The sequence below is a fragment of the Dryas octopetala genome, chromosome 6 (genome assembly GCF_963921425.1).
Source record: "Dryas octopetala chromosome 6, drDryOcto1.1, whole genome shotgun sequence".
NCBI classification, from domain to species: Eukaryota; Viridiplantae; Streptophyta; class Magnoliopsida; order Rosales; family Rosaceae; genus Dryas; species Dryas octopetala.
Window position 1 is genome coordinate 12,741,507 of NC_141371.1, and position 130,299 is coordinate 12,871,805.

Sequence of the window (130,299 nt, forward strand, 5' to 3'; positions counted from 1 at the left end):
GGCCACCGAGATCTGGCCTGATCTCCCTCTCTTGGGCCGTTGAGATCTGGCTGGAGTTGGCTGGGATCTCCCTCTCTTGCGAAGAGTGCAGACAGAGAAGGAGAAACTATTGGAGAAGACAAAGAAGGAGAAATTGTTAGAGAAGACAGAGCGAAATTTCGAACATTTCGGCACATTTCGGTAAATTTCGCCGGAATTTCGGCGAAATATTGACGAAAAAGTGACAAACTCGTGTTAAGTGGTATTACTAAGGCCTTCCACTATGGTAAGGCCTACTACTATGCAGCCGGAATGTGTGACCCAAAACCCATTTTGGGTCACAAATGGGTCACACCTTAACACTATGGCCCGGAAAATGTGACCCAAAAGAGGGTGTAACCCAAAGTGTAACCCAAAAGAGGGTTTCAGTGTGAGCCATTTTGTGTGTGACCCAAAATCAGCAACTCAGCCCACGTGAAGAGAGAGAAGCAAAAGCTGGGCAAAAAGCTAGGTGGGCCCCGCGCCTGTTGCTGCTGACGCACGCCTGCTGCTGCTGACGCAAGTGTCGGCTGAAGGCTGGAGATGACAGCACTAGCGCCTGGCTTCCTCGGCTGTTGACGCGTGGCGGGCTGGTTTGGTCACCAACGGTCCAGATGAGATGACCGTTGGTGATCAACGGCTGCTGCGGTTTGTAATTTTTTTTTTTAGATGGGCCGGAAAATGGATCAAAGGCTGAGATGAATGGACCGTTGATAATCAACGGTCCAGATCGGCCATATCCTTTTTTTTTTTAACAAATATTTAATAAATCATTTAAAATAGATATAATATCCGAAAAATTGCCAAAAAATTTCAAAAAAATTTTAAAAAATTCCCCAAACCCTCCAACAGCTATATTTTCAAATGGGTCTATATATATCACACAACACTCATATGGTTTCATCACAATTTACAACCTTTGTTTACCAAATTTACACAAAATTTTTTTTTCTTTGTCATGGCTCCAAGAGGAAGTGCTTGGGTGGTAGCTGAAGATGAAGCCCTAGTGATGGCATACCTAGAGAGGTCTCCCGACGGTTGTCTTAGTGCCCAAAATAGAGCCGCCATGCTTTGGGAACAAATTTATCAAATTTTCAAGCGTAACATGGGGGGTGAAACAATTCGTAAGGTTGGCGGTGTTAAAGCACGATTCAAAGATATTGCGCGTGATTGCAACAAATTTTATGCTTGCTTATTGGAGGCCGAGCGAATGCGTGCAAGCGGTGCAAATGATGCCAATGTGGTAAGTTTTTATGCATTTATATATTTGCATGATTATTTTTTGTTTTATCCAATTATCAAGCATATTTATATATTTGTATAATTATTATATGTTTTGTTTATAAATGAAGCATATTTATATAATGGTATTACTATTTTATTGTTTTGTATATGTATCAAACATATTTATATATTTGTATGATTATTTTTTGTTGTGTTTATAAATGTAGCATATTTATATAATGATATTATTATATTGTATTTTGTTTATCTATCAAGCATATTTATATATTTGTATGATTATGGTTTTTGTTTTGTTTATAAATGTAGCAAATTTACTATTTATTTAAGTTATGTTTGCATTTCCACAAGAAAATTTATATATTTTAATTTTAATTTTATTATTGTAGTTTACGCAAGCACTTGAAGGCTTTCGAAACAAGACTGGATTCAAGTTTCCATGGGTGCACATTTGGGAAAAAATAAAGGAAAGTGCAAAGTATGCTGCGGTTCATGCTCCTGTTCGGGTTAGTGATTCAGAGACCCCCGCCACCGACGATGCCGACACTCCCGCCGATGATGATCCCGAGGAGACCGATCCAGTCATACCACTTGGCGAGGACGAAAACCCACCACCATTCCAACCAATAGGTTCCTCGCGGCCAAGGCCACCAGGGAGAAACCATGCAAAACGGGCCAAGGCAGCCGAGCCCGTCCAAACTCATATGGTTGAGGCAGTAGATCATTATAATGAAAATTCAAGGATTTTCATACAAACGAGACTTGACAGAGAGCGTGCAAGGAGTGAAAGAGACGCCGCAAAGGAAGCAAGAGAAAGGATGAGGATCGAGAGGCAGCTAGAATGGGAAGAACAAAATATTATGGGCCAAGACCTCTCCAAAATGAATGATGGGCAACGGATGTATTGGGAGCAAAAGATGGCTGAAGTCATTGCAAGGAGGCAAATGCGTGCTAACCACCATTCGGAGTGCACTCCATCTGGATACTACCCGGATCTTTCCAACCTCAATCACTCAAACCAGGGGTACCCGCCTAATAATTAGAATTAGACCTTGCTCTTTAATTGTGTTTTTTAGTTTGAATGTTAATCTTGTTTTAAATTATGTTTGCTCTTTAATTGTATCCTTTAATTTGAACGTCAATCTTGTTTTAAGTCATGGTTTGCTATTTATTCAATTCATGTTTGCATTTCCACCCAACATTGGATTCTCCCTTATTAACCACAGACTGATGCATGCTTTACAGTAGATAAGACTGATGCATGAAACGACTACACCATCATAAAGCAAATGAATGTGGACCATTCATTCCTTATCTCAAATGCAAGTGGTTTCAGTATAAATACCACTATATTTACCATGTTACACTCAATCTTATTTCAGGATCATTTCTCATTCCATAAACACCCAAATGAATACTTTGTATGTGTATTCATCCTCCTCCTCGTCTTCGGACTCTGATGCTGAATGGGATAGGGAAGAGGATGGAAGGGAGATGGTGGGTAAGTTGATTGTGTCAATGGGTCATACCGTCGTCGCCGGTACACCAAGGCATGGCGGTACTTCTTCAAATCGCCGGTACACACACCGGAATCGAGAAGCCGCCCACGAACGTCTCATGGACAACTACTTCATCCCCTCGCCAATCGAGGACACCGTGACTTTCCGCAGGCGATACCGCATGCACCAACCGCTATTCAATAGAATTCTCGAAGCGGTTTGCCTCCAGGATGAGTATTTCCGGCCAACAGTTGATGCCGTCGGTAGAGTGGGTTGCACACCTCACCAAAAGCTGACTGCAGCACTGCGGGTGATGGCATATGGCATTCCATATGATTTGGTCTCAGAGTCAATGACCATTAGCCAAACCACCATACGACAGTCATTCTTGAAGTTCGTGAGAGCCATCACTGACGTCTTCGGACCAGAGTATCTCCGGAGGCCTACCCCGACCGATTTGAGGAAACTTTTGCGAAAGGGGAGCCGTAGAGGATTTCCAGGTATGATTGGTAGCTTGGATTGCATGCATTGGGTATGGCAAAATTGCCCAATGGCCGAGCAAGCTGTGTACCGTGGGCATTATCGTGTCCCAACAGTTATCCATGAAGCCGTTGCTGGGTACGACACGTGGATATGGCATGCAAATTTTGGTATACCTGGGTCGAATAATGATATCAATGTGCTGGACTGTTCTCATCTCTTTGATGATATGATTTCCGGCCGAAACCACAGGGTGAAATTCACTGTGAATGGGATAGACTACACCATTCCATACTTTCTTGCAGATGGGATCTACCCTCAATGGTCAACTCTTATCACTACATTGCACAGTCCCGTTCTTCCCCACCATAAGTTGTTTGCCGCTCGACAGGAGGGATACAGGAAGGATGTGGAGAGGGCGTTCGGAATTTTAAAAGCCCGGTGGCAGATTATAAAACGACCTGCTCGTTATTGGCGTCCAATTGAGCTTGGGTATATCATGAAGGCGTGCATAATATTGCACAATATGATCGTGGAGGATGAGCGCCCTGAGGATGACGGTAGGGATGACCCAATAGACCCAGAAGCGAGCACTAGAAGGGCAGAAGCTGAATACGAAGGTGTAGAACCATGTCCGACCGGTGCCGCTCCATCATCATTACTTGAGATGAATGTTCGTCGGAATTTGCTTAGGGACCGAAATGTCAACGAATCCCTAAAAACTAATTTGATTGAGCACATCTGGATCCGAGAGGGGAACCCACCACTTGCCCCAACATATTGACGAACATTTATTTAAGTATACAAACATGTTTAATTAATACAAGTATACAACAACATTATTGAAGCATAAATCAAATCACTAAAACATTTACTATGAAACTCACAAATATGATATTTATACAATAAAGAAGAAGAAATAAATAGATAGATTGTTACGTACCTTAATTAATCATCAATTGATGCGATTTGTTCGTCATCAAGGAGAATAGATGGGACATGAGAGATGTTGGACCAATCGTCACCTTCTTCCCTTTTGCATCTTTTGCTCAATTCAGGACACCCGCCAATGTCCAATTCTCTGAGTGCAGTGAGGTGATGCATCCCTTCCGGCAAACTTGACAATTCGGGGCAATTCCCAATCTTTAGTTTCTGGAGCAACCTGAAGTTTTGAAGCCACTCCGGAAGTACCGTGAGATCGTAACAATTCGCGATACCCATGGACTCAAGAGTGTTTTCAGTCAGTATTGAAGTTGTGAAGAACTACTTTCATATTTTGACGGATTTACATTTTAGTCATGTTTGGTGTATGATTGTGTATATATCTATTTTATTTAATTTTGGTTACTAATAAATTTAGGGGTTCTCCTTGGGTGGGCTTAACCTGAACCAGTCCAAACCCAACCAAAATTTTGAGGTCGCCCTAATTCACTGCCTGACACCTAAACCCGAACATACAACCCGAGACTCGGCCCAAATTTGCAACTCATACCAGCAACCTGATACAAATATGCATTAATAACATATTCATATATCAAATAGTATTTAAGCTATCTATTAGTCTGTCAGATTGTTGTTATTGAATTGGTGTTTATTTGATTCTTAATATTCTGGATTTGGTCTTTCTCAATTTTTTTTTTTGACAGATTGGGTTCACTGGTTAAACCTATGGGCTAAACTAAACCTGACCAATCCGCGCAACCTGAGCTCATAAAATTACTCATAGGTTGAGATTATTTTGAGCTCATCCCAACCAGTGAGTTAAATCCGGGTTTGTAAACCAAACTAAGTATCTCGCTTGAGATCAGGCTAACCTTACAACCTGCCCGAGCAGTTGTATGTCTTTAACTGCTATGGTTATTGTATTTTTCATTTTATTTAAATTTTGATTTTTTTTGGAGGGGGGGGGGGGGTGGAGGCGATGATGTTGGGTTATATTTACCAATATTCTGTTTTTTTCTTGAGTCATATGGAAATGATTTGTGATTTGTTTACGCTCACTTAACAAATATTGTCTCGAGCTTATAGTTGACAATGATTCTTGAAAAGTTTCTCATATCCCAACTACGCTGTTGAAATTTTGAAGGAATTGCAAGTTTGTTAAGCTATGTTAATCAACCTTAAACTCCATCAGGGTTGGAAGAAATTGTTGAGTGCCAAATTGAGAAATTCATCCTCATAATCTTCATTCTTAGGAGGGTTGCTGATTGTCTTTTGCATCTGGAGTATCTGGTCTTTTTTGTTATGAGAGTATATGGAACTCTTTTCATATCGATGCTGTATATGAAGTTGTATTTTCAATGTGTTGTTGCTCTTATGATGCATGCTATTAATACACTGTATGTCATCTAAGTATCTTTCCTTTTTTGGGTCTCAGTTGCCATCTTCTGCTTGGGGAAGTTGAAAATGCAATGCAGTACATGAATAAGTGCTTGGAATCAGGAACTGGTGTGTGTTTGGATCGGAGAATTGTAATAGATTCTGCTGATGGCATACAAAAGGCTCAGGTAATGCATTTGTTTCTTCACATATTTGTGATAGGGATATAAGATTTTTATTTTAATGCTGTTTATAATAGTTTTATAATTAGTTATTGTATTTTGAGTTTGGTGATTGTGCTCAAATAGCCAAGGAAAAACAGAGAAGATGTGGTGGAGAAAGATTTCTTTTCCTCAAAATGTCTTAACTTTCATTCTAACCATGTAATATAAGCTAGTAGATACTTTTTTGAGTGTTTGTTGGCCTGGAGAGTATTTTGTGAGTGTTTTTTTAGATGATCTAATTAATATTGTTTTAGGGATTTTTTTTTTTTTTTGGGGGGGGGAGGGGTGAGTACACGTTTTATCTTCAATTTTCATGGTGGGTGCAAAAAGCAAATGGGTGTATTGAGAAATAAAGTTGGTGCAAATAGCACCCATTTTTAATCCACCTATTCATCATTTTCAAATTTCACAGTACTTTTAGAACAAAATTTACCAAACAGAATACAGGTACTCCTGTTATCTAGGGCAAGTTTTACATAACATTAGCAAACATTTTATAGTATTGCAATTGCTTTTCTAAAGAAACTTTTGGAAAGCTGCAGCATTGTCTATAGGAGCCAAAGGATAACAGTTGGTGTGCTTGACATGACTTATGTGGTCTTTATTTTATACATAATCAATGTTTCAGGTATCCACATGCATAGGGTTAGGGAATCGTATAGGATCCATTTATTGATAATACATAAAGTTTATTAAAATATTGTGACAGCTATTTATGCAGTTTTCTTATTTTCAGAAAGTGGCAGCGTATTCAAATCGTTCTGCCAAGCTTCTGGAACAGGGAACTACTGATGCAGCTCTCAATGCTTTAGAAATGATTGCTGAGGCCTTATCAGTTAGTTTATCCTCAGAAAAATTACTCGAATTGAAAGCGGAGGCTCTGTGTTTGGTCTGTGCTATATTCTCTACTCATGTATTTTCATTAGTTTCTTTTACTGAATCAATTGGTGTGGTGGTGGTTGGTGCTTCTTCAAATTTAAGTGTTTTTTTTTTTTTTTTTTTTTTTTTTTTTTCTTATACCCCAAGTTTTGGTCTGAATATTGTTTGTATTTTTTGTGCTTCTTGCAGTTGAGAAGGTATGAAGAAGTAATTCAGCTGTGTGAGCATAGTTTGCATTTTGCTGAAAGGAATTTTGCTTCAGGGAACAGTGTAGCAAATATGGATGGTTCTGGATGTGACAATTACCCATTTGTTAGGTTGTGGAGGTGGTTCTTCATATCCAAGTCTTACTTTCATTTGGGAAGGCTTGAGGCAGCTCTTGCTTTACTTGAGAAGCTAGAGCAAGTGCGATCTGTTAAAGACATGTAATACACAATTTTTCATTGCATACATAACTTCTGTATTATAAAGTTCAGTCATGACATTCCTTTCTCTAATGACATGGAAGTTACTGAGTCTAATTTTAACTATGTAGGTATGCAAGTAAGAATTTGGAATCATCGGTTTCATTAGCTGTCACTATACGTGAATTGTTAAGCCACAAGGTAAGGCCTCTGTTGCTTTAATATATTATGGTTGTTGCTTTAATATATTATGGTTATTATCTCACTTGGATGGAGGATTAGTAGAAAACTTTATAAACACGTCTCTTATATTGTCATGCTTACTATATCATGTATCACATGTGTTGCATCAGTTATTATTATTATTATGGTTATTTTTAAAATGAATTGTTTTTTCTTTCTAATCTGGGGGAGGGGAGACTCAAATTTGGGACTTCAAACAATGTGGAGTATTAAGCTAAGTGATTATCTTGCAAATGCAAAGAGAAGATTGGTAGCACATACTTCCACATCAAACCTTCATTAAGATAATTGTTTTCGTTGTACAATAATTCAATGATGGTTTTCAAATGATAGTTTGTATTGGTCCAAGGTGATTAACAATGACAAGAGTTCCTTGTCCTAGGGGATGAAGATTAAAATCTTGGGGTCACTTCGTGCGGTAGAAACAAAAGGTTTCTGGTTATTCAATACTCTAATTACTTGAAATATGCCTTTAATATCTGGAGAAAATTAAAAAGGGGGAGGGGGGAAGGATTACATTTTTGAGAATTTAATGGAAAGGTCAGTAATGTTTGGGCCAAGCAAATTGAATTCTTATGTGTTGGAACTTGGAAGATATGTTTTTTCCTCGCTCTTCTTGTTGTTGATTTATTTGGCCACTGTTCATAATAATAATGTTCTTGTTCTTCTGTCTAAGAGCTTTTATCTCTGTATCCAAATGTTTCAAATTCTTGTTAGCTATCAGTATGATTATTCTGCCAATAATTCGAGCATTTGAGATCATCTGTTAAGTTCCAATTCTCTTAAAAACAGAATGCAGGCAATGAAGCATTTAAATCTGGAAGATATACAGAAGCCGTGGAGCATTATACTGTTGCTTTATCTAGCAATATTGGATCTCGTCCATTTGCTGCAATCTGTTTGTGCAACCATGGTGCAGCACACCAAGCTTTGGGTCAGATTACTGATGCCATTGCAGACTGCAGTCTTGCCATAGCTCTTGATGGAAATTATGTGAAGGTATGCCATTTAGGTGCATTTCCAGCAGGATACTACATAAGCATGTGAAGGTACCCTAAGAAGGAACTTTTTTTTTTTCTTTAATAATGTGAAGAGACCCTGTTTTGAGGATTTTGTTAGCACTTAATGACAGTCTTCATAACAAAGACCCATTTTTCTTTCCTGATTACTGAGTTGTAGATATCAAGATATCAATCCATTAAAATTTTCCGCGATCATTTAAATATGATAATTTCATTGGAAATCTTTCAAAATCTTGACCTTTTCCATTACACTCATCTTTTATTTTAAAGAATTATAACTTGTTTCTTCCTTTGTAATCAGCAATTAATTGACCTTAAGATGATATTTGATATTCCAACTTAATAATGCTAAAGTTACTTTTACAATGTGTGTAACTCAAGTCCTGCAGTTCTTACAGAGTGATCTAAATAAGTTTGAGCTACAATGCTATAATACTTTTACAATGTGTGTAACTCAAGTGTATTGATTTTTTTTTTTTGGAGAACAAGTGTATTACTTTGTTGTCTCTTTGGCAAGAAATCAGGTTAATTTGTTAAATGTTACCTTTCTTTGTTCATGGTCTTGCCCCCTTTTTTAGCAATGAATTATTCTGAACTCAAATTGGTTCTGTAAGTATTCTTGTTTCTGACTGTGTTTCTGATTGCTTCTGTCTTTAACAGACAGTTTCTAGAAGAGCCACCTTACATGAGATGATACGGGACTATGGACAGGTGGCCAGTGATCTCCAAAGACTTGTTTCTATCCTTGAAAACCAATCTGATGACAAGGCCAAAGAGTCTAGTTTACAAGGTAGATCGAATGGCAGTGTAAAAGAATTACGCAGCTCATCGACGTATGCCTTTGATGGAAGAAGAAGCTAAGAAAGGAATCCCCTTAAATTTTTACCTCATTTTGTAAGTTCTTATTTTATGAACGTCTTTATAACTTGCCTAGATGTTAGTGTTCAATGAATTATGCATGGTGTCATGGAAATTTAGGGTTTTAATAAACCAATGGAGTTAATGTTTCATATATATGTATAAATATGTGTATACATATATATATATATATATATCTGCGTATGTGTACAAATAGATGGTTCCAATCATCAAAATACAATATGGAGTTAACCCCACAAGAGATCCCTTAAATAAGCTTATTTAAGGGATCCCTCAATGGAAGAGGCCTGTGTGTGTGTGTGTGTGTGTGTGTGTGTGTGTGTGTGTTTATAATTGTTCTCTAGAGCTGATTATTGCACCTTTCCTTTTTTTTTTTTTTTGCGGATTTTCCGGCACCGAGTGATTGGCAGGAACGTTGAGCCCTCGGCGTCTTTTTTTTAACACTGCGAATCGCCACTTATATATATAGAGAGAGAGTAATGCTATTTGGACCAAATTAAGTGACCAAATGAGAGGGACCAAGTGAGATGTCACTTGGGGAGATGTGGAGATAAGGGACCACATGGAGATGAGGACCCCCTCCCCAAGTGACACCTCACTTGGTCCCTCTCATTTGGTCACTTAATTTGGTCCAAATAGCATTACTCATATATATATATATATATATATATATATATGCTTATTTATATATAGGAATTCTCTAATTAGGATGCCCTCATTTTAAGAAATGTGAAGACCACAGTGCGGGACCCATTTCGAAATATGGTCTCATGATCCAAACCATTTGTTATTCAAGTCCCTCTTTTTCAAGGATTGTCTTTGTAGAACATTAGACAATCGGAAATCTTTTAATCATCTAATTGTTGTTAAATAACTAGGAAACATAGTGTTTCCAATAAACAGATATATGGTCATTATGATAATCAAATGATTAAATGATTTTTTATTTTTCTGATTTTTTTGCGCGAGTGATCTTCAAGAGGATCTTAAAAATGAATGGTTTCGATCGTGAACTACATTGCAGGGTGGGGCCAAACAATGTGGTCCTTTTCTTAAAATGAGGGCATCCTTATAAGAGATATATATATATATATAGGTAATGTTCTCTTGCCAGATATTTAGCATGTTATGTATTGTTTTAATCTGCAACACAAATTCTAACAAGAATCCATTTGATCAATGGTCCGGATTGACATTTTAGCAACATAACATAACCAACTTATCTTCTTAGAACAGAAGTTAGGTATCATAGTTTGTGTTGGTTACATACCATTCCCAGGCTCACTCTTAGATGATATTGCTAAAGATCTTATAATGTTTCCAGAATTATTGCTTTTGCTATCTCCATGTGGGAGGAAACTTTTGCCGTACATATACATTGAATGGTGGCTAATAACTTAAAATGATGTCCATTAGATGCAATAAGGAGTATTGAAGTTGTGAAGAACTACTTTCATATTTTGACAGATTTACATTTTAGTCATGTTTGGTGTATGATTGTGTATGTATCCCCATGCCTAGATTTTTGGGAAGTTTATGTTGCCTGATAGCTTGACAGTTGAATTGGTGTAGCAGCTTAGTTGAGTTCAGAATATTGAGCCTATTTTGCTGTGACTTGTGCCAATAACTGATTATTGTAAATCTCAATGCCAGGGGAATTAAACCTTCTGACACAAGCTCTGACATTAAGAAGGCATACCGGAAGGCAGCTCTCAAGCATCATCCGGACAAGGTTTTAACTTTTATACCTCCCATTGAGAAGTTTATGTATTCTTCTGTACCTCTGACAGCCCCATTTTTTTTTTTTTTTTTTCTCTATTTTCTTTTTGTCGTATTTAGGCTGGCCAGTTCTTGGCAAGAAGTGAGGGTGGAGATGAAGGTCGACTCTGGAAGGAAATCTCTTTGGAGGTTCATAAGGATGCTGACAGGCTCTTTAAAATGATTGGAGAGGCATATGCAGTGCTTTCAGACCCTACTAAGGTTTTTCCCCTAGATGATTGCTACTTGACAGTTATTTACTGAAAAAAAAAAAAATTATTTATACTACATTATTCTATGTGATTGAAGCTTTAGTTGTTTTCGCATTCATTGCACTATAGACATAATAATTATATTATGTAAGAAACACATTGATTTTGCGAGCTCCCACAGTATTGCCCTTTTAAGAGATATTCTGGCCTTACATAATTTAAAAACTGCCCCAAACTTTTTCTTTTTCTTTAATGTTCATTTTGGCAACTTCATAGCCTATATTGATGCAGCAACTGCAGTTCTAAAATTTTGATTTTACAATTGAAAAGCTTTTATATTTTGCATCCATTTTTTCTTTTTTCCTTTTGTTAATGTTTTGTTGTAAAGATGTTAACTCTTAAGTTGTAGCTAAATTTAGTACTTGAGACAAATAAGCTAAAGACCATTCATTTTTGGCGACAGGCCATGCATTTTGTAAAGTTTGAAACCTTGTAGATGATAGGATGGTTAGTAACTTATCCTGTTGAAAGCACTAACTATGTTAAAAGTTCCTGGGAGATATTTCAATCAGGACCTAAACCATACATTTTTACTAAATCTAGATTACAATTTTCTTCTGCCAACAGCGCTTACAATATGATCTTGAGGAGGACATGAGAAAAGAAGCAAATGAAAGCAAGGAGAGCAGCATCTATAGAAAACCTTCAGATTTTCAGAGTCCTGGACGCAGCAGCTATAGAAGACCTGATTTTCATAGCTCTCCATTTGAGAGAAGCTCTTATGGTTGGAACAGCAGGGAGAGTTGGAAGACATATGGAAATTCATATTCTCGATGGTAAAAAGCAACTTGTAGACTTGAGTTTTATTCACAAGTTCAGGGCAGGTTTTTTAATGGCCCTAGGCTTCATAGAGGATCAATGGAATGTGCTGGCTGCTACTGCTCAGGTACTTATTTTCATAAGAATGGATCCAGTCAAAAGTAGCCAAGTTCTTTGATCTGAAAATGAGCTTCATATGGACATTGAGATGTTGAGCTTGGTATCCATATAATTTACAGGACAACAAATAAAGAGAAATTTTTGGCCTTCATACAGCAGCAATGTTTAGGTGTATAATTTACTATCTTCAAAATACAACACCTTCCCTGCACCTCTATATTCAGCAAGTGCTAGCGATGATGGAAGAAGAGCTGGAATTCTTTGGTGGAAACAAAAAATTGTAAAATGTATTCTTGTTTGTATTTATGTTATAAATGGTTGCACCAATGTTATAAATGCATATTGAAAGGTGCCTAATAAAAAATTTCCGTTTTTAGCTTTTGTATTCTGCTTGTTATGTCTATTTTTGGTCAAACTGCTTGTCATGTCTAGAAAAGAAAAAAAAAAAACAACTAAATTTGATTGGTTGCTTTTTGGATTTTCACTTTGGCTAAACTGTACTAGAATTTCTAGTTTATGTAAAGAGCAAACAAAAGTAACCCAATATTACAAATTTACAATAGAGGCCTAAGGTAGGGATGGGAATGAGAATGCCCATTCCATTGTTTGGTTATCATACATTGTAAGAGGATGAGCATTCCTATTATTCCAAAATAATTGGAAGTAAGAATGTCAGATTCTCGTTCCTAGAAATTCAAGCGCCAAACATCGGACATCCAGATGAGTTTTGGGTTTGTGAGAATGTGGAGTGTGGTGGTTTGGGTTTGTGAGAATGTGGAGTGTGGTGTTGTCTCATATTGAATCTGAATTTCAGCTGGAATCCTAATTTGTATCGTGCATTATATTACTCAGTTATTACTTTCTCCTTTATTATTAATTATTAAGTGTTTATCAGTACATAGTTTCTGAATTTAAGATTCTTATATTGATTTTATGATGAGTATTGTTGGGATAATAAAACAAAAGAGAGAAAATGAGAGCTTATAAATTAACAAGCTATAGGAAACTCTAAACTTAAACGAGCATAAGGCAAATAAGATTTACAATAGAAGTGTGTGCAGCTAGCGAAATTCGCATAGCAAGTTTGTGCCACAATATGAAATGCAGTGTGATTAACTTCGATACAAAAGGGGCACAATCATGCATCTTAAGAAGTTACACAAACATGTTTAATAAAACAACATTATTGAAGCATAAATCAAATCACTAAAACATCCACATATATATATGTCTCCTTGAAGTTATTAACATTCTCCTATTTCAAATTCTAATATTACGACTACAACCCAAACCAATACAAGACAACATTATTTCACTCCAGTGCTGCTTCAATGACTGCATGTTTTTGCTGCCACCCTTTGAGATCTGCAATTGTTACGATTAAAGAAAAAAACTAACATTTAGATGTGCCATGAACATGTGATCGAAAACTTTAGGGAAATTTGGTAGTTATAAAAATCATATGTATTTGTTCATTTTGGTAGTTAAAAGACTTATTACTAAGGAAAGTAATATCCTTAAGTCTAAAACATATTATCATCTTATTTCAAAAAGGAAAACATATTATCATCGAACTTAAGTTGAATCAGTCTACAAACACAATACGTGTTAGCTAATGAAATGAAAAGAACTCAAAACTTTATTTTGTTTTACAATACTTTTTATAAAACATAAAAAAACAAAATGCAAATAAGAATTAAACTTTCATCAAACCGATAACCGCTTAGACCTTTGGAATTAATGGCATAAAACATAGATGACATTTACTATGAAACCCACAAATATGATATTGATAAGATAAGGAAGAAGAAATAAATAGATATATAGTAGATTGTTACCTACCTTAAATCAAATCATCAATTGATGCGATTTGTTCACCATCAAAGAGAGTAGATGGGACATGAGAGATGTTGGACCAATCCTCACCTTCTTCCCTTTTGCATCTTTTGATCAATTCAGGACAACCGCGAATGTCCAATTCTCTCAGTGCAGTGAGGTGATGCATCCCTTCTGGCAAACTTGACAATTTGGAGCAGTTCCCAATTGATAGTTTCTGCAGCAACCTGAAGTTTTGAAACCACTCCGGAAGTACCGTGAGATCGTCACAATCCTCGATCCTCATGATCTCAAGTTTTGCAGAATCTTGAAGCCAACGGGGCAAAACCTCCAGACTTTGATCCTCGATCATGAAAACTCGGAGATTTGGAATGCCTTGTCCTGATTCCATCAAATCAAGCTTCTCACATGTTGAGATACATAAAGTGTCTAGTGCCGTCAAGCGTTCCATATTAGGCGGCATGGACTCCAGACTTTCACAGTCCCAAATAAACAGTGTACGAAGGTTAGTGAGGCATTGGATCCCTTCACCCAAAGATTTAAGATTGTAACACTCTTGAACCCATAACAATTGAAGAGATTTGAGGTGTCTAATTCCTTCTGGCAAATACATCTGCTGTGTAGTTAACCACAAGCGTATGAGGTTTACCAGGTTCCCAATGTCTCTGGGTAACTCCTTCAAATTGTCACAGTTTGAAAGGTTTAACGTCTGCAAATTGAGCAACTTACAAATGGAATCAGGAAGCTTTTCTATCCTACGATTATCAGACAGATCGAGGTATCTCAAGTGAATCAAATTGCCAATGGAACTTGGCAGGACCTCAAGAGTCGAATGACTCAGATCTAGCACCCGAAGATACTTGAATCTCGAGATGCATGTTTTTAAAAATGATTCATTGGTGACCCCATTGAATGTTGGAAATAGAATGGTCCGGAGTTTATCTGACTGGAGTAGAAATTCAGGAACCAGTTGCTCTTCTTGGGAGAAATCCTTTTGAGATAGTGACACATGCCGAACCCTTTCAAAAGCCTTATTGGGACGGAAATTAACAGATGACATCTCTACCTGCGCCTCTGAGATGGCTAAATCATGAACTAGATCATGCATTTTAAATGTTATAAATACAGATCGAAGATCCTCCTCTAATTGAAAGAAAGACCTAGAACATAATTGCCTTATGTAGTCTAGGCCTATCTCATAATACCCTTGGTTTCCATTAGAGGTTTCAAGGAAGCCATGCGCCATCCATAGTCCAATCAGCTCTTCACTTTCAAATACGTAATCTTTTGAAAAAAGTGAACAAAAGACAAAACAAGGCTTCAAGGAAGGTGGCAATGCATTATAGCTTAATTTGAGTGCAGGTAGAATGTCATCATTTTGCTGTTCCAATGTCCAGATAGCATTATCCCTCACTTTCAACCAATCATTTCTGTCTCTTTTCAAAGACAGTAGGCTCCCTACAGTAGTTACGGCTAGAGGAACTCCTCCACACTTTTTGACAATACTCTCCGCAATTTCCATTAAATGTGAATACTGCTTCTCTTCTCCTTTTCTAAATGCCCTTTTTATAAACAAAGACATACAATCCTCAGGAGAAAGACCTTCTAATCGATGCATGTGTGTGGAGCCCATAAGTGAAGCAACCAATTCACAACGTGTTGTTACAATGAGTTTACTCCCATTAGCCCCAACCTTTAACAAGCTTTCTAAACCAATCCATTTGTTTTTATTTATTCCCATTGGCAACTCCTTAGTCTCATCCCAAACATCATCCAACACTAGAAGAAATTTTTTATCTCTCAAAACATCTTTCAACTTCTTCTCCAAACCATCCAAACTTTCATTCTCACAATTTTGATCGGTTGCAGATTTAAGAATTTGACGAATCAATGTTTTGTTGTCAAAGTCATTTGAGACGCACACCCACATTCTCAAACCAAATTGTTTTTTTACTGTATCATCATTATACACCAATTTAGCAAGTGTAGTTTTCCCCAACCCTCCTAATCCAAAAATGGAAATAACAGGAAAATTCACATCAGCATGACTAGTGATCTTCAAGAGATGTGTGATAATCTTCTTTTTGTCATCGTCTCTCCCAAAAATATCTGAGACGAGCACAGAAGAGCCGGTCTCCCTCTGCAGGTGCACGCCATGCGATTCTCCAACTCGTTCCGAGAGAGAAAAGTTATTCTTTTCAACAGTAATTTCATTTAACCTTTTTCTTATGTCTTCGATTCTATGACCCATTTTATAACGAAACACGAGTGGATTAGAACGTGAAAGGAAGTTGCATACCTTTCCTCGTGCCTTTCTTCTGATACTCCCACGGTTGAGCACATGCATCTGCAACTTTTGAAATTCAAATTCATCGAGCACTTCGTCTGCATCGTAGCAAACCTCTTTGAGCTTTCCTAACCAAATGGACAATCGCCGATCCTCTGTCTGCTTCTCCTCTGCATCCAGGAGCACTATTTTGATGGTTTGTAAGGTCTCTTGGAGCTTGTTTAGCTCATCTCTGACACCCCATGCCAAGCAAATTTGTTTGTAAGTATGAGAAGCGAGCCTAGTCAACACTTTCTCTGCAATGTTGAAGGCAAATGACTCCATAATGATTCAGGGGGGGAGGAAAGGGAGTAATGTTATGTATGGTTGATTTGAGAAATGGGAAACGAGTAGATAGCTATGAAAGAATATGGCACTTTATGGATTGGAAACTTGGCTTGCCTGGGTCTTCAATTGACCAATCTTGTACATACATATGGAAAGCAAGCTGAAGGAGATAATTAAGGGACATGTGGGCTGGGCACCATGTGAAAGCAATCGTATTCTATATTTCAACTACTGAATTTTTACAAACCGACAAATTGGGTGGAAAGGAAATAATAATTGACCGACAAATTGGGTGGAAAGGAAATAATAATTGAGGAAATAATAATTGAGAAGAGGGTGATGAAATTATACCCTTCAATTTTGATGAAATTACACGGACACCTCCTGTCGTTAATTACTTTTGACATAAGTTATTTTCTGATTATCTTTGACCTTAAAAATGTCCTTATCCGTCGACATCTAAATTAATAAGTGATTTTTATTTTGGAAATATAAAAATGACATTTCCAAAGTCAAAGATGATCAAAAAGTAATATTTGTCAAAAGTAACTAACGGTAGAGGGTATACATGTAATTTTTGAAACTTAAGGGGTGTGCGTGTAATTCATCAAATCTGAGGGGGTGTAAATGAAATTATCTCTATTATAAACGATAGTTTCATCTATTAGGGTTAGATGAAATGTATCTCTATCACTGGTGTATATATAATATATCCCTAATCTAACATTATGTGTTTCACCTGATATGGAAAGCAATTGACCAATCTTGCATATGCATATGGAAAGCAAGCTGAAGGGGATAATTAAGGGACATGTGGGCCGGGCACCATGTGAAAGCAATGGTATTCTATATTCACTACAAGGAAATACCTCATTAGATATCAGTGGAACACCGATGTCTATTAGGTTTGCGACCGATAAGGACAGACGTGATATCTAATGTACCATATTTTCAATATCAGTTTTGGGCCGATGTCTATATCAAATTAGACATCCTATTTGTTAAATATCCGATATTGTTAATAAATAATATATATCGATTTTTCAAGTTTCCGTTATCTAAATGAACGGATTCCGATATGTAATATATTTTCAATATCATTATTTTTTCAAGAACTGACATTAAAAGGTATATTAAATATCTGTTTGGTTTTATTTTTCGATATTATAAACTCATCAAAAGCTATATTTGGTAGGTTGTTACATCACTTTTTTTATCAAAGCGATATATAATATTTTTAACACATCGAATTTGTAACTAAAACCGATATATATATACACATTAGATATCTGTTTGTTCGTTGTTTTACATATTATAAGTCTCTTAAACATCAGGTTTGAGTTACAATGTGATATAAAAATAACATTAGATATCGGTATTATTTGTTATTTCGATGTATATACCTGTATAAATATCAGATTTAATAGACATTAGATATCAGTGTTTAACTGATATTGTAAATGTTTTTTAATTAATAAAATAAAATAAAATGGGTTGTTAGATATCAATTTTTCCTGCCAAATATTTGATATAAAAGTTCCACCATGCAACATCCAATTTGTGCAATTTAAATGCTTCCATAAATTTCATCGAACATTCTCATACATTTCCAACATCCATTTTCAACCCATATTCAAGTTGACAAAAATGAATTACAAATCCCTCTACAAGTAGAGATAACCATAATCCATATATAACCCCCTAAGCAACTTCAAAAATCTGCACAAAATATAAGGCATGGCTAGTTCTAAATTATGCACACTAGCTAGCTAGTTCTAAATTTTGCCTTTTCCTTTACAAAAGATTGGAATGGCAGCATTAATACCATATCCACAGAATGTATGTCAAAACAACATACCAACATGTCTAAAAATAATTATCGGTGACACAATCTCCCCATTCAACTCAGACTTCATCAATCTGGGCTTGGGTGTAACCAGTCCGCTTGTTCTCTGTCTTAGACCACTGAAAACATTAAAGACAAGTGCATGATCAGCCACCAAAAGATATGCACCAATTTGGGCAAGCATTCCGTAACATACACCAATTTGGGCACCTGCATTGAAAAAGAAGGAAGACAAATGAAAACATTGTATTTAATTCATCCATTTTTAGCTAGTAATCTCACTAATCTACAATTCTGTTGGGGAAGAAAACTTGTGTGGGGTTGTAACCCTCTTATTGCAGAGTTAAGTGAATATATAATAACCTACTTAAAAGATGTCGTGTGTCCAAAAAGTAAATCAATTATGATCAAATTTGAATACATTTAATTTTTTATCGTAGAAACTGATAAAAAGGCTTCTGATATATTTGATAACTTTAACATAAGAATAGTCGGAGTTAATTTCACTTACACCCCCTGAGGTTTATCGTCTTTTCACATATATCCCATGGGGTTTCAAAAATTACACATACACCCCCTGAGGTTTCAAAACTATTGCATATAACCCCCTACAAGAGAAAAAAATAAATAAACAAAAAAGAAAATATTTGTATTGAGGTTGGACCTTACACCTTGAGTAATTTTATTAGGCCATTTCACACGTTAGTATTTTTTTTGCATAATTTCTCATCATTTTTCATCTCATATAGGGGGTTATATGCAACAGTTTTGAAATCTCAGGGGGTATATGTGTAATTATTGAAACCCCAAGGGGTATATGTGAAAAAACGATAAACCTCAGAGAATGTAAGTGTAATTAACTCAGAATAGTCGTACAATATATTTGGGTAACTTTGACATCAATAACTTGTTATTTCTTATGTTTATATTTGTGATAGACAATCTGATGTCTATTATGTGGTTATTAGATCGATATAACGAACAACACATCCATTTTTCTTTTCTAATATAAATCGACATAAGCTTTTATCTTATGTCTATCAAATTAACGTTTTTCTTGTAGTATAGTGTACAAAGAGATAATATAGCTAGAAATACTCTAATAATTAGGTCTTTAATTAATGAGGACTATTTTTCAATCATTGGATGATCATATATGAATGACTAAGATGTATTAATTAATGTGTATCTCAATCATCCATATCTGATTTAATTAAGTGCTGAAAATTAAACGGATCATAATATGAGAGAGAGAGAGAGAGAGAGAGAGAGAGAGAGAGAGAGAGAGAGAGAGAGAGAGAGAGAGAGAGACCTGTTGTATCTAAGGTAGCCATTAGCTGCCCAAGTACAAGAAGCATTATGGAAATCATAGAAGGGCTTCTGCCAACTGAGGACTTGGATTTGGCCATGACAAGAAAATACATAAAAGCTAGAATATATGCGAAGCGAGTGTGCCTTAATACTGCCCCTCAAACTCTTTAATTTCTAGACGCGGCCTCCAACCTTGGAAATTACGTAGTAGAAAACAAATAAGATAAGTCAAACACAAACTTACATCACACAACGTCAATGGTTTATTAGTTTGTGAGACTATGATGACCTCATACAGTTGAAAAGTCTAGGAATATTAATTTCCGTTGTGCACTTTCTTACATATAAATAACTTGACATTACAAAAAAAAAAAAAAAAAAAAAAACCATTAACTTGAAATATAAAAATAGAGTGGTGTACTGGATTCCCACCCACCTGTCTAATTTCCTCACCTCTCTTTTTAAAAAAATTTAATTATAATTTTCCTTTTTTTATAAATTTACTAAAAAAGACATACTAACAAAAAAAAATATCTAAGAATGTCATGACTGCCTAGTAGAACACAAATAGAACACAAGTGTTAAGAATATAAAAACATGGATCCACCACTTTCAACACTTTCTTTTACAAAATTGTAAGAATCTCTCATGGATGAACTTCTAACCACTGCACCAATTGCCTACCAACTTTAACAAGAATATTTGTCTTTTCATTGATTTAGGATGATTTAGAAAGTCAATTGAAATCAAGTACTACATATTTCATCCAATTTGATTGGATAATTATTTTGAAGATCGAGAAAATCTTTTCTATTCCTTTAAAGAGGTGAATCATAATTTATAAAGGATAGGGAAAATGGAAGGAGAAGCCGAGAATGTGAAGGAGGATGAAGGGATAAGGGCAATTTGGGAATAATATATGGGGGGTGTGATAAATATATAGATTTGTTTTTTAACAAAAATTTGTGGGGTGTGTAAAAATAAGGTGGGTGTGCAAATAGGAATGGGGGGTGGCAATAGTGCCACTAGGGAAGCCCTATTGAGTATTGGCACTTCCTAAAAGTTATTGTGCATTCTTATTTTTAATGTTTTAATTTAATTTTATTAATTTAACCGTCAAAACTTCCCTCAATTGTTTTTTTTTATTTTTTTTTTGCCAAGCTAACCTCAATTGTTTAAAACTTCTGAAGCATATAAAGAACAGGTATTTTAGACCAAGTCATTGCAGTCAATTAAGCATACGTATAACAATAATATCCAATACTTCTAAATAACAGTCATTGCAGATTGCAACCGTATCCAATACTTCTAAATAACATTCATTCCAGCCATTGCAGTCAATTGCTTCTAAATAACAATATCCAGTTTCTTCCTCAACAAACCTGAATTCTAAGAGAGGAAAAACCCAGTCAATATTGAGAAGAAAAGCAAACTAAGAGAAAACAAACTGAAAAGCAGTGTACCTCTTTTTCCTAGAGACATATCCAATACCTAAGCTAAGAGAAACACTTCAAAAATCTGTCTATTTGCCTCTTTTTTCCCATATTCATTCTTCAGGGAAGAATCAATGGTTATGAGACCTCACTTGAGAATTCATCACCTTAAAGTTTTGATTTATCAATCAATCTGTTTCATTCCATTAGAGCAATTTATTGAATAAAATTAAAATCTCATAAACAGCTTAAAGGAGAATTTTTGTTGGCCAAAAGTAAGGGCAATTTTGGCAGTTAAAATAATAAAATGAGATTAAAAAAAGGTAGACATAGAATCTGGTCTATTTTATGAGTCTTTCTTAGGCCCCGTTTGGGATTGCGGTGGAGGACCCAAAAGCTGCTGTGGATGACAATTCTCAATCACTTACAGCAATTTTGGTGTTTGGTAAAAAAAATAAAAAACTGTTTTTCCCCACAATTCTCAACTCCCCACAAAAAAAACAGAAAGCAGGTTTCTAGGTGCTTTTGAAAGCTGCAGTGACTCACAGCAACAATGAATATTTTATTTTACCCATAACACCCTCATTGATTTCTATGAGTTTTATTAGTTTATTTTAAATTAAAAAATATGTCCATTATTAGTTATATTTTATATTGTGATAATTAATTATGATATTTTATTTATAGGATTAAAATTATAATATACCTAAAAAACTAATAGGCATACTTATTTAATAATGTTGTTCTTAGAAAAATTAATGCTAATAAAAATTTGTAGTCAAAAATTTCAAAAACAAGTAAAAAAACATATTATTTTTACCAAACAAATAAGTGAAATGCACTTTCAGCATCATGTCCATTTTAGTAATTATACACAGTCACAGCATTTTTATATTAACATTTACCAAACACTTTGATACTGTTTTTTGCACTCACAACACTTTTGAAAACATAGTTTACCAAACACTCAACTGCTTTACTTCACAGTTTTTTTACTTCATAGCTGTTTTTTCTCACAGCAATACCAAACTGGCCCTTAGACTAAGACCGGTAGTGATTTAGGGTTTTTATTTAAGTTTTTTTATTTTTCTTCTTTGATGGCTTTATGTTAGGTTGTAACTCCAAGATTTTGGGCTCCGCCCAAAATCTCAGAGTTAAAACCTAACATGCAGTATTTACAAAGCCCACTCTACACTCTAGGAGGGGAAATACCCTTCAAATCATGGAATGACTTTATTATGAATTAAAAAGATTTCATTACAAATTAAAATGACTTTATTATGAATTAAAAGGATTTTTTTATAAATTATTATGAATTAAAAAGATTTTCTTATAAATTTTAAAACATTTCTGGTCTTTAAAAATTATTTTTCTAAAAAACTTAAGTCTAATTATCTCATAAAAAGGTAAAAAAAGAGTTCAGAAATGATTTTTTGGGATTGATAATAGCCAAGGAATAAAATTTCAGATTTCGAGGAAATTTCGATGGAAATTTCGATGGAAATTTCCACGGAAATTTCGAAAATTTTTAAATTTCGACAAAAATTAGACGGAAACGATGGAAATTGCTATCAAAATACGGAAATTTTGAATGAAATTTTACCATATATTTATTTAACATATTATCTACTATATTGATAAAAAACATTGAAGAAACCAAATTATATGGTAGATTTCATGTGATATGTGATGAATATAATGCGCGCTGGAAGTAAATACTGTTAAATAAATTAATATAATGAATAAATAAAATTATTATATTTTTTATACTCTATAATCTATACACTAAACTCAATACTTTACATGTCATAATATTACATTAAATCCCATACACTCTATATTTTTTAAGATATGATATAAAATATTAAAATTTATACCCTTTAGAGTTTTTAATTATTTTTTATATAGAAATGTATTATGATTTAGGATTTAAAGATAACTAAACGAAATCCCAAAACAATCAAACGAAACTCCAAATTTTTTATTTTTTTTTCCAATTGCCCAAAGATCTCAAATCCTAATTCACCCTAAACTTTTTTTTTTCTTTCTTTTTTTTTTTTCTTTTTTTTTTTCTTTTTTTTTTCTTTTTCTTTCCTTTTCTTTTTTTCTTCTTTCCTTCCTAATCCTACTTCCACTTCTCCACGTGATGGATGGCGTGAGCATTGAGCTTATGCAGAACCTTTCTTCTTCCTTTTTGACTTTTTCTTCCTTTTTCTTTTTGTTCTTTTTCTTTCCTTTTCTTTCCCTCCTGGCTTCCATCTTCTTCCCTTCATTTCTTCTCTCCCAGCCGCCACGACTCACTCAGCAAGTCAGCATATGGTATAATATCAAACCTCCTTCTTTTCTCTCTCCTCCTGTCCTCCCTCTCTAGCGCCACTCTCTCTCTCCCAAGTCCCTCCCCGATCTCCCTCTCTCCCTCCTCTGATCTGATTTTCTTCCTCCCCACTCTCTTCTCTCTTCTTTCTCCTTCCTCCCCAATCACGCCGTGGCTGAGTTTGTAACTGGCAAGGAGAAGACAGACATAAAAATGGTGGGTTTGTTGCTCGGAACGAAATTTCGCCAAATTCGAAAATTTCGGCGAAATATTGGCGAAAAATTCATGAACTAGTGTTAAAATTTTCATACCCTAAAAAAACGAAATTTAACTCCTTGATAATAGCGCCTCCCAAAATATATTATATATTTATATATACAATATAAAACTACCTTTTAAATAATATAAATAATAATACTCCTTTTTCTAAAATAATAATTACATCTGAATCCGTGAACCTAACTACTACGGCCTTGAATGTCCCAGAGACATAAATACATCAATAGTTGTGATAAAAAAATAAAGAAAATAAAAAAATAGGCGGCACTGAAAGTAACAACGCCTCCTTTTCATAAGATGGGCTTATTTAATATGGCAACAATAAGGTAGGTTAGCAATCAGACTTATTAATTATTAGATTCTGTTGTAGACACTCTAAAAAAATCATTCTACACTCTAATTTTAAAAGACATTAAAGAAAATTTGATATTTGAATTCTTTCATAAACGTTTTAATCTTCTAATTTTGCTAATCTTTTAACCATAGGGATGTCTATGTCCATGTCCTTTAAAAAGTTATGGGAGAAGAAGTCTGAATTTTTAATCTCAATTATGTTTAACTGGGGGAGGCTAATGTCCTCTGAAATTGAAATAATTCAAAATTTCAAATACAACTATTCAGTTTTAAAATCTCAATTAAATCAGTCTTATTATAATGATATAATTCTTGTGGACATCCAAATGCAAGTATGCAACCATCTAGGTTGATCAGTTTTTATGAAATTTACAATCTAAGTATTTGGGGTCTCCGATCCCATATAAAAATTGCTTCTTTTTCCCTCTATAAAAATTGCAATTAGTTCTTCCCAGATATATAAGTTGTAACTAGTATTAAAGCAGCATCTTTTTTAATCTCATGTATCAGAGTGAGTTTTCATTTTCCTTACTTTGGTTTGGTTTTCTATTTGTTGTCTTTGGTGTTTTGGACTTTTGGTTATGCTTTTTGTTAAATATATTTGACGGATTAATAAGGTTCCTAGACCATGATTCACATTCACTCAGTGTTGGACTCCGATTTGCAGAGAAGAGAGAGAGAAGGGAAGGGGTCGAAGGTTGGGGAGGGAGGGTTGGGCCTATCGTTTTCTTGTTTTTCTATTTTTTAAAAGTTTTTTACGTTTATGTAGTTGAATTACACATATTTTTTATTTTTAATTTGGTGATTATAGCTCTAAATAAGTGTGAATTATAGAATGTTATAAAAGACACGTGACACTCTATAGTTAAAAAGTTAACAAGATTAGAAAATTAGAGTACTTAGGAGAGAATCTAAATCCGAAAATTTGTATATGTTGGAGTGCATGATGACCTTTTTGGAGTACCAATAATAACACTCTTAATTATTTTCTCTTAATAAGTATATGTATATGAAATATATTATTGGCTGTAGTTTGGAAATTGGAAGAAATAAAAAGCTATTTTTTCATAAAAGAAAAAAAAAAATAGCGACCTTTCTAGGTGCATATATGTTTTTTATTTTATTAACAATTATTGTTTATGGGTATCAAATTTAGGATTTCCTCCTACAAAGAAAGATTATATGCCATCTAAAGACTATTGACTAGTTGCATTTATGTTACCTGTTAGTGAGGCAATATCTTTCACGGACAAGATTACAAAGTGAAGATATAGAGTGGGAGGTAGACCTTGTGGTAGACTGGTAGTCAATTTCAAAGTGGTTCTGGACCGGCAAAGTGTCAAGGAGACACGGCATTCATTTGGAAGCGCATGCATACTTGATTTGAAATTGGAAGCTTCCATAGACCGGTCCAGAACCACTTTGAAATTGACTACCAGTCTACCACAAGGTCTACCTCCCACTCTATCTCTTCACTTTGTATCTTGTCCGTGAAAGATATTGCCTCACTAGCTAACAAGTAACATATATGCAACTAGTCAATAGTCTAGCTAGTAGATGGCATATAATGGGGATGCGAGTAGCAGACAAGAAGAAGGAGAAGAAAGAAGAAAGAAAAAAAAAAAAAAAAAAAAAAGCAGACGAAAATAAAAAGGGTTGAAGAAGAAAGAAGAAAGAAATTTTTTTTTTTTGGGGATTTGTTGGGGAATCACGATCTGCAGTAGGTGGGTTGGTTTTTGTGGGTTTTTTAAAGTTTTTCTTTTTTTGTGTTTTATAAAATATTTTATTATTTATTTGTCTACGTAGCTATTTTTAATAAATTAAAATTATGCCAACAACGCGCTACATGAGCGATACATCAACATTTAACAGCTTTCTTAACGGAAGTATGTATTTGTCAAAAAATAGAAGTTGAAGTATGCGAAAGTTGAAATTTAAACCTGAAATACTGACTTGCAATACGAGATATAATTGAGATACTAAATTACAGTTTATTCTATTTTTATTTTACTTAGACGTAATACAATATATTGGTGGTTATAAAATTTGAACGCTGTGAACATTTTGGGAGACTGAGTGACCGCCTCATCTCGCTATTAATTTGATGTGGTTCCTACCCGGCCCAAGAAAATGAATGAATGGTGGTTGAATGTTTTCATGGCATGGCTGGACAGTACTAGCTAGTTGGATCAAGTATGAAGTATCACCTGCATTTGACAACCCATTGATGCTAATGTTTGTGCATCAAATTTAGATTCACTTTTCCAAAATTTATGTGAGCCGAACTTTCAAAGGTCTACACTGGTATAATGGGTTAAATTAAAAAATAGAACTTAACTTAAGAGAGGATGGGCAGGCTAGACATAGAAACCGGTGATGGAGATTTGGGTGATGAACTATAGGATCTTTTAGACTATAAATACATAGTAAAAATGAAAGAAAAAAATATTCCACCATCTCAACCAACTACTGGTTTCGCCCCTACTGCCATATTGAGGAGTAAAGTGTCTGAAGATTAATTATTATTCATTCATGTTTATAGATGCTGGGATTATGCTTTGGAGTTTCAGGTAAGAATGGAGGGAGGAAAGGTTAGGCTAGTGGAAGTTTTTTTTAGCTCTCCTTTGATTTGGGGGAGGGAGGAGTGGGACTTGGTAGATGATTGTTATTTAGGATTGGAAAATGGGACATGGAAATAAATCTCAAAAGGTAAGCACATACGCTGGATATCATCATTTTAAACGGAAATTTTGACAGTAATTAAGAACCTTTTAACCATACCAAATGAACTTTAAGATAAGTATTAGGTACAAACCAAATTTCATGGGACCTTGCTAAATATTTCTAATAAAATATATATATATATATATATATATAAGTTACTTCCATTTAAAGATTCTTTAAATAATTTTATTTAATAAATTTCTCATGGGGCCTATTTTATTATGTGTTTCAACTATTTGAACCATCTATTTTGAAGGTCTCTATTCAAAAATCAACTCCGCAAAAAAAAAAAATGAAAAATTTAAAACCATTAAGATATCTACTTTTAGACAAAGGAAACCATTTTGATCAAATAAATAGACAAACAAAATATTTTCGATAAACATTTGAAATAATAACTATTTAATCAATAGAAAAATAATTTCTGATTTACCTAATTTTTTGCAAGTATACATTCAGTAAAGACCAAACGATAGACAATTCTCATTATCAAAATAAAATGTGAAGTAAACTCCAAAAGTGATCCTTAGAGATCCATTCATGGAAGCTCTATATATATATATATGTATATATATATATATACTTGTTATTATTATTATTTATGAATCAACAACTATGGTGTATGAGATTTGAACTCAAGATCTCTTTTCAAAAAAAAAAAAAGACTATGCCTTTTATTAGACTAATTAAATAGTTATTGACAATTATATATATATTAAATAGAAAATTACATTAAAATCAATCAAATATTTCTAAATACTAAAATAGTCCATGTCAACTTTTTTTTATTACCAAAATGGTCAGTGGGCTCAAACTTAGTTGTTTATGTCAGCCATTTTAAAAATTGCGTGAATTACTTAATTTGTCCCTACCATCTCCCATATTTACACCAGGCAAAATTCAATAACTTTTTTTGTTTTGTTTTATTCAACAAAGAAATGTTTGCATTGGCTGAGTTTGTATCAAAAGTACAACACTACTCTCTCTCTCTCTCTCTCTCTCTCTCTCTCTCTTCAAGTATTGTAATTTAAGTGGACCTGGATCCTCTACCAGGTAAAATATACCAGACTTGTACCCAATTTTTAATCTCAACCCTTGATTCAAGTTTGATGGCTGAGATCTTGCCATATCAACAAATCCTATTTTTTCATAAAATAATAGGCCAAAATAATATTGAAAAGATTTAAAAAAAAAAAAAAAAAAAACCACCATCAGCCCACCGCACCCACCGCACCACCCACTCCTCCGGCTCTCCCGACCACCCTCCTAGTCCCTACCTCCTACCCTTTTTTTTTTCTCTCTCTCTCTCTTCTTTTCTCTCCCTCTGCACTCTCTTTCCTTCTCTCTCTCTCTTCCTTCCAGATCGGAGTCCCGAAGTCCGACGCAGAGGTGATGGTGCAGCGGTGGCTAGGGCTTCTTTCTTGTTGAAGTTCATCATCACACCATGCCCACAAAAATTCAGAACTTTGAGCAGCAAATTCTGGATATGATTCAAGAGGGAGAGTATGGGAAGAAGTGGGTTTCAGACTTGGGGGCTTTGCTTACACTACCGTCATTATGCCGAGAGAGTTGAGAGGAGAGAAGGGAAGAGGGAAAAAATGGGAGGAGGTGGGGACTATGGAGGGTGGTCGAGAGCGCAGACGAGGAGGGTGGTGCGGTGGGAGAGGAGGGTGGTCCGATGGTGATGTGGAATGGGAGAGGAGGTAGGGAGGGTGGTCGGGAGGAAAGGAGGGGAGGGAGGTGGCGGTGGGATGGGTCTGGGCAGTGTATTGGTGTTTTTCTTTAATTTTTTAATTTTTAAGTTTTTAATATTAATTTGGGGAAAATTAGTTTGGTGATGTGGCAACATCTCAACTATAGAAGAAAACTGAAGGGCTTGGATTAAAAATCTGGTACCAGCTTGGTATATTTTGCCTGGCAGAGGATCCAGGTCCAATTTAAGTATTGTAATTGATTATGTAATTAGAATACTAGTGTGCGTGTGTTGGTGTTAGTGTTGGTGATTAATTGTGTGAGATTGGATGAGTGAGAGAGAGAGAGAGGGGGGAGGAAGTAGGGGTTTGACTCTCTTTTTATTTTTAAAGTATTGTAATTGATTATGTAATTAGAATATTGAGTGTGTGTTGGTGTTGGTGTTGGTAATTAATTGTTTGAGACTCTGATTAGTGAGAGAGAGAGAGAGAAAGAAAGAGAGAGAAAAAGGGGAGGATGGAGTGAGAGTTTGACTAAAAAATGATGACTGTCACACAATAATTAATTTAAAAATAAAAATTGTGTGACAGTTACCAATTCAATAATTGTAACTCTCACATATTTACTAATTCAAGAACGTTAACTATTACATAGTTATAATTCAAAAATGATAATTGTAAAACAGTTACCAATTAATCCAAAAAGGGTGACTATCATATAATTTATCAATTAAAAAAAGTGACCGTCACACGGTCTCCAATTTTAGTATGTTAATTATAATGGATTAACATTAATGGTATTTAGTTAGTTACTTTAACTTAAAATTGCAACGTGTCAGCAGCTTATGGTTGTTATTAACCTATATATAATTTTTAAAAATTGAATACTAACGATGTTATCAACGTGTCAGCTTGTGATTGTTATTTACTCTTTTGTAATTTTAAAAAAATTGCTTTATGTTTTTTTTTTTTATTATTACTATGTCTTTTTTTGTTATTTTATTTTAGTCAATGAATTATTTGACCATTTTGATATTTGAAATTATCTTTTTAATTGGCCCTATATTAAACTATTAAGACGTTAACCAAAAAAATAAAATAAATCTGCGGATCAAACTTTGAGTCTTGGAGTCGGAGTCTCAATTTTCCACATACTGGCCACTGACAAGGACGACTACAAGTCTGCAACACAACATATGTCAGCACAGGCCATATATATTGTTATTATTTACGTCATGAAAATTAGAAGTCATGCATACTATTAATATAGTGGGCAGCTTCTGTAGACTACTAGCTAGTCCTCCTCAACTAGCATCAATAATTTTTTGACTATCTGTTCGTCCTCGCTCCCATCCAATTAAGATCCAACCATGAAATGAAATACAAACTTTTTTGGCATTTAGGGAAAATGATCAACTCGGTTATTAAAGTTAATTTGAATATTATTTTCAATAGCAAATTTCCAAACAATAAAATATGTTATATTACATAATAGTTATTATGTGTTTTTTTTTTAAAATAAAGTTGTAATGAATTTTGAAATTTTATCTAGTTTATTGATGTTATGTATTTTGGTATTTAAAAAACGGAGACTTAGAATCCCGCTCATTTTATGAGTCTTTCTTCGACAAAAACTGGTAGTGATTTAGGGTTTTTAATCAAGCCCTTTTATTTTTTAACTGAGATTTTACAACCTCTACAAAGCCCACTCTACACCCTAGGAGGGGAAATACCCTTCAAATTGGGGAAGAATTTTATTATAAATTGAAAGAATTTTTTTTATAAATTAAAAGGACTTTATTATGAATTAAAAAAAAATTTCTTATAAATTAAAGAACTTTATTACGAATTAAAATATTTTCTTATAAATTTTAAAACACATTCTGTCTTCATCTAAAAACTGTTTTTCTAAAGGACTCAAGCCTAATTATCTCTTTAAAAAATTATCAATTTTCCCATTTTATTGTTAATTCCTTATAGGTATGATATTACAATGTTGCCCTTAATTTTGTTTAAGGTTTATAAATGGAGTTTAGGGCTTAAAATTGGAGTTTTGGAGCTTATGAGTAAAGGTTTAAGTCTCGAATTTTGAAAAAAGTCCAATACTCGGGTGCTAAAGCCTAAGTGGTTTGCTGCGTAAGTATTAAACACAAACCTCACAAACCTGTTACAAATCTAAATCTGCATAATAATGTATGTTTATTGATTTATTGTTATTTTTCTTTTTCCATTTTGGTCGATGATGACTAAATTGACATTACAAAAAAGTGGATTGAGTAATATATAAATATGAAAATATATACTGGTTTATTTATAACTAGCCTTTATTTTAATTTTTTTAATTAAGTCTATTAAATTAATAAAATATTTTAATATTATATAATAGTCACTATGAGTTTTTTCTTTCCGTCAATGAATTTCGAAATTTTATTTTACTTTAATCAACAGGACCAATCACTAAATATGAGCACTTTAGCTTGGAAGAGGCTGATTTGATAACTAGCTAGCATTCCCTTGGGCATCTCTTCCCGCCTGGACAGGTTGATCTGGTACTATACAAAGGATGGGCGGTATCAAGTTAAGCGTGGGTATTGTCTTTCAAAAAAGATGGGGGTTGACATTCGAGAATGTAGTAATTATTCTAGTAATCTACAACTGAATCTTTGGAACTTAGAAGGCTAGCTATCTGGTCGCTTAAGGTCCCTGGGAAAATCAATTAAGCACGTACTTTCTCTGGCGTTGTGTTCATGAAATAATACTTTGCAATTATAATTTATGCAGACGTACACTTATTTCGTCCACAAGATGTCCAAGATGTGGGGAGGCAATGGAAACAACACTGCATACAATTTGGAGTTGCCCACCGGCCGGCCCAATGTGTATGGGATTGATTAATTATTTTTCAGTTCTGGGTGAAGAACTGAAAATGTTGTCTTAGAGATGGGTGGTGAACCAAATCAATACCCCCTCTCCTTCATTGGGAGCCAATGGAGCTCTAGTGGAAGACCTTAAAGATCTCTTGGCCAGTTTCGATAATGGTAGTTGTCAGTTCCGACCAACAAATGCCCATAAATTAAACCGCTCATTCTTTAGCAAATTTTGCTTTATTTAACCATGGTTGCAATGTTTGCGGGCCCTTTTTGGCTTGGACTTTCTTTGTGTGAGAATTCTCATTATTAAATAAAATTTTCATTGGTTAAAAGAAAAAAAAATCAAGAGACCCGATTCATTTACTAATGTCATGCATTTTGATGGGTTGAAAATTACCAATTTTTTCATGTCGTTTTTTCATTAGTTATGGGTGTAAAAAATAATAAATAAGCCCCCATTATAATATTTGGGAGACATATTTTTACAGAGCCGAGCGCTCGACACCCCCACAAGCATTCAGTGCATGTGTCGTTTATTTATTTACAGTATTTTTTTTTTTTGCGTACTGGATATATATCATTGTTGAACAATAGTTATTATTGTTAATGTTCGACATTAGCAATTAGTAAAAACAAACAATTATAGAGCAAGACTTCTCCCAAAGCTAAATTACAAGAATAGTCTTAAGTGTTTAACAATGATGGAGATAAAGTATAAGTGGCAGGCTGGCAGCACCCTCCATTTGGGTTCAAAAAGGAGAAACTCTCAAAAAAGCCTTGAAGGTCTTAAAAGAATTCAAAATATTTTTTTTCTTTTGGCCAGGGAACTCAAAAGATCTTCTTTTTTTTTTTTTTTTGCCACCTAACTCGAAAGATCTTAAATCTATCAAAACCTCGAAAATCCAGCTAACCAAGTTGAGTAAACTCTAGTTTTTCACTTGATAAAATAAAACTCAGATAAAAGTAACATAAATCAAAATGTGGAACCTGATAATTTTGCTAACTACAGCCTTCTATTCGAAAAGATATTTGTACCTGAGAGTCAACATAAAAAAAAAAGAAAAAAAAAAGGAAGAACTCTACTCTCACTTCAATCCTCTACATAGACCAAGAAGGCAAGAACCTCAAAACCCAAGCGAAATTCAACCAAACGAACTGTACTCTCTCTTCAACAAAACGAAGTAAAAGTCTTGCAAAATATAAAATATAAAAAATAAAAAATGAAGGGAAGTAGAGGAAAAGTAAGACATAATTTATAAGTGGTGAGGGTTTTTGTCAATCACGTGTGAGCTTCCAATCCACGTACACAATTTAATTTTAAAAGTACAATGAGTTTTAAAAATAAGATAAAAAATTGTAACCTCATGATATTTCTCTCTCCTTTTTGTATTGAAAATATTTTTATCTTTGCAGCATTTTAAAATCAGAGAATAATTTACTTATCCTGTAATGAACAAAACTTATCTATTCCTGAGATGCCACCTTTGTGGTATCACTAGGGAGAGGGGAGAGAGAAAAAGAGAGAGAAAAAGAGAGAAAGAAAAAAGAGATGAGACAGATAGAGAAAAAAGAGATGATGGGACACCTATTAGTATTTATGGGGCAGGTAAATTTCACTCTCCTGTAATATTACAGGATAGGTGGTAGAGAAGAGAAAAGAAGGAGAGAAAGAAAGAAAGGGAATAAGATAAAGAGAGAGAGAGAGAGCCGATCAAACAGGGGAGTGATACATGTTCTCTTAAAATCAAATGGAAAGACTGAGCTACTAGCATAAGCTGTCATAAATGCATATACATAGAGTCTCCGAAGTAGGGATGGCAAAAATCCCCGCGGGGGCGAATCCCCGCAAGGACCCGATCCGATTAAAACCCTAATGGGGGAGATAAAATGGGGCCGGGTTCGGATTCGAAGATTTAGGCGGGGACCCGAGTCGGGGGCGGGGCGGGTATGGTTTTGGCTCCCCCGACCCCGAACCCGCCCCGTTTACACCAAATATATATAATTAAAATTTTAATATTAAAAGTGTCATGCAGGGGGATCGAACTTGGCACCTCAAATTTTCTCATGCAACTCCTTACCACTAGACCAACAAGTTCTTATGAGTTTACTCTTCTAATTTATATATTTATACACAATTTAGATAATAAAACCCTAGACCCTATATCCATAAAGCCTAAACCCCATAAAGCCTAAAGCCTAAACTTATTATTCCAATCTAGCTAGACAATAAAACCCTAAACCCTATACCCTATACCCTAAACCCTATATCCTAGACCCTATACCCTAAAAGCCTAAACCCCATAAACCCTAAACCTAAACTTATTATTCCAATCTATATATTTATACACAATTTAGATAATAAAATTAATAACCTAAACCCTAAATTTACCCTAAAGGCCTAAACCCCATAAACCCTAAACTTATTCTTCCAATTTATATATTTATACACAATTTACATAATAAACTTAATTACCTAAACCCTAAACCCTAAGCTTTATATAAATGAAAAAACATATATTTGTTAAATTATTTTTTAAGTAAATTAACAAATATATATGTTTAGGGTATTAATATGTATGTTTGTTAAATGTATTAACATATATAAATGTATGTTTGTTAAATTATATATTTATATATATGTTTTAAAACCCCAAACTTCCAAACCCTAAACAAAAAAAAAAAAACAGTCTATTCTCTAATGATATAATCTCGATCTCTCTGCACTCTCAATCTCTAACTCTCTATCTCTCTCAGTCACTTGGTCTCTCTTGCAATCTTGCGCAGTTGCGCTGCCCTCTCGCCAGTCGCCACCATCGCACTACTCTTGGAGATTTCACCAGTCGCCCCTCTGTCTAGCTCGCACTTTCTGTCTCGCCCTCTCGCCACCCTCTCACCACCATCTTGCCCCTCTGTCTCGCAACCCCGAGTCTCGCCCTCTCGCCGTCGCCTTCCTCTCTCTGCGATCTCCTTTCTGGTCGCCGTCGCCGTTTGCCACTCGCCATCCTCACTCTGCGATCTCTCTTTTCTCCCTCACCGTCACCGTTCTCCCTCGCTGTCTCTGTCTCTCTCTTTCTATTTGTTTCATCTGCTTGGAGTTTTAGTTTCTTATTACTTTGTGTGTTTTGGTTGCAATACTATGAAATCCTTTGCAAAGGAGCTTCAAAGACACTGTATGAATTCAAGCTCTTATATTTCTTCCAATTTTCAAGCAAACCCAGTTCAGATTTCTCAAAGTTTTGAACTAGTTTTGTCTTGGGTCTTCCTGATTTGCAAATGGGTATTTGATAGATTGGTCATTTATTGAGTGTTTTTGTGTGTTCAATTGGCGCAGTTACAGAGCATTCAATGAGAATGAAGGGATTGAAGTTTATTGGTTCATCATCCAAATTGGGGTTTGTAAGGTTTGTTGAAAAAAAAAAAAACAAAAAAAAAAAACAAAGGTTTGGGATTCGGGGCGGGTTCGGGGAAGCCACTCCCCGGCGGGGTCGGGGACGGGGAATCCCCGTTTACATAGTCGAGGATTTGGGGCGGATTCGGGGATTCAAAAAATTTCGGGGGCGGGGGATGGGGGTGGCACCCCCGACCCCGCCTCGCCCCGTTGCCATCCCTACTCCGAAGTCATTGTCAATGTCAATTACTGACAGAGTGACAATGGTTATTTGATGTGTACAAATGATTGATGGAATATATACTTTACTTGGAGAATGCATCCACTCTAATATTTAGTTAAAAAAAATATAATAGGTGTATTATCTAAGTGTATTATTTAAGTATATTATTTTTTTAATAAAAGTGAGTTTCACCAAGTGAGTACTATTTAAATGTATCATTTTTTTAATAGAAGTGGATCCTATCAAGTGAAACTCACTCAAATTAGATTCACCTTTATTAGAAAGATAATATATTTAAATAGAAAATTATGATTAAATATTAAATATTAATAATTTTTTGGTATAGAATGAAAACTATATAATATTTCAATTGAACTACCAAATTTAAATTTAGTTTTTTAGATTAGGTCACAAACATGTTGGCCCATTTGATTTGAGCCTTTTTCATTTGATATTTTTGTCATTTGGCCCACATATAATGGGTATTAGTTAAAATTTATAAGATTTTGACAAAATTGCCCTTGAGGCTTTTATATTATCTTGAAAATTTGTTAATGTAGTCTTAACTTCACTTTCAATTGTGACTGTACGACACTCACAACTTCAAATTTAGTTGTGACTGAACGACAATTACATCTAAGTTGTGAAACAGTCACAGTTAAGTTGTGACTTAATTGAATTTTTTTATAGAGAAATTATACTACAATATAGTATAAATAGAGGTCAAAACAATACTTTTACTCAAAATAATACATAATATAGTGGTGTGAATTGTCTCTTTCAATTTACCAAGACAGTCACAGTTAAGTTGTGACTGGATTGATTTTATTTTATTTTAATACAATATAGTATAAATTAATGTAATATTTGTGATATAATATATTATTTTTTATTTTTTTCTTATAGTGACATGTGATGTAGTATTTGTAAATTCTAATACATTTTACTTTATTATTTTGTTTGACTTTTCAATTAGTACCTAATCTAAAATACTATTTAATTTTGGTACCTAAACTAAAAAATTATTAAAATTTAGTAATTCAAATCAATGGACCTATATTTAAATGATACTCCTAACATTACCCTTTAACTAAATATTCATTTAACTGTTTTAACAAAAAAATAATTCAATTTACCCAAAGATAAAAAACAAGGAATTGCCTAATATTTGTCTCTTAGAAATAGAACTTATTGGAACTTTTTCTTGTAGTGTTTTTATTTTTTGGCCAACTAACTATTTTCATGTTTATAATAATAAAAAAATTATCTTTAATAATATATAGCAGATTTCTATATACTTTTGGTTGTCATCATTCTCTGTTAATTTTTTTTATTTTTATGCTGATACTTATATCTAAAAAAATCTCGTTTTAAGTTTGTTGGCGAAGGTTCTAGAAAGATAAATCAACTAAATAGAAGGTTAAGATTTATATTGGACCTATATTAAATGAAAGTCTAAAAGCATATATTTTTAAACAGAGGATCTAAAGTCATCATTGCATATCAACTGCCACTCGATGTGGTCAGCTAAATATTGTAAAATATTGGGGTTTAAACTTTAAACAGCATTATTCATTACAAATTCTTGACAACAGCAATGTGTCAAAATCCGTTGTAATTATTCATGATTTGCTGTTATTGAAACATAAAGAAAGGGATGTATTTCCTTCCTAGGTTTTTCTTCATAGATGTACGTTGATCATGATGGGCAGAAGGTAATGAGGTAGTTAGGTCCACCAGAGCATGTAAATGTGCCCCTCAAGTCATCATAAGCGTAGCTGTAAGCTTTAGGGCATAGTTGATGAAACTTTTCAGAGTAATCAGTGGGTGGACATGTCTCTGGCTTGTTATTAGCCCCAGTGCAACAGTACTTTGGTTCATTGAATTTCACACATGCACTCTTGCATGCAATTACCCTCCCATCACCCCCTTTTATTTGCAGCTCACTCGGGCAAGCTGCGTTCACATTGGCCGGACAAGTGGCGGCCCGACAGTCACCGTTACCGCCTTGTGGGGTCACGGACATGGGCAAGTTGAAACCGTCAACAAGACTAACGTCGTAGAAATCTTGGCCTCCGCCTCCGACAATGTTTATTTCCACTAAAGTTGCTGGCGGAATTGCACCGTTGCCCTTGCATGCGACCTCACCAGAGGCACACTCTGCGGTGGCACAACTGAACTTTCCGGAGTTATTGGTGGAGCATCCGGTTCGGGCCCAGAATCGGCCGTTCCATGGAACCGGGGTGTCCACCGATTTGCTGGCTTTGGGTGCCAATTCGAACCCTGTGATTCGTAATTGAGGTTTTTGAGCAGAGGTTAGGGTTCCTGGCCAAACCCTGTAGGGGCACTTGTTTGTAAAAGTTATTGTAGCTCCATTTGTACCTGCACTCACAAACATGAAGTTAATTCAGAAAAATAAATGATTTGTAATTAATTTACTAATTCTTTATTAAAAAATTAATTCACTAGTTCATTGTAAATCTGTACAGTTAACAATCATCCATAGTGAGATGTATATATATATATATATATATATATATAGAGACATTAATACATGAGATCCACTTGCACATCTATGAATTATTCATTACCACTGTCTACATCCTTTTGCTTTAATTCAACGTGTGGACAGCTGACAATCATACACAGATACATAATAATATTAATGTATATTAGAATTTTAATTTAATCACAAATATATTCAAGAATACATACTAGATATCGGTTTTTTGGGAACGTATCAATACACATTTGAAAGTGAATACTCACAACTGTATATAAAAGAAAACGAAGAATGCTAAAGGCCAAAACCTTTGATGTTGTGACAATTCACTATTAAAATGTATATTACATTCAATCAAATTGGTTCTTTTTGTGTTACCCAAAGAAAAGGCCAAAGCTACATTTTTTTTTGTCCTTGTAGCTTGGTCTATTTTTCATTTTATTCTCAATTAGTTTAAAAAATTTCAATCAAAGTTGTATAATTTACTTTAATTTGCAATTAAGACTAAATTTGTAAATTTATCTTTTTTGTTTACAATTTTTTGACTTGGTAACGATCCATATGGAAACTCTAAACTAACATGGATTTCTTCTTTTCACGTAGGATTTGAAGTTTCCATGTCGATCATTAAATCATCAAAAATAATAATAATGAATTTGATCTTAATTATAAGTCAAAATAAATCACAAAATTTTGATCGAAACTTTTTGGAAATTTATGCACTAAAGTAAAATATAATTGGACCAAAAAGTGTAATTTGGTCCACAGAAAATAAGAAGTTTGTTTACCAGCGAAGAAGAGGATGTTGAAGGTGAGGCTGAGGAGTAGTTGGGTGTTCATCATCATTGACTACCTTTAGTTGCTTTTGCTGCCAAATTATTCTTAAAATATGATGAGGTTGGGCTTTAGTTATATAGGCTTAATGCGGGCCTCGCCTTTTGTTTTTGTTAGAAGACTAAGGGTCCAAGTGGCTGCGGTGACAGCAAACGATGCCAATAAATTCCCACTTGTATTGCAGTGGCGGGCCCATAAAATGCCAAACCTTAACATCACGACTTCAGCAAATTGGAAAATTTGGTCAAGCGCATAGCATTGAACAGTATTGGAATTCTAAGCTCATCAATTTTGTTCACCAAATATGCTCAGTGAATAATCCGTCAATACATTTTCTATTTCTTGCTGAAAATAAATAAATAAAGTTTAAAGTAGACACAAAATTGAGCAAAATGAAGCATTGCAACATCAGTCAGCAAACAAAATTTGAGAAATATTTGGTAAGTATAAAACTAGCTAGTATTCAAATTAACAATCGGTGAAAAACTGCCGTATATGATTGCATATGGCGTGAAGGACGGGCTAAAGAATTTTCATTTCAACACTCCTGACATAAAATATGTTTACAATTTTCTTCAAATCTGAAGATTATGTCTCTCGTGAAAGAGGATAGAAAGTAAATATTTTGTTTTTTTGTTTGCGGTATATAACTTGATTAGAAAATGTAGAGGAACAAAACTTAAGCGAAAGTAATGGAATACAAAGTACATTAATTTTGTGAATCATTGATATGATAAAACCTTAAAACAAAGTAATTAATGAGTTAGCATGCTTCAGTTTGATTGCTTACAACCTTAAAACAAAGTAATTAATACGTACAACATCATCTTACCTTGAAAGTGATGTACTTTGGTGAAGCTTTGGTCACTGAAACAAATTTACTGTTAAGACTTGAATTTTATGTTGAAAGCATTAATATTAATGACTTAATGTTGCCCAACTACTACCTCATTACAATCTTTCCAAGATAAATTCAGTGGGACAAAGATCTGGTGGAGAAGAAATAGTAGTGTTCTTCTAAGGCATTCACTACGTACACCCACCTAAGAGGCCGGGTCCACCCTCTTTATAGATAAGAGACGTACTCTTAGCGTAGGAAACTAGTAGGAAATAATGGACAAAACGTGACATGTCTATTGTGACAATAACCTCATTTACTCGACGTTTAACCTTTTGGGAAGGGTCTCATGCATGTGAGACATGAGACAATTGTACTAGTGGGGTATATGACTTAATGTCTTAAAGGGACTGATGCAGATTTTTCACTGTCAGAGAGCTAAACGTACGACATTAATTCTAGTGGCTTCCTAGTTAGTAACTTCCTGGACCACAACAATTAATACACCACAACCTTGAGGCCCTTTTCTGATGATTATGTTATGTGAAATCCCTTTTCAGCTTCTCTATTATATTGGCTTCTAACTTCATGTGGTTCTTATATCCCAAGAAATTAATTCAGTGAATATATAGTGGTGGAATGGTCTCGGCGGTCGGATCTCCTACTTCTCAGAGTAAAGAGTACCCTCCCATATTCAAGAGTAAAGAGTCTATAAGGATTATCATTTCAGTTATTATAAATGATTGGATCATGTGTTGGGGTTTTTGTTAGATACTTTCGATTAAATATAATTATTTCACATTACACAAGTATGTGTAACAGTTCATAATTGGATATATTAAGTGAGAGCTTTCACTAAATTACATCAAGATCTTTTAAGAAAACATCCCTCACTTAGATGAGTTCATATATTGGGTTTATTCCTGTCTTGTGTTAGATTTTAACGCTTAAGTTGGATAAGCAATTATCCATAATTGTATGGAACAAACACATGCATCATTTGAAAGCATGGAATTAAATTTTGAAAATTTCTTTAAAATTTTAATTTTTTTTTTTAGATTTTAAAATATTAATGAATTAAAATTGTCGAAATTTTATTAAAAATTTCAATTATTTTAATCTAAATTTTCAATAAAATTAAAATTTTTTCAAAATTTTCATATTTTTTAACTTCAAAATTTTTTCAAAACACGAAATTTAATTTCTTGTTTTAAAGTTTCATGACCAAAGTGAGATACGCATCTTTTTTTAAAATAATATGCATATTCTAATTTTAGATTTTGAGGACGAGGAAGAAAGGCACGTCAATACTATGGACCCAACTTTGTGTCTTCGAGTCTCAATTTTCCACGCCACTAGCTAGGGTGACTACAACACAACACACGCCATCTATATTGTTATTATTCGCATCATGAAATTTGGAAGCACGGATGACGGATACCATAGTCGGCAGCTTTTCTGGACTGGCTCGTGAACTACCACAATAATTTTCGACTATCCGGCTCTTGACCAAGAAAAGAAATATATATTTTGAAAAGTGTGAAATGAAGTAAAAACTTTTCTACACCTTTTTATTTGAGTATTGCTACACTTATTATATTTGTTTTTTTGTTAAATTTTGTAAAAAAAATTGTTTATTAAATGATGTAATAATGTTTTATTTATTTAGATTTGACTGGCTATAATCTTCATTTATTTTTAGTAAATGAATTATTGATATATGTACAAATACATTATTTTATGAGAAAATTTAATAAACAAATTTAATGACTTTAGGCTCTAGCTTTATTTTATTTAAGTAAATTAAAAATAAATAACATTATTGTGAATCAAATTTAACGTACCACATGAATTAAAAGCTGATGTCAAGAGTCATATTCGTACCAGTTAATGTGATAATCTCGATCTTTTCAACCTTTCATTTCTTGGAAGCTTGTGGGAGAAAGTTTGTGGAAAATAAGGAAAAGACTTTTTTACTCAAGTACCACCTGAACTATAGAGGGTGTGCTCAAATACCATCCAAACTTTTTTTCTTGCCAATTTACCACCTGAACTTTCATATATTGGCCAATCTACTACCTACCGTCACTTTAGTTAAATTTTCTGTTTATTTCAAAGGTATTTTCGTCATTTATATAAAAAAAGCATTTTAAATATTAAAAAAAAATCTAAGTAAACCCCCTAAAAAAAAGGGTATTTCCATTTTCTATTTTTTAGTTTTTAAGTTTTTTTATAATTATATTTTAAAAAAAGTTTTTAAAATAATAATATTTTTTTATTGTTTTCAAGGACAAAATGGGAAGTTTGGAAAACTTTTTGATAATTTAACAGAAAAATGGATGTTAGGTGGTAGCACATTTTGTTAATTTCAGGTGGTAAATTGGCAAGAAAAAAAATTTGGGTGGTATTTGAGTACACCCCCTGTAGTTCAGGTGGTATTTGGGTAAAAAAGCCTAAGGAAAAATTAAAGTTGGAAACTTTTGTTATCCTCGCTCTCTTCTTTCTTCCATCCAACTCGCCCATGATTTTTCAACAAAACTCAAATAAAACTCACATATCTAAGTTTCAAGGATCCAATCATAATCCAAGTTTGGGATAGTGTTCAATCTGGGTTTTGTCCCTAAACAATGTGGTTGTTAGGACCAAACAGACCTTGGCGCATGAACTTTACAAAAAAAAAAAAACCAATTTACAGATTCTACAAAAAAAAATTATTTATGAATCAACTCAAAAATACTAGAGTAAATGTTTTTCGATCTCAATCTATATATATTGCTTTACACTAAATGTGCAACTCTGAAGTAAAAGTCACAAGCTAGCTTTACGTATAACTGCATGCGAAAAAGCAGGTATATATATATATATATCATTGACATTAAAAATAGGATTAGACCAGCATTACATATCGAGTTATCAACTTCCATCCATATCATGTAGTTAGAAAAACTTATTTGCAACCCTTGTGTCTCATATTTATTCGTAATGTGCTAGTCACATGATGTACATATGTAAGACACAAGTTGGTATACACAGATGCACAATTTTTCTTCATCTAGTCAGCTAAATTAATATTGTTTAGATATTTTAGTTTAAATAGAAGGATAGTGATAAAGACACTTCAATTTTAGCCTCTCCATTCTGAATTGGATAACAAAATGGGATGGTTAAAAATTTTACAACACAAGTGTGTCACAATGCAATCAGTAAAATTATTCTTAATTTGTTGTTAATTAAACATAAAGAAAGGTATGCTTATGGGCAGAAGGTAACCGCATAGTTAGGACTACCACTGCATGTAAATGTGCCAACTAAGTCATCACGGGCATAGCTATAAGCTTGAGGGCATTGGTCATGAAACATGGAAGAGTAGTTACTGGGTGGACATGTCTCTGGCTTACTATAAGCCCCAGTGCAACAGTACTTTGCATCATTAAACGCTACACATGCGCTCTTGCAGGCAATTACGCTCCCACTATCCCCTTTCACTTGCAGCTTTTCCGGACAAGCTGCGTTCACGTTGGCCGGACACATGGAGGCCCGACAATTGCCGTTACCCCCTTGTGGGGTCACAGACACAGGAAGGTTGAAGCCATCAACGAGACTAACATCGTAGAAATCTTGACTCCCACCTCCGGGAATTTTGATTTCTACTAAAGTTGCTGGCGGAATTGCGCCTTTGCCATCGCATGTTACCTTGCCAGAGTCGCAATCTGCGGTGGCACAAGTGAATTTTCCGGAAACGTCTGTCGAGCAATCGGTTCTGGCCCAGAAGCAGCCCTTCCATGGAGTTGGAGTGTCCACCCAATTGCTGGCTTTGGGTGCCAATTCGAACCCGGTGGTTGGTAATTGAGGTTTTTGATCCGAGGTTAGAGTTCCTGGCCAAACCATGTAAGGGCAATTGTTCGTGAAGTAAATTGTAGCTGCATCTCCAGCTGCATGCAAAGTTAACCAAACTAATTGATACAAAGCTCAAACACATCTACATGAAGTGAATTGTAGAAAAATCAAATGATTGTAATTATTTAAGTAGTTCTATTTGTAACTAACCAATTGTTCATTGTAAATATATGGTTTTGATCCTAATTTTGTGTGGGAGTACGTACTGAAATAATTTATTTGGATCTATGAATTCATAATTGTTTATATCTCTTTACTTTGAACATTTGGAATCGTATGCTGGCAATCTTTCACACGTATGTAAATATTAATTGTCATTAAAATATGTTATCCCAAACATTTAAACGTGCATATATATATTAGATAATAGTCTTTCAGAATCATCGATACATATTTCGAAATTGAATACCCACAACTACAAAAGAAAAGATGGAAAATGCTAAAAAATCTTTTTTTTTTTTTTTTTTTATCACACTAGCAGACCACATTATGTGACCGTTAATGTGTACTACATTAAATCTTGTGACTAAATTTTTATTAACATATCAACTGCAACATTACGTGGTAAATTAGTGTAATAAAAAATTTAATTGCTCTAGCTAGCCTTAGTCAAAGAAAAAAGAAGTTTGTTCACCAGCGAAGAAGAGGAAGTTGAAGGTGAGGCTGAGGAGTAGTTGGGTGTTCTTCATCATCATTGAATGTATTTGTTGCTTTGCTGCCAATTTATCCTTCGAAATCGATCAGCTAGCTTCAGCCTTGACCTTTAGTTATGTATAGGCTTATAGTAGGGGCCAACCAATTTGTTTCTGTTGGATGACTACGGGTCCAATAATTTGTTGCTGTGACTAGGATGCCACTGAATGAGCAGCTTTCTTACTGTGGCTAGCGAATAAAATGCCAAACCTTGTACAGTACCAAATTTACACAAATTCATGCTAAATTTACCAAATTTATTTCATATGAAACTCTGTATCTTATTTGAGCAATGGTAGGAATTCCAAATTTGTATCCTAAATAATGTGTCATTATTTTTTTATACATGACCCACCATAAAAATTATTAATTTTTAAAATATCAACCATAATATATTCAAGTATCATTCCCCTCTATTTTGACTTTAATGTCGACTTCAACTTTAATCTCATGAAGAAAAACAGCAAGTGTTTCGGCACCACAAATTAGCCTGTGACTGTAATTTAGAGTAATGATAGATGTGACACATTTTTGATAAACTTGTTTTTTAATTATCAACAATTGTCAGAAGAAAATGGCCATATTTTGGTTGGAGGAAATTGTTTGAGATGAACGTGAATCAATTTGGGAAGTATTAATGGGGTACCAAATATATGTGGACAGAATAATTAAACCAATTTGATGCTAATTTATCAGCAGTGGTGTCACGATATTATTAATTATGTTTTCTTGTTGAATAAATTAAGATCGAATCGAGTTGATGGAGTAAAATGAAATAGGAATAAGCAGACCAACACACCTGTTTGTTCATTAGAGTCCACAGATCGACAAAACCGGGCATTCATTAAGAAACTTATTTCTCATAGGTGCGTGACGTACGTTACGTGCGTCTAGTCCAGCATAGAGGAGGTAGGTTCCTGGCATCAGCTGATATCTTGACAAATCTTGACCGATGATATATGGATATGAAGGATCTGGCAATTGGGTGTTGTCTTGAGTATTCATTGTATTCTCTTCTTGCTCGTACACAACCTGCACACCGCATTCATCTACACAAAACTTTCCTTTCATAAACACTGAAATGGTCACTTCATCGCCACTTTCCAATTGATTCTCCAACTTCCAATGGCTTAACCATATCATGGCTTCATTGTCACCTGGAATACCGTGGTATGTTGGGCTATAGATCCACTCCAGACCCTTGCTCTTATTATTCACTTTAGTAATAATTGAACCAGCTGAAAACAAATCACGTAACCGCGAATAAACAGAGAAGATGTTCAAGCCCCGGACCCTGCTATTAGGAAGTAAAGGCATGGTAAAACACAGCGAGGACCCTCTACTTTTATGCTTGAACAAGCCTGGAACTTCATTCCCCGGAAGAAATGTGCTGAATATACCATATTCACTCAGTCCCTATATGTATATATATGCCATCAAAACAGAACCATGCATAAAATTAGTCAACTCTTTGCAAGGTTGATATATTTGAATCATTGAATGAAGACCTAAAATATGAACGGTTTGGATTATGACATTACATTGTGTAGTGAAAATGGTGGTTAGCACCGTATTATCTTATTAACTGGTTAATTATAGAACATTTATATTTTATATATATATATATCTAGATACATATGAGAGAGAGAGAGAGAGAGGCACCTGGACTGGGATGGAAGGCCCATTCATTGGTAGCAGACAAGAAGAAAACAACGCCACATTATTGGCTTCCATGGATTCCAAGCTGCACAAGCCCAAAAGTGTGATCATTTCTACATCAACTCTTCCAATGGGTTCTAACTTAAACCAGTACCCGATCTCAGCTAGGTTGTCGTTGCAAATGATTGAGCATTTTTCTGGTACGTGTAAAAATGATTGAAATGTCACTTTTTCCAATGAAGGACAAAGGAACACAGCCAATTCTGTTACTTTTGGTAGTCCTATAAGGGACTTAAGGCTCTTACAATTGGAAAAACGAAGTTTATCGAGCCTCGTAAGACCTCTGATGCAATCTGGTAGACCACAAATTGGATTTCTACTTAAATCTAAACTTTTCAGTAAGGTCATGGTATTCCCAAAATCCTTAGGAAAGGCAACATCAGAAAGTCCGCATCCCTGAAGACTTAAATAAGTTAAATAGCGTGGGAAAAAAGCCCAAACATTTTCTGCACTCTTCCTTGGCCATGACCTGTCCTCCCCAGTGGTGATGAGTAATTGATTTGTTGGAATTTCATCGACTTTAAGAACTTTCAGAGATTCCATCTTCTTTATCTCCACTGGAAACTCATTAAGATTTGAGCAACCAGATAAAATAAGTGTTTCGAGAGATTTTAGCACAGAAATGTTATTGGGAAGCTTCCTTATATTTTTGCAATCCTTTATATTCAGATAAACGAGTCTCTTCAGCTTTCCAATGGATTCATGGACATCAACCAAGCTTGCACAATCTTCAAGAATGAATCTCTCTAGCTTGGGTAAAACTGGGAACTGGCCAGTTTTCGTAAGGCCAGGAGAATGACTGAGGTCAAGGATCTTCAAAGATGGAAGATACTGTGAAAAACGAAAAATTGAAAGAATGTTGGAAGATAATATATGATTAAAGATTTGATCGTCAAAAACCCTAAGAAAAGAAAAAATGTAGAGCATATATACCTCTGTTCCCTTCCATACTTGTCTCAAGTTGCTATTAGGCATTTCAAGAACAACCAGACTCTCCAAAGGAAATCTACTGGGTATGGAATGCAACGAAAATTTAGACCAACACAACCATCTTAAACCTTTAGGAAACTCTTCATGATAGCTTCCACTGAGATGTACATTACTGAGTTGGAGTAGTCTTAGTTTTGGCATCCTCGCAAATCCATTTGTTTCCAATGAATTTCTTGAAGGAGTATCTTCTGCATCCATTTCCATATCCAGGACAAGACCTTCGATTGTTTCTGTACCCTACAATACAGAGGGGGAAACAAAAACAAAAACATTTTGATAAGTAATGTACCTACATCGTTGCATAAAAAACAAAAAAGTGGAACATGTTTATACATAAGAGGAGAATGTTTCTCACATTTTTTTCTGTCAATACTTTTAGAGAATCCTTCCAATGCCATAATCTACTACGTTTTCCAGGCTCCTTTGAATTTTCTAAGCGAACAATTTCTCTTCCCATGTCACGAATCATTTGATGCATATTCACATTATTGTATTGGTCGATCGTTACCAAACATCTATCAACAAGATTTTGAATGCCAACAATGGTGAAGACTTCACATGCATCTAGTATTTTGACAATGACATCTTTCTGCTTTCCAATAAAGAAACATGCAATATGGAGGAATACATTTTTGTCGTCATCATCTTGTAAAGAGTCATAACTTATTCTGAGTTTTTTCAAGATATCACTGTTAGGAATGACTTTCAATTTCTCCAATGTCCTTTCCCATAAATCTAAATTTTGTCCTGACATAGAAGCACCCAAAGTTCTAAGAGCTAATGGAAGTCCTTTGCAATGGTTTACTACTATTTCTGAATAATTCAAGTAACCTTCAATAGGATGGTCTTGTCCAAAAGCATACCAACTAAAGAGCTTCAATGATTCATAGTAACTCAGAGTTTCAACGTTATAAACTTGTATATTAACTTCATGAGCCTTTAACAACCCTGGACACCTTGTTGTTACGATGATTTTACTTTCCGAGTGGACCCAATCTCGTATATCAAGTATTCTATCTAATTGGTCCATATGATCTACATCATCGAGAACAAGAAGAACTCTTTTGGAGCTTATGACATTTTTAATCTTATTTACCCCCTCACTGGAACTGTGTATTTGGACTTTTCTCTCATTCACAAGAGCAGAAACAAGTTTTATTTGTAACTCAACTAAGCCATTGGGTTGTTGTAAAGTATCTCTGATATTTTCAAGAAAACAGCTTCCTTCAAAACTTTTAAAGTGTGAATTATAAACAGATTTTGCAATGGTTGTCTTCCCTATTCCACCAGTTCCACAAATTACTAAAATGCCTGCATCTCTTGATCCATATTGACACCATAAATTAATTTTTTTGACTTGAGAATGAATTCCAATCAGATAAGGGCCAACACTTAAGGAAGTGTGAGTGATTTTGTCTTCAATCACTTTAACAATTTTCTTGATAAACTTTGACTCGTGCCTAAAAAATTGCCAAAATGAAAAATCAATCAAACATGTCAAGACTTTGGAATTAGACTTTAAAATCCTTTTAATTAGTAAAAAAGAAAAAAAGAAGGAAGAATGTAAATGTAATTCACTAAATTAGAATGAAAACATTTCATAAAAAGCTAGGATTCAACATTAACAGATCCTAATTAACGATCATATATTTGGAAATCTAATCAAGCGCCATTGAATGGACCAAGGAGAAAAAAAATTACCCATCAGCTTGATTTTGTAAGACCATCCCTGTGAGATCTGCAATTTCTGTAAGTGCCGCCCTCCATCTGTTCACCTTCTCCATTGATTGAGTTTTTTGGTGTTTATGAAATGCTTCTGCAACTCTTCCCGTCTGCTTCCTCACATGAGAAGGATCGATGTCGTAGAAGACTGGTACAACTACATGCTTGTGGGTCCGCCTGCGTTGAAGGATCACCACAAGCTCGTCGAGGCACCATCTCGAAGACGCGTAGTCTTTTGAAATCACAACAACAGAAGTTTGCGACTGTTGGATTGCTTTCTGCAGTTGTGGCTGAATGTTTTCTCCTCTTTTCATTTCATCGTCGTCGCGAAAAGTGCGAATGCCTCTGCTCACAAGGGCCGTATATAGGTGGTCCGTAAAAGTCTTGCGAGTGTCTTCGCCTCTGAAACTCAAGAACACATCGTAACTACAATGAGGTAGACCGGAAGTAGAATCATTGGAAGAGGTGGCTTTTTGAGCTCTAACAGCAGCCATTGGTATCGATTTTGAACAAATTAACAAACAAAATGCTCTCCATTAAGGCAATTCACTTATGATATATCTCTCTGGTGAGGTAAGCGAGCTGTGCGCAATAGCTGGCTTTTTGCTGGTCAACTTGGTAAGGTGTGTGGTACTCCAAAGTCAAAATGATGTGGCAAGGACTAAAATATAAAGCCCAACTTGCAAATAAGACGACTTTTTATTGTTAATCAGTCATAGAAGTAGAACGCAAATTAATAAATTAGTTTGTAGAAGGTGACCTTAATCATGGGATCCATACGGTATTTAAATATCGCACTGAATTATAGGCATCAAATTTCCCTCCAGCAAGCCATATTTGACCTTGAATATATATTTCCTTTTCTCTTCCAATACCCACTCTTCACAAAGATGGTTCCAGCTACTTTTGCAAGAAGCTCAAAAAGAGCATTTTTAAGGTTTGTTTTGAAATAGTGCATATCCTAGCATTCATTTGAAAACACATGACAAAACAGAGTTTAGAAACAGAGATTGGAGATCATCTTATCACCATGTACATGTGCATTTGTGTATGTGCTTCTATTTTATACCCTTGCCTGTACTAGAGATTGTTTTATACCATATATGAGCAGCAGCCACATCATGTAAGTGTTTCCAAAGTGCCACTCTTTTTCATTTGGGGGCAACTGGTCACATAAACAACAGTAGAACCAATCTTGATAACCCATATATACCAGACACTAACACAATATATATATATAATATATAGCCTGGTGCATAGAGATCATAGTCTCAATATCCTTCACTTTTAGCATTATTAATTCCAAAGAAGCCAGATGCATATGCCTCCAGAAAAGACAAAAGCTTTAACAACAAACTTATTCTTGAAAATAACTTACTGATAACTTTAGCTAAAATCCCAAATTTATGTACATTTTCCACGTCTATAATAGTATATGCAGGGAAAGATTTCCCACCATCCCCTATCACATTCAAAACCAAGCCAACAATCAAATGGATATATAAATTAAACCATTAAATACCATTCATACCCTCCAAATACCATTGGAGGTGAAAGAATCTGCAACTGGAATTTGTCTCAACAGCATCAACAAAACCTTCATCCATATGTCCCCCGGCCAAATTTCAGCTGGAATCCAAATTTGTATCATGCATTGTATTACTGATCAATTTTTACGTACTTTCTGCTTTATTATTAATTATCAAGTGTTTATTAGTACAGAGTTTCTGAATTTAAGATTCTTGTATTGATTTTATGATGAGTGTTGTTGGGATATTAAAACAAAAGAGAGAAAATGAGAGCTTATAAATTAACAAGCTATAAGAAACTCTAAACTTACAAGAGCATAAGGAAAATAATTTCCTTATATTTAGAGTAGAAGTGCCTGCAGCTAGCGAAATTCGCATACCAAGTTTGTGCCACAATCTGAAATGCAATGTGATTAACTTCGATCCAAAAGGGGCACACTCATCCATCTTAAGAAGTTACACAAACATGTTTAATTAATACAACAACATTATTGAAGCATAAATCAAATCACTAAAACATCCATATATCACGACTACAACTCAAACCAATACAACACAACAAAATTTCACTCTAGTGCAGCTTCAATGACCGCATGTTTTTGCTGTCACCCTTTGAGATCTGCAATTGTTATGATTAAAGAAAAAAACCTAACATTTAGATGTACCATGAACATGTGATAAAAAACTTTAGGGAAATTTGGTAGTTATAAAAATCACATTTATTTGTTCATTTTGCTAGTTAAAAGACTGATTACTCAGGAAAGTAATATCCTTAAGTCTAAAACATATTATCATCTTATTTCAAAAAGGAAAACATATTATCATCTAACTTAAGTTGAATCAAGTCTAACAAACACAATATATATGTGTTAGCTAATGAAATGAAAAGACTCTCAAAACTTTAATTTGTTTTACAACACCTTTTATAAAACATTAAAAAAAAAAAATTTAAACTTCCATCAAACCGACAACCGCTTAGACTTTTGGAATTTTGGAATTAATGGCATAAAATACAAACAACATTTACTATGAAACCCACAAATATGATATTTATACAATAAGAAAGAAGAAATAAATAGATAGTAGATTGTTAAGTACCTTAATTAATCATCAATTGATGCGATTTGTTCATCATTAAGGAGAATAGATGGGACATGAGAGATGTTGGACCAATCCTCACCTTCTTCCCTTTTGCATCTTTTGCTCAATTCAGGACACCCGCCAATGTCCAATTCTCTGAGTGCAGTGAGGTGATGCATCCCTTCCGGCAAACTTGACAATTCGGGGCAATTCCCAATCTTTAGTTTCTGGAGCAACCTGAAGTTTTGAAGCCACTTCGGAAGTACCGTGAGATCGTCACAATTCGCGATACCCATGGACTCAAGAGTGTTTTCAGTCAGTATTGAAGTTGTGAAGAACTACTTTCAAGAGTGTTTTTAGTCATGTTTGGTGCATGATTGTGTATGTATCTATTTTATTTAATTTTGGTTCCTAATAAATTTAGGGGTTCTCCTTGGGCGGGCTTAACTTGAACCTGTCCAAACCCAACCCAAATTTTGAGGTCGCCCTAATTCACTGCTTGACACTCAATGAAGCACCGATATGGATATAAATACGACGATACGATATGATACGGTGATATAAAAAAATTTTAAAAATTAAGATACGATACGTTATGGATACGGCAAATAAAAATATATATTAATATATAATAATAAAAATATGAATAATTTAAAACATACTTTAAATAACATAAAAATTTAAATTCATTTCACTTAAACTCTAAAGACTTAAAAAGATCATCCAAATGTATTGGGTAACGTATATATTAACTAATATTAAACATTATATTATTAACATATATTATACACATTGTACTGGGTAAGTGGGTAACATATATATTATTAACATATATCATTATATTATTAACTAATATTACATATTACACCGAATTGAAGAGAGTCAACTACTCAAGAAAGTAAGAAACAAATATACAAGCTGACAAAGTGATAACTGACAAGCTATTAATAATATAATTTATATTTTATTATATTACAATCAAATAATGAAATAATCAATATTATTATACATCAACCAAACGACCAGTATACACTATACGACTTTCCTTAATCTCAATTCTAGTTCTCAATTAATATATTACCAGTATACCACGCACAAAGTTCAGTAGTTCACAAAGAGTCAAAGACACAAACAAACACCAGTACGCACTTACCAGTAGATGAAGTGGCTGAAGAACTGGGTGCGACGCAGGTCGATCGTCGCTTGTCGGCGGTGCGGTGCAGGTCGATTGTTTGGAGTGGGTTTCTGCACATCCGATTTGGGTTGCCAATTTGGGTTTCTTGACTCTCTCCAATTTGGGTTTTCAAGAATAAGTGAAGAACTGAAGAAGTAGCTGAAGAAGTTTGTTGATGCAAATTTCCGTAAGAGAGATGCAACAACTTAGAGATGGTGACCTGGCTGATCCGAAGTCTTGTTGGATGATGATGTGGGATCTTCCTGTAAGAGAAAAAGAGATCAAAGGAGATGGACCGGTATGGTACCAGCCAAACACGCTCCGATGATGAAGTTAGTGATGTGTGTTTGATGGTAAGTGAGGAGGAACAAAGGATGAACTTGAGAGAATAGGATGAACAAGGCAAATGTTCTGGGCTTATTCTCAGCAAGTTGGGTATGCTCTTGGGTGAGTGAGAGCTTTGTGTAAGTGTTTGTCTGGTGAGAGGTTGATAGCTAGATCCTCCATTTTGCACATATAAGTTGGTATATATAGGCAGAGGAGATTGTGATGAGTAAGATACCTGCATGTGGTTGGCTGGTTGAGAAAGATCCACGCGTTCGGTCGTGAACAGTCGCATGCACAGCTACCCACCTCATTTGCATTCAATGCAAGTATGGAAGATTCAGGTGAACTGCCTCAGTAGTCATGAATGTGGGCTGAGAAGTCCCATTTGTCAGAAGACCTTTGTCAGGTGCATTTAAGTGTGACGGTTCATCCCAACATGATCTTCCTTGGAATGGCGGCGGGGGGCCGAGCCGACCCGAACACATGTTCTTATGTGTATACATGAAGCCCATGTGTGATCGGATCGGACATGGGATTCCTGACCGAACCGATCCAGTAGATAGGGGTCCTTCCGAGTCATAACTGATTGACGCTAGAACTCGAAAGGAGGTTCCTTCCGCGCCGAGCCGAGCCGAGCCGAGACGACCGTGGAAAGATGAACACTCAATCCTTTGGAAGATCATCGGTTCGGGTCGGACCGGGCACGGAGGACTCGGCGTGGCGATCCGATCTGAACTGACAGAGGAAGTGCCGAGCTGTGATGATGTGGAGGTCAAAGTTTGACCACTGAGAAGTCAAACACTGAAGATGGGTCTGACCGGCCACGTGTCCAGCCATGGTTGACTGTTGGATCGGTGTGGGTTTATCCACAAACAAAGATGAAGTGGCACTGTGGCAGACACGCAGAGTCCTCGATCGATTTCATGATTTCAAGGTAGAGACTCTTCGTATCCTTCATCCAAATTAAATTCTCTTCGTTTTCTTTAATTGACTGTTAAACGTATCCAAAAAATCGGATACCCGTGTCGAGAGCAAAGGATACACGTATCCAACGAGTCAAATACGTATCCGTTGACTTGGATACGTATCCAAAGCGTATCGGCCCGTATCTGATGCGTATCCGTATTCGATACGGGATACGGGACCAAAATGGCGTATCCATGCTTCAGAGCTGACACCTAAACCTGAACATACAACCCGAGACTCAGCCCAAATTTGCAACTCATACCAGCAACCTGATACAAATATGTATTAATAACATATTCATATATCAAATAGTATTTAAGCTATCTATTAGTCTGTCAGATTGTTGTTGTTGAATTGGTGTTTATTTGATTCTTAATATTCTGGATTTGGTCTTTCTCAATTTTTTTTTTTGACAGATTGGGTTCACTGGTTAAACCTATGGGCTAAACTAAACCTGACCAATCCGGGCAACCTGAGCTCATAAAATTACTCATAGGTTGAGATTATTTTGAGCTCATCCCAACCAGTGTGGGTTAAATCCGGGTTTGTAAACCAAACTAAGTATCTCGCTTGAGATCAGGCTAACCTTACAACCTGCCCGAGCAGTTATATGTCTTTAACTGCTATGGTTATTGTATTTTTCATTTTATTTAAATTTTTATAGGGGAGGCGATGATGTTGGGTTATATTTACCAGTATTCTGTTTTTTTCTTGAGTCATATGGAAATGATTTGTGATTTGTTTACGCTCACTTAACAAATATTGTCTCGAGCTTATAGTTGACAATGATTCTTGAAAAGTTTCTCATATCCCAACTACGCTGTTGAAATTTTGAAGGAATTGCAAGTTTGTTAAGCTATGTTAATCAACCTTAAACTCCATCAGGGTTGGAAGAAATTGTTGAGTGCCAAATTGAGAAATTCATCCTCATAATCTTCATTCTTAGGAGGGTTGCTGATTGTCTTTTGCATCTGGAGTATCTGGTCTTTTTTGTTATGAGAGTTTATGGAACTCTTTTGATATCAATGCTGTATATGAAGTTGTATTTTCAATGTGTTGTTGCTCTTATGATGCATGCTATTAATACACTGTATGTCATCTAAGTATCTTTCCTTTTTTGGGTCTCAGTTGCCATCTTCTGCTTGGGGAAGTTGAAAATGCAATGCAGTACTTGAATAAGTGCTTGGAATCAGGAACAAGTGTGTGTTTGGATCGGAGAATTGTAAAAGATTCTGCTGATGGCATACAAAAGGCTCAGGTAATGCATTTGTTTCTTCACATATTTGTGATAGGGATGTAAGATTTTTATTTTAATGCTGTTTATAATAGTTTTATAATTAGTTATTGTATTTTGAGTTTGGTGATTGTGCTCAAATAGCCAAGGAAAAACAGAGAAGATGTGGTGGAGAAAGATTTCTTTTCCTCAAAATGTCTTAACTTTCATTCTAACCATGTAATATAAGCTAGTAGATACTTTTTTGAGTATTTGTTGGCCTGGAGAGTATTTTGTGAGTGTTTTTTAAGATGATCTAATTAATATTGTTTTAGGGATTTTTTTTTTTTTTGGGGGGGGGGTGAGTACACGTTTTATCTTCAATTTTCATGGTGGGTGCAAAAAGCAAATGGGTGTATTGAGAAATAAAGTTGGTGCAAATAGCACCCATTTTTAATCCACCTATTCATCATTTTCAAATTTCACAGTACGTTTAGAACAGAATTTACCAAACAGAGTACAGGTACTCCTGTTATCTAGGGCAAGTTTTACATAATATTAGCAAACATTTTATAGTATTGCAATTGCTTTTCTAAAGAAACTTTTGGAAAGCTGCAGCATTGTCTATAGGAGCCAAAGGATAACAGTTGGTGTGCTTGACATGACTTATGTGGTCTTGATTTTATACATAATCAATGTTTCAGGTATCCACATGCATAGGGTTAAGGAATCGTATAGGATCCATTTATTGATAATACATAAAGTTTATTAAAATATTGTGACAGCTATTTATGCAGTTTTCTTATTTTCAGAAGGCTTAATTATCGACTTACCACCCAAAACTGTAACTCATTCCCACTTTACCACCTGAAAGTTTTTTTGTCCCAGATTACCACCTGTAACTTACACCCGTGTCCCATTTTACCTTGTTCCGTCAATAATTCCGTTAATGCTGACGTGGCGCGCTGGATGTGCGCCACGTGTCACATCTTTTTTTGTATTTTTGTATTTTTTTTTATTTTTCTATTTTTATAAACTTTGAAAATTAATTAAAAATAGCTCCGAGCTTAGAAAAATACAAGGAAAATTCCTACTGACTTGTCTTGACTAGTACTAATTTAATATAGGGTCAAAATGCCAATTTTCCCTCTAAAAATTTCCAAAAAATTTGGAGAGTCCAAATTTATTTCTAGAAAATTAAAATACTCTAGACTCTTTGGAAATTCATAGAATAATCTCCCGAACTCTAAAAAATATGAGGTCTGCACCATTAGTCTTCTAAAAACTAACAATACATTTCTCGTAAACACTTGTTACCCAAAAGACCTCTCGGTCTTAGAGGAAAATAAAATTCCCTATAAAATAAATTCTATAAAAATTCTAGAATTTCTGTAAAGTCTCAAAATAATTCTCTAAAACAGGCTTTTGGTAATTTTTCAAAATATTGTTGAGAATTTGTCCAAGAGTTTACGAAAATTCTAGAATTTATTTAATAGAGGAAAATTTATTTTAATTTTTTAGAAATAAATTTGGACTTTCTAATTTTTTTTGGAAATTTTTAGAGGGCAAATTGGTAATTTAACCTTATAGTAAATTAGTGCTAGTTAAGACGAGTCCGTATAAATTTTTCGTGTATTTTTCTGAGTTCGGAGCTATTTTTAATTAATTTTCAAAGTTTATAAAAATAAAAAAATGCGAAAAATAAAAAAAGATGTGACACATGGCGCACATCTAGCGCGCCACGTCAGTATTAACGGCCAGATCGTCAACATTAACGGACTTGTTGACGGAACAAGGTAAAGTGGGACACGAATGTAAGTTACAGGTGGTAATCTGGGACAAAAAAACTTTCAGGTGGTAAAGTGGGAATGAGTTACAGTTTTGGGTGGTAAATCGATAATTAAACCTTTTTGAAAAGAAAGTGGCAGCGTATTCAAATCGTTCTGCCAAGCTTCTGGAACAGGGAACTACTGATGCAGCTCTCAATGCTTTAGAAATGATTGCTGAGGCCTTATCAGTTAGTTTATACTTTATACTCAGAAAAATTACTCGAATTGAAAGCGGAGGCTCTGTGTTTGGTCTGTGCTATATTCTCTACTCATGTATTTTCATTAAGTGTTTTTTTCTTATACCCCAAGTTTTGGTCTGAATATTGTTTGTATTTTTTGTGCTTCTTGCAGTTGAGAAGGTATGAAGAAGTAATTCAGCTGTGTGAGCATAGTTTGCATTTTGCTGAAAGGAATTTTGCTTCAGGGAACAGTGTAGCAAATATGGATGGTTCTGGATGTGACAATTACCCATTTGTTAGGTTGTGGAGGTGGTTCTTCATATCCAAGTCTTACTTTCATTTGGGAAGGCTTGAGGCAGCTCTTGCTTTACTTGAGAAGCTAGAGCAAGTGCGATCTATTAAAGACATGTAATACACAATTTTTCATTGCATACGTAACTTTTGTATTATAAAGTTCAGTCATGACATTCCTTTCTCTAATGAGATGGAAGTTACTGAGTCTAATTTTAACTATGTAGGTATGCAAGTAAGAATTTGGAATCATCGGTTTCATTAGCTGTCACTATACGTGAATTGTTAAGCCACAAGGTAAGCCCTCTGTTGCTTTAATATATTATGGTTGTTGCTTTAATATATTATGGTTATTATCTCACTTGGATGGAGGATTAGTAGAAAACTTTATAAATACGTCTCTTATATTGTCATGCTTACTATATCATGTATCACATATTCACATGTGTTGCATCAGTTATTATTATTATTATTATAGTTATTTTTAAAATGAATTGTTTTTTCTTTCTAATCTGGGGGAGGGGAGACTCAAATTTGGGACTTCAAACAATGTGGAGTATTAAGTTAAGTGATTATCTTGCAAATGCAAAGAGAAGATTGGTAGCACATACTTCCACATCAAACCTTCATTAAGATAATTGTTTTCGTTGTACAATAATGCAATGATGGTTTTCAAATGATAGTTTGTATTGGTCCAAGGTGATTAACAATGACAAGAGTTCCTTGTCCTAGGGGATGAAGATTATAATCTTGGGGTCACTTCGTGTGGTAGAAACAAAAGGTTTCTGGTTATTCAATACTCTAATTACTTGAAATATGCCTTTAATATCTGGAGAAAATTAAAAAGGGGGAGGGGGGAAGGAATTACATTTTTGAGAATTTAATGGAAAGGTCAGTAATGTTTGGGCCAAGCAAATTGAATTCTTATGTGTTGGAACTTGGAAGATATGTTTTTTCCTTGCTCTTCTTGTTGTTGATTTATTTGGCCACTGTTCATAATAATAATGTTCTTGTTCTTCTGTCTAAGAGCTTTTATCTCTGTATCCAAATGTTTCAAATTCTTGTTAGCTATCAGTATGATTATTCTGCCAATAATTCGAGCATTTGAGATCATCTGTTAAGTTCCAATTCTCTTAAAAACAGAATGCAGGCAATGAAGCATTTAAATCTGGAAGATATGCAGAAGCCGTGGAGCATTATACTGTTGCTTTATCTAGCAATATTGGATCTCGTCCATTTGCTGCAATCTGATTGTGCAACCATGGTGCAGCACACCAAGCTTTGGGTCAGATTACTGATGCCATTGCAGACTGCAGTCTTGCCATAGCTCTTGATGGAAATTATGTGAAGGTATGCCATTTAGGTGCATTTCCAGCAGGATACTACATAAGCATGTGAAGGTACCCTAAGAAGGAACTTTTTTTTTTTCTTTAATAATGTGAAGAGACCCTGTTTTGAGGATTTTGTTAGCACTTAATGACAGTCTTCATAACAAAGACCCATTTTTCTTTCCTGATTACTGAGTTGTAGATATCAAGATATCAATCCATTAAAATTTTCCGCGATCATTTAAATATGATAATTTCATTGGAAATCTTTCAAAATCTTGACCTTTTCCATTACACTCATCTTTTATTTTAAAGAATTATAACTTGTTTCTTCCTTTGTAATCAGCAATTAATTGACCTTAAGATGATATTTGATATTCCAACTTAATAATGCTAAAGTTACTTTTACAATGTGTGTAACTCAAGTCCTGCAGTTCTTACAGAGTGATCTAAATAAGTTTGAGCTACAATGCTATAATACTTTTACAATGTGTGTAACTCAAGTGTATTGATTTTTTTTTTTTTGGAGAACAAGTGTATTACTTTGTTGTCTCTTTGGCAAGAAATCAGGTTAATTTGTTAAATGTTACCTTTCTTTGTTCATGGTCTTGTCCCCTTTTTTAGCAATGAATTATTCTGAACTCAAATTGGTTCTGTAAGTATTCTTGTTTCTGACTGTGTTTCTGATTGTTTCTGTCTTTAACAGACAGTTTCTAGAAGAGCCACCTTACATGAGATGATACGGGACTATGGACAGGTGGCCAGTGATCTCCAAAGACTTGTTTCTATCCTTGAAAACCAATCTGATGACAAGGCCAAAGAGTCTAGTTTACAAGGTAGATCGAATGGCAGTGTAAAAGAATTACGCAGCTCATCGACGTATGCCTTTGATGGAAGAAGAAGCTAAGAAAGGAATCCCCTTAAATTTTTACCTCATTTTGTAAGTTCTTATTTTATGAACGTCTTTATAACTTGCCTAGATGTTAGTGTTCAATGAATTATGCATGGTGTCATGGAAATTTAGGGTTTTAATAAACCAATGGAGTTAGTGTTTCATATATATGTATAAATATGTGTATACATATATATATATCTGCGTATGTGTACAAATAGATGGTTCCAATCATCAAAATACAATATGGAGTTAACCCCACAAGAGATCCCTTAAATAAGCTTATTTAAGGGATCCCTCAATGGAAGAGGCCTATGTGTGTGTGTGTGTGTGTGTGTGTGTGTGTTTATAATTGTTCTCTACAGCTGATTATTGCACCTTTCCTTTTTTTTTTTTTTTTTGCGGATTTTCCGGCACCGAGTGATTGGCAGGAACGTTGAGCCCTCGGCGTCTTTTTTTTAACACTGCGAATCGCCACTTATATATATAGAGAGAGAGTAATGCTATTTGGACCAAATTAAGTGACCAAATGAGAGGGACCAAGTGAGATGTCACTTGGGGAGATGTGGAGATAAGGGACCACATGGAGATGAGGACCCCCTCCCCAAGTGACACCTCACTTGGTCCCTCTCATTTGGTCACTTAATTTGGTCCAAATAGCATTACTCATATATATATATATATATATATATGCTTATTTATAAATAGGAATTCTCTAATGAGGATGCCCTCATTTTAAGAAATGTGAAGACCACAGTGCGGGACCCATTTCGAAATATGGTCTCATGATCCAAACCATTTGTTATTCAAGTCCCTCTTCAAGGATTGTCTTTGTAGAACATTAGACAATCGGAAATCTTTTAATCATCTAATTGTTGTTAAATAACTAGGAAACATAGTGTTTCCAATAAACAGATATATGGTCATTATGATAATCAAATGATTAAATGATTTTTTATTTTTCTGATTTTTTTGCGCGAGTGATCTTGAAGAGGATCTTAAAAATGAATGGTTTCGATCGTGAACTACATTGCAGGGTGGGGCCAAACAATGTGGTTCTTTTCTTAAAATGAGGGCATCCTTATAAGAGATATATATATATATATATATATATAGGTAATGTTCTCTTGCCAGATATTTAGCATGTTATGTATTGTTTTAATCTGCAACACAAATTCTAACAAGAATCCATTTGATCAATGGTCCGGATTGACATTTTAGCAACATAACATAACCAACTTATCTTCTTAGAACAGAAGTTAGGTATCATAGTTTGTGTTGGTTACATACCATTCCCAGGCTTACTCTTAGATGATATTGCTAAAGATCTTATAATGTTTCCAGAATTATTGCTTTTGCTATCTCCATGTGGGAGGAAACTTTTGCCGTACATATACATTGAATGGTGGCTAATAACTTAAAATGATGTCCATTAGATGCAATAAGGAGTATTGAAGTTGTGAAGAACTACTTTCATATTTTGACAGATTTACATTTTAGTCATGTTTGGTGTATGATTGTGTATGTATCCCCATGCCTAGATTTTTGGGAAGTTTATGTTGCCTGATAGCTTGACAGTTGAATTGGTGTAGCAGCTTAGTTGAGTTCAGAATATTGAGCCTATTTTGCTGTGACTTGTGCCAATAACTGATTATTGTAAATCTCAATGCCAGGGGAATTAAACCTTCTGACACAAGCTCTGACATTAAGAAGGCATACCGGAAGGCAGCTCTCAAGCATCATCCGGACAAGGTTTTAACTTTTATACCTCCCATTGAGAAGTTTATGTATTCTTCTGTACCTCTGACAGCCCCCTTTTTTTTTTTTTTTCTCTATTTTCTTTTAGTCGTATTTAGGCTGGCCAGTTCTTGGCAAGAAGTGAGGGTGGAGATGAAGGTCGACTCTGGAAGGAAATCTCTTTGGAGGTTCATAAGGATGCTGACAGGCTCTTTAAAATGATTGGAGAGGCATATGCAGTGCTTTCAGACCCTACTAAGGTTTTTCCTCTAGATGATTGCTACTTGACAGTTATTTACTGAAAAAAAAAAAAATTATTTATACTACATTATTCTATGTGATTGAAGCTTTAGTTGTTTTCGCATTCATTGCACTATAGACATAATAATTATATTATGTAAGAAACACATTGATTTTGCGAGCTCCCACAGTATTGCCCTTTTAAGAGATATTCTGGCCTTACATAATTTAAAAACTGCCCCAAACTTTTTCTTTTTCTTTAATGTTCATTTTGGCAACTTCATAGCCTATATTGATGCAGCAACTGCAGTTCTAAAATTTTGATTTTACAATTGAAAAGCTTTTATATTTTGCATCCATTTTTTCTTTTTTCCTTTTGTTAATGTTTTGTTGTAAAGATGTTAACTCTTAAGTTGTAGCTAAATTTAGTACTTGAGACAAATAAGCTAAAGACCATTCATTTTTGGCGACAGGCCATGCATTTTGTAAAGTTTGAAACCTTGTAGATGATAGGATGGTTAGTAACTTATCCTGTTGAAAGCACTAACTATGTTAAAAGTTCCTGGGAGATATTTCAATCAGGACCTAAACCATACATTTTTACTAAATCTAGATTACAATTTTCTTCTGCCAACAGCGCTTACAATATGATCTTGAGGAGGACATGAGAAAAGAAGCAAATGAAAGCAAGGAGAGGAGCATCTATAGAAAACCTTCAGATTTTCAGAGTCCTGGACGCAGCAGCTATAGAAGACCTGATTTTCATAGCTCTCCATTTGAGAGAAGCTCTTATGGTTGGAACAGCAGGGAGAGTTGGAAGACATATGGAAATTCATATTCTCGATGGTAAAAAGCAACTTGTAGACTTGAGTTTTATTCACAAGTTCAGGGCAGGTTTTTTAATGGCCCTAGGCTTCATAGAGGATCAATGGAATGTGCTGGCTGCTACTGCTCAGGTACTTTCATAAGAATGGATCCAGTCAAAAGTAGCCAAGTTCTTTGATCTGAAAATGAGCTTCATATGGACATTGAGATGTTGAGATTGGTATCCATATAATTTACAGGAAAACAAATAAAGAGAAATTTTTGGCCTTCATACAGCAGCAATGTTTAGGTGTATAATTTACTATCTTCAAAATTCAACACCTTCCCTGCACCTCTATATTCAGCAAGTGCTAGCGATGATGGAAGAAGAGCTGGAATTCTTTGGTGGAAACAAATAATAGTGAGGATAAAAAATTGTAAAATGTATTCTTCTTTGTATTTATGTTATAAATGGTTGCACCAATGTTATAAATGCATTTTGAAAGGTGCCTAATAAAAAACTTCCGTTTCTAGCTTTTGTATTCTGCTTGTTATGTTTATTTTTGGTCAAACTGCTTGTCATGTCTAGAAAAAAAAAAAAACAACTAAATTTGATTGGTTGCTTTTTGGATGTTCACTTTGGCTAAACTGTACTAGAATTTCTAGTTTATGTAAAGAGCAAACAAAAGTAAGCCAATATTACAAATTTACAATAGAGGCCTAAGGTAGGGATGGGAATGAGAATGCCATTCCATTGTTTGGTTATCATACGTTGTAAGAGGATGAGCATTCCTATTATTCCAAAATAATTGGAATTAAGAATGTCGATTCTCGTTCCTAGAAATTCAAGCTCCAAACATCGGACAATCCAGATGAGTTTTGGGTTTGTGAGAATGTGAAGTGTGGTGTTGTCTCGCATTGAATCTGAATTTCAGCTGGAATCTTAATTTATATCGTGCATTATATTACGCAGTTATTACTTTCTCCTTTATTATTAATTATCAAGTGTTTATCAGTACATAGTTTCTGAGTTTAAGATTCTTCTATTGATTTTATGATGAGTATTGTTGGAATATTAAAACAAAAGAGAGAAAATGAGAGCTTATAAATTAACAAGCTATAGGAAACTCTAAACCTAAAAGAGCATAAGGCAAATAAGATTTAGAATAGAAGTGTCTGCAGCTAGCGAAATTCGCATAGCAAGTTTGTGCCACAATATGAAATGCAGTGTGATTAACTTCGATCAAAAAGGGGCACAATCATGCATCTTAAGAAGTTACACAAACATGTTTAATAAAACAAAATTATTGAAGCATAAATCAAATCACTAAAACATCCACATATATATATATATATATATATATCTCTCCTTGAAGTTATTAACATTCTCCTATTTCAAATTCCAATATCACGACTACAACCCAAACCAATACAAGACAACATTATTTCACTCCAGTGCTGCTTCAATGACTGCATGTTTTTGCTGCCACCCTTTGAGATCTGCAATTGTTACGATTAAAGAAAAAATCTAACATTTAGATGTGCCATTAACATGTGATCGAAAACTTTAGGGAAATTTGGTAGTTATAAAAATCACATGTATTTGTTCATTTTGGTAGTTAAAAGACCTATTACTCAGGAAAGTAATATCCTTAAGTCTAAAACATATTATCATCTTATTTCAAAAAGGAAAACATATTATCATCGACCTTAAGTTGAATCAAGTCTAACAAACACAATACGTGTTAGCTAATGAAATGAAAAGAACTCAAAACTTTATTTTGTTTTACAATACTTTTTATAAAACATAAAAAAACAGAACGCAAATAAGAATTAAACTTTTATCAAACCGATAACCGCTTAAATCTTTGGAATTAATCGCATAACACATAAATAGCATTTTCTTTGAAACCCACAAATATAATATTGATAAAATAAGGGAGAAGAAATAAATAGATAGTATATTGTTACGTACCTTAATCAAATCATCAATGATGCGATTTGTTCACCATCAAGGAGAATAGATGGGACATGAGAGATGTTGGACCAATCCTCACCTTCTTCCCTTTCGCATCTTTTGCTCAATTCAGGACACCCGCCAATGTCCAATTCTCTGAGTGCAGTGAGGTGATGCATCCCTTCTGGCAAACTTGACAATTGGAGGCAATTCCAAATCACTAGTTTCTGGAGCAACCTGAAGTTTTGAAGCCACTCCGGAAGTACCGTGAGATCGTCACAATTCGCGATACGCATGATCTCAAGAGTGTTTGCAGAATCTTGAAGCCAACGGGGCAAAACCTCCTGACTTCGATCCCCGATCACGAAAAATCGGAGATTTCGAATGCCTTGTCCTGATTCCATCAAATCAAGCTTCTCACATTCAGAGATACATAAAGTGTCTAGTGCGGTCAAGCGTTCCATATTAGGCGGCATGGACTCCAGACTTTCACATCCCAAAATAAACAGTTTCCGAAGGTTAGTGAGGTATTGGATCCCTTCACCCAAAGATTTAAGATTCTTACACTCGACGACCCCTAAAAATTGAAGAGAGGTGAGGTGTCTAATTCCTTCTGGCAGATACATCTGCTGTGTAGTTAACTCCAAGTGTATGAGGTTCACCAGGTTCCCAATGTCTCTGGGTAACTCCTTCAATTTGTGACAGTTTAAAAGTCTTAACGTCTGCAAATTGAGCAACTTACAAATGGAATCAGGAAGCTTTTCTATCCTATGATTACCAGACAGATCGAGGTATCTCAAGTGACTCAAATTGCCAATGGAACTTGGCAGGACCTCAAGAGTCGAAAGACTCAGATCTAGCACCCGAAGATGCTTGAATCTCGAGATGCATGTTTTTAAAAAAGATTCATTGGTGACCCCATCTCCCTCATCTGGAAATAGAATGGTCCGGAGTTTATCTGACTGGAGTAGGAATTCAGGAACCAGTTGCTCTTCTTGGGAGAAATCCTTTTCAAACAGTGACACATGCCGAACCCTTTCAAAAGCTTTATTGGGACGGAAATTATCAGATGACATCTCTACCTGCGCTACTGAGATGGCTAAATCATGAACTAGATCATGCATTTTAAAATATATTCCAAATATAAAATCCTCCTCTAATTGAAAGAAAGACCTAGAACATAATTGCCTTATGTAGTCTAGGCCTATCTCATCATACCCTTGGTTTCCATTAGAGGTTTCAAGGAAGCCATGCGCCATCCATAGTGGATTCAGAGATACACTGTGAAATACGTAATCTTTTGGAAAAAGTGAACAAAAGACAAAACAAGGCTTCAAGTAAGGTGGCAATGCATTGTAGCTTAATTTGAGTGCAGGTAGAATGTCATCGTTTTGCTGTTCCAATGTCCATATTGCATTATCCCTCACTTTCAACCAATCATTTCTGTCTCTTTTCAAAGACAGTAGGCTCCCTACAGTAGTTACGGCTAGAGGAACTCCTCCACACTTCTCAACAATACTGTTTGCAATGTCCAACAAGTGTGAATACTGCTTCTCTTCTCCTTTTCTAAATGCCCTTTTTATAAACAAAGACATACAATCCTTAGGAGAAAGACCTTCTAATCGATGCATGTGTGTGGAGCCCATAAGTGAAGCAACCGATTCACTACGTGTTGTTACAATGAGTTTACTCCCATTAGCCCCAACCTTTAACAAGCTTTCTAAACGAATCCATTTGTTTTTTGTAATTCCCAGTGGCTTCTTATCCCATACATCATCCAACACTAGAAGAAATTTTTTATCTCTCAAAACATTTTGCAACTTAATCTCCAAATCATCCAAACTTACATCCTCACAATTTTGATTAGTTGCAGATTTAAGAATTTTACGAACCAATGTTTCGTGGTCAAAGTCATCTGAGACGCATACCCACATGCTCAAATTAAATTGTTTTTTTACTGTATCATCATTACACACCAATTGAGCAAGTGTAGTTTTGCCCATACCTCCTAACCCAATAATGGAAATAAGAGAAAGATTCACGTCCCCATGACCAGTGTTCTTTAAGAGATGGGTGATAAGTTTCTTTTTATCATCATCTCTCCCAAAAACATCTGAGACGAGCACAGAAGAGCCGGTCTCCCTCTGCATGTGCACGCCATGCCAATCTCCAGCTCGTTCCGAGAGAGAAAAGTTATTCTTTTCAACAGTAATTTCATCTAACCTTTTTCTTATGTCTTTGATTCTCTGACCCATTTTATAACGAAACACCAGTGGATTAGAACGTGAAAGGAAGTTGCATACCTTTCCTCGTGCCTTTCTTGTGATACTCCCACGGTTGAGCACTTGCATTTGCAACTTTTGGAATTCAAAATCATCGAGCACTTGGTCTGCATCGTAGCAAACCTCTTTGAGCTTTCCTAACCAAATGGACAATCGCCGATCCTCTGTCTGCTTCTCCTCTGCATCCAGGAGCACGATGGTGATGGTTTGTAAGGTCTCTTGGAGCTTGTTTAGCTCATCTTTGACACCCCATGCCAAGCAAATCTCTTGGTAAGTATGAGAAGCAAGCCTAGTCAACACTCTCTCTGCAATGTTGAAGGCTAATGACTCCATAATGATTCAGGGGGGGAGGAAAGGGAGTAATGTTATGTATGGTTGATTTGAGAAATGGGAAACGAGTAGATAGCTATGATAGAATATGGCACTTTATGGATTGGAAACTTGGCTTGCCTGGGTCTTCCTGAAGCAATTGACCAATCTTTCTTGTATATACATATGGAAAGCAAGCTGAAGGGGATAATTAAGGCTTGGCCAAAAAAAAAAGAAGGGGATAATTAAGGGACATGTGGGCCGGGCACCATGTGAAAGGAATCGGACTATGGAGTGGTGCACTCTAAAATGACGTGGAATAAGACAACTTGATTTTTATACTAATAAGCCATAGAATTAAAAATTGGTTTCTAGAAGGTGATCTTTATTTAAAGCCCAACTTGCCAATAAGACAACTAATCTGTATACTTAATCAGCCTTGAGAATGGAGTTTTGTTTTCACTCAGTTTTCTCACGTGCTCTCTCTCCCGAGCTCTCTCTTTTTCCCCTGCAGTTGCTGTGAAATCGAAGCTAATTAATGAAATGTCTTCGAGGTTTCAATCAAGAAAAAGGATGCACATATGATCCTCATGACCTTTCTTAAAGCATTGGGGCGTGGAATTAAAATGTAGGAGCTAATGAGATTTTTGCACCAGTCCATGTCCATAAGAGCAAACCAAACCCTCAATACTAATTAGCTTTCAAAACATTATAGTTCTTTGATTCATGTATGATATCTAGCGAGTATCAATACTGCGATAATGAACTCACTCACACTGTGCCACACACAAAAAAATGTGACGAATTCACCACTCTTTTGCTTATATACATGAAGACTGAAGTTAAAATTAGTATCTATGAATATACAAAAGAGGCTTGCGTTGAGTAGATAATATGAATTGATGAACTTATTTATTAAATTTTAAACTTTAGTCTTCAAAAGTTTACAGTGAATCAAAAATACTAATTTGATTCACTGTAAACCATTTAAAATTTGATTCACTGTAAACCATTTAAACTTTAATCTTTGATAATTTCCATTTCTACTAATATATTAAATTGGTAGGCCTATTAAAATTATGTTTTGATATTATTTACATTGTCTAACATTTCTATAAAAACTATGACATTTACTAATTATTTTCATTTTCCTCTATTTTACAGGTCTCTAAGTGATCCTACAACGTACTGAAGAGAAAACAGACAAAGCTGCTTCTTTAAAAGCTCTCAAAGAAGATGCTTCAAATTCTGATAATCTCCCATTGAAGGCTTTCAAAAGTAAACCAATGACAAGGAAATCCAGAATCAGCTAGGTTTGCTTCCCCCCCAAAATATAGAATACATTGTTTGATCTCAAGTTTGTTTACTGTAATTTGTGTTTTTTAACTTCTTTTTTTTCGGATTTTTTATTTTGATTAAACCTTGAAACATGACTAAGGTTTTTGATGATTCTGAGTTTTCTGTATTAATTCACTCTAACACATTTAAGAAATTGAATTTCTATATTCTCTCTATACTTTCTTTGTTCTCAAAATTTGCATTTATATACATTTTTATAAATCAATTAATTTGTACTACTGTGCACAATTGCTTTTGACTGATGAAGAAATGTTCTTTAGGCTTAATCTAATAATTAATATAAGTTACTAATCATCATGGCATTTTAACTTGCAAATGCAAATAAAAAGAATTAAAAAAAAAAAAAAAAAGGCGATTAGGATTCGTTTGGCTGCTTATAACCTCAGTTACATCCAATTTTGATATGCTAACTATATATGTATCTTTAAACTCTATACAAAGTTGATAGAGATTAATTAGTAATAGTATCATGAACAAATCATCCATAAGGAATTGTTAAATTTGCTTTACCACACATATGTGTCTATGACTTTTATGTGTATCTTTATATATGTATTTTTATCTCTCTCATCACATAAAAGTTATGCATGCAATCATGAGAGAGATGAAGATAATAAATTACAAAAAAAAAAAAAAAAAAAGATTTATGAACATGGTTTACAATCAGAGCTTATTTTTATATCTGTTAGATTGAGGATCCTGTTATTGGGTGATCATGGCTTTGTTATTGGGTCGAAGACCCTTTGGTTGTGGTAGAAGTTGTTGTTGGTCATTTAAAGTGTTTTTTACAGGTGTTAAAGTATGAGTTAATCCAATTTTCAAGAGAGGTTCTGCCGAAATTTCGGTATATTTTTCCTTTCTATTGAATCAAACTTAAATGTAATCATTTATTTATACTAACAAATCACATTTCTCAAATTTGCAGCCAAGCACAGGGAAAGCCCCCTACAGAAGGCAACAAGCAAGAATAGAAGCTCTCTATCCCACAAAGTGAAAAAGAGAAGAATCCCCCTGCCCAAAATACGACAACAGATGAGCAGCCTAGCAACACTAAAGAAGCAACCCCGAAAACCGAATAAGCCACCTCCGACCACCCATCCACAACTTTTTTAAACAATGAACAGTTGAATACTGTAAATTTTTTTATTACTATGACACACAATTGTCTCACCAACTATTATAATGTTTTTTTGAATGTTGTTTGGTTTATTAAGACATGCCATATATGAATGTACATTTTGTAAATTAAATTTGGTGAACAAACATTCATGTCAATATTTCCAAACATATTTACATTTCCATATATATATGTAACAATATTATCCTTCCATTAAATTTTATTAGGCCTTGAATCAACATTTTATAAAGTTTTAGCACCCGCGGCATCGCGTGGGCACGATTTCTAGTTTGTTACTAGAAGGTGACCTTAATTAATTGATCAGGGGGCCGGTCAATATGGTACAAAATATTGCAATCAATTATTGGCATCAAATTCTAAAAAGTGTCAATTTGGTCCACAAACTTTTCAATTTGTACCAAACCAGTACAAACGCTAACTTTCTTCCAAAAATTAACGGAATTGGTCACATGAAAATGTGATGAATAGACTGAAATACTTCTGAAAATGTGGTCACTTGCTGTGCACATGATCACTTTTCGTTAAATTTTTCGATAGAAGTTAACGTTTGTACTGCTTTGATACAACTTAAAAAGTTTGTGGACCAAACTGACACTTTTAATAGTTAGTGGACTAAATTGAGATTCACTATAAAGTTCGTGGACCATTTTTGTATTTAACCCTTTTTTATATTTTTACTTTATTTTTAGACGACTCCGGTCTCTACTTGAATATGCGCGCTTCCACATGTCTCTTATATTTTTTTCTATTTGCTTCCCATCCATATTCCCCATCACAAAATTTTGATCACAAAATTTTGATCGAAACTTTTTGGAAATTTATGCACTAAAGTAAAATATAATTGGACCAAAAAGTGTAATTTGGTCCACAGAAAATAAGAAGTTTGTTTACCAACGAAGAAGAGGATGTTGAAGGTGAGGCTGAGGAGTAGTTGGGTGTTCATCATCATTGACTATCTTTAGTTGCCTTTGCTGCCAAATTATTCTTAAAATTTGATGAGGGTGGGCTTTATTATATAGGCTTAATGCGGGCCTCGCCTTTTGTTTTTTTTAGAAGACTAAGGGTCCAAGTGGCTGCGGTGACAGCAAACGATGCCAATAAATTCCCACTTGTATTGCAGCGGCGGGCCCATAAAATGCCAAACCTTTAACATCACGACTTCAGCAAATTGGAAAATTTGCTCAAGTGCATAGCATTGAACAGTATTGGAATACTAAGCTCATCAATTTTGTTCACCAAATATGCTCAGTAAATAATGCGTCAATACATTTTCTATTTCTTGCTGAAAATAAATAAATAAAGTTTAAAGTAGACACAAAATTGAGCAAAATGAAGCATTGCAACATCAGTCAGCAAACAAAATTTGAGAAATATTTGGTAAGTATAAAACTAGCTAGTATTCAAATTAACAATCGGTGAAAAACTGCCGTATATGATTGCATATGGCGTGAAGGACAGGCTAAAGAATTTTCATTTCAACACTCCTGACATAAATTATGTTTACAATTTTCTTCAAATCTGAAGATTATGTCTCTTGTGAAAGAGGATAGAAAGTAAATATTTTTGTTTTTTTGTTTGCGGTATATAACTTGATTAGAAAATGTTAGAGGAACAAAACTTAAGCGAAAGTAATGGAATACAAAGTACATTAATTTTGTGAATCATTGATATGATAAAACCTTAAAACAAAGTAATGAGTTAGCATGCTTGAGTTTGATTGCTTACAACCTTAAAACAAAGTAATTAATACGTACAACATCATCTTACCTTGAAAGTGATGTGTTCATGCAAATTTCCGTAAGAGAGATGCAACAACTTAGAGGTAGTGACCTGGCTGATCCGAAGTCCTGCCGGATGATGACGTGAGATCTTCCTGTAGACAAACACAAGATCAAAGGAGAGGGACCGGTGTGGTACCAGCCAAACACGCTCCGATGATGAAGTCAGTGAAGTGTGTTTGATGGTGTTTGAATGGAAGTGAGGAAGAACAAATGATGAACTTGGGAGAATAGGAAGAACAAGGCAAATGTTCTGGGTTATTCTCAGCAAGTTGGGTATGCTCTTGGGTGAGTGGGAATTTTTGTGTAAGTGTTTGATAGATGGATAGATCTGGATTTTGCACATATGAGTTGGTATATATAGGCAAAAGAGATTGTGATGAGTAAGTTACCTGCATGTGAATGAATGGTTGCCAGAGACCCACGCGTTTGGTCAGGACTAGTGGCATGCACAGATACTCACCTCCTCAGCATTCAATGCTGCATTGAATGCTCCATTTAATGCAAGGTTGGAAGGTTCAGACAAATTTCCCCAATAGTCATGGATGCAGGCTGGGATATTCCATCTGTCAGAGGATTTGTGTCAGGTGTATTTAAGCGTGGCGGTTTCGTCTCAATCTGATCCTCCTCGGAATGGCGGTGGCATGCCGAGCCGAACCGAACACATGTTCCTATGTGTATACATGAAGTCCATGTGTGATCGGATTGGACACGGGATTTCGGACCGAACCGACCCAGAAGAAAGGGACCCCTCAGAGTTATGACTAGCTGACGCTAGAACCCGAAACGGGGTTCATTCCGTGCCGAGCCGAACCGGGATGACCGCAGAAAAGATGAACACTCGATCCCTTGGAAGATCATCGGTTCGGCTCGGATCGGGCGTGGAGGACTTGGCGCGGAGACCCGATCTGAGCTGGCAGAGGGAGTGCCGAGCTATGATGATGTGGAGGTCAAAGTTTTGACCACCGAGAAGTCAAACACTGAAGTTGAATCTGACCAGCCACGTGTCCAGCCATGATTGGCTGTTGGATCGGTGTGGGTTTATCCACAAACATGATGTACTTTGGTGAAGCTTTGGTCACTGAAACAAATTTACTGTTAAGACTTGAATTTTATGTTGAAAGCATTAATATTAATGTTGCCCAACTACTACCTCATTACAATCTTTCCAAGATAAATTCAGTGGGACAAAGATCTGGTGGAGAAGAAATAGTAGTGTTCTTCTAAGGCATTGACTACGTACACCCACCTAAGAGGCCGGGTCCACCCTCTTTATAGATAAGAGACGTACTCTTAGCGTAGGAAACTAGTAGGAAATAATGGACAAAACGTGACATGTCTATTGTGACAATAACCTCATTTACTCGACGTTTAACCTTTTGGGAAGGGTCTCATGTATGTGAGACATGAGACAATTGTACTAGTGGGGTATATGACTTAATGTCTTAAAGGGACTGATGCAGATTTTTCACTGTCAGAGAGCTAAACGTACGACATTAAGGGCCAATTTGATATTGCTGTGAAAAAAAACAGCTGTGAAGTAAAACAGCTGTAACGTAAAGTCAGCTGTAAAGTAAAGCAGTTGAGTGTTTGATAAATTATGTTTTTAAAAATGCTGTGAGTGCAAAAAACAGTATCAAAGTGTTTGGTAAATATTAATATAAAAATGCTGTGACTATGTATAATTACTAAAATGGACATGATGCTGAAAGTGCAGTTCACTTATTTGTTTGGTAAAAATAAAATGTTTTTTTTACTTGTTTTTGAAATTTTTTACTACAAATTTTTATTAGCATTAATTTTTCTAAGAACAACATTATTAAATAAATATGTCTATTATTTTTTTAGGTATATTATAATTTTAATCGTATAAATAAAATATCATAATTAATTATCACAATATAAAATATAACAAACAATGGACATATTTTTTAATTTAAAATAAACAAATAAAAATTATAGAAATCAATGAGGGTATTATGGGTAAAATAAAATATTCATTGTTGCTGTGAATTACTGCAGCTTTCAAAAGCACCTAAAAACCTGCTTTCTGTTTTTGCTGTGGGGAGTTGAAAATTGTGGGGAAAAACAGTTTTTTATTTTTTTATCAAACACCAAAACTGCTGTAGGTGATTGAGAATCGTCATCCACAGCAGTTTTTGGATCCTCCACCGCAATCTCAAACGAGGCCTAATACTAGTGGCTTCCTAGCTAGTAACTTCCTGGACCACAACAATTAATGCATCACAACCTTGAGGCCCTTTTCTGATGATTATGTTATGTGAAAACCCCTTTTCAGCTTCTCTATTATACTGGCTTCTAACTTCATATGGTTCTTATATACCAAGAAATTAATTCAGTGAATATATAGTGGTGGAATGGTCTCGGCGGCCGGATCACCTACTTCTCAGAGTAAAGAGTACCCTCCCATATTCAAGAGTAAAGAGTCTATAAGGATTATCATTTCAGTTATTATAAATGATTGGATTATGTGTTGGGGTTTTTGTTATATACTTTCGATTAAATATAATTATGAGTCCGTTAATATACAAGTATTGGCATCTAATTTTATTAACCAAAACTACATAAAGCCTCATTCTTCCTTTGCGGACCAACTACCACAAACTCATTCTTCATTTGCGGACACCACACCACCACTAGATCCCCGCGCCACAAAAAGCCCATTTACCCCGCGCATTGTTTTGACGAAAATAAACATAACAAAAACATAGCATGCGGACACCTTCCAAAATACCAGCATCAACGCATCACCAAAAAACAGAAACTGCAAGTCCGCAACTCCAATAAACTGCAGTTTCACTTGCAGTTAGTAACTGCAACTGCAAGTCTGCAACTCTAATAAATTGCAGTTTCATTTCATTTGCAGTTCCAGAAATTACAGTTTCTGCAGTTTCAGTTCACTTGCAGTTCCAAAAACTACAAAAACATTACAGTTTCAGTTCACTTGCAGTTCCAGAAATTGTAGAAAACTGCAGTTTCAGAAACTGAACTAAACAAAACAAATCAAGAACCTACTACTGATAAGGAAGACACGAAGGTGGAGTTGGCTTCCCCAATAACTTTCTAGGCGTTGTTATAGTGAGGAACTTGGCTTGTTCTTCGGCAACGTTGCGACAAGGCTAAGATCAGAGTCAACATCGGGGCTCCAATCGGGTCTGGGGGTTGCTGGGTGTTCCGAGCTCACATGGATGAAGAGGGAAGAGAGAGGAACTCAGGGGTGGTCCTCTCGTCGCCATCCATGGCTGGATGCGCACACATGCCGTCGAGGAAAGTTGCAGCGAGGGAGAGCAAGAGAGAACATAGAGAAAGTGCTTGGGGAGAGAGAAAGAGAAGATAAATTTCAAAAATGAGGGAGAGAGAGATACGTGAGAGAGTTTTGAAAAAATTAAAAAATTAGCAACCATTGGATTGTTTGGATAGCTAAGATAAAAAACCTATACCAAACTGGTACCAAGAAATGGGTAACCAATCCACTCTCAAAGTTACATGATTGTTAAATATTTTAAATATGTGTATTACATGTTACAAACAATAAGTAAAGTGTAGTAAAGAGTAATTATTTCTATAATTATTTCACATTACACAAGTAACAGTTTATAATTGGATATATTAAGTGAGAGCTTTCGCTAAATTACATCAAGATCTTTTAAGAAAATATTCCTCACTTAGATGAGTTCATTGGGTTTATTCTCGTCTTGTGTTGGATTTTAACGCTTAAGTTGGATAAGCAATTATCCATAATTGTATGGAACAAACACATACATCATTTCAAAGCATGGAATTAAATTTCAAAAATTTCTTCAAAATTTTTCATTTTTTTTAGGTTTTGAAATATTAAAGAATTAAAATTGTCGAAATTTTGTTAAAAGTTTCAATTGTTTTAGTTTAAATTTTCAACGAAATTGAAATTCTTTCAAAATTTTCATATTTTTAAACTTCAAAATTTTTTCAAAATACAAAATTTAATTTCTTGTTTCAAAGTTTCACGACCAAAGTGAGATATGCATCTTTTTTTTTTTTTAAATTATATGTATATTCTAATTTAAGGTTTTTAGGACGAAGAAGAAAGGCACGTCAATACTATGGAGCCAACTTAGTGTCTTCGAGTCTCTATTTTCCACGCCACTAGCAAGGGTGACAACAACACAACAGTACAACACACGCCATCTATATTGTTATTATTCGCATCATGAAATTTGGAAGCACGCATACCATAGTTAGCAGCTTTTTTGGATTGCTCTTTTGGAGCTTATGACATTTTTAATCTTAATTACCCCCTCACTGAAACTCTGTATTTGGACTTTTCTCTCATTCAAAAGAGCAGAAACAAGTTTTATTTGTAACTCAACTAAGCCATTGGGTTGTTGTAAAGTATCTCTGATATTTTCAAGAAAACAGCTTCCTTCAAAAATTTTAGTGTGAATTAGAAACAGATTTTGCAATGGTTGTCTTCCCTATTCCACCAGTTCCACAAATTACTAAAATGCCAGCATCTCTTGATCCATATTGAAACCATAAATTAATTTTTTTGACTTGAGAATGAATTCCAATCAGATAAGGGCCAACACTTAAGGAAGTGTGAGTGATTTTGTCTTCAATCACTTTAATAATTTTCTTGATAAACTTTGACTCGTGCCTAAAAATTTGTCAAAATGAAAAATCAATCAAACATGTCAAGACTTTGGAATTAGACTTTAAAATCCTTTTAGTAAAAAGAGAAGAAGAAAAAAAGAAGGATGTAAATGTAATTCACTTATGAATTTGAACAAATAAACAAACAAAATGCTCTCGATTAAGGCAATTCACTTGTGATTTATTTCTCTGGTGAGGTAAGCGGCTGTGCGCAATAGCTAGATTTTTGCTGGTCAACTTGGTAAGGTGTGTGGTACTCAAAAGTCAAAATGATGTGGCAAGGACTAAAATATAAAGCCCAACTTGCAAATAAGACAACTTTGTATTGTCTTTTTTGGGCCAAGACACAACTTTGTATTGTTAATCAGCCATAGGACGCAAATTAATAAATTAGTTGGTAGAAGGTGACCTTAATCATCGGTAGGGATGGCAAAAATCCCCGCGGGGCGAATCCCCGCGGGGATCCGATCCGATTAAAACCGTAATGGGGGAGATAAATGGGGCCGGGTTCGGATTCGGGGATTTAGGCGGGGACCTGAGTCGGGGGCGGGGCAGGTATGGTTTTGGCTCCCCCGACCCCAAACCCGCCCCGTTTACACCAAATATATATTATTAAAATTTTAGTGTTAAAAGTGTCATGTAGGGGGATCGAACTTGGCACCTCAAGTTTTCTCCCACAACTCCTTACCATCATACCAACAAGTTCTTATGAGTTTACTCTTCCAATTTATATATTTATACACAATTTAGATAATAAAACCCTAAACCCTATATACCCTATACCATATACCATATACCATATACCCTAAACCTTATACTCTATACCCTAAATCCTATACCTTATACCCTATACCCTATATCCTAAACCCTATACCCTAAAAGCCTAAACTCCATAAAGCCTAAAACCTAAACTTATTATTCCAATCTAGATAATAAAACCCTAAACCCTAAACCCTATACCCTATACCATATATTCTAAACCCTATACCCTAAAAGCCTAAACCCCATATAGCCTAAACCCTAAACTTATTATTCCAATCTAGATAATAAAACCCTAAACCCTATACCCTAAAAGCCTAAACCCCATAAACCCTAAACCCAAAACTTATTAATCCTAAACCCTATATTTATACACAATTTAGATAATAAAATTAATAACCTAAACCCTAAACCCTAACCTTATTCTTCCAATTTATATATTTATACATAATTTAGATCATAAAATTAATAACCTAAACCCTAACCTTTATATAAATGAAAAAACATATATTTGTTAAATTATTTTTTAAGTAAATTAACAAATATATATGTTTAGGATATTAATATGTATTTTTGTTAAATGTATTAACATATATAAATGTAAGTTTGTTAAATTATATATTTATATATATGTTTTAAAACCCCAATACACCAAACCCTAAACACAAAAAAAAAAAAAAAAAAAAAAAAAAAAAAACTGTGATCTAAATATCTAATCTCTCAGACTCTCACTCTCAGTCTCTAACTCTATCTCTCTCAGTCACTGGGTCTCTCACGCAGTCGCGCTGCCCTTTGGCCAAGTCGACAGTCGCCACCATCTCGCCAGTCTCCACCATCGAGCCGCTCTTGGAGATTTCGCCAGTCGTCCCTCTGTCTCGCACTCTCTGTCTCGCCCTCTCTGTCTCGCCCTCTCGCCACCATCTCTGTCTCGCTGCTCTCTCGCCACCATCTCGCCCCTCTGTCTCGCAACCCCGAGTCTCGCCAGTCGCCTCTCTGTCTCGCCCTCTCGCCGTCGCCGTTTGCCGTCCTCTCTCTGCGATCTCCTTCTCTGGTCGCCGTCGCAGTTTACCAGTCGCCATCCTCTCTCTGCGATCTCTCTTTACATAGGTGGGGGATTCGGGGCGGGTTCGGGGAAGCCACTCCCCGGCGGGGTCGGGGGCGGGGAATCCCCGTTTACATAGTCGGGGATTCAAAAAATTTCGGGGGCGGGGGATGGGGGTGGCACCCCCGGCCCTGCCCCGCCCCGTTGCCATCCCTAATCATCGGATCCATACGGTATTTAAATATTTAAATATCGCACTCAATTATAGGCATCAAATTTCCCTCGAGCAAGCCATATTTGACCTTGAATATTTCCTTTTCTCTTCCAATACCCACTCTTCACAAAGATGGTTCCAGCTACTTTTGCAAGAAGCTCAAAAAGAGCATTTTTAAGGTTTGTTTTGAAACAGTGCATATCCTAGTATTCATTTGAAAACACATGACAAAACAGAGTTTAGAAACAGAGATTGGAGATTGTGGGACCATGGATAAATTCTACATGGGACCTATGTCACAAATTTGAAGTGGATCCGAAAAGAATTAGAGAAAGGCATAGGGCCCCTAGATATTATATGAAAAGGGGGTACCTTGACTTAGAGGATGGGACCTATGCCCTTATAAGTATAATGGGACCATTAAACAAAGGTTCTATCACCTATAACAAAGGGGGTGCCTTGATTTAAAGAATAGGACCCATACTTGTGAAAGTCTAAAAGGGTCCTATGGATGAGGCACCATCACCAACAACGCCGGGGGTACAAACACCACAAAATTGGAGGACCCATTGAGCACAGAGTAAGGGGAACAATCGCCACGCACACTTGGGAGGGCTGGATGCTTCCAAATGTATGAATACATCCAAATCATTGGAACCACCCGACCCCATGGATCCATCCAAGCTCGCGATGGGTCCATGCTCCTACCCAAACTCGCGGATGCTTCCAATTACAAGCACACGGAGGTATTACTATACACACACCACGACTAAAGGGACCTAAGAACTCCATGTTCTACTAGGAAACCAACTCTCATACGAATTAAATGGCTTGAATCCTCTCCAAACAAGGATTCAAGTATAGGAGTTCAATTCAATATGAATTATACTTCCCGGTGATTACAAGTTTAAATCAACTTACAATCCTAAGGCCATAGGGATTAAATCATCCCCTATAAATAGACTCTCATAAGATCATTCAAAGGTACGTAATTCTAGAGCTCTAAGCCCACTGCTTTGAGTTGATATTGATCTTGCTTACTGACTTGACCGTCGGAGAGCCTTTGGCCGACACCACACCGGTGTCACCATACCTCCGAAGGTTTTTCTTGTGTTTACAGGACCCATCGTTTTCTGAGTTTGGCTACTTGGAGAATTCGTGTTACAACAATTGGTGCTTTCATTGAGAGCAGAATCAAGAACTTCTCGTTTTCGGATTTTGCTCTTTGATTTTTTCAAACTCATTTTTTCTGGAACCTATGGCGGAAGAGATGACTTTGGGTGTTACTACAAATGGGCACCCCCTGACGTCAACTACTGTTGAGCTGGCGGCTCAACGAGTTGAAAAAGAGCTTGACCGTGTGGAAGTCCACACCACTGATGATGATAGCCAGCCGGACCCTCCTCGACAAGAGCCCAACGAGTACCAAGTCGCTTTGCGGCGCATGGAGGATCAAACCCAAGCGGCCCTTGAGGCTATGAGGAAGGATATTCAATTGATGAGTGAGGCTCTAAGGGCTAGCAATCAAGAGCCCCGCGGAAGAACTTCTCGCCGGTCCCATAGGGAACGAGGAAGGAGCCGCGTACGGGATGCAAGTGGAAGAACTCGGCTAACTCGCCAAGAAAAGCAAAAAGAAAAGGTGGGGGAACCCCCACAAGAATCCCTCCGCAATTTGTCTAAGGGTCCTAATCGCCAGGCAAGGAGCCCCCAAGGAGGCAATGAGCAACCAACAGGTCGCGGACCCATCGGGCCTGCAGCAGAAAGCCGTCGGACCGGTCCGATATCGCCTATCCGTGGAACACCCATCCGGGTTCCGGGTATGAGGAATGAAGGACCCTCACGGCAAGGTCCGAACCCGAATATGGGCAACGTTGCGGATATCATACCACCCCCACGTCGCTCCCCACCTAGGACTACACGGTCCCGGCCCGATTCTTCATACTCATCTCACGCTTCTAGTGGACCCTCGAGCGATACGCGTCGCTCCGAAAGTTTAGTTAGTCACCGAGCGATGGAGAGGATGCTTAATCAGCGGATGGAACAATTTTGCGTCGACTGGAGGGATCCACATGAAGCTTGGTTGGAGAGCGAAATCCTTCGCGTAAATGAGTCCCCCCTTGAGGATCACATCCTCCGAGTTAGAGCCCCGGAGCGTTTTTCTATGCCAAGGTTCAAATACTTTAAGGGAGACTCGGACCCAATGAGTCACATTAGGATGTATCGAAACTCGATGGCACCATATGATGACAATGATGCCTGGATGTGCAAGATATTCCCCTCAAGTCTGGAAGGGTCCGCATTAACTTGGTATCACTCTCTACCACCTCGGTCCATTACTAATTTTACCGGCTTATGCTCTTCATTTGTGAAACATTACTCCGCTTACCGAGATATCAAAAAAGATACGGACCATCTCTTTACCCTCAAGCAGGGGGAGGACGAATCCCTCCGGGACTTTGTAAAACGATTCAAGTCCGAGGTGGCAAAAATTGAAAAATGTGATGACAACATGGCGGCTGTGGCCTTTAGGCGGGCACTACCTGTGGAGTCCGCATTATATGGATCTTTGGTTAAAAAAGGTACCCTCACGTTTGCTCAAACGTTAATGAAGGCGGAAAAGTACATTAGGTGGGATGACGAGAAACGGGGGGCATATGTAAGGAAGGAAGATAAAAGCACGCGGAGGAATAGTCAAAAGGATGGAGCCCCTAAACGAAATGATAGGTCCCCTAGAAGAGGTGATAGGCCCGAGAAATATGGGACCGCGGAGAAGAGGAAGAGGGAGGATCGTGCAAATTCGGACCGTGACAAATATACACCTTTGAGACTTCCAATTAATCAAGTCATTTACATGATCAAGGACCAACCATGGGTGAAACGTCCACCCCCTATAAAGTCGGATGCAAGCAAAAAATTTCCGGATAGGTACTGCGCCTTCCACAAGTCTAAGGGGCATCTAACCAGGGATTGCATAGCACTTCGTGAGCATATTGAAGAACTTTTAGAGCAAGGATATTGTTGGGAATTCGTAAAGGATGAAGCATTAAAGCGGAGGCCTGAAAAACAAGATAGACAAAGGTCCCCAGATTCGGATCCACCACCAAAGAAGCCAACCATGAACTTGCAATGCATCCTCTCCGAACCAGACTACTTAGGCTCCACAAGAAAGGAAAGGGAGCATAGTTGCAAGAAAGCGAGGGAGGTCTTGGTGGCGCCTTCCCAGGACCTATCCGGGATTGATCTCATGAACTTCTCCGAGCAAGACGCTGCGGCATTGCACTCTCCTCATGAGGACGCTTTGGTTATCACCATCCAAGTTGCTCATGCCACAGCGGGCCGTGTCTTAATAGATAATGGAGCATCCGTTAATGTGCTTTTCAAAACGGCGGTTGAGCGCATGGGTTTAATTGAGGATATCACCCCCGTTTCTAAACCGCTCATGGCCTTTGACGGAAGCTTGGTTCACACCATCGGCACTATCTCACTACCAGTGGTGGCGGGGTCAAGAAGCCCACTCACGCCATTCATGGTAGTCGATTGCCCCACACCTTACAACACTATCCTTGGGCGACCATGGCTCCATCGCATGAAAGCAGTCCCTTCCACCTACCATCAGGTCTTGAAGTTCCCAACAAAGGAAGGGATCCAAGAAATCCGGGGGGATCAAGCAACCGCCCGAAGTTGCGCGGTAATGGGTCTGAAAGAAATAAAAAAATCGATTGGTCCCTTGATACCTCCGAAAGCACAGGACGTATCTAGAGCACAGACCAAAACGCCCGAAGAGGATGCATCCGTCTCAGGGACTCAGAACCTTGGGGACCCCAAAGAAAAATCCGATTAGCAATTAGCCCTGGGGGCCCAAGATGAGCAAGAAGATATTGAAATCGACTTGGACCCTCAGGATAGTGACCCCAAGGGGGGCAAGGCAGAGGAAGAAACAGAGTTAATTGAATTGGACCCAAAGCTACCAGAGAGAAAGGCAAGGATTGGGTCCAGACTTTCCAAGATAGAAAAGGATCAGTTAATAGCGTTCCTACGGGAAAATAAGGATGTATTCGCATGGTCCGCTGGCGACATGCCCGGAATCGATCCGAAGGTCATATGCCATAAACTTATGGTGGATCCAAACTTCAAGGCAGTAATCCAAAAGAAGAGAAACTTTGCTCCAGAACGGTCCGCTATAATTGAGGCCGAGGTAGATAAGCTCAAAGCCGCCGGATTTGTGGAGGATGTGTACCATCCGGATTGGTTAGCCAATGTGGTTTTGGTCCGAAAGAAAAATGGCAAGTGGAGGGTATGTGTCGACTTCACCGATTTAAACAAAGCTTGCCCAAAAGATAGTTACCCCCTTCCACGGATTGATCAACTAGTGGATTCAACGGCGGGGCATCAACTTCTTAGTTTCATGGATGCTTATAGCGGCTATAATCAAATCAAGATGTATGGGCCGGATAAGGAGAAAACCTCATTTGTCATAGAGAGGGGGACCTATTGCTATAATGTGATGCCTTTCGGGCTTAAAAATGCGGGGGCAACGTATCAACGACTTGTGAACAAAGTCTTTAAGGACCTTATCGGAAAGACAATGGAGGTATACGTGGATGACATGTTAGTAAAGAGCCTACAAAGACACGACCATGTAAAGCATCTTGGGGAGGCATTTGAACTTTTGCGGAGGTATAACATGAAGTTGAACCCGGAAAAATGCACATTCGGAGTAGCCTCCGGAAAATTCTTGGGATATTTAGTAACTCAACGGGGTATTGAGGCTAACCCAGACCAAATAAGAGCAATCATGGACATGCGGTCCCCTCGCACTGTCAAAGAAATACAAAGTCTAACGGGCCGTGCTGCCGCCCTAAGCAGGTTCCTTTCAAAGTCGACGGATAAATGCCGCCCTTTTTTTCAAGCATTAAAAAGGAGCGGGGGCAGAATATGGAATGAAGAATGTGAAACGGCTTTTCAGGACCTAAAGACATATTTAAGCTCTACGCCTTTGTTATCCAAACCCTCCGCGGGGGAGGACCTATACTTATATTTGGGGGTATCCAGTCCGGCGGTTAGTTCGGCTCTGGTCCGAGAAGAGCAGGGGGCACAACACCCGGTATATTACACGTCAAAGGCTCTCCTCGACCCAGAAACTAGGTACCCAAAGATGGAAAAATTAATTTTGGCTTTGGTAAGCTCCGCTAGAAAGTTAAGGCCATACTTCCAGGCTTTCAAAATCATTGTGCGGACCGATTACCCGTTAAGGACCATTTTGCACGGACCGGATGCATCCTCGCGGATAACAAAGTGGGCAATTGAGCTAGGGCAATACGACATAGTGTACCAACCACGAACAGCTATCAAAGCACAGGTCCTAGCCGACTTCATTGCCGAATTTACTCCCTCTGAAACGGAATTGTCGGACCCAATCAACCCAAATTCAGAACCGGACCCAACGGATCCTTATGCGTGGCACCTTCACGTGGATGGGTCCTCCAATAGCAAGGGGGCAGGCGCCGGCCTAGTTTTGCGCACTCCGGATGGATCCATAATGGAGCAGGCCTTGATATTAGGATTTCGGGCAAGCAACAACGAAGCTGAGTACGAGGCTCTCTTGGCAGGCTTAAGACTAGCATCCGAACTACAGGTCCGTAAATTAAATATATTTTGTGATTCTCAATTAATCGTGAACCAAGTGTTAGGTGAGTATGCGGCACTCAATCCAACCATGACTCTCTACCTCACTAAGGCCAAAGATCTTCTCCAAAAGTTTCAAGAGTTCACACTCACACAGGTCCCTCGTAATCAAAATACCCATGCCGATACTCTGGCAAATTTGGGATCTTCCTTAAACTACCAACTTCGTCGGACCATTCCTGTGGAGTACTTGAAGGAGCCGAGTGTTCACAAGGTGGGGGCTCCATGCCTACGTATAGCTCCGGCACCATGTTGGATGGATCCAATCCTTGATTACATAAAGAATGGGACACTACCCCAAGACCGGGCGGAGGCTAGAAAATTACATTTAAAAGCGGCACGGTACGTGGACCATAATGGCAAGCTCTATCGTCGATCATATTCAGGACCTCACCTCCTTTGTCTCCACCCGGATCAGGTACGGTACATTCTCGCAGAAATCCATGGGGGTAGTTGTGGGAATCATGCCGGAGGCAGGTCCTTAGCGCAAAAAGCCCTAAGTGAGGGGTACTATTGGCCAACAATGCACCAGGATGCAAAGGAGTTCGTACAGAAATGTGACAAATGCCAAAGGTTTGCCATTATCCCAAAACAACCGGCAGAGGACCTAACCCCGCTTCGATCCCCTTGGCCGTTCATGCAATGGGGCCTCGACATCGTCGGACCCTTGCCAGATGCCACCGCCCAAAAAAGGTTTTTGTTGGTTGCTACCGATTATTTCACAAAGTGGATTGAAGCCGAGCCCCTTGCAAAAATTCGAGATAAGGAGGTAAAGAGATTTATATGGAGAAGCATCATTTGTAGGTTCGGAATCCCTCAAACTTTGGTGTCCGATAACGGCCTTTTCAACGGCATCCTTAACGGCGGCCCTTTCATGCACCGAGCATTCTTGAATTCTTTGAGCCATCTCCTCTTTCTTCGCATGCAAGGACCCTTGAGCTTTGGCTAACTCTTCTTTCAAAGATCGGATGGTATCATTAAGCTCTAGGATTTTGGCGGACCGATTGTCAAGTTCCGACCGGACCGTTACGAGCTCTCCTTCAATCTTAGTATGAGCAATTCGGTACTCCATGGCAGAACTTTGGCATGAATCAATTTTCAGGCGGTAAGTCTCAAGTTCGACTCGGTCGTTTTCCTTGGCATCTTCCATGGCTTCGATGTATCTATCCATCATGGCTCCCATCTACACAAAACAAAACAACAAAAGCATCACTCCAAAGTAGATTAACAACAAGTCTAAAGAACCCAAAACAAAGGAATGGTTTCGGGAAGAAAAATGGAACGTACCGAATATCTAAGTGCATATAGCTTTTCTTTCGTTTCGGAGGCATCATACCTCCGCAACTCGGAGGCATCAAGGGGGAGAACGGACCCTTTCATTAAAGCCATAGCCACCGAATCATCCGACAAGCCGGATGAATCGCATTTCACGACCCCATCCTTAGCTATGAAATGGGGGCACCAAACCTTTGAAGAATGGAGGGGAGGATGGGACCGGATGGGGGAAGCATCCCCCGCGAATCCCCCGTCATCTTTCAAGGGCGACGGGCCGGCGGTAACATTCTCATATGGACCGTCTAACCCAAACTTTGGAGGCCCATCTTCAAGCATAAGTGTGGTGGTATCTTCATCTTCAAATTCGTCCACTAAAGGACTATTCTCTCCAACGGGGCGACCCTTATTTGCATTGAAAAGGATGTATTTCTCCGGTACTTCCTTTCCCTTTGCTCCATCGGCTCCTTGTTTTGGCTTTTTAATAGGGCCCCTTTTCTTGCGATTCACTTGGAGGGGCGGTATCATTAATTCTAACTCTCCAATTTTAATGCCGTCACATGATCCCTCCGAATTGTTGGAAGCCGGACTATTCTTTTTTCCTCTCTTCCTCTTCTCCCCCGCTTCCCTTGGTTTGGGCAAGGATCCCATCGAATCAAATTGGGGAACAAGCATCTCCGCCGGAATGTCACGCCTTGACAAAGGGGTGACGGAGTCTAACCCGCCGGGGGCATCACGGTCCGGATGCAAAATCCATCTAATGTCACGATGTTCCGGACTCACCACATGATACAATAAATCAACAAGGTCCGCCCGGTAGCATTTCACAAAGTTCAACCCATCGAGGTCCATTACACCCTCCGGATTGAAAGTAGACGGGACCGGGGTGTCGTACCCATCAACCACGTCTCCCCAATTTCCGGAAACAATCACCACATCATCGGTATGACTCCCCTCTTTACGGTCTAGATTAGTAAAGAGATTGGGCCGCTTGTTTTCGCGCCCCCGAAATGCAACATACACCCGGCCATTTTCATGGGGACACACCCGAAACAAACTCCGAAATTCAGCCAAACCCAACTCAATCTCATAAAATCTAGTCAATTTTTCAAAACCCAAAAGCAATTTATAGGAATTCGGAGTATATTGACAAGGAGCTAACCCGTATAACATGAAAAACCTCCGTTGGAATCGGGAAAATGGAAATCTAGCTCCAATCCGAAACAGCCAAGGGTAGAACTTGATGGGTCTCGCACCATTCACCACCTCACAATCAACTTCGGCTTTTCCGGTAGGATCGACTTCAATGGAGATATCTTGGGGGCGATTTGGATAATGCTTGTCCAAAAATTTCTCAAGAATTCTTGGGTCTTTCAGCCCAGAAGCAGTCTTCGGATTCACCATTGAATACCGAAAATTATGTGGGATCCGCAAGAAGAAGAGAAGAAGTAGCCGCCGAGACTAGCGGCGGGATCGATTGGCGTCAGCGACGGGCGTCGGCGGCAGTTGGCGTCGGCGACGGCGGTATGTGGGCTGAGCAACGATGGCACCGGTGTGAAGTGCAACAAGGAAGGCCGGACCTTTAGGTTTATGGGTCTTTGAAGTTTTTAAGGGAAAGAGGAAAGTTGAAGAATAAAAAGATGGGGGATGGTTCAAGGTTCTAGGAAATTTTATAGGAGGTGTGAAATAAGGAGATAAGGAGGCTTTGGAGTTTGAAATTCAAATAAAAGATAAGGTAGGGTTTCAAATTCAAAAGTTAGGATAAAAGGATAAGAGCCCAAAAGCTTTCAAAAAAAAGGGGGGGCGAAAATCTCGGACCTATGATGCACAAATCCGGAGGGGCGGCATGGCATGTTTAGTCAAGAAAAAACACCTCCCTTCTAATGGGTATTCAAGGGATGTATTTTTGGGGGCAATTGTGGGACCATGGATAAATTCTACATGGGACCTATGTCACAAATTTGAAGTGGGTCCGAAAAGAATTAGAGAAAGGCATAGGGCCCCTAGATATTATATGAAAAGGGGGTACCTTGACTTAGAGGATGGGACCTATGCCCTTATAAGTATAATGGGACCATTAAACAAAGGTTCTATCACCTATAACAAAGGGGGTGCCTTGATTTAAAGAATAGGACCCATACTTGTGAAAGTCTAAAAGGGTCCTATGGATGAGGCACCATCACCAACAACGCCGGGGGTACAAATACCACAAAATTGGAGGACCCATTGAGCACAGAGTAAGGGGAACAATCGCCACGCACACTTGGGAGGGCTGGATGCTTCCAAATGTATGAATACATCCAAATCATTGGAACCACCCGACCCCATGGATCCATCCAAGCTCGCGATGGGTCCATGCTCCTACCCAAACTCGCGGATGCTTCCAATTACAAGCACACGGAGGTATTACTATACACACACCACGACTAAAGGGACCTAAGAACTCCATGTTCTACTAGGAAACCAACTCTCATACGAATTAAATGGCTTGAATCCTCTCCAAACAAGGATTCAAGTATAGGAGTTCAATTCAATATGAATTATACTTCCCGGTGATTACAAGTTTAAATCAACTTACAATCCTAAGGCCATAGGGATTAAATCATCCCCTATAAATAGACTCTCATAAGATCATTCAAAGGTACGTAATTCTAGAGCTCTAAGCCCACTGCTTTGAGTTGATATTGATCTTGCTTACTGACTTGACCGTCGGAGAGCCTTTGGCCGACACCACACCGGTGTCACCATACCTCCGAAGGTTTTTCTTGTGTTTACAGGACCCATCGTTTTCTGAGTTTGGCTACTTGGAGAATTCGTGTTACAACAGAGATCATCTTATCACCATGTACATGTGCATTTGTGTATGTGCTTCTATTTTATACCCTTGCCTGTACTAGAGATTGCTTTACACCATATATGAGCAGCAGCCACATCATGTAAGTGTTTCCAAAGTGCCACTCTTTTTTATTTGGGGGCACCTGGTACCATAAACAACAGTCAGAAACCAATCTTATCACCCATATATATACCAGAGACTAACACAATATATATAGACTGGTGCATAGAGACCATAGTCTCAATATCCTTCACTTTTACCATTATTAATTCCAAAGAAGCCAAATGCCTCCAGAAAAAAACAAAAGTTTCAACAACAAACTTATTCTTGAAACTAACTTACTGATAACTTTAGCTAAAATACCAAATTTATGTACAGTTTCCACGTCTTTAATAGTACGTACATGCAGGGGAAAGATTTCCCACCATCCCCTATCACATTCAAATCAAAGCCAACAATCAAATGGATATACAAATTAAACCATTAAATACCATTCATACCCTCCAAATACCGGTGGAGGTGAAAGAATCTGCAACAGGAATTTGTCTCATCAGCATCAACAAAACCTTCATCCATATGTCCCCCAAATTTCAGCTGGAATCCAAATTTGTATCATGCATTGTATTACTCAATTTTTACTTTCTGCTTTGTTATTAATTATCAAGTGTTTATTGGTACAGAGTTTCTGAATTTAAGATTCTTGCATTGATTTTATGATGAGTGTTGACATATTAAAAGAAAATAGAGAAAATAGGAGCTTATAAATTAACAAGCTATAGGAAATTCTAAACTCACAAGAGCATAAGACAAATAAGATTTACAATACGTAGAAGTGCCTGCAGCTAGCGGAATCCGCATACCAAGTTTGTGCCACATATGAATTACAATGTGATTAACTTCGATACAAAATGGGCACATTAATCATACATCTTAAAAAGTTAAACAAACATGTTTAATACATGATGGGCCATAATTTATCTACTATGTTAATTAATAGAATAATGCTATATTTACTATATTTTTATACCATTTTACGTGTCATTACTTTATTGGACAAAGATTTTCTTTTTTTTTTCTTTTTCTTTTTGGATTTTTTTTTTTTTTTTTAATGTCCAATATATAAATGTCATGTAAGTTACCACATAAGATAGTATGAAATTATGGTATAAAAATATAGAATATCTAGCACTACTGGACCCGATATCATAAACAAATGATATTAAACTTCAAAGCCCAAATTAAAGATTATGTCAGTTATTAATAACTGAGTTAGAGATAGAACTTATTAAACTGCTTCGGCAGTTAACGGGAAGAGTTTCCTCCCATTAATTGAGGAACTAACTCCTCGGATGAAGAGATATAAAAGCTCTTCATGTTCAACAAGAAGGGGAGAGAGTTTTTTGGATGAAAATACATATTCATAAATTGATGACCAACTTCAGCATCAGAGACCCATCAGAGAGGAATCTCCCTTTGGGAAGTTAGGACTCAATTGTTACATTTTGCAGGAATTGAAGGTATTAACCACAAGAGATAGGTGATCAAGGTGGTTCTCCGCTGATGTGTATTCTAGAGGAACTTTGAGGCTCATCAATACATCTTTGAAGCATAAATCAAATTACTAAAAGATTCACATATATATCTCCTTGAAGTTATTAACATTCTCTTATTTCAAATTCCAATAATACGACTACAACCCAAATTAATATAACACACCATTATTTCACTCCAGTGCAGCTCCAATGACTGGATGTTTTTGCAGCCACCCTTTAAGATTTGCAATTGTTACGATTGAAGAAAAAAACTGACATTAAGATTTGCCACGCGGTATCTAGGTCTACCTACAATTTGGGGGAGGTCAAAGAGGCTTGCATTGGCATATATATGTAAAGGATAAAATCCTGGGTCGACTACATGGCTGGAAGCAAAAGACTCTCAACAATGTGAAAACTTTAGGAAAATCTGGTAGTAATAAAAATCACATTTATTTGTTTATTTTGGTAGTAAAAATCATATTAGCTTATCAAAAAACAATATATAATTAAGTTGAATTAAGTCTAACAAACACAACATGTGTTAGCTAATAAAATGAAAATATCTCTCAAAACTTTAATTTGTTTTAAAACACCTTATATAAAACATTTAAAAAAAAAAACACATTCATCAAACCGACAACCGCTTGGACCTTTAGACATTTAGAATTAATGGCATAAAACACAAGACAACAATTACTATAAAACCCACAAATATGATATTGATAAGATAAGGAAGAGGAAATAAATAGATATATAGTAGATTGTTATGTACCTTAATTACTAATCAATTTGATGCAATTTGTTTTTTATCAAGCAAAATAGGTTTGACATGAGAGATATTGGACCAATCGTCACCTTCTTCCCTTTTGCATCTTTTGCTCAATTCAGGACACCCCGCTAATTTCCAATTCTCTGAGTGCAGTGAGGTGATGCATCCCTTCTGGCAAACTTGATAATTTAGGCCTATCTCATCATACCCTTGGTTTCCATTAGAGGTTTCAAGGAACCCATGCGCCATCCATAGTCCAATCAGATCTACAATTGATAATCTTTTGGAAAAAGTGAACAAAAGACAAAACAAGGCTTCAAGTAAGGTGGCAATGCATTGTAGCTTACAATTATACCCTTTCTTTTTTTGGCCATGATGAAATTACACCCCTTCAATTTTGATGAAATTACATGCACACCCTATGCCATTAGTTACTTTTAACAACAGTTACTTTTTGATCATCTTTGACTTTAAAAATGTCATTTTTACATATGACATCTAAACTAACAAATGATTTTTACTTTAGAGATATAAAAATAACACTTTCAAAATCAAAGATGGTCAAAAAGTAACTAACGACTGAGAGTGTGCGTGTAATTTTTAAAACTTGAAGGTGTGCGAGTAATTTCATCAAACATAAAGGGGTATAAATGAAATTGTCTCTATTATAAATGACAGTTTCATCTATTACGTCAAATGAAATATATCTCTATCACAGGTGTGTATATATAATATGTCCCTAATCTAACATTATGTGTTATGTCACCTGATATAAGATATAGAGACCATAGATATATACATTCATTACATGAAAGTTTTACTTGTAAGATAATTTGATCATACAAAACTACTTCCCAAGAATGAGAATATCAAACTCAAAGGAGCTCATGGGTTTCAAATTCTACTTGATATTCAATTCCATTTTATATCCATTCCATGTAAAAAATGGCACATTCCAAAAAGTGTGCTTTACAAACATTTTAATGAAATCTCTCAAACGTCACCTCAACCGGACATAACTTTACACTCCAACGTAAACCATAGCTTTCATTGCATTATTATCTTATTAAAGAAAATTCTTTACATAACTTGATGAGTTTATAAGAACAAAAGTAAAAACACAAAATCCTCCAAACAAAAAAAGTCCTCAAATATATATAAATCATAAATGAGTATTACCAGCAATGAGATATTGCAAAATGCAAATTCATCTTCCAAAAACTTGTTGAGCCTTCCTTCTCCAATGAAGTATTGATCAAGGGTCAACAAAAGTATCTTCATCCTTGAAAACTTTGCAGATAACATGAACTTCAGCCTCTTGTAAAACCAGAACTCCTTTGCAAAGTCTTAGAAGATGTCTTCAAGCCACAGTTATGAGTTATGACAGAACTTGGCATTAATCTTGGAGAGAAAGTTGACATGACATCTTTGAACCTTGTTCAAGGTGATTATTGCTTAAACATATCTGCCAAAGAACCCCATCCATTCATACCCTTCTTGCTAATTGACTCAGCATCGTAAGAAGAACAAAAAGAGTTCCCATTATCATGTTGAAAGCTGTGGTTGGAGTGCTGTAGTTCCCGGAATCCTACCCTTTGCTTCGGGGTGCTTAGAGATCTTGTCTTTTCCTTAGCAGATGCTGTCACAGCCATGAAAGTTGGAAAAGCTGGAGAACATGTTGTCAAGCTGTCATGATCTTGAGCAGAACTCAGTTTTGCTTGGGAAAATGATCTCCTTGGTAATGGAAATTGTGGACTCAATCCTTCCACCGAATCTTCATTTCTCAAGTGTCTCAGTCTAACTTGTGATCTTCCAAACACTCCACTAGTACTACTAGGATTTGAATGAACTGTGAGCATTCCGATTTCGTTTTTGGTCACTGAATCTTCTAACATTTGCACATTTCTGCTTTCCTAAAAAAGATAATAATGTTGCATAAAGGTAGATGTTACAAGAGGAAATATAGTGCCATATATGGTGACTAATCAATAATGTTATGGTCACCAAATGATGTGTCAGGTACATATCAATATCTTATCTACTAGAAATAAATGAGGTTCAAAATGAGTCCATGGTTGAATAAATGACATATTGACACATTATTAGGTGAACAAAATTTGATGAACTTAGAAGTTTGCAATGTTTAGGATCTGTCATAAATTTAACCCCAATCTCCCTTCCTTTTTTTTGCCTTTTCTTTTCCTTTCTAATTTTCTTTTGAAGCAACATTTTCATATAGTTTCAGATTAAAGTACCCGGACAGAAAATGAGTATTTCTTCATCCTCTCTCTTTTGATTGTGGCCTCTTGCTTTTTCAGCCATGTGGCTTCCATGTCTTCCTTTGAAATTATACTGCGATCCCACCTTCTCTGACTGCTGCATTCACGCTGTCCATAACAAAGATCTTCACTAAATTATTAAACAATGACATTAACAATTGGCTACTAGAGATTGTTCCTAGGTCATCAACGCTCATTCTTCCAAACATTTTCTCCCTAATATATACACCATGAAAAGCACTAATTACTCGTAAATTTGAAAGTCATCTCACATACCCTTGTTTCTTTTTCTTCCAACTCCCTTTGTGGCCTGCCGAGCTGTATCTTTTCATCATTATTACATCTCTCATCTGCAGTAGGAATGCTCCTTTTCCAAACCTCTGCCCCCTGCCCTTTTCTGCTGGATGGCAAACTCTTCAAAGCTGTACCTGCTTGGCGTCTCACAGCTCTGCCACGAACAATGGCTTGAAGTCTCACCAGTCCCTTCAAGGCTCGCAATGCTTTCCTTGCCTGTTGCAATTGAAATTTAGATCATGCTAGAGAATTTAGAAAGCTTCTGGCTACTCTAGTATGATCTTAGATTCATATAGAAAGCTTCCGGCTATCTTTTCAGAATTTAGAAAGATAGATAAACAAATATAATCAGCTATAGCAGTAAAATGTGACTGCATAACCCATTCTGCTTATCAATTCAGCCAATTCAGCCAAAAAAAAAAAGATGTTAAAACTATGAAGCCTTGGTTGGTTTAGTGGTGTATATCTTAAAAATCCAATTACACCTGTGGGAGAAGATTCAAAATATTTCATGCAGGAAAGAATTCCAGATGTTTAGAATTCAATGCCAATTGCATAGAAATTTGTGTTCAGATTAGGAAAGAACTCAAAGAAGACAAATATGAAGAGATCAAATTGAAGTTTCAAAGAGGTATCTATTTTGACTTACACCACCAATTACAATGTTTTCACCTACTCATCAACTTCTCCTCTTTATAATGAGAACCTTTGAAACCAATAGCAAAAAAGCAATGTTTTTTCCAAATGTGTAAAAGCTAATCTATTTAATAATTTCTAGCAAATGCATCCAAATCCCTGATTCTTACTAGCAGCTATGCACTATTTTCTGTCAACAGAACAACAAATAATGGAGAGTAGACAAGCAGTTATGCACTATTATATTATATATAACTCTAGAGTTACTCTACTATGAACAAGTACATATAATAGACAAGTTTTTAAGAAGCTCACAAGATGCGCCCGATAAGCACTTTGAATTTTAATGGCAGCCAAGTTCCTGTCAAACTTTGTGAAATAGTGGCAAGATTGCGAAGTTAGGCGCACAACCTCAGCTGCAGCATGGGCAGCAGCCACTGCTGCCTTGGCTGCAGCTGCTGTTGCTATCGCAACAGTGAAAGCATGTTTTTTCTGCTCTTGTGTGACTTCACTAAGAGTTCTCTCTGATGCTGTCAATGCAGCCTGTGCAGGGTACTGCTGAAGTACTTCAAGCCTTCCAAAAATCCATCTCCAGTTTGATTTCTGAAAAGTACAAAACAACAGAAACTATAATCACCCAAAAGAGGAACACAAATAAGTATTTCAAACAATGAAGGGAAGAGTAGTATGAACCAAACCTTTTCTGTCTTTGTCTTTGCTTCAGAAGTAAAGAGCCTCTTCACCCAACCAAACCAGCACTTTGTCTTTGCCATTGGAGAATTGTTAAGACCATGTTAATCCAATATGTCAAGCATTGTCTTACATTCTTCAGGCAGTTCCTACTATTCAGAAAAAAGTATAGTTTAAAAAATGTACATATATAAATTAACTTATATACATCTACTAATCAATATGCAAACAAAAAAATGAAACACAATTTGGGAATAAACAGTTATATATATAACTCTGTTGATAGACCACACTGTTTCATTTCTCAAAAGTACATGCATGACAGAATCCAAAATGAAAGCATAAACTACAGAAAGAAGACCAACATTGATTAAACCTGATACTTGAAAGCTTCTAGACTCATAAATTCCTCAGTTTTAGATACTAAAAGCACTCAAAACCTATCAAAACTACCATCAACTTCCTGATTCTCCAAATGGGTTTTTCTTTGTTTTGATATATCAGTAGGTTTTTCATGGTTCTTGTTTTCAAGCACATCAATCAATAGCTTACACAGAGAGAGCGAGAAAGAGAGAGAGAGAACTGTAAAGAGAAAATGTGCACACCCAGTACCCTTTGTAATGCCTGCTGCAGGTACCTTGGGGATGACTCATGAGGGGTGTGGTGGCTTAAGAGCAAATCTACTTAACTTCACTGGGCCCCTCTTTCTCTCTCTCCCCATCCTCAACCGTCAATTCCCACAACAGCCATTGACGAGTCCAAATGTCTGTTCTTTCATGAAATTACTCATACCACCTCTTATACCATACCATTAGTTATAATGATGTGAGAAAGTCTAACATGTGCTGCGCCTACAATCTATGAAAAATAATGATGATTTTGGTCCACTAAATGTATAGTAACACCTGGCTAATGCATCTTTTTTGAATACCTAAATCAATTTTAACATCCCTTGATGTTGGCAGCTGTCCATATGAAAAAATTATTGTATGTGACCGTAACACCACGTGGCAGAATGACGTGGTGTTACCAATTCACTAAAATTATAACACGTGGACGATGTTAAGGGTTTTTTCTTAGTTTTTAGGATAAATTAATTATTATACACGTATTATAATTTGAGTGGATTCATGTCATGTGGTGTTACGGATACACATAATAATTTCTCGTCCATATGAGTCCCCATGAGCTATGAGCTCAAATTAATATGGTACATGTATGCATGCACCTAATTAGTTCATCATATAAGATTTGTCTAATGGCAATTAAGAGATAAGAAGAGTGTATAATACTATTAGCTCTTCTCATCTTGTTTATCCTTTTACCATGTCGGTCCTGAGATTTTAGTGGTTCATAAAGAGGCCATCAATCCTCTATGTATATTTACAAGATTTTTTTTTTTTTTTTCCTATAAGGACTCACAAAATACATAAGGAATTTGTAAATGTGAGGCCCTAGATATTTAAGATCCGAAAGGGTTGCTTCACTTGGCTCTTCTTAGAACCAACCCTACTTTTTACACTTCAAAATGAATATTTCATAATTTTCTTGCAATGCGAGAATGAAATGCTAATAGCGCTACTCTAAGAGCTCTCCAGAATTTAATCTCAGACTTGAGTGATTTTTATGTCAAGGTCTACTATTGAAGAAACATGCCCTTCAAGGTGGTCATCCCTAACTTATCCAATGTGGGATAAATATTTTGAACCTGCTCCACCTATCTTGAGTCCTAAGACTATCATTTGAGCTTCTCCACCTAGCTTGAGTTCTAGGAATTTCCTCTAAGCTACTCCACTTATTGGACAGTTGAGTCGTCATTTACAACATTAGTCATTTATTTGCTCTTATTAATATTATACTCTATTAATATAAATATATCATTCAATAATAACCTTATATGTTGAATTAGTTACACCACGTAACGGTGTATGGCATACATCTAATAATTTTTCTAAATAATGACCACATGTCATACTTCCCACTTTAAATTGTCAACTCCAATTCTACTTGTTAGGGGCCTTACGTTTTTTAGCCGCCTTATACCGATATTGTTCACAACTTAACCACTTTGAAGGGCTACATGTATGAAGGTCTATTTCAAAAAGCCTTGGTGCAATTTAAGATAATATCTGAGATATCTCATTTAATATACTCAATTGTAGACATTCACTTATCAGATATAAAATAACAGTAATGCTACACTTATCACATTTTTATACCACAATTTTATACCATCTTACATGGCATTCATACATTGGACACTAAAAATTAAAAAATAAAACCTAAAAAAGAAAAAGGAAATACTCTTCCAGTAAAGTAATGACACATCAGGTGGGATACAAATGTGGGAAAAAAAATATGAGATAACTAGCATTATTAATAAAATAATTATGATTAATTCACAATTCTTACCAAATAAGTGTAGCAGGGACTTCAAGACTAGAGGTCTTTTTTGCCAGAAGAATGGATTAAGTATCTGAAAACAAAGTGGTAAAAAAAAAGTATATCAAAACAATGATATAATTATAAATTGGACCTATGAGGTGTACAATTTAAATTTTTTTAAAAAAAATTAACTAAAATAATTGGCCCCTCTCTTGAGTTTTGACTTGTCAAATAAGAACTTTCGCTTTTATCTTTCAAAAAATTATTCAGTATAATCGATATATTGACACATGGTATAATCAGTTTATATGTTATAATATGAGTAGATGTTATTAATACTATACCCTACTAATATAAACACATTATCCAATAATACTCTTATACGTTGAATTAATTATACCACATAACGATATATTGGTTATACCTTATAATTTTTCTCATCCTCCTTGTGGCCTAGCAAAGTGAGACCAAAGTGACTTTTGAGCTGTTCAATGTCCATGAATCAAGACTTATCAATGCGCAGAATTTTGTGCAACTTGACCAAAAAAAGAATTTTGTGCAACTTTTGCTCAACTCAGAGGTCTGAAATGAGTTGTCCTAATTAGAAAAAGAACAGCCCTTTTCCCTTTTCCTTTCTTTTTCCTAAGAGGAATTAGAATAAAATTTTGGTAAATTTCCTAAACATTGCTAAGAAAGTAGTGATTTCTCAATTGGATTGGTCTTGTCTTGCCAAGACAAGGACAGAATCCAAGTTTTTTGCCGAATTTAGGTAAAAATTTTCTAGTTGCTTTACTCATAATTTCATCAATGTAAATTATTTTTAAAACTGAGATTTCGATTAATCTAATTTATCAAGTTATTAATTCCTCTACTAATTGATACATTTGTTATCTACAATATCCCATTAAAGCCCCCAAAATTATTATTTCATTTATCCAATTGCTATACTTTATTCATGAATAGCTAGATGCATTGCTGATTTGGTGAAAAGACAACTTTCCCTTTTAAAATCGAAGTTTTGCCTTTAGTATAAAGCAAACAATACTTTTTTCTGCTTAAAAAAAGCACAAAAATAGAGGGGAAAAAAAAAACCAAGTTTTTATGTGAAATGATTTGGAAACATGGGTTAACTAATCATTAGTTTTAGGGAAAAGAAAATGACCATGTAAGGATGACAGTGCTTAAATGAAAATGCAGACGCATACCATCGCTGTCATTATAGTTACTACATGCACACTCTCCATTTGCCAACAATATTGATGCATGCACAGCTCCATTCCTGAATATTTAAGCAAATTCAAACCTTACAATAATCCCAACCATGCATTGGGAGCGGCAGAGCTTTTGCTTTGCTTTATGTTCCAGGGGCCACAGGATGCATTGAAATCAGTGTTGGCTTTGCAGATGCTTTCAGTTTAAGGGCCACACAGACATTATAAGAGAACCTACCAGAAAAACAATTGATTTCCTTTTTTATTAATTTTAATTGGGTCACTTTGAAAATTTTACACATGTGAATCAATTATTGTGGTATAAGTGTCTCTGACCATCATGGAATTGCCTTGGTGGTCCTTTAATTCTTTGCTTTAATACTAAGGTGTCTTGAAGCTGATAATACAGCTTGTGTTGACTGCAAAGACTGAAAATAGAAAGCCAAAAAGGCTGAAAAAGGAGAAACAATAAGAGGTAGCATCTCAACATCATTATACCGTTCATACAAACATCATTGAGCAATGAAATATTGAAACATAAAAAAGATAAATACAGTTTACGTACAGAGAGATACAAGGTTTTGTAATTATGTAGGTACACATTTATTAATTTCTTTACTAATTTTATTTTATTTTATTATTATTTCTTTTTTAATTCCAATATTATCTTTTCTGTTGGTTTAAGGACTCAAAATAACTTCACTATGTACACCCCCATCCTCCATTCTTATCCAAGATTTAATAGAGAAAGGCTGCTGGGTGATTTGCACAATTCTAGCTCCTCTGTCCCAGTTTCCATAGCCACCATAACCTGTATGCCTAGCAAAGCATAGCCACATTTTTTCATAAGGGCAGCACCAGTCCAATCCATGGTTGTGTCCTACAAATATGGCCTGTCACAATGCAAAGAAAATTAAGTCATCATGAGCCAATGTGTATCCCATAAGGTAGAGCCATAGCTTCATATGAAGTTCAATTAAACCTATTAGGCTATTACAGCTTCAGCAAACCCAATTCAGACATTTTTCTTTGGTGAACAATTCATTCACATTTTTCACCCTGTATTATAAAGTGTTAATTATAGATCAATTAGAATCATTTGACCATCCTATAGTTTAACCATTCCATAAGTTTTGTGTGACTTGGTGATGGTTTCAGATAAAATAATTCAAGGGAGGAAAAGAAACATTTAGACTAGCATATAAACCAAATTTAAAGGACATGCTAAATCATGGAGAAAGAATCAAAATGTGAGATCAAGAGGATGATCAAACAGTTTGGAAATGATAGAGAGTGGACCTTAGAATATAAAATAATTGTTGGTCACATCCTATTGAAAGTAAAGAGTAGTCTTTTAACAAATGCCATGACAGCTAACATTATTAAAAGTCTAAAGCTTTTATAGCATTAGTAAGAGAGAAATCAAAACTGATATGTATAGTGGTTCAACCAGCTGCCTACATCCACTACCAGCGTCCCAGCTGGATTTTCTCAATAAAAATTCACTAACTAATGGGTTTTACAACTAAATTTAGTTTTGTTCACACTAGGATAACCAAACTTCAACAAAACTCATATCTTGGTTTTGTTAACTCTAGAATTACCAAGAACCTCAACCAACTAGGTTTTGAAAGGAAACCCTAAAGCCTAAGAACTAACACCCTCGGGCACAAGTGGCTAGCCATTGTTTTTCACAACCAGGCACACTCAGTCAATGTATAACTTGGTATCCTTGAACCAAGTTTCATAAATGTTAACGTGAGTGATTTGGCTGTGTACTTTATGCCTAACAATGCACAAATGGGGCTTGGAATTACCTGGCTTAGCTGCACAAAGTAGAACAATGAGATGCTCTGTACCTCACATTGCAGCAGGGATACAGTGAAAATAATAATATGCAGTTTACATCTCTCTTAAAGCAGGTTACCAAACTCTCTGACAATCATCATCTACAAAATGTGGGTGTGTTGGTTTTTATTTCTAAGCTCCAACAGTTTATAGTAGCTTCAAAGATTATAAGTTTTTTGGAACTGAAGACGACGCATCCCTTAAGTAGTCACTTGACTAGTCCATTTGGAATTTAGGGGCATTTCAACAAACTACTAACTCTTGGCAGTCAGCTAGGAAATTTTCAGTCAACTGTTAGACATGTCAGTCAACTGTTCTTCAAGGACAGTTAACTGTCTCAACAGCAGTCGAGGTCTCGTCAAACAGCTCTTGGCCAGGTCAACTAGCTACTGTGGGCTGGGGAAGGTTGGATGCTTGTTGTCTTTTGCTCTTATTATCTCTATTAAAGTCCTAACTCCCAACTCCTAGATGATCCTAGAGTCCAAGATATAACAAAAATTAATTTCAATCAAGTCCTAGACTCTCAAGACACAACCTAAGCCAAATGTCTTCAAGACTTGATGATGGCCTCCTTTGGTTGAAGCAAGTCTTATTGAATTTGACTTGATCTTCATGTCTTTTGGTTTCTTGAGGTCTTCAAGTCTTCAGTTGTTCGTCAATTCTGGGCTAGACCAAAGTATACAAGGTCATGAAATTGGCAATTCTATGTTCTTAACACTAAAACTCAAAAGATTTCGTGATTGGATACATGCATAAAAATTCACGGTTTTTGGAGATTTTTATAAAAGGCTTTCCCAAATTTTAAGAAGGCAGTTTCGACTCAGAGCAAGTTTATTGGGAGATAAATGTTTCCACAGAAAACATATAGAATTTATCAAATTCAAATAAACTTCTGATATTGAAGTTTTCTACCACTCTCTAAGGCTCCAGAGTTACCATTTGTTGGAACACCACAGGCCTAAGCACACCAAATAACCAATACAATCTACTTCAGGCTAGGCATACCCAGTTTTTGATACAGTTAAATCTTGCTTGTCCATGTATTTCATAAACTTCATTATACAAAAATGTAAAGAGTGTGTGTGTTGTGCTTATCTCTCATTACTGAAGCATTTTACCCTTTTAATGGATGTGATATACATGGTTGCTTGACCTTCTCATTAACATAACAAAGTATTTATACAATTACAAAGAGAGCCCAATGGCTTAAGACTCAAGTAAACCTATTTACAATAGGATTAGGCCCAAATACAAACACTATCTAACAGTTGCATGCTCATCTTTGACCACACCTACGGTAAATAAGGAAAAAAGAAAGTGTGGACTCACCTTGACAGAAACCCTTTTAGCCAAAAGTTTCATGATACCATTTTCAGCTTCTTGAGCTGCAACTCTCTCCTTGTTAATTGAACCCACACAAGGCTTGTGTATGACGAATAGTGGAGCCACTTTCTTATAAGCACGACTTGGTATATGCCAAAAGATCAGCTCAGGCACCCTGTCAAATAAGGCTTTCTTTGGTTGACAAGAAATGAGAATGAGAATAAAAATGAAGATTTAGTACCTTTAATCAATTTGTCTTTTTTTGAAGAAATATCAATAAACCTCACCAAGTCATCTAAATCTCTTTCATCCAACAGAAGACAGTTTTCAATTATGTCTTGATCCCAAAGCAAACACACATGCGAAATTAAAAGAGTCCATATTTTATATTGTTATATGTGTGTATGTCTATGAGAAAATCAGATACTAAGCTGTGTTCTACTTGTTAATAAGGTGAAAAAATAATAATATAATATCAAGTTCTGCTTTCATTATGTCTACCTTGAATCAGGGTTGATTTCTTGAGCCTTCTTCAGGAACCATTTAGCTTGAGCACTTGATATAACTTCAGGGTAGGAACCACCACCAGAATCTAGGAAGTACAAAAATGCTACAGGTGACTCAGGATTGTCTGGCGATAAAACTTGGAGGACATAGTTGGATACACTTGGCCAAAGTTCTTTAGGACCATATCGAGAATGGGATAGTGCATTAAGCTCAATCTCATTTTTCATTAACTCCAGACGTTGTGTGCCCTTGAAGCTACACTCTTCTTCCCCTAATATGATACAAGATGGCCTTGTCAGAGAGCAACTAGTATCAAAATGGTTACTGATTAGTTCTCCTACAAAGTACCTAAATCAATTGGAAGAAGTGAATCACATTATATAATGCAATACAATGCAATCATATTTTGCAATGAAAGCAATACAATTCAACAGGAATTGAACAGAAGTTGATAGTCTCAAAGTAACAGATCAGACACTTTCAAGAGTCTCCTGCTTTTAAATTCTCAAATTTTAGAACAGAATTGCTTTTTCAGTCTACAAATATCAAAATTGGTTCTCTAAAATGAATAGTACTGTTCCATGTACAAAATTCATCTGGATGATTCTCTTTTTTTGTCTTTGTTGGTTAAAATCACCAAAAAAGAGTTAACTGTTTCTTGAATAACAGCATTAATTTTATAGAAATATGCTCAATGAGCTCATCGATGCTACAAGTGGAGCGATAGATCATTTTTCATAATTACTAACCAAAAGCAAATAATTTTATCAAAATCTATGACAAATTAGCAACTAAATAAATCAAACTTCAAACTTAACATTTACCTGAGCATGATGAATTGGCTACAGGGCAACGAAGTTGAGGAATTCCAGGGGATGAAAACCACTCCATTGGCCATTCAAATGCAGCATCATCATGGTTCCCAAACACACTGGCCCAAGGAATGCCCCTGGCTCTAGTTGGAGAAATCGCCTGATCCCAGTACAAACTTGCATTTCTAATCGCTATATTGTTGGCCGTGATGACATCTCCAAGATAGATAACAAAATCTGCCATGTACTAGCCATTCAATGGAATCTATAAAAGCATGGCTATTGGAATGCTAATATGTAGTAAAAAATTGTACATGCAATTTTTGTTCTTTCCTTATTTCTTTGAAATGGGCAGGTAGATAGTCTAGATTAAATATGAATTTCAAGCTCTTACCAGCTTCAATACAACCAGAAAACGTGAAAAGTAAACATCAGTTACAACTAGGGTCCCATATATATGTATATAAATCATTTTAACATTTTTTCTCCCCCTTCTCTTCGTAAGGGAAGAACATAACTTAAAGAAAAGAGGCGCCAAGATCTTTTAGCATATGCAATCATTGATAATATGTATGGTCATAACATTGTTCATAACATCAAATTCAACCCTATAAAGGTGTCTAACAGAGTAACAGGTAATAGTCAACGTTTCACAGTTGACTAACATCAACTCGACCTAATGTATGCCTGTTGTTTAAGTTGGCTTGAATTGAAACAAAGAGCCTACAAAGTGAGGAGACTAAGATTAAGAATTTGAGAAACTTACCCGTTTGGTATTATACTCAAATTTTTTTTTCAAAATTAAGATTTTTTTTTTTTTTTTAATGTGAGTTTTCAAAATCAATTTTTAAAATTTGAAAACTTGTTTGGTATAAAATTTGAAAACATTTTTAAATTTTAAAAATGATGGCAGCTATGGAAGAATGAAGTTTAAAAAAAAAAAAAAAAAAAAAAAGTTTTAAAAAGAGGCCCGTTTTTTAATTTTTTTTTCTAAAAACTGTTTTTTAAAATAGTCTACCAAACATGTTTTTTTGTTTTTGAAAAAAAAAAAAAATTGGTTTTTGAATGTGATTGTGAGAGAATACCTTCAGTCTTGTGGGTTTGATTCTAAAGCTATCAAACGTGGTTACATGAACATGCAATATTTTTGGTTGAAATTGTTATGGTAATGGTGGTGGTGATCGTTTAAACCGTTTAGAACGCTTATTAATTTTGTTCTCAAACTCAATTTGAAGAATGAAAGGGGTCATTAGCACTCCTTAACTTACTTTAACAGAGTACCAACAATTAAATCACACAAGAAATGAAGAAAATTAATGTTAACTTCACCTGGGGTTTCATCGTCGAGTACACTGGACATGACCTTGACAGAGTTCACGTCTTGGAGTGGACCCCAATCGGTCCACGCGTTCTCTCCGAAATGCAGGTCCGCGAACAGAGCGATCCTGAACGGTGCACCCCGCCGTAGGTAATGGTAACCCTCCTCCGGTTTGGTCTGTAGAGCGACGGTGAAGATGAGCAGGGAGTGGATCAGGTACACGCATGTGCACCACAAGAGCCTTCCCATCATCAACATCACTTAGCAGAGGGCAGTCGTCAGTGGCGTTGGTGTTAACGACACACTGCCTAATTGCTTATGTAGTTATGACTTATGAGTTATTATGATAAAGGGCTCTGTGCACTGCCGACCTTTTGGTGGGAAAGGCTGAAACAGGCTGAAATGACGGAATTGCCCCTTTCCTTTGTAATTGGTACCCCTGGCCCTGTGTTTAAGGGTATTTACATTGTGGCCCCAAGAGTTTTCCATCTCATCAAAAGCTTCTTATTTTTTACGGAAACTTTTCCATCTTCTTAAAAACTCTCAAATTAGTTTTAGTTTTCTTTTTTGTTTAGAAGTATGCATTTCTCCTTCATATAAGAAGTCACTTCTTGTTACAAACCAATTACTAGTTGACATGTGTTGATTTATAAGAATAAATTGCTTATGTGAAAAAAGGCTAGTAAGCCTTTATAAACACTCCTAAGGAATAATGACTATAAATTTAAAATCAGTTATGAGGTATAGCTCATTTTAACCATAATGAGGTATCACTTGTAGGACTTACTCCATGTTATAGTTTGATGATCAGAGTCATTTATTTTTTAAGTCTCTATTTAAGAATTGCATAATCGTTTTTGTAAATAATTAGACAAATAGAAAACTATTAAGGCATCTAATTATGAATGAATAAATAGATGAACATAGTGATTTCGGCAAATCCTTGAAATCATAATCTTTTAATCAAATGGTTAAATAGTTTGTGTTTGTCTAATTTTTTCAAGGATGATCCTAGAGGGGTCAAATGGGCCGAGGTTAAGTTGGGTTCATCGTGCCATGCACGTGCTTACCCATATAGTTAAGATCTAGGTTCGGCACGGCCGTAAGTCGTTCGTGCTCGTGCCATGCCTTAAACGAGCCGGCCCACTAGCCTTTTATTAATTTTTTATTTTTAAGAATGAGAAAACTAATCTAATGATATATTTTTTTTATAATTAAATATTAACATTTTTTTTCATAAAAATTGAATTTTTTTTAAGCTCTTTAAAAATGGAAGAATGAGTCATGTCTATTTCGTGCTCGTGCTCATGTCGTGTTTGTCCCGTGTCGTGCTTGTGTCGTGTCGTGTCTTGCCTGATAGGCTAAAAACTTTGGCCCGATCCGGCCCATTTACTCATGTCGTGTTATGCCTATTTTAATTGTGCAGTGTTGTGTCGTACTCAAGCCGGTTTGGCCCGTTTGACACCTTAAATAGAGACTTATAAAATATATGGTTCGATCATTAAACTACAATACGGAGTGAGTCTCACAAGTGACATCTCATTATCGTTAAAATGAGGTACATACCTCAATGTAAGGTATATACTTTTTTGTATATAATTGTGAAGAACATGTTTGGTTCTTCTAAAAGGGTGTCTTAATCTAAAATGCCTTCAAGATTATAGTATCACTACATAATTCTTTGCCTTTGACAAAATTATTACAAAATGTCTTTGGCCAGTTACTATTATAGAGTACACCAAAGATGCAGTCTCTTTAGATTTGAGAATTACATTTATAAATAATAAATACCTACACACTATATTAATTTTGTTGTCTGCATAATGCTTTGACGAAATTATCTGACTGCATAACATAAATATTGGAAGCAAGTTTCTTTCAACAAAATGGAAATAAGTTGAATATTTTCCTACAAGCAAAAAGAATAAAGACAATTTATGATATACATTGAAAATATGAAAATATCAGGGGTGTATGAGAAATGATATCAAGCCTCACCTACTAAACTTGTAAGTTTTACCAGAAGAACACATATATTGGTCATTTTCCAACATAACGCACAGGTGGCACAAACGCTGTGCGAATAATATCTAGGGATATTCCTTGGCGTGTATTGGACAGTTTGGACTGATCACCTTTTTGTTTGAGCATATGAACAGGATCTATTTGTTGCCAAAAAAGAATAATACTTTTCCTCCATGGCCAAAAAAGAATAATACTTTCCTCGGACTGGTCTTCCACATCAAATCCTCTCACATATGAATTTTTTTTTTAATCTTTTCATTTAATTTATAAATTAATTTTTTATCTATTTATAATATAAAAAAAAAAAAAAAAAAAAAGACATGTTCTTGTGAGAGGAGGTTATTGTTCTTTAAACATGGAATATTAATCTTCTTTTGATAGGAAAGACATTGAAAGTAAAAAATGAGACTAAAGATAATCTAGATTTATTTAGACCACATTTGAATTATTCATGTTATATATGGTAAGAGCTCATTCACACCATTCATGGCGGAGTTTTATAGAATCAAAAATTTAAATGTCTTAATTGGATGAGTCATTAATCATTATACAAATTTTTAATAAAATTTTTAAAAATATTATAAATTTGTATAGAGCTACAATGCTACATGTAGAGGTAGGTCTGTCCTTGACCCCATTCTAATTCGTAAGTTTCTTTTATAACTAATTAAAATGAGAGCAATTTTGCTCACCCCCTTTAACTAAGGTATATGCTCACCTCCCATCTAAGATGTTGCCATGTGTTTAAAAAATTAACCATGAGTTAACTCAGAAATATTTTATTATTATTTTATTTTTTTTCCCCAAAACCGGTTCCCACTTCCTCTCTTTCTTTTTTTTTTTTTTTTCTTCTCCTCCTCATTTCTCTCCATTCGCAGTAAGCTTGCTATTCCTGCAACCGTCACTATGAGGTGTACGTCATATAAGATGACACGTCAAAAATAAGCACCCTGCGAGGCAAAACCCCAAACAATGAGCGAGAAAGGACATCAGTGTATATCGATTAAGGATCCTCCAACACTCAAACCAGTTATCACAAATACCGAGCAAAGTAAATGTCAGAGCTATGTAAGCATGATTTCACCTTGTGAATAGTGACTACTATTCATAAGGATCAAAGTCGGCTGAACGTTTCCTTGGAGAGTTGGGAATTGACTGGCTAGTCATCCAATGCCGCGTGTCATCAAGTAGGGGTGGGCACAGATTGGTTTGGCTCGATTTTAGGTCTAAACCGAAGACTAAATCGCTGTATTTAGTTTGATGGATTTTCAAATCAAACCAAACCAATTAAAGTGAAAAAACCGAACCAATATCCAAACTGACTAAAGTCGATTTGGGTTGGTTGATCTGAACGATTTAGGTTTGGTCCAAAAAATCCTTTTTTTTTTTTTCTGTAGAGTGAGGGAGAGATGAGATGGAGAGATAGAGAGAGATAGATGGAGATGGAGGGGATGACAGCGGGCTAGAGGAAGGTGGCGGGGGCGGGGCGGGGCTGGTATTGATGGGGATGAACAAACGAATTTTTTATATTAATTAGTATGTCCTTATTAGGGATGGCAATATGCAGGTTCGGGGCGGGTTTGCCAATACCATACCCGTTCCGTCGGGTAATCGGGTCCCCATCGGGAGTATTCGAGGTCTCTATTATTTTAAAAAAAATAATTTTTTTTATTAATAACATATCAAATTAATATAAATATATAATATAATAGATGAAATATATTAAAATTTATCATATTATATTACAATAACATTAAATCATAAAGAGAACACTATTAAATTTTAAAAACATGCAACAAAAATTAAAATATAATTATATAATATAATATTTTTATTAAACAAGTATACGGGGCGGGCCGGAGATGATATTACCATACCCGCTTAATCGGGGCGGGTCCCCACGGAGATTTTCGGGGGCGGGGAATTTTGTCATCCCTAGTCCTTATCTATCAATTTAGGGTAGAACATGAAATTACATTTTCATTAAAGTGTTGGTACTATTAATGAATTAGTCGGGACTAAATAGCGGCACCCATAATTGTATAATATTTTACTTTCCATATATTGTATAGATTTTTTTTTTTTTGTTAAATAGTTGTATAAATTTCACTTCCCATATATAATTGTATAGATATTTCACTTTCCATATATAATTGTATTATTTGTATATATGTGGTATATATTTTGTTGTTGTTAAGATATCTCAAACGGACATGTTAGAATCAGAGCTGTGACTGGTGGAAGCTATATTTGTCAAAGCCATCAAGTGGTACATTCGATTTGGATACATAGATATGCATCATGCATGAGTGATGAGTCGTACAATACAACCAGGACTTCTCATTTATGCAAAAATAAACACCTCATCTTCATAATTCATTCCTTTTTTTTTTTCGCCAGCATCCTCCCAATTCATTCTTTTATTCATTCAATATTCCCTGAAACTATTTGTTTTTACCATTGGATTCAATATGAATTAAAATCTTACTTAACTATGAATTTATGCCTTTCATTGCTACCTTTAATCATTACCATTCACTCCACACCAGCACATATAAACTTGAAATTTTTTGCTTTTCAACAATTACCAACCTTCTTCTTTTGGTACATCGATCTGGTGACCGTACACCCTCAGTCTCTCACCCCATGTAACCATACAACAGTACGTACAGTAATATATGCTCAAAATTTCTTATAGCTAATGCAATAACTTGTATATTTTTTCTCTTCTTTACAAAAAGTAATAAGTCAACTTTTACTATAGATGTGAGGATATATGCTGAATGTACTACTACAATATTTATAAAATGATTATAACAAATGTCATATTTTGCATTAATTAATAGCACTTTTTTATAGAGTGCTTTATCTTTAATTTTTAGGTCAAAATTATTAATTTATTTACTTAGCAAGATAGACGGTTGCATTATTATTAATTTAAATTTTGTTTAATTATTGTTTTTCTGTTTTGCCCTTACTTTATTAAATTGTCCTATTGTAGCATTTTTTTTAGTAGGAGGGTATTTTTGGGGTTTATGAAAATTTCACCTAAGAGGCAATTGTTTTATATAAATATACAGTCAATTAGAAGTATGTCCTATTTTTGAGGGTCATTTACTAAAACCATATAGGAATTTAGATTTGTACTCAATTCAATTTTTTAGACTAAGCTCTAAAAAATAGATTTTTTTTTCCCGAGTTTTGAGGGTAAATCCTCATATTTTCACTTCATCCCCTCCTATGTATAAAATGAGCTTGTGCCCAAAATTTCAGAACTAAACTTTAACATAAACGCTGATAAACCATCGATCGATTGGTACAATTGAAATGTACCCATAAAGAATTTGTTTTCTTCTTTGATTATTTTCTGTTTTGTGAGCTAATACATTTTTATTAGATTTATATAATTTAAATCTCACAATTAATTTTAGGATAATATTAAGATTTAACTATCATTAATTTTAGGATAATATTAGACATTTTTTAAATTAAAAACATATGAACAAGATTTTTGGACCTCAGTCAAAAAAAAAAAATTAAAATATTAGTCTGGAGAGAAAATTGGACTGGCTTATGAAGCACTCATAAATATATTAGGGGTGCGTTTTTTGATCGACAAAACCGAAAATACTGATAACCGATCCAATCGCTTCGATTTGTGAAATCTCGGTTTTGGTCTTATAACCGAATCGTTCCAAGTAAAAGCGGTGTCAAAAACGGTTCGTCTCCCCAAACTGGCAGTTATTGATATCGAACCGACCAGTTTGGTTATGCATCTCCCAATTCTCATTCTCTCTCTCACACTCTCAAACCTCCATCACCTTTAGAAACCAACAACCCAGCATCTCTTCTCTCTCATTCTGGGTTGGGTGGTGCTCCAGAAACCAACAACCCAGCATCCCACCACCACCTCCACTTCTTCCACCACCATCGACCACCAACCCAGCACCACCCAACCCAAAAACTAGCAACCCAACCCACCACCACCTTCATTTCCTCCACCACCAACGACCACTAACCCAGCAGCACCATTCAGCTCTCACAGTCTCTCCTTCTTTTTCTCATTCTTTCTCTCCGTCTAAAAATGACTTCCACCGATCGACATCGAAATAGTTGGTAAACGACGGCCGGCGGTTCAGTGGTGGTATTGTTTTGTGTCATTCTGCTTGCGTTGGTTCGGTGGTCGGTTATGGCCAATTGGTTCGGTAACCGAACCCACCCCTAAAATATATTACATTTCAGGACAAAAATTATCGTCGAGCTCTCAGCTGAAAGTGTCGAGGGATCAACAACTGCATATGCATATATTACTTGCATCTGCAATTTACTACAGTTGTTGCTTAAAAACGGGAAAGGTGGTAAAAAAATATTTCAATCACGCTCGGCAAGAGGTTGTCACGATGTGAGGTCTAGACTCCATCGAATACTTTGTACAACTGATAAACGAGATATGGTTAAGAAGATACGCATCGTTGTAGTACCAGTCGATTATCCTTTGACCCTAAATTAGTGAATAGACAGAGTAATGATAATTAAAATATAGCAATAAGTGTGTCTAATCTCTTCTGAGCAAATGATGAGACTATTTACAAGGGTCATCAATGAGGTATCATTTTTAGACAGGTGGACCTGTCATCTGGCTGTCTGATGGCATGGATGAGTCTCAAGCGTCATTATTTTTGGCCAGGGTGCTGTGTCTATTTGTTTTAGGGTTAGCGACCCTTGGTTGATCGCTGGAGAAACTTTTGGGATGCCGACATCTTGTCCCACCAAGGTCGTTGATAACCAGTTTGGCTGATTGAACCTAGTTTGGAGGCTTGTGATAGTTATGCTCGGTAATATGTGATAGTTATGCTCGGTAATATGGCTATGTATCAACAACTGCATCTGCAGTTACAACATTGCAGCTGCATTATGTTTTCTCGATAAAAAAACTAATTTTAAATCTTTAAACAATAAATCCCTTAAAATATACTTAATTAAAGACACTATAAAAAACCTTATCATCCTCACAAATATTAAGATTTAAGTTGATTAAAGAAAAAAAATTTGAACGGTAACTATAAATGCAGATGTAGCTGTCTAGCGTTTGGCAAAACAACGAGTATTCAGCGGTTAAATTTACGTTGACAAATGTGCTTAACGCGCACGGATTGTACTTTTAATTAACTTTATAATTGCGTGTATTTATGAATAATATTATTAAATATCTAGTAGCAGGAAGGTTTTTTTTTACTCGGACATCCACCAGTAGGAAGTGATAACCAATTTTTTTGGAAACTTTTATATAGATTTAAATGTCCTACTTTTAGAAAAGTGGATTAGTTTATTATTATTATTATTTTCCATTGAAGTTAAAAAAAAATGATAATAATATATCATTCCTAATACTAATTACACATGAATCTAATAGCGTTTGCCAAATGGCCCAAATCTATCTCCTCACGCCACATGAACTCTGTTGTTAGTCACCGACTCAGTCGTCATGAAAAAGGTAAGTAGGATGGATCGATTCAGTAATTAACTAGGAAACCAAGGGCAAACAGGAAACCAAACCAGGGGCCCTTTTAAGGAAACAAAGCTCTAAAGGACGACAGTTCTAAAACCTCGGAAGTTACTTCCTTTGATCACATTCTGGAACGTCCTCACTTGTCTTTCCCTTTTAAAAATCTCACACGCTTCTTCAGTTTCTCATCGGATCTGCCTCATCAAACACAGAGACCCATCTGCTCAAAACCCCTGAATTTCCAAATTTTCCTCTTGATTATTTTCTGCTAAAATCTGATATTTTTGTTTTGTTCTGAACCCACAAATTCTTTGGTGGTTTTGCTTTGATTCTGGGTGTGTTGGGCTTCTTTTTCGGTTTATGATCATGGGTAGTTGGAGAAGACAACAAGGTGATACTTATTATCAACAAGCTCCCGCGACTAAATTACAGTACAGAAAGCCACCACAAGGTATTTTTTATGTTATTAAATTTTGAAACTTTTTTTATTTTGAGCTGTTACATGAGCTATACTTTGTAATTTTTTCTTTTATTTTAAGATTGTTTCTCTTAACTGGGGTTTTGGTTCAGGAAAAAGGGTTCTCCTTTGATTTTCATATGGTGCCTCTGTTTGTGTTGTATATGAATTTTTTTTTTCTTTTTCTTAAGCCGCTAAATAGGTTACAGCTTTGTTTGTTTTGGGAATTGCTGCCAGATTTTTTAATTTCCTTTGTATATCTATAGGCTTTATTTATTTCCACAGAAACTAGTTTCATGGAAAAGTTTTTGGATTGAAAAAATTTTCTGATGGGGAAAATTTTGTTTTTTTTAATTTTCTTCATGTTTGGATGGGTAGGAAAGTAATGGAGATATAATATTTATTGAGGTATTACAAATCAAACAACTAACAAATATTTTCTCTGTTAATCTCTCATCTTTTGGGTGGGTCCGAAGAGAAAAATAAGTTTCAAAAAAATATCTTCTCTTCTCTCTGTTTCTCTCCCCATTTTACTCCAAGCAAAAACCCATCTCTTCTTTATATTTCTCTCATATGTCTTAATTGACATATAATCAAGGATTTTTTTTTTTTCTAAAACCTACCAAACAGCAAATAATTTCCCAAGAGGAAAATTTTCTGCTCCCCCGAGCTAAGTTTGTATAGTATAATTATCTTCTTAGTTATACAGGTTTTTTTTTGCTGGGGATTTAAACCTTATTATTTACATTCTGGCTTTAGTCATGTGGTTAGTTTTGCTTATGCTAGGTGGTTTACGGTTTAGGCCTATATAATGGTAGAAGTTCTTTTTTTTCTCTCTGTTTTAAAGATTACCCTGTTTGAATTTTTCATTAAAATAGAGAGGTATTCAAGCCATGCTTTAGTCGATATTTGTTTTTGGGTAGATTTTATAGCAAGGGATATGGATTTTGGCGGGTTTTTTTTCATACATTTTGTTGCTGTGATTAGTTAGCATGTATGACTGGGAAGTGCAGTTTTTTGTTACTGTTTTCTCTTTGAGGTCAGAGTTTAGCAGTTTTTCTCATAAAAAGGGGTCTTCTAATATTTGAACCGTGAGAAATTTAACTTTGGAGAATTTTTCCTTTTAAGTCTTTGTTAAATTGCAATTGCTGGTTGAAGTTATGTTATGGTGGTGTGTTTGGTTTTAATGGAGAGTAATGTGGCATTTGGGTTTTCAAATAAGATTTCTGCTGATTTGGCTAGTTTAGCCATTAATGTTGACTTGAGATAGGTTTTCAGTTTGTTTTGTCTTTGAAAGGATTCTGCTTTAACCACTTTGAGTTCCAAATGCTGTGCCGAAATTTGAGGACCATTGGATTCTCAAATTTCTTTAATTTTGTAAGGATTCTGCCTACCTTGTTTGAGTTTCATATGTTATGCCGAAATTCTAGGACCTTTGATTGTCAAATGTGGGAACACGTGGATGCAAATTTTGGAAATTTGTGTAAGTGACTGGAAAGAAAAAACATGCCAAATATGTGCAAATTCTATGGAAATCTGTAACAGCTAAAAATTTGTCTTTATCGGTTATGTTTCCATTGTCGTTTTTCTGTCGGATTTACCTCTAAATATATTTATAGCATTATTCTGCAAGGTTTTATCGCATATCCATCTCTGTGATCATTTATTGCATTTGTTTCTCTAGGTTGCATTATATTTTCATCTCTGTGATCATTTATTGCTTCTTTTTCCCTTTCTGAAATTTCTGTTTCTTTTACAGATTTTGTTTAATTTTTAACCTAGTTTTGTATATTCGGTGGGTGCATGATCCCTGAATTTACACTTTACTCGTTTTTGTTTTTGCAGATAGTTGGCAGTTAAGTGTGCCTTCCTGGGAAAAGAAATTCTGTACATCTGTTGGCTCAGTTCCATGGCAAAAGCTCTTAGAAACAAAGAAGTGCATGTATCTCTACGACAATGTTGTTCAATGGAATGATTCTGCTGGTGAAGAGGCGTTCAACAATGCAAAAAGCCGGTTTTGGGCAAAGATTAACGGCCTTCCCTGTGACATATCATTGCCTGATCCTGACATATATATTGATGATATAGATTGGAACTCCATCATTGATCCTGAACTGGTTTTGGACTTGGAAAGGGAACCCAAACCCGCTGATGACAAAACCCGAGATGAGGCTGTTATTTTTGGTGGTCCTCTCCTTTTGAATCAGTCGTTTTCGTGCACCGGATGGGGTGAGGCTGAAGAGAATTTCAAAAAAGAAACCAACATAGATTCGGGAAATTGGGATTGTGGATGGAATGTGGATAATAAAGAAAATCCTGGGGAACCTGTTTCTGCTCAGAGTAAAGGACAAGCCATAGGAGGATGGGATAGCAGTAATTGGAATACGTGGGAGAATAACTTGAGTGAATGGAATAACAATTTTGATGATTCTAAGAATATGAATTGTAGAAGAGGTGATGGAGCTTTTTGGGGAAAGTTGGATGCAAATAACAGGAAGAAAGATGGTGGTGGCAGTTGGTACAACAACTCAAGATACAAGACCTCGAGATATCACAGTGATTGTTATCAGAAAGATCGAGGGTGGAGGAGCAGAGGGAGAAGGAACAGAGGTGATAATGTAGGATATGAAAATCTGCTTTGAGGGATTGGAACTTGGAAATGTCTAAGAATCCATGGAGTTGGGAGAAACCAGTTTTGTGAGTGTCTTGAGTAATGGGTTTATGTGTATTGTAGTAATTTTGCATTCTTTGGTTGTCTATAGGACATAGAGTATATAAGGGTAATATGAAGTTGGCAAAGTCCCACCAACCAATTCTGTTAATTCAGTTTGTACGTGCTGGACACTTGTGATATAATGAAGACTCGACTGAGATTTTGACATTTTGTAGTAGGCCTGTGAGGCTGTGAAATCGGATGAGGGTTATCTTAGTTTGATATGTTTGTTGGTTATCACAAAATGTGTTAGGCATGAGACATTAAGAAATAAAGAAGGCAGTGCATTGTTGGTATTGGCACCTTTCATTCATATTTCCCTATGCACTTTTTTCATCAGTTTCTAATTTGAAAATTGAAAAGTAATTGTGTTTATGTCTAGCTTCTAGTTGGAAAATTCTTCAGCTAAGGAACGTGTCTCTTTTAATCAGAATATGGAGACTTTGGTGTTTCGCTGATGATAGGGACCACTCAAACTCATGCATCACAAGATGGTCTTCCCAAGAAAAACAAGTGTTCTTTTTACTTTTTTTTTCTTTAACATGGGAGGGCCAAAGACCCAAAAAGAAAAAAACTACACTAGGACATCCCTAAATCTCACAAAACCAAAAGTATCCTTAGACATAGGACTAGCAATAGTTCAGACAAGTTACTTTGAAAGCTAAGATAAACTGACAAGTCAAACCATTATGATTATCTTCAATATCAGTTCGTAATAGGGACAACAAAAGCCTAAATTAAAGGTCTTTGGTCAAACAAGCAACGTTCTTTTGAAGTCCAAAAAATCATGCTCAAGGAAAAAAAAAAAAAAAGGTTACTTTATCTAGCAAGTCAGAATGAGAGAAAAACTTAACTTACACTTTACTCGGTCCAAAACTTATTTTCCTAGACAAAATTAGCCCGAGTGCTCGACACTCAAAATGCACTTAAAATTGTAAATGCAACTCAAAAGTTAGCTCAAAATGTAGATGCATTTGCATCTCAAAAATTGCAATAGCTGCATATGTATTTGCAGCTCAAAATTGCATAGGCAACTCAAAAATTAGCTCTTCTAAAAAAACTACAGATGTAAATGCAGATGCTCAAAGGCTTCTGTCTAGCGTTCGGCAGCCTTTTTTACTCTGACGTACGGGAGAGCGGAGAGGCAGAGAGAGGAGAGGGGTGGGTGGGCGGGCGAGCTGGGTGAGGGAAGATGCGACGAGGATGAGGGAGGGGTAGGGGGATGGGACGAGGAGTAGGTGGGGGGGGGGTAGAGAGAAAAGAGGAGAGGCATAGAGAGATGAGAGAGAAAGTGAGGCAGAGAGAGGAGAGGGTGGGGAAAGGGGGGCCAGGGCTAGGTGGTGGGGGAAAGGGGCGGGGCGGGGCGGGGTTGGGTGGTGGGCGGGGATTGGTGGGGGAAGGAGGAGGCTCCTTTTTTTTTTTTTTACTTTTTAAAATTCAATTAGTTTTATTTTGTGGATTTTTTTATTTTTTAGTTTCTTTTAGTTTTATTTTGCAAACTTTTTTTTATGATTTTTTTTCTTTTTATAATTATTTTTTAAGTAAAAAGACTAATTTGCCTCCTCAAAATTGATATTTTTTACTGAAAACCTTTAATTGAGCTAAACATAAAGTCTGTGATTCTTAATTAGAACAAATTAAATGTGGCATCATCAATTACGACAAGGGGTACATTTAGAGTATTTTTGCTAAAATCATCCTTAAAATGTACTTTGATTTTATTTTTTTAGGTGTATTTTCACTTAAGAAGCTTGCGTTTTTGTGCTTTATAGTAATTTATTAAAAAAGTTCATGTCAGCTCATGTCCATACCAAGCAAATCCAAAATCAAGAAGAGACATACTAATCTTAAACAAGCTAATGTCACGCTTAAGACACACAATGTCTAAACTCAAAAGTTCCACACCCCAAGTGTGCCTTGAATAAAATGAATCTTGACAAGTGTGACATAGATAAAATGTACCTTGGGCATACCTTAGCAATTAAGGCAAGATGGGCTCTTCACAAAATGTGCCATGACCTTAAGCTTGTAAATGTTTTACATTGTCACAAGTAGATCTCCCAAACAAGAAAAAAAAACTTACCTATAATAGAGATAGAAGCTGACTTGGCATCCCATGAGATGTTTTATTTTGAAATTGGATAAAGTTTTATGTGATGAAATATAAAAACATATGTTCTATTATATTATTGAGTTAAGATACCAAATCAGCCATATTCCTATTATAGGAAAGTTTCTCTCCCCAAACAAAGTTACTAAATCTTACTTAGAAAACCGAATTCAAAGACACAAAGGGAAAAAAAATTAGAGCAAATTACAATTTAGTACCTCAATTTTACATGTTATTTCAATTTAGTACCCCAACTTTGAAAACTTGCAAAAAAATACCTCAACTTTCAGTTTGTGTCAAAATAGTACCTCCGTTAGTTTTTCTGTCAAATAAACCGTTAGCTGCTGATGTGGCAGGAGTATTTTTGTCTTTTTACCCACAATTAAAAAATAATAATATTTTTTAAACTTTTGAATAAAAAAATTTTCTAAAAAAATTAAAACTTTCAAAAAAAATTTTAGGGGAGAATGGCAGGAGGGTCGGGGGGGGGGGGGGTGAGGGGGGCTGGGTTGGGGTTTAGGTAAGGGGGGGTGAAGGGGGATGGGTCGGGGAGGGGCTGGGTTGGGTTGGGTTGGGGGGAGAGAGGTTGTTGCTGGGTGGGGGGTGCGACGGGGCTGGGGGTGGGGGTGGGTCGGGCAGGGAGAGGGGGATGGGTGCGGTGCGACGGGGTTGGGGTGGGGGGGAGGGGTGATGGCTGGGAGGGGAGAGGAGGGGCTGGGTAGGGGGTGGGAATTGGGGGGGGGGAGAGGGTGCTGTGTAAAAATAATTTTTAAGAAAATTTTTTATTTTAATTATTTTAAGAACATTTTTTTGAAAATTTTTTTATTCAAAAGTTTTTAAAATATTATTATATTTAAAATATGGGTAAAAAGACGAAAATACCCTTGCCACATCAGCAGATAATGGTTTATTTGACAGAAAAACTAATGGAGGTACTATTTTGACACAAACTGAAAGTTGAGGTACTTTTTTGCAAGTTTTCAAAATTAGAGTACTAAATTGAAACAACATATAAAATTGAAGTACTAAATTGTAATTTGCTCAAAAAATTAATACCATTTTAGAGAAACCCTAGATCTATCGTTTTGAGAGTCTCTTTTGCCTCCGTCCCTTTCTCTTTCTCTTTCTCACCTTAAGAATCACAAACTTCTCAAGCTTCCTCCCAATGTGGGAGCTTCCTCCTCAAATTGGAATTTCTATTACCCTTTTGGTGATTCTCTTATGTTGCTCACAAATCTTTTCATTCAATTCCTCACAACACACCTGTTTCTTCTTCCTCCGCTTGTCTGTTTTTATTGTTTTTCTTCTTCTTCCTCCTCTTTTTCTTCAAATTTTTGCAAACCCCAACCACTAAAAAAAATGAAAAAACAAAAATGTCAAAAAAATTAAGGGCCTGTTTGGTATTCTATTCAAAAACTATTTTTTGTTTTCAAAAACAAAAAAACAAGTTTTAGTCAAAAAAACGTGTTTGGTAGACTATTTTTAAAAACAGTTTTTAGAAAAAAAATTCAAAAACATGTCTCTTTTTAAAAATGATAAAACATCGTTTTTCTCATTTTTTTTGCACTTCCTTTTTTCTTAGATGTCATCATTTAAAAATTGTTTTCAAATTTCATACCAAACACGTTTTCAAATTTCATACCAAACACGTTTTCAAATTTTAAAAATTGATTTTGAAAACTCACATTTAAAAAAAAAAAAATCTTAATTTTTGAAAAAAAAAATTGAGTAGGGTACCAAACGGGCCCTAAAAAACCCCACAATCCTACCCCTGCCCTAACGCATCCCCCACACCTCTTCTAATCTTTTTCCTCCTCCTCTTCTTCTTTGTTTGCAAACCCCTCCATCATCTTCACCCACCTTCCAAGATCTCAACCATCTCACCATCCTCATTGTTGTCGACTGGAAGGGAAAGGGGTACGACTTTTTTTTACAAAGAAGAAGATAAATCCATGGTGAAGCAAACATAAAGGGGTTTCTAAAGAATCTTTAGAAGTTTTTAAATTTAAGATGAAAAGGAGAGAATTTTAAATTTAATGAAAAAAATGCAAAAATTTTAAATTTAAGAAGAAAAAGAACAAAGGAGAAAGGGGTGCGTTACTGCATTATGGATTCGTAGGAGTTGGGTTTTTTTAAAAGTTAATTTTTTAGTCAAAGGGCTTAAATGCTTAATGTACTAAAATTCCTAAAAAAGTGGTCATGTGAAAGTTAATATTTTGAACAATAATGCTAGTTGTATCACATTTTTTCTCCCACATTTGTATCCCACATGATGTGTCATTACTTTATTAGAAATGTATTTTCTTTTTCTTTTTTAGATTTTATTTTTAAATTTTTAATGTCCAATGTATGAATGCCATGTAAGATGGTATGAAATTATGGTATAAAAATGTGGTAAGTGTAGCATTACTGTATTTTGAAACAATTTGAGAAATTCATAGGCAACTTTGGCGCGTTTTGAAGTTTGTGAATTAAATTGACACAGGTTAAAATTTGTGGATAATTTTTGTATTTAATTCTAAAAATAACTTAAATATTAAAAACTGGAGTAGCCTAATTAGAAGGACTTAGAATTGCTCTGCCACCCCCCAAGTTCGATTCCCTCTCCCAATAAGAAAACTCCTCTTCCACATTTTTGCACAGGCCATATTCTGCTGTTTTTGAAAGAGTAGACTATTTTATGCACAGACCCTCTCAAATCGGTCCATCATTAACTCAATTTCTTTTTTTCCTACCTTCCTTGTAGTGTTGAAGGGTTTATTTACCTTAATCTCTGGGCCTCTTTCCACCCATTTTGGAAAACCCAACCCAAACGAAGCCATAATAGCCTAATAGGTAGGGGGTCTCTGAAATCCGAAGGGGACGAGAAGAAGAGAGAAGCTCAGTGAGGGCAAGGGTTTGTGTTCAGACTCCTTTCCTACATTGCCCAGGAAGTGTTTGTTTATATGCTTCACTGAGAACAAAACTGTGTCCGCAGCTCTCTCGGTTAGCTATCATGGCGATGGAGGACGAGAAATCCTCATCAACCACAGCAGACCCACCTGCCGCTGCTCCCGTACTCAGACCGCCGGCGACCCAAAATGGCGAAGCGAGGCCGAGCACGAGCGACTCGGACTCGGACGAACCAGGCCCCACCTGGGGTACCAGCGTTTCGGGTCCGGAATACGAGATATCGGAGGAGAGCAGACAAGTGAGGGAGCGGCAGGAGAAGGCAAAGCAAGAACTTCTGATGAAGCGGCGCGCTTCGGCCCTCGCCGTCCCCACCAACGACATGGCGGTGAGGGCCCGTCTTCGGCGGCTCGGCGAACCCATCACTCTGTTTGGGGAGAGAGAGATGGAGAGACGAGACAGGTTGAGGATGATAATGGCGAAGTTGGATTCGCAAGGCCAGTTGGAGAAGCTGATGAAGGCTCATGAGGAGGAGGAGGCTACAGCTTCTGCTGCTGCTGCTGCAATGGAGGATGGTGACGACCAAATGGTGCAGTACCCTTTTTACACTGAAGGGTCCAAAGCTTTGTTAGGGGCTAGAATTGATATTGCGAAATATTCTGTTAAGAGGGCAGCGTCGCGGCTCGAACGGGCTCGGAGGAAGAGGGATGACCCAGATGAGGATGTGGATGCAGAGATGGATTGGGCTTTGAGGCAGGCTGCAAGTTTGGGACTTGATTGCAGTGAGATTGGGGATGACAGACCGCTTTCGGGTTGTTCTTTTTCGCACGATGGCAACCTGCTTGCCACTTGGTATGTGTCTCACTACCACTCTTTTTCGGTTTATGACTTGAAAAGTTATTTGGTTGCAAAGTATGATAATGCATGATTTGTTTCCTGCTATTTGAGTTTTTATGTTTAGAAGTGAAAATAAACAAAATTTTACCCTTTTCATAGTCAAAATGCTAACTAGTTCCTTGTAGGATGACCGTGATTTTTATGGCTTTGCTAGTGTTATAGATTTCATGCTAGTATACTATTGTACAAGAGGTTGATTGATTTAATGCATTGTTTTGTTTTCATCAGTGCCTTAAGTGGAGTTGCCAAGTTGTGGAGCATGCCTGAAGCAAAGAAGGTTTCTACGTTAAAGGGACACACGGAGCGCCTGACTGATGTTACGTTTTCTCCTGTGCACAACCTCGTAGCAACTGCCTCTGCCGACCGGACTGCAAGGTTGTGGAATACTGAAGGAACTCACCTGAAAACATTTGAGGGCCATTTGGACCGTCTTGCACGTATCGCCTTTCATCCATCAGGAAAGTACTTGGGTACAACTAGCTTTGACAAGACATGGAGGTTATGGGATGTAGAAACTGGGGAAGAGTTGCTTCTTCAAGAAGGTCACAGTAGAAGTGTCTATGGGATAACCTTCCACCCTGATGGATCATTGGTGGCATCTTCTGGCCAAGATGCACTTGCTCGTGTTTGGGACCTCCGTACTGGTAGAAGTATTCTTGCCTTGGAAGGCCATGTCAAGCAAGTAAGACTCTAATTTCATCATTTAATTTTTTTTGTTTCTTTTGTGAGGTGATGAGGAGGGCAATTTTTGTACTCATGATTCACTCAATAATTTGAAAATTTGATCTTATCTTTCAGGTTCTTGGACTCAGTTTTTCACCAAATGGTTATTATTTAGCCACCGGGAGCGAAGACAACACTTGTAGGATATGGGATTTAAGAAAAAAGAAATCCATATACATCATTCCAGCACACGCCAATCTCATATCACAGGTCAAATTTGAGCCTCAAGAAGGATATTTCTTGGTAACTGCTTCGTATGATATGACAGCAAAGGTATCATTACTTATTGAGCACCATGATTTCTTCTTAGAGAGTGAATTGGAGTTATTATTATTGCTATTACCATTTTATTGGTTCATATATTGATTACACAATATTTAATTTTCTGTGTGCATTTTCCAGATATGGTCAGCTCGAGATTTTAAGCCTGTCAGGACACTCTCTGGACATGAATCAAAAGTTACTTCTTTGGATGTTGCAGGAGGTAAGTTTCTTCAACCCAAAATTCTTTCTCCTGTTTTCACCCATTTATGTATGCATGAGGTTTTTGGTGTATGACCGTATCAAGTGGCATAGTTCAAAGCATATTAAATTGATGGGTAGAGAGAAGTGTGGGCAGGTTCACTTTTTGGTATGTTATTTTCCTTTTACTATTAGTTATGATATACGGGGCTGTGCAGGGGGGGAGGGGGATTGAACTTGGGACCTCTTTAGCTAGGTGTGTTTACCAACTGGGCTATGCCCCAACTTCTTTCACCTTTTGAATTCTGATGTCTATACCTCCTTATATTTGTGTATACATATGTGCACTCCTTTTACATTCTTCACCCCTCCCTGACCTTGTAATCTATTAGGAATCAGAATGTAGTCATATTTTTTCCCCTTATATTGTGTGAATGTGTGTACAGAAAATCACTGTATCAACTTTCTTCTGTGTACAACCAAAGTTCTTGTCATCATGCGCTGAATTCACCAGATTAGATCTCATTTTCATTGGGTAACTTAACAGTACAAACCCCTGTCAGAATAAAGTGAGAGATTTTAGTCTATTTTTTATTGTTTCCTTGAATCATGAAGAATATATAAATGAACTTCCTTTGGTCCAAAGAATGGTACTTTCAGACATCTAAGTATCACAAAGGCAATTTGCTTCACTTCTTCAGGACATTACTTTTTTTTTTTTTAATTTCTTTTTGACACAAGATAAGAATTGAACCTAGGACCTACCACTTTCCCAGCCTACCCCAATGCCACTTCAAGAAAATGCTTGAAATCACAAATTTTCTACAAATATTATTCCAGCTCCACTAGGTGCAATTTGTGGTATTGCATCATATTTTTGCTTTGTGTTTCTGTGGTTAGAAGTGGGATTTCTCTGTAACATTTCATCAGTCATCATATTTAATGTTCTCTAATTAAAAGGAATCGTCAAATATAGTGGGTTCTCAAATAGTGTTTTTATGTGTGATGTAATAATTTCATGGCCATGTGTGTCAGAACAATCATATCTTGAGCTGGTGCGCTACAATTTCTTACTTCGGGGTTTGGTTATGAACTTAAGCCTTGTCTCTGATCCACTCCTTAGCCACTGAAGCCTATGTAGGTTATGAGTGCAAACTAAGTTTTGTCTATTTAGCCCAAGACAACTCATTAATTTACAATGTCCTCTGCCTTTAGTTCTCCGTTTTTTCCCCCCTCTTTGGCACTCTATTTCTCTTTTTATTTTAAGAGATATTGAATATATCTGTACCACCCTAGCCTTTTCCGTGTTTCCAATTTCTTTTTGAGAATAAGAAGCTTTAAGGACAGAAAATAAGATGATAAATGGAAGTTCTATGTTTCCAATATCCTTTGATTTGGTCAGTAACTTTGCAAGAAGCTTTAGCTTTTCATGAGTATTACCTCTTTGCTACATTGCATACTCTTGTTGGCATAAAATATGCAGATGGGTGTAGGAGTAACCTCTATGAATTCATATCTCTTCATTGACAATCGTGTGGTGTGTCATTAACTAATACAACTCTGTGTGTAAACAAACTCCAATTAAAAAAAGAAAAAAAGAAAAACTTTAGCCGGCTGTTGTGAGACTTGTTAATCAAATTGTCTTACCTAAGAATTAGTTCTAATTTAATTGCTTTTCTTGAAACTTGATAGCTAATTTCTGCGGCTAACATCCAGAATTATATTTTTTTTGGCAGATGGACATCACATTGCTACTGTATCACACGACCGAACCATCAAACTATGGTCCAGCAGTACCAATGAGAAGGATGAAGGAATGGATGTGGATTAAGACCTGTTGGGTTGTCCTTAGAACTTCCAAAAGATGGTAAGTGTTGGTCGATCTTAATTGGGGATAAGTGGATTATGGAGAGACAGTTTCTTCCAGACAAAAGCTTTAGTTCTAGGTTTGACATCCTAAGGGACATGAGATAATGTCTCTTACAGTTGGAAAGACATCATCAACCTGCCTTTTTCATTGGCTGTTTTCAGATGGAACCCTTGCTAACTGGTAGATATTTGTGTAGTTTGACTATTTTGAGCTGTGAAAGCACTCAGATGTGTGCTGCCAACGGAAGAGAGTTTGTTATATAATGTGAAAGGCTTGCAATTCCTTGTTTTTTACATTGTATGCGCAATATTAAATTAGGCTTAATTATCGATTTACCACCCAAAACTGTAACTCATTCCCACTTTACCACCTGAAAGTTTTTTTGTCCCAGATTACCACCTGTAACTTACATCCGCGTCCCATTTTACCTTGTTCCGTCAACAATTCTGTTAAATTCCGTTAATGCTGACGTGGCGCGCTGGATGTGCGTCACGTGTCATTTTTTTTTTTCGCATTTTTATTTTTTTTATTTTTATAAACTTTGAAAATTAATTAAAAATAGCTCCGAACTCAGAAAAATACACGAAAAATTCCTACGGACTCGTCTTGACTAGCACTAATTTACTATAAGGTTAAATTACCAATTTGCCCTCTAAAAATTTTCAAAAAAAATTAGAAAGTCCAAATTTATTTCTAAAAAATTAAAATAAATTTTCCTCTATTAAATAAATTCTAGAATTTTTGTAAACTCTTGGACAAATTCTCAAAAATATTTTGAAAAATTACCAAAAGCTTGTTTTAGAGAATTATTTCGAGACTTTACAGAAATTTTAGAATTTTTCTAGAATTTATTTTATAGGGAATTTTATTTTTCTCTAAGACCGAGAGGTCTTTTGGGTAGCATGTGTTCACGAGAAAGGTTTTGTTAGTTTTTAGAAGACTAAAGGTGCAGACCTCATATTTTTTGGAGTTCGGGAAATTATTCTATGAATTTTCAAAGAGTCTAGAGTATTTTAATTTTTTAGAAATAAATTTGGACTTTCTAATTTTTTTGAAAATTTTTAGAGGGCAAATTGGTAATTTAACCTTATAGTAAATTAGTGCTAGTCAAGACGAGTCCGTAGGAATTTTTCGTGTATTTTTCTGAGTTCGGAGCTATTTTTAATTAATTTTCAAAGTTTAAAAAAAAAAATGTGACACGTGGCGCACATCCAGCGCGCCACGTCAGCATTAACGGAATTTAACAGAATTGTTGATGGAACAAGGTAAAATGGGACACGGATGTAAGTTACAGGTGGTAATGTGGGACAAAAAAACTTTCAGGTGGTAAAGTGGGAATGAGTTACAATTTTGGGTGGTAAATCGATAATTAAGCCTATTAAATTATTACAGCTATTGCAATTAATTCCTTCTGCTTTTGTGGCTCACTTCTTACATTTTGCTTAGTTTCGATAAAAAGAATAGAGTTAAACTCTGTGAGAGTTGTATACATACGTAGTCAGGAAATAAATAATTTAGTTTTAAGCCATTGCGTACGGCTTAAAAATAAATAAAACTTTTATGTAGTTTTATAAGTGAAACATGCATTTTTATGTAGCTTTTTGCTAATCTATATATATTATGGAAATATTGGGGTTGGGAAGAGGTGTAGAGCACTCTTTTCTATACACTTGACACACACACACACACACATATATATATATATATATATATATATAAGAGCAAAGAGGGATGGGAATCCTAAAATAAGCTTATCTAATCTGTGTATTTTAGTTCAATAATCGAAATTGTCTTAAATTTTAGGTTTCTATTCAAGGATCTTACAAAAACTTAGATAAATTTGAAATCATTAAAACATTTAATTGTGACAAACATAGTGTTTTTAATTAAGCACTACGTTTGTCTATTTGGACACTAAAATTATGTAATTTATTATAAATTGATGTGTTATATTCAATTAATAATGATTTTTGTCATTGAAAATTTGTAATTTTATGTGTCCCAATTCAAATTTGACAATTGTTCAAAAGTGACGTGTTATATTAGATTAAAGAAAGTTTGTAACTTATGTGTTAGTTCCTATTCAAATTTTTCAGATGTTCGAAAGTGATGTATTATATCGAAAGTTTGTAGCTTTACGTGTTAGTCCCAAGTTCAATTTGACAGTTGTCCAAAAGTAATGTGTTATATCCAATCAAAAAATGGTTTTTGTCAATAAAAGTTTATAACTTTACGTGTTAGTCTCGATCCAAATTCGACAGTTGCCCAAAAGTGATGTGTTATATCCAATCCAAAAAACTTTTGTCAATGAAAGTTTGTAACTTTACGTGTTAATTCCAATCTAAATTTGACAGTTGTCCAATAGTGATGTGTTATATCCAATTCAATAATAACTTTTTTTAATGAAAATTTGTAACTTTACGTGTTAGTCCTAATTCAAATTTGACAATTGTCTGAAAGTGACGTGTTATATCTAATCTAATAATGACTTGTATAAAAAAATTTATAATTTTACGTATTAGTTCCAATCCAAATTTGACAATAGTCTAAAAGTAACACATGAACAAATACTATACAGCGTATTGACGTGTCATTGCCAATGTGCGAACGCCACATGTCCTAGAATATTCATGAATGACTATATATGATAAGCAAAGTGTTATTTAGGTCTCACATTCACATTCGAATCTTCCTAAAAATCATTATGCATTGCAATTTTTATTACTTTGTAACTACTCATATATTCTTTGGTTTTATATCCATTGTGGTATATGTCCCAAATCAAACCCTTCTCTATGAAACCCTACCTTCAAAATGTTAGCAAGACAATTGATTTGCTCAACAAATTCATCGGATCAATGATTTACCGGACACAAAGCGCAACAACCCGAGAGCCTCCTCCTCATGAGGACTTCCATCGCAAATATTATGGAAGCTATCATTTGGGGCTGCCGAATCAAACTGATCAGATTCATTAGAACAACCATGCTGGTTCTAGCAGCAGTGTTAGAACTGATATGGAGCTGCCAAATGGGAAGTTTTGAGGCACTATGGAGGCATTTCTGGTGGAAGTGAGATGGGGCTGTCTCATTACGGGAATATGGAAGATAACATCACTAATATGAGAAATGACTTGGAGCCTAATTTGATGCCTTACAATGGAAATACTGGAGGGGCTGCCGGAGGCAACAGTGCTAGTCCTGTTGGAGTCAACAATGGTGGAAAGGATGCAGGGCTGCCTTCTGTATTAATTTCGGGCTTTCCAATGATGTTAGCAAAACCCTTTCTTTCATTGAATTGATGTACTCTTACAGAGGTCTTTGATTTGGTTTTCTTTTGGTTATTTTTCTTCCACTTTATCAAAAAAAAAAAAAAAAAGTTTCAATTTCTCATCGATAGTGAAATATTGTTGTCTTTTCTTATAATTCTACGCAACTGTCTTGTTTCGTTTGTATGTATGTATGTAGCAAATATATATAGAAATTATGATATGGAACTAACAAGTAACAACACAACATTGAGTACGAAGATGTTATTTCGAAACTTCCATTTATCGCACAAATTAAATTCTTTAACAATATCTTCCTCCCTCTATAGATAGTTAAGACCAAAACTTAATTATAATTTTCTGAAAACACACATACTTTCGTGTATAATTATGCAAATTCCGGGTAAATCTTATATGTTTTTTCATGCCAAAAACACAACTCTTATCTAATTTCATCTATGCCTCACTTCTACAACTTCATTGATCCCAAGTTCGCAACACATGTGCAACAATCACATAAGCTCAGTCATCATGTTCAATTTCCAATAATATACCGTTTCTCCACATAAGTCTGCTGAATGATCTGTTCAATAAATATTTTCTCACATGTCCAATTCCTAATTGTAGCTTATTGGCTTTTGAGCGAATCATTCATTAATATTGCACCAAATCATTTGGCAAATGTATAATATATACGGGCACGTGTCTTTATTTCAACGAGTATTTTACAATAAATAGAACACATGGCGCCGTAAGATTAGAATCGTACCATACGTGCTGTACAATTGCCCCATTAAGACTTTTCTAGGAAGAGATACACGTTGTAAAAAAAAAAAGATGAAAAATGCAAACAACCCACATCATCAATAATCAGTTTAAACAAAAAGTTGTTTTCATCAGAAAATAAAAAAGAGAATAAGTTGTAAATATAGAGAAATCTTACAATAATAATTCAGTAACAAGTTAGAAGAATAGACTAGTAAACAAATAACTGTAAAACATATAGTCTAGCATACCCAGTAAATTTAAAAATCTTGCCGATTTTTCTTATCTTCAAGGGCCAAAATACAAATTGTAACTCGAAATTTATCTTATGTGAGCGATTTCTTTAAGATAATTCAAACAAATACAAGTTGGAACCTTAAGGATGTCAAAACTTCAAATCATTTGTATTTTAACTAAAAGATGTACTCTAGTATCTCTAGCTTTAATCCGCTTGCAGGAAGTCATACAGTACAACATGCTTCCTCCAGTAAGCAAATGTGCGTGGATGGTCCGTGAATGTTAATAAAATTAACCACAAGCTACTTTCGTTCTTTCTGCCTTATTTATTTATACCAACCAGCAAGGAAATACCTCAGCACGAAACAGAAGCAGCATACAATGGCCTGTTGCATGTAGGCATTCAACAAATGAGACATTTACACAATTAACACAAACACAAACATGTACACGAACACAAAGAATATTCTTAAAAAATCGTCTGGCATGCATTTGAGTTACAAACCAGAGATAATGTGTCAAAAATGTGGAAAAGCACAACAATACTATTCGCCAAGGATTTGCATTGTCTTCCCAAATAAGGCTGACTGTCCATAAGGTTTCGCTTGGAGCCAAAACCACTAAAAACCATTCTTAAGAGCTGAATACATTTGGTAAGATAATCAACTAAGACTTACGCCCCTGCAGATAGCTCAAGTGTGGAGGATAGTTCATGGGTTCAGTCTCAACCTAATGTACGGAAAGAACAATCAACTAAGACTTAACCACAGAAAATGGGGGGAATGCATGGATCCTTAAGCTGCCTGGTTGGCTTCTTAGTAACCAATTTGCCAAAATCAGAAAATATATTCATGATATATTACAAGTCTCTAGTTGGGTTGGTTTTAAATTTTTTAGGGTTGGGAGCCTGACTGAAATTACATACATTAAATGTGCAAGTTATAGACAAAAGTAACATGAATAAATCACCTGAAAAACTAGAAGACTGATGCAAAGTGACTTCTCTGTCCTCCTGCCAAATAGTCTTAGAAACCAGTTTACAAGTGTCCCATCATTTGTCCCAGTAAGCAGCCCTGTTGCAGGATCAAACCTGAAAAAGATATGCGAGATAATTTAAAATGACTATTCACACATAAGATGCCTCCATCAGTTCCTAAAGTAATCTTAAGTTAAAATTTACACAAAGCTACCTAGGCAGACGATGTCGTGGACATGGAATGATGCCAGCAAGCTGAAAAAGGTAACAGAAGATAAGATGCTTTACATGTCATGAATTTGGAGAAAGGGAGAGAGAGAGAGAGTAGATCAAACCTGAGGCAGTGACAAGAGAAAGTTCAGGACTTGCGGGAAAAAGAAAATCAGGAGTGTTTCACTGTAAAAATTTGAGAGGAAAAAATAGGTCAATCATCAGGCACTGTATAATAAGCATGGTAACACAAGCATAGAAGATCAGAAAAAAGTTATACCAGGAAAGAAACAGCCCGACTCCTTAAGGGGTATGTAGTTGATCTTCAGCGTTAGTTGAAAGAATTAAATGTGTACTTAAATTTTTCTGTTTAACTAGAAGGTAATCATAATGAGATCCACATATTTTCTCACTAATTGCAGATAAGTTGTACAGCCTGAGGTTCAATTCTCTAACACCTTTCTCTTACATGAGAACACGTCAGAAAGAAGCCTTCTCTGATATGAGATTTTAAGGGTGAGGGAGAAATTATATCTTAAGCAACGACAGAAGCAACTAGCTTTCAGTTTGAGAAAAAAAAACGGAGAAAAAATCAATTGAAACAAGAGAGCCTAATAATATTTAAGTTTCCATCTATCACATAGATTTGAAAATTAGAAAGTAATATCAGGTTTCCGAAACAGGAAGGCACAGCTTTTCTAGGGCACCAAAGGCAAGGAATTTTCACCATTGTTTCTTTTATCTATGCAAGATTGCGGGGTCCAGCTAGAAAATTCTCCATGTATCAAAAGTTTACACTGGTATGGAAAGCCATAACTAAAAGATGCCAACTTAAGGTCCCACGTATAATCTGTATTACAGTGAAAATGCAAAAATAAGGGAGAACACACCTAAAATGGCCTAAAATCCCAACTACAGCCATAGTCATCCCAGCAAAGTATGTGTAAGTATCTCCAACAAAAGCTGAAGAAGGATACCTAAAATAAGGAAAAAGGAAAATGTTAAAGTATGTTTTATACAAGACAAAAGCCATAAGCTTAAGCAACTGAGTAAATAAATACAGAAAGAACCGTTACCAGTTGTAAGAGAACAATGCCAAGGAGGTGGCCAGTAAGGGTTGGACAAGATATAGAGAGAATGCATGTGCCTTCTTATACTCAGAATCTGCAGATGCTCCAATTTGCATGATATTGTGTATTAAAATCTGCAGATCAGTAACAAGTGTCATTTTTTTTTTATGAGAAGCAACATGTGTCATTTTGTAACATAGTTGGAGTGCAACTGTTTCATAAGTCTTTATACTTACAGCAGATGCAATAACGACTGTCTGCCCAACTTCAAGACCATTCAAGCCAGCATGAATATTTATGGAGTTTGTACAGAAAACCGCCAAAAGTCCCATGTATAGTTTATACATCCATCCTTCACATAAAAAAAAAAAAAAAAACAGGAACATATATATGATGAAGGATAAGAATTCATTTGTCTATCTAACAAACAACATTACAAATGCGTAAATAATAACAATGCTATTGCATATATTTTGGATAGAGAGATGTTATTGCATATAAATTGTTAATTTAATTACTAACTAGTTATTTTTTAATTTCTTTAATTTAATATAAATTGATTTCTTGAATTGACTTTTTTTATTTTCTAATTTATAACAGAAAGATGCTGAAATTACAAGTTTCCCTATGCCTTGTTTGTGGGTCGCATTCCACTGACTCAGGTTTGATGCTAAATTTTATTAAATATTCATGACAGAGAAAGCTCGGTGCTAGTGCGTGTCGAGAAAGAACCTAAAAGTATTGGTACACATCCGTTCTTTTACATGTGAAAAAGAATTAATTACACAGTCAGATCATATTAAATAGAAAAAATCTAAACCTATTATATATTAAATCATTTCCCAGACAACTTGGTTACACAAGTTCAAGACAAAAATTACAAGATGTATTCAGGCTGATGGGATGAATATCACTTGGGCCTACGACAGGAAATCTGGTACATGTCATCCATACATTAAGTTTAAATGATCCCAATTCATAGTGTTGTTAGTTTACACACATGTAATCAGATTTGTCTGATTACATGTTACCTGATTCCTCGGAATTCAAAATGCTGAACCTAATATATAAACTCACAAAAAAAATTAATTCCCTGGACATGGCTTCTAGTGCGTACTTTTTGATGCTAAACATTTTCAGATATAACATTGAAATATATGACACTTATATCTTCTACATTTTAACAATAAACCTAGCATCATTACTAGTGGTGGGGGGGGGGGGGGGGGGGCAGTAAATTATTACTATAAAAGAGTTTGTTTATTACGAGCATACCTAGATCCCAAATCTCTTGCCCAACATATGGAATAAGAGGCTTTGGTATGATGATAGTTGTATGTCCAGCATAGGCCATCAGCAGAGGCAAAGCTGCAATGGATGGCAATAGTAATTTCCTGCTCTTCACAATCACAAGAAAGCACACAGGAAGTCAATCTAGCATTAA

At 35.9% G+C, this 130,299-nt stretch overlaps 11 protein-coding genes and 1 pseudogene across 20 annotated transcripts in view; 4 read left to right on the forward strand and 8 right to left on the reverse strand.

Annotated features, from left to right (window-relative positions):
• Positions 1 to 4,858: 4,858 nt before the first annotated feature.
• LOC147282496 (uncharacterized) lies at positions 4,859 to 57,574 on the forward strand. 8 transcript variants are annotated; one of them, XR_015123069.1, is made up of 11 exons: positions 4,863 to 5,075; positions 5,617 to 5,746; positions 6,519 to 6,671; positions 6,851 to 7,086; positions 7,197 to 7,266; positions 8,101 to 8,307; positions 8,991 to 9,224; positions 10,863 to 10,941; positions 11,049 to 11,189; positions 11,807 to 12,125; positions 12,238 to 12,670. XR_015123069.1 is itself a non-coding variant. In XM_086249131.1 (8 exons), exons 2-7 carry the CDS (start codon positions 5,651 to 5,653, stop codon positions 9,189 to 9,191), a joined length of 963 nt encoding a protein of 320 aa, XP_086105257.1. In that variant the 5' UTR covers positions 4,861 to 5,075; positions 5,617 to 5,650; the 3' UTR covers positions 9,192 to 9,224; positions 57,469 to 57,574. The 8 variants fall into 8 exon arrangements, 3 of the variants coding, with proteins under 3 accessions (XP_086105257.1, XP_086105258.1, XP_086105259.1); XR_015123068.1 differs by lacking the exon at positions 12,238 to 12,670 and having other exon boundaries at positions 4,859 to 5,010; positions 11,807 to 12,126; XR_015123065.1 differs by lacking the exon at positions 12,238 to 12,670 and having other exon boundaries at positions 11,807 to 12,126.
• Positions 13,144 to 16,681, reverse strand: LOC147282497 (putative disease resistance protein RGA1). Its single transcript, XM_086249136.1, has 2 exons — positions 13,961 to 16,681; positions 13,144 to 13,483 (listed from the first exon to the last, which is right to left on the reverse strand). Exon 1 carries the CDS (start codon positions 16,563 to 16,565, stop codon positions 13,962 to 13,964), a length of 2,604 nt encoding a protein of 867 aa, XP_086105262.1. The 5' UTR covers positions 16,566 to 16,681; the 3' UTR covers positions 13,144 to 13,483; position 13,961.
• LOC147282498 (glucan endo-1,3-beta-glucosidase-like) lies at positions 36,485 to 38,396 on the reverse strand. The gene is made up of 2 exons (XM_086249134.1): positions 38,293 to 38,396; positions 36,485 to 37,383 (listed from the first exon to the last, which is right to left on the reverse strand). Exons 1-2 carry the CDS (start codon positions 38,348 to 38,350, stop codon positions 36,701 to 36,703), a joined length of 741 nt encoding a protein of 246 aa, XP_086105260.1. The 5' UTR covers positions 38,351 to 38,396; the 3' UTR covers positions 36,485 to 36,700.
• On the reverse strand, positions 42,167 to 44,061 carry LOC147282499 (glucan endo-1,3-beta-glucosidase-like). Its single transcript, XM_086249135.1, has 2 exons — positions 43,708 to 44,061; positions 42,167 to 43,108 (listed from the first exon to the last, which is right to left on the reverse strand). Exons 1-2 carry the CDS (start codon positions 43,766 to 43,768, stop codon positions 42,429 to 42,431), a joined length of 741 nt encoding a protein of 246 aa, XP_086105261.1. The 5' UTR covers positions 43,769 to 44,061; the 3' UTR covers positions 42,167 to 42,428.
• On the reverse strand, positions 44,490 to 48,714 carry LOC147282500 (disease resistance protein RPV1-like). Of its 2 annotated transcripts, none has more exons than XM_086249126.1 (5): positions 48,177 to 48,714; positions 46,831 to 46,990; positions 46,419 to 46,712; positions 45,429 to 46,316; positions 44,490 to 45,182 (listed from the first exon to the last, which is right to left on the reverse strand). In XM_086249126.1, exons 1-5 carry the CDS (start codon positions 48,689 to 48,691, stop codon positions 44,577 to 44,579), a joined length of 2,463 nt encoding a protein of 820 aa, XP_086105252.1. In that variant the 5' UTR covers positions 48,692 to 48,714; the 3' UTR covers positions 44,490 to 44,576. The 2 variants fall into 2 exon arrangements, with proteins under 2 accessions (XP_086105252.1, XP_086105251.1); XM_086249125.1 differs by having other exon boundaries at positions 46,831 to 47,935.
• LOC147282501 (uncharacterized) lies at positions 52,636 to 61,939 on the forward strand (annotated as a pseudogene). The gene is made up of 11 exons (XR_015122919.1): positions 52,636 to 52,648; positions 54,159 to 54,303; positions 54,402 to 54,531; positions 56,405 to 56,503; positions 56,667 to 56,902; positions 57,013 to 57,082; positions 57,929 to 58,135; positions 58,820 to 59,053; positions 60,679 to 60,757; positions 60,862 to 61,002; positions 61,620 to 61,939. The product of XR_015122919.1 is annotated as an uncharacterized LOC147282501 (transcript).
• A 993-nt stretch (positions 61,940 to 62,932) lies between these two features.
• LOC147282502 (putative disease resistance protein RGA1) lies at positions 62,933 to 66,508 on the reverse strand. Its single transcript, XM_086249127.1, has 2 exons — positions 63,762 to 66,508; positions 62,933 to 63,286 (listed from the first exon to the last, which is right to left on the reverse strand). Exon 1 carries the CDS (start codon positions 66,356 to 66,358, stop codon positions 63,767 to 63,769), a length of 2,592 nt encoding a protein of 863 aa, XP_086105253.1. The 5' UTR covers positions 66,359 to 66,508; the 3' UTR covers positions 62,933 to 63,286; positions 63,762 to 63,766.
• Positions 66,509 to 90,416: 23,908 nt separating this feature from the next.
• Positions 90,417 to 93,767, reverse strand: LOC147282503 (protein IQ-DOMAIN 12-like). The gene is made up of 6 exons (XM_086248906.1): positions 93,639 to 93,767; positions 93,282 to 93,425; positions 92,899 to 93,186; positions 91,930 to 92,163; positions 91,630 to 91,761; positions 90,417 to 91,287 (listed from the first exon to the last, which is right to left on the reverse strand). Exons 2-6 carry the CDS (start codon positions 93,354 to 93,356, stop codon positions 90,823 to 90,825), a joined length of 1,194 nt encoding a protein of 397 aa, XP_086105032.1. The 5' UTR covers positions 93,357 to 93,425; positions 93,639 to 93,767; the 3' UTR covers positions 90,417 to 90,822.
• A 3,537-nt stretch (positions 93,768 to 97,304) lies between these two features.
• On the reverse strand, positions 97,305 to 102,986 carry PAP16 (purple acid phosphatase 16). The gene is made up of 5 exons (XM_086247395.1): positions 102,689 to 102,986; positions 101,372 to 101,596; positions 100,542 to 100,818; positions 100,047 to 100,215; positions 97,305 to 97,762 (listed from the first exon to the last, which is right to left on the reverse strand). The coding sequence occupies exons 1-5, from the start codon at positions 102,933 to 102,935 to the stop codon at positions 97,550 to 97,552; spliced, it is 1,131 nt and encodes a 376-aa protein (XP_086103521.1). The 5' UTR covers positions 102,936 to 102,986; the 3' UTR covers positions 97,305 to 97,549.
• A 7,258-nt stretch (positions 102,987 to 110,244) lies between these two features.
• Positions 110,245 to 113,674, forward strand: LOC147282505 (uncharacterized). Its single transcript, XM_086248524.1, has 2 exons — positions 110,245 to 110,659; positions 112,511 to 113,674. Exons 1-2 carry the CDS (start codon positions 110,569 to 110,571, stop codon positions 113,305 to 113,307), a joined length of 888 nt encoding a protein of 295 aa, XP_086104650.1. The 5' UTR covers positions 110,245 to 110,568; the 3' UTR covers positions 113,308 to 113,674.
• Positions 113,675 to 118,143: 4,469 nt separating this feature from the next.
• On the forward strand, positions 118,144 to 122,640 carry LIS (WD-40 repeat family protein / small nuclear ribonucleoprotein Prp4p-like protein). Its single transcript, XM_086247870.1, has 5 exons — positions 118,144 to 119,229; positions 119,503 to 119,956; positions 120,073 to 120,270; positions 120,400 to 120,481; positions 122,196 to 122,640. The coding sequence occupies exons 1-5, from the start codon at positions 118,484 to 118,486 to the stop codon at positions 122,288 to 122,290; spliced, it is 1,575 nt and encodes a 524-aa protein (XP_086103996.1). The 5' UTR covers positions 118,144 to 118,483; the 3' UTR covers positions 122,291 to 122,640.
• A 3,861-nt stretch (positions 122,641 to 126,501) lies between these two features.
• LOC147282507 (uncharacterized) overlaps positions 126,502 to 130,299 on the reverse strand; it is a 6,641-nt gene continuing 2,843 nt past the window's right edge. The window contains exons 4-11 of the mRNA XM_086246675.1: positions 130,131 to 130,249; positions 129,092 to 129,207; positions 128,862 to 128,989; positions 128,676 to 128,762; positions 127,911 to 127,971; positions 127,790 to 127,830; positions 127,569 to 127,689; positions 126,502 to 126,985 (exon numbers count right to left, since the gene is read on the reverse strand). Coding sequence (XP_086102801.1) covers positions 126,926 to 126,985; positions 127,569 to 127,689; positions 127,790 to 127,830; positions 127,911 to 127,971; positions 128,676 to 128,762; positions 128,862 to 128,989; positions 129,092 to 129,207; positions 130,131 to 130,249 — 733 coding nt within the window. The 3' untranslated portion in view covers positions 126,502 to 126,925. The remainder of the gene's footprint in view (positions 126,986 to 127,568; positions 127,690 to 127,789; positions 127,831 to 127,910; positions 127,972 to 128,675; positions 128,763 to 128,861; positions 128,990 to 129,091; positions 129,208 to 130,130; positions 130,250 to 130,299) is intronic.

Coding starts and splice junctions, on each gene's coding strand:
- LOC147282499 (XM_086249135.1), bottom strand. CDS start 43,768: ATGATGATGAAGAACACCCAACTACTCCTCAGCCTCACCTTCAACTTC. Junction 43,109..43,707: donor CAACTTCCTCTTCTTCGCTG/GTGAACAAACTT, acceptor CTTTGCATGCAG/CTGGAGATGCAGCTACAATT.
- LOC147282503 (XM_086248906.1), bottom strand. CDS start 93,356: ATGGCAAAGACAAAGTGCTGGTTTGGTTGGGTGAAGAGGCTCTTTACT. Junction 92,164..92,898: donor GTGCTTATCGGGCGCATCTT/GTGAGCTTCTTA, acceptor CAATTGCAACAG/GCAAGGAAAGCATTGCGAGC. Junction 91,288..91,629: donor AATACTCATTTTCTGTCCGG/GTACTTTAATCT, acceptor TATCTTTTTTAG/GAAAGCAGAAATGTGCAAAT.
- LOC147282498 (XM_086249134.1), bottom strand. CDS start 38,350: ATGATGATGAACACCCAACTACTCCTCAGCCTCACCTTCAACATCCTC. Junction 37,384..38,292: donor CAACATCCTCTTCTTCGCTG/GTAAACAAACTT, acceptor TTGTGAGTGCAG/GTACAAATGGAGCTACAATA.
- LOC147282502 (XM_086249127.1), bottom strand. CDS start 66,358: ATGGAGTCATTAGCCTTCAACATTGCAGAGAGAGTGTTGACTAGGCTT.
- LOC147282496 (XM_086249131.1), top strand. CDS start 5,651: ATGCAGTACATGAATAAGTGCTTGGAATCAGGAACTGGTGTGTGTTTG. Junction 5,747..6,518: donor ATGGCATACAAAAGGCTCAG/GTAATGCATTTG, acceptor TCTTATTTTCAG/AAAGTGGCAGCGTATTCAAA. Junction 7,267..8,100: donor GTGAATTGTTAAGCCACAAG/GTAAGGCCTCTG, acceptor TCTTAAAAACAG/AATGCAGGCAATGAAGCATT.
- LOC147282505 (XM_086248524.1), top strand. CDS start 110,569: ATGATCATGGGTAGTTGGAGAAGACAACAAGGTGATACTTATTATCAA. Junction 110,660..112,510: donor GTACAGAAAGCCACCACAAG/GTATTTTTTATG, acceptor TTGTTTTTGCAG/ATAGTTGGCAGTTAAGTGTG.
- LIS (XM_086247870.1), top strand. CDS start 118,484: ATGGCGATGGAGGACGAGAAATCCTCATCAACCACAGCAGACCCACCT. Junction 119,957..120,072: donor TGGAAGGCCATGTCAAGCAA/GTAAGACTCTAA, acceptor CTTATCTTTCAG/GTTCTTGGACTCAGTTTTTC. Junction 120,482..122,195: donor TTCTTTGGATGTTGCAGGAG/GTAAGTTTCTTC, acceptor TTTTTTTGGCAG/ATGGACATCACATTGCTACT.
- LOC147282500 (XM_086249125.1), bottom strand. CDS start 48,691: ATGGCTGCTGTTAGAGCTCAAAAAGCCACCTCTTCCAATGATTCTACT. Junction 46,713..46,830: donor AAGTATTGACAGAAAAAAAT/GTGAGAAACATT, acceptor TCTGTATTGTAG/GGTACAGAAACAATCGAAGG. Junction 45,183..45,428: donor GGCCTTCCATCCCAGTCCAG/GTGCCTCTCTCT, acceptor ATATACATATAG/GGACTGAGTGAATATGGTAT.
- PAP16 (XM_086247395.1), bottom strand. CDS start 102,935: ATGTTGATGATGGGAAGGCTCTTGTGGTGCACATGCGTGTACCTGATC. Junction 101,597..102,688: donor ACTCGACGATGAAACCCCAG/GTGAAGTTAACA, acceptor AGTACATGGCAG/ATTTTGTTATCTATCTTGGA. Junction 97,763..100,046: donor CTAAAAGGGTTTCTGTCAAG/GTGAGTCCACAC, acceptor GCATTGTGACAG/GCCATATTTGTAGGACACAA.
- LOC147282497 (XM_086249136.1), bottom strand. CDS start 16,565: ATGGAGTCATTTGCCTTCAACATTGCAGAGAAAGTGTTGACTAGGCTC.